This window comes from Lissotriton vulgaris, chromosome 9 (assembly GCF_964263255.1).
Source record: "Lissotriton vulgaris chromosome 9, aLisVul1.2, whole genome shotgun sequence".
In the NCBI taxonomy this organism is placed as follows: domain Eukaryota; kingdom Metazoa; phylum Chordata; class Amphibia; order Caudata; family Salamandridae; genus Lissotriton; species Lissotriton vulgaris.
Window position 1 is genome coordinate 8,834,870 of NC_141697.1, and position 144,179 is coordinate 8,979,048.

The 144,179-nt window shown below is 54.4% G+C and overlaps 1 protein-coding gene across 1 annotated transcript; it reads right to left on the bottom strand.

Annotated features, from left to right (window-relative positions):
* Positions 1-126,995: 126,995 nt before the first annotated feature.
* Positions 126,996-128,096, bottom strand: SSTR1 (somatostatin receptor 1). The gene has a single exon (XM_086936560.1). The coding sequence runs from the start codon at positions 128,094-128,096 to the stop codon at positions 126,996-126,998; it is 1,101 nt and encodes a 366-aa protein (XP_086792686.1).
* Positions 128,097-144,179: the final 16,083 nt, after the last annotated feature.

Below are 144,179 nucleotides of genomic sequence, written 5' to 3' on the forward strand. Positions count from 1 at the left end.
CGATGTGCACCAGCATTGCCGATCTTGCCCCACGTGCCAAGCCAGTGGGAAGAGCGGCCGCAAATTAAAGGCCCCCCTGCAACCCTTTCCAGTAGTCACGACCCCATTTGAGAGGGTCGGGATCGACATTGTGGGACCCCTGGACCCGCGTACAAGACAAGGCCATCGCTTCATCCTGGTACTAGTGGACCACGCCACCCGCTACCCTGAGGCTATTCCTCTCCGGACCGTGACAGCCCCAGTGGTCGGCCGGGCCCTGATGGGGATCTTCTCCCGGGTGGGGTTCCCCCGAGAAGTCGTCAGTGACAGAGGCACGAACTTTATTTCTAAATATATGAAGTCCCTCTGGCAACAGTGTGGGGTCACCTACCGCTTCACGACCCCCTATCACCCCCAAGGAAACGGACTTGTTGAGCGGTTCAATCGCACGCTAAAAGGGATGATCGGGGGATTGGAAGAGCCCCTCCGTCGCCAGTGGGATGTGCTGCTGCCGTGCCTCCTCTTCGCCTACCGGGAGGTCCCACAGAAATCCTTAGGCTTCAGCCCCTTCGAACTGCTCTATGGGCACCCAGTGCGGGGGCCGCTCAGCCTGATCAAAGAAGGCTGGGAGATGCCTCCGGCAAAGAACCCTCCAGATGTCTTCCGGTACCTCCTCACCCTCCGCAACCAGTCCCGGCGGTTCAGAGACCTAGCAAAAGCTAACCTAGAGGCCAGTCAAGAGGACATGAAAAAATGGTATGACCAGAACGCCTCATCCATCGAATTCGAACCGGGACAACAGGTCTGGGTAATGTCCCCCACAGAGCCGTGCGCTCTCCAAGACAAATGGACGGGACCCTTCAAGGTAATCGAGCGCAAAGGTCCTGCCACCTATCTGATCGATATGGAGTCCTCCCGGAATCCACTCCGAGTCCTCCACACCAACAGACTGAAGCCCCACTTTGCACGAACAGAACTCAGCCTACTGATGGCCACAGACAATGGGGTTGAAGACGACTCCGAGCCTCTCCCTGACCTCTTGCGGACCCAGGAGCAAGACGGCTCCATAGATGGGGTCCGACTCTCGGAGACCCTCACCAGAGAACAACGCCAAGAGTGCCAAGCCCTCCTATCACGGTTCGCCAGTCTGTTCTCCCTCACCCCAGGTGTCACTTCCTGGTGTGTACACGATGTGGACACCGGAGACAGCCCTCCTATCCGCCACCGGGCCTACCGCGTACCTGATCGGGTACGGGCCTGCATCCAGGCGGAAGTAGCTAAGATGCTCACGCTCGGGGTCATCGAGCCCTCAGACAGTCCATGGGCCAGCCCGGTCGTGCTGGTCCCCAAAGCAGCCGCCCCCGGAACCACACCTGAACTCCGGTTCTGTGTCGACTACCGGGGCCTGAATGAAGTCACCAGAACGGACGCACACCCCATCCCCCGGGCAGATGAACTGGTCGACCGAATGGGCGCTGCCCGCTACCTCAGCATCTTCGACCTGACGGCAGGTTATTGGCAGATCGGCCTCACACCCCGAGCACAAGAACGTTCCGCCTTCTCCACCCCCGATGGCCACTATCATTTTACGGTCATGCCCTTCGGCATGAAGAATGCCCCAGCGACTTTCCAACGGCTCGTCAATCAGGTCCTGGCGGGGCTCGAAGAGTTCAGCGCCGCCTACCTGGACGACATCGCTGTGTACAGCCACCAGTGGACCGAACACCTCCACCACCTCCAGGCAGTGTTGCAAGCCCTCCAGCGAGCTGGCCTTACGATCAAGGCTAGCAAATGCCAAATTGGACAAGGGTCAGTAACCTACCTCGGACACCAGGTGGGAAGCGGCCTAGTGGCCCCTCTACAGCTGAAAATTGCCGCCATCCAGAACTGGCAACCCCCTATCACTCAAACTGAGGTGCGAGCCTTCCTGGGCCTCACGGGCTACTACCGAAGGTTCGTGAAAGACTATGGTACCATCGTGGGGCCCCTCACCGAACTCACGTCAAAAAATCAGCCCAAGAAGGTGAACTGGACCCCAGAGTGTCAAGCGGCATTCGAACAATTAAAGGCCGCCATGTGTTCCGCTCCTGTGCTCCAGGCCCCAGACTACAGCCGGGAGTTCGTCGTCCAGACGGACGCCTCCGACCAGGGCATTGGGGCGGTCCTGTCCCAAGTGAACACCGAAGGCCTTGATCAACCGGTGGCCTTCATCAGCCGGAGACTCCTACCACGGGAACAACGCTGGAGCACCATAGAGAGGGAAGCCTTCGCTGTGGTATGGGCCCTCAAGAAGCTCCGGCCCTATCTTTTTGGCACCCACTTTCGGGTGCAGACTGACCACCGACCTTTGCAGTGGTTGATGCACATGCGGGGGGAGAACCCAAAATTGCTACGCTGGTCCATCTCCTTGCAAGGGATGGACTTCACAGTCGAACACCGGCCTGGGTCCGACCACGCCAACGCAGATGGCCTGTCCCGGTTTTTCCGCCTCGACGAAGAGAGTCCCCAAGAGGATGGGTAACTCTCCCCGCCTTCAGCTGGGGGGGACGCATGTTGGACAGGCCACATGACGGGCCACTCTCCCCCGGCTCGACCAGGCCCGAGCCCAGTCACGCAAGCACCACACACCTCCATTGCACGTCCTACGTCCCCTCAGGGACCCTTGCCCTCGAGCATGACAACCTCGTGGGTCCGATCCACCGCCGGCCCATGCGCCCAGCCCGGGCCGCCATCTTGGACACTTCGCCACGAGGCCGCCTGGCCCCCGATCGACCTCAACCCTGGGCCTAGCCCGGCCTCAGACATTCCGGCACCACCCTCCACCCAGGAGGTGAGTGGGCTACTCGGCAAGTCAATGGGAGAAAGAGGTGCCGATGGCTCTCCCCCGCCAAGTGCCGCTCGCCCATCACCTCCCCGGGCGCTGGCTCCACCCCCCTGCTGGGTGTCTGGACTCCCTCATCCCGGACCTCCCGACCTCCAAGTGCGAGGGTCCGGACATCAAAGCACGCCAGCCCTATAACTGGGGCAGCTCCAGAGCAGGAAGGCAGTTGTATCTTGGAGTCGAGAGACGTAAAGAGGAACTCATCCTGGACGGACTACTGGCGCTGCCATAGCTCTGCCCTGTGCACCATCGTCCTGCCTGTTGGCGCTGCCACAGTCGTCGTAACCTTCAACCTTCATCGTCGTCCGGATCTGCTGGCGTGGCCGCGGACCGTTGTAACCGCCATCTTCACCGGGACCTGCAGGCTCCGCCGCGGACCGTCGCCCTTCATCTACTTCGGGACCTGCTTGGCTCCTCCACGGCCCGACCATCTAAGAACGCCGAGCTCGAGGATTGTGAGCTATTTTGACCTCATTGGTAATTAAGACTGTCCCGCTACCCTTTGAGGTTCCGTGACAATTGTAATTGGTGTTTTTAACTCGCACGAATATGGTCGAGTCTAGTATCTATGAACCGCAAATGACGAGTTTTGTAAGTGTGCGCAGTTTCGCTGTGCTAACTTAAACCGTTCGTTTGTTATGTGGGTTTGTCATCTGTACCCACGGGTTCCATCTTAGATACGGCATCCATTTTGTCTCTTGCCCTCAAGTAGCCAGCGAACGGACGCTGTCCGCTTCGCGACCCTGGGACTCCCAAGATATGGCGGAAGACGCATGTTCTTTGTAAGTGTCTTTATGACGAGGGGGATGCTACTGTAAGGCAGATGGCGCCGCTCGAGGCTCATCTTGCCGCACGGGCTTATTGTCTCAGTCGTGCATCTCATTAGGCACGTCCCTTTGATGCCTGTATCTCGTGCTTCTCGACACTCCCCTTTTACACCCTTTCCGATCTCCCTACTGTCTCCGTCTTCCTCTGCACCTGTCTTCGTTCCTATTTCGATCTACTTTACTGCTGATTGGAATTTGCTAATGGTGGGAAGATGGGTTTTTACAGTTGGGAACCGCCAAATGTTTCCGCACTTATGTTCCGGATCTTGTGTGTTTCAAAGTGATCTAAGCGACCCCTCTGAGAGCGACTTGTGGGAACCAGGTTGTAAACTATTGTGTATCATGTTATCCTATGGGTAAAAACTGTATAAAAGGAGCGATCCACAAATACAATTTGAAGCAGTCTCCCCGAACTACACTCGATGTACTTCCTGTGACTTCTGTGTTCCCTGCAGTAAATAAACCTTGACTCTTTGACGCCGAAGGAAGTGTCCCGTGTCTCTGTGACTTGTACGCCGGAGCAGGTTACCCACGAAGGTTTCAGGTGTTGTGCCCTGGCACCGCTGGGTCCAAAGAACCCAGTCCTTCAGTTGGCGCCCAACGTGGGGCTGCATCAGTGGTACCGGTCCAAGCCCGACGATCGTGAGGAACTTCGTGTGAAATCTCCGAGGGAAGGTGCACCCCGCTTCATCGATCCTGTTGTCGAAATAAGTGGCCCGAAGACTTTTCCCGCGAAGATTCCCGCCTCCTAACGGCTGCGACGGACTGCTGCCCTGACTGTAGACCTGTTTTGGCGCCTGGCGTAGACCTTGGTATAGCGAGACGATTGACGGGCCTTCCTGAGGACGCCATTGATCTTTGAGTTAAGTATTTGTGGGTCGCTCCCAGAGTTCTTGGTTGTAGGCACTTTAGCGAGTGTCTTTGTTGTAAACACTTTAGCGAGTGTTTTTGTTGTAGACACTTTAGCGGGTGTCTTTGTTGTACACGCTGTGTGAGTGTTTTTGTCGGTGACACTTTGCTAGCGTACTTTGTTGTTGTTGTATTTGTTTGACGACTGCAGCCGCCAAAGACCGAGGGTTTAGTTCTTTGCTGGGACTTGGTAAATCCCGAAATCCCGTAACCCTTGAAGTTTGTGAAACTCGGCTAGTGTGCAAGATGCCTGGTCGCAGTACTTTGTTCAGTTGCTTTAGACCTTGTGGTGCGGATTCCCTGCTGGAGGACTCGTGTCCGATACCTCCGGTTGGAACTCCTACATATGACTTATATAGCAAACATGGGCTAGGCCCGATTGCTTTTAACGATTATTGGATCAAATATACAAAGAAAGACGGCGATCTTCGTTGGCCACCTCACGGTAGCTTCGAAGCGTCGATCTTAGATAATTTGGAAATAAAGTTGTTCGAACGTAAATCAAGGCCGGCCATGTTTGATGCCTTTCGGTTCTGGCGCAAAGAAGCCCGACAGAAAGAGATCAGACAAAATAAACGTAGTCAGCGAGATACTGTTGCTACTATAGTGAAGAAAGCTGAGCAGTTTCAGCGTGATAAGGAGGATAAGGATAAGGAAGTGTTTGAGAGATTACAGCGTATGTCCATAGACAAATGCTATCCTGTTTTGCCTACGGAGTCGGATAAGAAGGAAGAGGCAGTTGAGGATTCTTTAATGTCCTATCTTATGAAGTCGCCACCTCCGTACGTACAGGGTACCGCAGCTCCTGTGGTCCCTGCCGTACCTGTTCTTCCACCTGTTATTCCTCCAACAGTTCCTCAACCTGCACCTGCTCTTCCGACTGTTCCTGCTCCTTTGCCTATTTCTATTCCTACTGCTCCTCCGCTTCCACATACTCCTGTTCCCGCTACTGCTCACGCTACTGCTCCTGTGTTGTTAACCCCTGTTGCTGCTAACGTCTCTACTCCTTCTCTTGTTAGTCCTGTGTCTTACTCTTCTCCCTCTACTCGTAATCGTGATTCTCCCCTTGCGACAAACTTCTTTCAGTCGCTCGGACCTGTTTTTGGGTCTGCAGGTTCTGATGGTCCACAGAGACGTAGCCAGCTTCCTGGTAATAGAGAACGTGTTGCGCTATACAATATGGCGATGGGTTGGATGATAAACCCTGTTAGAAATCCACCTCGTGTTGTCCTCGAAACGTTTGATCAATTCAACATACCTACTCAGAGATATGTGTTTGATGAAATGTGCAAGTTCTTACATGATCAGATAGCGGCCAATGCGCCTGACGAGGTGCTGACCGCCCTGTCTGAACTCCGGCTTCAGTTCGCAACTGGACTGATAGTCGACACTAATGTCCGACGTGCTATTGAGCGGTTGCTATCTCTTCGTCCCGCTCCTATTCCTCATGCATTGTTCGTTGAGGACATTGAACAACGAGATGGGTCTGGCCAATATCCTATGCGTGAAGTTCCGCCAGTTTGGGTACCCGCTGATAATACTAATGCTAATGCTCCAATACCAGCACATTTCCAGAGAGTGTGGATACACCTCCCTTGGAAACGATCGGAAGTGCTTCAGGTGAAACAAACTTTGCCTGATCCTCGCAAAAATCCTGCGGGGTATTACAAAGAATTATCGCAGCTCGTAGACGCTACGATAATGAATCTGGCCGATATCGACATGTTGTTTGGCAATGTCGTACCGCAACCGGTATGGGCCAAGATTCGTCACCAAGATCACGCGAATGAATTAGGTGGTGATTGGGCTGCCATTACAGCGGCAGACGCTGGACAAGTGGCTGCTACTAAACCCGATCAGTTGATTGAACTTCTTCCCCAGCGAATCATTACATTAATGAAAACGCTTATGCCAGCTATGAGGGTAAATTGGGACAAGTTGTCAGCCTGTAAGCAGAAGAAAGATGAGAGTGTTTCAGACTTCTTTACGAGGTTCGAGGAAACATTCGTCGATCATAGTGGGCAGGATATGGGTACTGAGGGTGGACAGAGGTTGTTTGTGGATAAATTCGTATCGAACTTATTGCCCGACTTGAGCCATAAATTGAAAAATTCAGAAAGTTCATGGGCCGTTTCTACCTCAGCTCAGATATTGGCTACGGCACAATATTACGAAAATAGAGAAAAAGAGGAAAATGACCGTGCCGATAAAAAGACGAAAGAGCTGAAAACTAAAGTGTTGTTACAACAAGCATATCCGCCGCGTTCTAATCAGAATGCGCCTCAGCAGAATAGATTGCAGTCGCAATCGAATCGATCGCAGCCGCGTAATGATTCATCTTTTCAGAGATCTTCATTAGGGTACAATCAATGTGCTTATTGTAGACAGGAGGGACACATTAAATTCAATTGTCCTGTTTTAAATGACCGTAGTGGTGGTAATTCGTCTAGAGGAGGTCGTGGTGGTGCACAGCACGCATCACGTGGTAGAGGTCGTGGTGCTCAGAATGATCGCTCTGACCATTCATCAAATTCTAATAACTGTTTCGATCAACGTGGATCATCGCAAGGACGATCTGCGCAGTACAATGTAGACGATTATTACGTCGATCAGGGACCTGACGATAGTAATTACTAGGACAGCCAAAGACAAGGAGAGGGAGTGGTATCAGTTCCGGTTGATCAGAGAGGGCCTTACGTCGCAGTTGCTACATCGGGCGTCGTTGAGCCTTTTCTGTTGGACACTGGTGCAGCGAAAAGTTCTATCATGCATTCGAAACTCCCTGGCGCACCTTTGTCTGGCTTAACAAATGTTTCCGTTGGATTCTCTGGCGCCCCCGTTAGCAATCCAGTTTCGCGCCCTTTGCCCCTTAAAATTGGGCCACGTGAGCTCGAAGCTCCATTGATTTTGTCTACTGGTTGTGGCGAAAATCTTTTGGGTCTGGATTTGCTTAAACGCTTGTATGCGACTTTGTATTGTTCTCCTGCGGGTGTAAAGCTTACGTTAGGAGAGAGGGTAGTCTCTCCCATGTACTTGTCCCTCGATAAGCTTCCACCGGAATTGAGTTCTCTTCCTGCATCTTTGTGGGCGACGGGTCCAAATGACGTGGGCCTACTTGATATCTCCCCTTATGTTGTTCAGTTGAAATCGAATGTGCGATTGCCACGTATTCCCCAATATCGTATCTCCCTTGATGGTGAACGAGCTTTGTTAGCGATCATCTATGATTTGATCGAGAAAGATGTCATTGAAGAAACTCGGGGAAACGTGTGCAATAGTCCTGTACTGCCCATTCTTAAACGTACTGATCCTACCAAACCGCCTGTTTATCGTTTTGTTATCGATTTACGGGAGGTGAATAAAATTGTGGTTCCTCAATTCCCTGTTGTGCCTGACATTACGGCGCTACTGACTCTGATTCCAGCTACAGCTTCATGGTTTTCGGTGATTGATTTGAAAAATGCGTTTTTCAGCATCCCGATTGCCGAAGAGAGCAGGGACCTTTTCGGTTTCTCTCTTGGTGGACGTAGCTTCCGGTTCAAACGCGCTCCTCAGGGCTACTGTGAAAGTCCATCGATTTACAGTCAAGCTTTGAAGGGTCAACTAGATGCGTTTAGGTTGCCGGTTGGTGCGGCTTTAATCCAATACGTCGACGACTTATTGGTGGCTGCTGATACTCAGGACATTTGCAAAATTGCTACAGTGTCGTTGCTGCAACATCTCTGTGAGTTAAATCACAAGGTGTCACCTTCTAAACTCCAATATTGTTGTCAAGAAGTAACCTACCTAGGTCACTTATTGTCAAAGGAGGGAAGGAGATTGACCCCAGAGAGAATTGCAGCGATTGCGCGCATGGCTGTGCCACAAACCCAAAGAGATGTGCGTGCCTTTCTAGGTATCACATCGTACTGCAGGCAGTGGATTCCTAATTTTTCATTGCTAGCGAAACCATTGGTGGCTCTTACGTGCAAGGATGTTTCGACTCCTTTACCATGGACGGAAGAATGTCAGAAAAGTTTTTCTGAATTACGTGATTCATTGTGTTCGGCTCCTGTGTTAGGTACCCCTGATTACAGTAAACCGTTCACGTTATATGTTCACGAGAGGGAAGGTTGTGCTTTAAGCGTCTTAACGCAACCTTTTGGTGGTAAGCAACGTCCATGTGCATATTTTTCCTCGACCTTAGACCCAGTAGCTAGAGCATTGCCGAGTTGTTTGAGAGCAACTGCGGCAGCTGCGGTCTCCATCCGACAATCAGCAGGATTGGTCATGGATAATATGCTTACGGTGATGGTTCCGCATGCAGTCGATACTCTTTTGAACCGTACGAAAACTCAGCACTTGACGAGTGCGAGGTTATCTGGGTACGAATTGACGCTCTTGGCAAGCCACATTCAGATAAAACGTTGTAATGTCCTAAATCCGGCAACTTTGTTACCAATTAGTGCAGAGTCAGATGCAGTAACAGAACATGACTGTTACTTGCGGACAGAGGAGGAAACAAAAGGTCGTGTGGACCTTAAAAACACCCCATTGGAAGACCCGGATGGCATCCTGTATGTGGATGGGTCATGTTTTAAATTGCCGAATGGTGATGTGACTACTGCTTATGCTGTGGTGACATTGAATACTGTTGTTGAGACTGCGAGATTGAATCAGAATTCTGCCCAAGCTGCAGAGCTGATCGCTCTTACTAGAGCATGTGTATTAGCAAAAGGTAAACGTGTGAATGTGTACACCGATAGTCAGTATGCTTTCGGTGTAGCGCATAGTTTCGGACGATTATGGCGAGAACGTGGTTTCTTGACGTCACATGGCACGAAAATACAGCATGGCCAGCTTGTGAACGATCTTTTGGATGCATTGACTTTGCCTGCTCAAGTTGCAATTGTTAAATGTAGTGCGCATCGTAAAGTGACGGATGATGTTGGTCGTGGTAATGCGTTTGCAGATGAGATTGCTAAGGAGACTGCCCGGAACCTTAGCACTCGAATGTATGTGACGAATTCGGTTAGGTGGCCTACAGAATCAAGTATGTGTGAGAATACTATAGAGAGTGTGAAAGCAATTCAGAATGAGGCCACCGACACTGAAAAGATGAAGTGGAAAGAAAGTACGGGAAGGTTGGATGTGAATGGTTGCTGGATTGATTTGTCAGATCAGAAAAGATGGATGTTGCCTGATGCGTATGTACTGGCCGTTGTGCAAATGGCACATGGGTTAGCACATATTAGCGCGAAAGGTATTTGCAAGTTGTTGGCTGATGTGTGGAAGAATGATGGAATTACTAAGTGTGCTGAACGTTTGGTGAAGAATTGTATGGTGTGTATAATGTACAATCCTGGCAAAGGAACCCCAACTCCCCCTGGCAGTTTTGCTCCTCCTTTGTATCCCTTTGAGGTGATCCAATTGGACTTCATCCATATGGAGCGATGCAATAACCTGAAATACGTTTTGGTTGTGGTTTGCGCATTCTCCCGATGGATCGAGGCCTATCCCCTCAAAGACAATACTGCTTTGTCTACTGCGAAAATCCTACTGAAGGAATACTTTCCTCGGTATGGAATGCCTAGAGTCGTGTGGTCAGATAACGGAAGTGAGTTTGTTGGAAGTGTGATGAAGAGTGTGTGTAAGGGCCTTGGAATAAATCAGAAATTCCATAGCGCCAATCATCCCCAGTCAGCTGGATTGGTTGAAGGGTACAATGGCACCCTTAAACTAAAATTAGCGAAGATTCAAGCTACGACTGGACTTTCGTGGCCTGATGCTTTGCCTCTAGCATTACTGTCAACTAGGGCGACTGTACACTCCCGAATAGGGCTCAGTCCCTATGAAATAGTGTTCGGCCGTCCTGCGAATGTGTGGGGGGTTCCTAGGCCAGGAATATTCTCTGATCTTGAGTTTCCGATGTTGATTGATTACTTACATGACTTGACTGCTAAACTGAGGTTAATTCATCAACAGGTTTACGACGCCTTGCCGACGCAGACGGAGGGTCCAGGCCACCAGCTCCAGCCCGGAGATTGGGTGGTTACCCGAAATTTTTCACGAAAAAACAATCTGGACCCTCGCTTCACCGGACCTTACCAGGTGCTCCTGGCCACGAGGACTGCCGTTCGTCTTGAGGGGCGGAAAAATTGGGTACATGCTACCCATTGTAAGCGAGTCCCTATTCCTTTGTCGGCAGACCCGTGGGTAAGGAAAGGCATTGCGTCAACAGAAACAGAAACATTGCCGGCGTTTGTACCTTTTAGCGACGCACAGCTTGTTGGAGAACCCTCAGCGCAGCAGAAAGCCACTGTTGAACATTTGTCAGCAAGAGACTCAAGACCAGACCAACGAACTGATCAGCAGGACGCTGTCTCTTCGACAGATCCTTTGTTCGACGTGCAGACACGTCCCGGGAAACATCGATATTCTTTGCGATCTCACACTAAGGACAAATAAAAATTTGCTTGCTTTGCTGAAATTGATAACTGCAATATCTTCGTTTCCCATGATCAACTTTGAACATTTCGTATCATTGAAACTTGTTTGTATATACATCAAGCTTCTTCCTTGTATCTTTTTCCTTCCACAGCTGAATTATTGTGCTAAATAAATACATATTGTGTATTGAGGGCCGTAGGGCCGCGCGCGTACTTCCTTCTGGACAGTAGGTCTTGACACTAGGTTAAAGACCGTCGGTTCCTAGGAACTCCTGGGGATTGACTATTGCTGCACAGAACGAAGTGCGTCAAGAAACGTTGCGGACGGTCGTAGGGAAATGGCATTTTCGAAGCTGAATGATTTGGAAGGAGCTCAGGCATATAGAGTCAAGCTGCAGAAACTTAGTCGTACGAAATGTTTTGTATCCCAGTTGTTTGTTTTGTTTTTAACTGCTTCTGCATTTTTGGCGGGTGGGGTGTATTACACTATGTCTTACTTCTTACTTCCTACCCCTACTCCTACTCCTTACCCTAACATTACTTCTACTGCTTCTCCTCATTCCTTTCATATGTTACCAGAACACGAACAGGCTAGACGTGTAGAATTCCGCAACAATTCCTTTATCCAGCTCCTCCATCAGCATCAGTTAGTGGTTAACACTACTAATTGTTGGGTGTGTGGGTTGATGCCACATACTACGGGTAAGGGAATTCCATATCTGGTGTTACCGTATAGTTCCCAGGGGTCAGCTCGAGCATACCAAACAATGCTTCGAAGCGCACTAGGTTTCCACCCCTCTCCAGAACGTTCCCCCAAACCAGGTCCTACCTCGTATCAGTGGGTGGTATCGATGGCAATACAGGATTTAGAAGATGAGATCTATGATGCTTTTCTCATCCCTAAGGCAGAGGTACAAGCCTATAGGGCACCGAATAGAGGGGAATATAGTACGTTCACTAATGAAAAGCAGCTTAAAAGCTCGCCTCCAATATGGGTCGTACCCCACACTGGTAATCTTTGTCTTGTGGGTCGTGGCTCGCAAGCCTCACTTGGAGTAAGTGCTTGCACTGAAAGTTACGTTTTGCCAATGTCCCCGTCCCCTGTGTTTCTGGCTGCCAAGGGTACATACTTTATCTGTCATGATCGTGCATACACATGGTTGCCCGCAGACTTCATGGGCTCATGTTTTGTTGCAAATCTGTTGCCTCCGACGTTTACTGTAGATGCCGATTATCATAAGACTAGAGTTGTACGAGGCGTAATTAGCGAAGAGGATACTGCCGGTCAAGAGGCAGGAGACTTTTTCAAGGGTTTCCTCCCGTTTTGGGGACCTATGGTTAATAGTAGGAACCTGAGACATTTGACTCGAGTGGTAGAATCGACAGCTAACATTACTGCCAGTGCCCTTGGTAATATCACCACAGAACTTCAGGCGGAGAGACTTATGACATTACAAAACCGTATGGTTTTAGATGTTGTCTTAGCAGATCGCGGTGGGGTATGTAAAGTGATCCATTCGAGCTGTTGCATTTTCATTCCAGATAATGCTCCTACTGTCTATCAAGCCATCTCGAAGTTGCACAAGATCTCCGAATCCATACACGTGGATGTAGGGGATTGGACGCTACTTGGTTGGTTTTGGGGCCTGGTGTCGACTTGGGGTTGGAAGATTCTGACGATCATCGGGGTTGTGGTAGTGTTCCTGTTCACGTGTTGCCTTTGTGTGCAGTGTGGTCCTGCCTTATGTGGCCTCTGTGCTACAACGTGTATGAGACAACCATCTGTTACCAAGGGGACTCGGTTGGACAGAGCTATGCTACAGCGACATCTTGATGGTCTGATGAATATCGAGTATGATTCCGACTAGTGCTTGCCTACATGAGGGCAAAAGGAGCGTCTGAGGTTCCGTGACAATTGTAATTGGTGTTTTTAACTCGCACGAATATGGTCGAGTCTAGTATCTATGAACCGCAAATGACGAGTTTTGTAAGTGTGCGCAGTTTCGCTGTGCTAACTTAAACCGTTCGTTTGTTATGTGGGTTTGTCATCTGTACCCACGGGTTCCATCTTAGATACGGCATCCATTTTGTCTCTTGCCCTCAAGTAGCCAGCGAACGGACGCTGTCCGCTTCGCGACCCTGGGACTCCCAAGATATGGCGGAAGACGCATGTTCTTTGTAAGTGTCTTTATGACGAGGGGGATGCTACTGTAAGGCAGATGGCGCCGCTCGAGGCTCATCTTGCCGCACGGGCTTATTGTCTCAGTCGTGCATCTCATTAGGCACGTCCCTTTGATGCCTGTATCTCGTGCTTCTCGACACTCCCCTTTTACACCCTTTCCGATCTCCCTACTGTCTCCGTCTTCCTCTGCACCTGTCTTCGTTCCTATTTCGATCTACTTTACTGCTGATTGGAATTTGCTAATGGTGGGAAGATGGGTTTTTACAGTTGGGAACCGCCAAATGTTTCCGCACTTATGTTCCGGATCTTGTGTGTTTCAAAGTGATCTAAGCGACCCCTCTGAGAGCGACTTGTGGGAACCAGGTTGTAAACTATTGTGTATCATGTTATCCTATGGGTAAAAACTGTATAAAAGGAGCGATCCACAAATACAATTTGAAGCAGTCTCCCCGAACTACACTCGATGTACTTCCTGTGACTTCTGTGTTCCCTGCAGTAAATAAACCTTGACTCTTTGACGCCGAAGGAAGTGTCCCGTGTCTCTGTGACTTGTACGCCGGAGCAGGTTACCCACGAAGGTTTCAGGTGTTGTGCCCTGGCACCGCTGGGTCCAAAGAACCCAGTCCTTCACCTTTTCCTCAAAGAGATCAGAACCGAGGGGACCCCTGAGTCCAGACCTCCTTGTATCATCCTATCGTAACCTAAGAATTCCATATAAAGTCTCGTTAACCTTCAACCTTGTGTGGTGTCCGTCTGTGGGGGGGAAGTTACTTATCTGTACAGTCGTTGGAGACGGCTCTCCCTGGAGACCTCTCCCCGTAATCTCGGCCGACCCTCCCGGTCCGTCTAACAGGTGGTGTGTAGTACCTGCGTGACCGGGCTCAGGCCTTGTCGGGCCGGGGGAGAGCGGCCTTTCATGTGGCCTGTCCAACATGCGTCCCCCCCAGCTGAAGGCGGGGAGAGTTACCCATCCTCTTGGGGACTCTCCTCGTCGAGGCGGAAGAACCGGGACAGGCCACCCGCGTTGGCGTGATCTGGCCCAGGCCGGTGTTCGACTGTGAAGTCCATACCTTGTAGGGAGATGGACCAGCGTAGTAACTTTGGGTTTTCCCCCCGCATCTGCATCAGCCACTGCAGGGGTCGGTGGTCGGTCTGTACCCGAAAGTGTGTGCCAAAAAGGTAGGGCCGGAGCTTTTTGAGGGCCCATACCACAGCGAAGGCCTCCCTCTCTATGGTGCTCCAGCGCTGTTCCCGTGGTAGGAGTCGCCGGCTAATGAAGGCCACCGGTTGATCAAGGCCGTCGGTGTTCACTTGAGACAGGACTGCCCCAATGCCATGGTCGGAGGCATCCGTCTGAACGACGAACTCCCGGCTGTAGTCGGGGGCCTGGAGCACAGGGGCGGAACACATGGCGGCTTTCAATTGTTCAAAGGCAGCTTGACACTCTGGGGTCCAGTTGACTTTCTTGGGCTGGTTTTTCGACGTGAGTTCTGTGAGGGGCCCCACTATAGTCCCATAGTCTTTCACGAACCTTCGGTAGTAGCCTGTGAGGCCCAGGAAGGCTCGCACCTCGGTCTGGGTGATGGGGGACTGCCAGGACTGGATGGCGGCAATTTTTAGCTGCAGAGGGGCCACCAGGCCGCTTCCCACCTGGTGCCCGAGGTAGGTTACAGACCCTTGCCCAATTTGACATTTGCTGGCCTTGATCGTGAGGCCAGCCCGCTGTAGGGCTTGCAGCACTGCTCGGAGGTGGTGGAGGTGCTCGGACCAATGGTGGCTGTACACAGCGATGTCGTCTAGGTAGGCGGCGCTGAATCCTTCGAGCCCCGCCAGGACCTGATTGACGAGCCGTTGGAATGTCGCTGGGGCGTTCTTCATGCCGAAGGGCATGACTGTGAAATGGTAATGGCCATCGGGTGTGGAAAAGGCAGAACGTTCTTGCGCCCGGGGTGTGAGGCCGATCTGCCAGTAGCCCGCCGTCAGGTCGAAGATACTGAGGTAGCGGGCAGCTCCCATGCGGTCGATCAGTTCATCTGCCCGGGGGATGGGATGTGCGTCCGTTCGGGTGACCGCATTCAAGCCCCGGTAGTCGACGCAGAACCGGAGTTCTGGTGTGGTGCCGGGGGCAGCTGCTTTGGGGACCAGTACTACAGGGCTGGCCCAGGGGCTGTCTGAGGTCTCGATGACCCCGAGTGTGAGCATCTTGGCTACTTCTTCCTGGATGCAGGCCCATACCCGATCTGGCACGCGGTAGGCCCGGTGGCGGATAGGGGGGCTGTCCCCCGTGTCCACATCGTGCACACACCAGGAAGTGACACCTGGGGTGAGGGAGAACAGGCTGGCGAACTGTGATAGGAGGACTTGACATTCCTGGCGTTGCTCTCTGGTGAGGGCCTCCGAGAGTCGGACCCCATCCACGGAGCCGTCTTGCTCCCGAGTCCGTAGGAGGTCAGGGAGGGGCTCGGAGTCTTCTTCAGCCCCAGTGTCTGTGGCCATCAGGAGGCTGAGTTCTGTACGCACAAAGTGGGGCTTTAGTCTGTTAGCGTGGAGGACCCGGAGTGGGTTCCGGGAGGATTCTATGTCGATGAGATAGGTGGCAGGACCCTTGCGCTCGATTACTTTGAAGGGCCCCGTCCATTTGTCTTGTAGGGCGCATGGTTCGGTGGGGGACATCACCCATACCTGTTGGCCAGGTTCAAATTCAATGGATGAGGCATTCCGGTCATACCACTTTTTCATGTCCTCTTGACTGGCCTCTAGGTTGGCTTTTGCCAGTTCCCGGAACCGCCGGGTCTGGTTGCGGAGGGTTAAGAGATACCGGAAGACATCTGGAGGGTTCTTTAACGGAGGCAGCTCCCAGCCTTCTTTGACTAGGCTGAGCGGCCCCCGCACTGGGTGTCCATATAGCAGTTCAAATGGGCTGAAGCCCAGGGATTTCTGGGGGACCTCTCGATAAGCGAAGAGGAGGCACGGCAGCAGCACATCCCACTGGCGACGGAGGGGCTCTTCCAACCCCCCGATCATCCCCTTTAGCGTGCGGTTGAACCGCTCAACGAGTCCGTTCCCTTGAGGGTGATAGGGGGTCGTGAATCGGTAGGTGACCCCGCACTGTTGCCAGAGGGATTTCATGTATTTAGAAATAAAGTTCGTGCCTCTGTCGCTGACGACTTCTCGGGGGAAGCCCACACGGGAGAAGATCCCCATCAGAGCCCGGCCGACTACCGGGGCTGTCACAGTCCGCAGAGGGACAGCCTCAGGGTAGCGGGTGGCGTGGTCCACTAGCACCAAGATGAATCGATGGCCTTGTTTTGTGCGCGGGTCCAGGGGCCCCACAATGTCTATTCCGACCCTCTCAAACGGGGTAGTGACCACAGGAAAAGGTTGCAGGGGAGCCTTTAGTTTGCGGCCGCTCTTTCCACTGGCTTGGCACGTGGGGCAAGACCGGCAATGCTGGTGCACATCGTTCCTCATTTTGGGCCAGAAGAAGTGGGTCACTAGGCGACTGTAGGTTTTATCTTGTCCCAGGTGTCCTGCCAGGGGGACATCGTGGGCCAGGTTTAGCAGAAAGTCTCTAAAACGGAGGGGCACCACTAATACTCGGTTGGCCCCCAGCTCGGCGATTCTTTGCTCGCTGTACAGCAGATCATTGTCCCAGTAGACCCAATGAGTTCCGGAGGTATCCCCTGCGCTTTGGGCGAGCGCTTGCTGGCGGAGTCCCTCGAGGGAGGGACAGGTCTTCTGTTCTTGGCGAAATTGTTCTTGCGTGGGCCCCCCCTCTTGAGGCCACTGGTCGAGGTTAGCGAGGTCGGAAGGTTGAGCTGGTTCGGGGGGGATGTCACGGTCGGTGGTTTCGGCTGGGGCGACTGGGGGCGGTGGTGCCGGCCATTCGGGTTCTTCGGGGCGGTGGTTGGCACGGGCGGCCATGGACCGGGTGGTGACGCACGCCCAGTCCGGGACGCCTAACATCCCCAGGTGTTCTCTTCGCTCCACGGCTGCCCACGGAGAGCTTTCAAGGTCATTTCCCAGGAGGCAGTCTACGGGGGCATCGTCTCGGACCGTTACTTTCAACATGCCGGAGACCCCTCCCCATTCGAAAGGGACGCAGGCCATCCGACACAGACTTTCCGAGTTATCGGCTGATCGTACAGGGCAGAGAATGTTCGGTAGATACTGTTCTGGGGTCACCAGGTGACAGCGGACGGCTGTTACACTGGCCCCGGTGTCACGAAGGGCTTCGGCCCGGCGTCCATTGATGCTCACCCATTGGCTGTACTTCTGGGTGTTAGCGGGTAGGGGGACCCGCGGGACCATGTCTTTCCCCCCTAAGCATGCTAGAGCCATGGCGGCTGGCTCCCACTCTTGATGCTCTTGTTCGTATTCTTCCTGCTCCTCGGAGATCTGTTCTTCCCCTTGGGCCGCAGCGGCCACTTGGCGGGGTCTTGGGCTCTGGTACTGCGGGCAATTTGGGTCGTTTGCATAGTGGCCGACCCGTTGGCATCGGTGACACGTGACATTGGCTCTGTACCCCGGTCGCGCCGGGGTGCTGCCCCGGTTGGCCGGGGGGGTGGTGCTGGTAGCGGGGGCGACCGGAGCGTTGTCTCTTCCTCGTCCTTGGCCCCCTCCTCCTCCTCTGGGTCGGTGCTGACCATTGTTGTTCCGGTTCTGTTCGTAGGACCCATTCCGGCCCACTCTGGTGATCTCCCACCGGTCAGCTTCGGCTGCGAGCTGCCGGGGATCCGTTAACTTGCTGTCGAGGAGGTGTTGGCGGAGTTCAATGAAGCAATTGTTCGACAGATGCTCCCATACCATCAGATTGAACAGTTGTTCGTAGGTCGTGACATTGCTTCCTCTGATCCAGCCCTCGAAGGCTCACAGTTGTTCGTAGGTCGTGACATTGCTTCCTCTGATCCAGCCCTCGAAGGCTCGGCTAAAGTAGGTTACATAGTCCACCCAAGTTGTACCCGGGATGCGGGTGCAGTCTCGGAACCTCTGACGGTACATCTCGGGCGTGAGGCCATAGCGGGTGAGGAGTGCCGCTTTCATATGGTCATAGGAGGTCATCTGGTGGTCCGGGAGCTGTAGCAGGGTATCGCGGCCCTCATTGAGGAATCTCCCCCATAGACCGGCTCCCCAATCGCTTCTATCGATCCGGTGTGCAGTCATAGCGATTTCATAGGCCTTAAACCATTGTTGGATGTCGTCCTCTCGGAAATATTCTCGGACAACATCCTTGGGGATGTGTACCTTTTTCTCTGTGGCCCCTGAGGTGTGGGGTCGCTCGGGCACCCCTACTTCTTTATTCTGCTTGCGTAGGTTGATCTCGGCTAGGTTCCGTTCGTGTTCGTACGCCAGTTTCTTTTCCTCGAGCTCCCTTTGTCTCTGTTTCTCCTCTCTTTCTTCTCGGAGACGCAGGTGCTCTAAGTTGATTTTTTGTTCGGCCAACTTAAGTTCAACGTCCATTTTGAGCCGGGCCATTTCTAGCTCGTGTAGTCGGGTTCTTTCTCTTTCCTGGATCTCGTCTTGCGAGAGACCCGTTCTTTGCCCTTCAGGGGCCGTGGTGGTTTTTTCTGCGGTGCTTTGATCGGGGGTTCCGGCAGCCCCGGTCTCTGCCCAAGATTCTAGGGCATGCTTAAAATCATCTTTGGTGCTTAGTCCGGTGGTAGCGATAGCCAGTTCGATGCAGAATTGTTTTAGTTCACGATGGCTGTACTCCTCTAATTTCTCCATTTGGAACTTCTCGGTTGATCCGCTTTCTTTAGTTGTCATTGTGATTTCGTCGTGGGGTGAGCTACTCTCTGTACGTTATGCGGTGATTCGGATCGCGCCGCTGGCCACCAATGTTAGACGGACCGGGAGGGTCGGCCGAGACTACGGGGAGGGGTCTCCGGGGAGAGCCGTCTCCAACGACTGTACAGACAAGTAACTTCCCCCCCACAGACGGACACCACACAAGGTTGAAGTTTAACGAGGCTTTATATGCAATTCTTAGGTTACGATGATATGATACAAGGAGGTCTGGACTCAGGGGTCCCCTCGGTTCTGGTCTCTGGATTAGGAAAAGGGGTAGCGGGACAGTCTTGTTACCAATGAGTGGAAAATAGCTCTCAATCCTCGAGCTCGGCGTTCTAGATGATCGGGCCGCGGCGGAGCCAGCAGGTCCCGAGATGGACGAAGGAAAAACGACGGTCCGCGGCGGAGCCTGCAGGTCCCGGTGAAGATGACGGTTACAACGGTCCGCGGCCACGCCAGCAGGTCCCGACGACGATGAAGGAGATGAAGGTTGCGAAGTCTTGTGGCAGCGCCAACAGGCAGGACGATGGTGCACAAGACAGAGCTACGGCAGCGCCAGTAGTCCGTCTAGGATGAGTTCCTCTTTACGTCTCTCGACTCCAAGATACAACTGCCTTCCTGCTCTGGAGCTGCCCCAGTTATAGGGCTGGTGTGCTTTGATGTCCGGACCCTCGCACTTGGAGGTCGGGAGGTCCGGGATGAGGGAGTCCAGACACCCAGCAGGGGGGTGGAGCCAGCGCCCGGGGAGGCGATGGGCGAGCGGCACTTGGTGGGGGAGAGCCATCGACACCTCCTTCTCCCATTGACTTGCCAAGTAGCCCGCTCACCTCCTGGGTGGATGGTGGTGCCGGGATGTCTGAGGCCTGGCCAGGCCCAGGGTTGAGGTCGGCCGGGGGCCAGGTGGCCACGTGGTGGAGTGTCCAAGATGGCGCCCCGGGATGGGCGCGTGGGCTGGCAGTGGATCGGACCCACGAGGTTGACATGCTCGAGGGCAGGGGTCCCTGAGGGGACGGAGGACGTGCAAGGGTGGTGTGTAGTACCTGCGTGACCGGGCTCAGGCCTGGTCGGGCCGGGGGAGAGCGGCCTTTCATGTGGCCTGTCCAACACAGTCTCTTTTCCTCAAGCTCCCTTTGTCTCTGTTTTTCCTCTCTTTCTTCTCGGAGACGCAGGTGCTCTAAGCTCAGTTTTTGTTCGGCCAACTTAAGTTCAACATCCATTTTGAGCCGGGCCATTTCTAGCTCATGTAGCCGTGTTTTTTCTCGTTCCTGGATCTCGTCTTGCGAGAGACCCTTTCTTCGCTCCTCGGGGGCCGTGGTGTTTTTTTCTACTGCTGCGATGCTTTGGTCGGTGGTTCCGACGGCCCCGGTTTCTGCCCAGGACTCTAGGGCATGCTTGAAATCGTCTTTGGTACTTAGACCGGTGGTAGCGATACCTAGTTCGATGCAGAATTGTTTTAATTCACGATGGCTGTACTCGTCCAATTTCTCCATCTGAAATTTCTCGGTGGATCCGCTTTCTTTGGTTGTCATCGTGATTTCGTCGTGGGGTGAGCTACTTTCTGTACGATTATGCGGTGATTCGGATCGCGCCGCTGGCCACCAATGTTAGACGGACCGGGAGGGTCGGCCGAGGATAAGGGGAGAGGTCTCCGGGGAGAGCCGTCTCCAGCGATCGTACAGACAAGTAACTTCCCCCCCCACAGACGGACACCACACCAGGTTTAAGGTTTAACGATACTTTATAAGCAATTCTTTAAGTACGGTGAAATGATACAAGGAGGTCTGGACTCAGGGGTCCCCTCGATTCTGGTCTCTGGATTGGGAAAAGGGTAGCGGGACAGTCTTGTTACCAATAGATGGAATAGCTCTCAATCCTCGAGCTCGGCGTTCTAGATGGACGGGCCGCGGCGGAGCCAGCAGGTCCCGAGATGGATGAAGGAAGCGACGGTCCGCGGCGGAGCCAGCAGGTCCCGATGAAGATGGTGGTTACAAACGGTCCGCGGCCACGCCAGCAGGTCCCGACGACGATGAAGGTTTACGAAGGTTGCGGCAGCGCCAGCAGGCAGGACGATAGTTCGCAAGGCAGAGCTACGGCAGCGCCAATAGCCCGTCAAGGATGAGTTCTTCTCTGCGTCTCTCGACTCCAGGATACAACTGCCTTCCTGCTCTGGAGCTGCCCCAGTTATAGGGCTGGTGCCCTTTGATGTCCGGACCCTCGCACTTGGAGGTCGGGGGGTCCGGGATGAAGGAGTCCAGACACCCAGCAGGGGGGTGGAGCCAGCGCCCAGGGAGGTTGTGGGCGAGCGGTACCTGGCGGGGGAGAGCCATCGACACCTCTTTCTCCCATTGACCTGCCAAGTAGTCCGCTCACCTCCTGGGTGGATGGTGGTGCCGGGATGTCTGAGGCCTGGCCAGGCCCAGGGTTGGGGTCGATCGGGAGCCACGCGGCCTCGTGGTGGAGGGTCCAAGATGGCGCCCAGGCTGGGGGCGCGGGCCGGTAGTGGATCGGGCCCACGAGGTCGATATGTTCAGAGGCAAGGGTCCCGGAGGGGACGGAAAACGTGAAGTGGTGGTGTGTGACACTTGAGGGGCCGGGCTCGGGCCTGGTCGGGCAGAGGGGGAGCGGCCCTTCACGTGGCCTGTCCAACAAGCTTGCACCCACTCTGAAGCTTGCACCCACTCTGCAGCTTGCACCCACTCTGCAGCTTGCACCCACTCTGCAGCTTGCACCCACTCTGCAGCTTGCACCCACTCTGCAGCTTTCACCCACTCTGCAACTTGCACCCACTCTGCAGCTTGCACCCACTCTGCAGCTTGCACTCACTCTGCAGCTTTCACCCACTCTGCAGCTTGCACCCACTCTGCAGCTTGCACCCACTCTGCAGCTTGCACCCACTCTGCAGCTTGCACCCACTCGGCAGCTTGCACCCACTCTGCAGCTTGCACCCACTCTGCACCTTGCACCCACTCTGCTGCTTGCACCCACTCCGAAGCTTGCACCCACTCTGCAGCTTGCACCCACTCTGCAGCTTGCACCCACTCCGAAGCTTGCACCCACTCTGCAGCTTGCACCCACTCTGCAGCTTGCACCCACTCCGAAGCTTGCACCCACTCTGCAGCTTGCACCCACTCTGCAGCTTGCACCCACTCTGCAGCTTGCACCCACTCTGCAGCTTGCACTCACTCTGCACCTTGCACCCACTCTGCAGCTTGCACCCACTCTGCAGCTTGCACCCACTCTGCAGCTTGCACCCACTCTGCACCTTGCACCCACTCTGCAGCTTGCACCCACTCTGCAGCTTGCACCCACTCTGCAGCTTGCACCCACTCTTCAGCTTGCACCCACTCTGCAGCTTGCACTCACTCTGCACCTTGCACCCACTCTGCAGCTTGCACCCACTCTGCAGCTTGCACCCACTCTGCAGCTTGCACCCACTCTGCAGCTTGCACCCACTCCGAAGCTTGCACCCACTCTGCAGCTTGCACCCACTCTGCAGCTTGCACCCACTCTGCAGCTTGCACCCACTCCGAAGCTTGCACCCACTCTGCAGCTTGCACCCACTCTGAAGCTTGCACCCACTCTGCAGCTTGCACCCACTCTGCAGCTTGCACCCACTCTGCAGCTTGCACCCACTCTGCAGATTGCACCCACTCTGCAGCTTGCACCCACTCTGCAGCTTGCACCCACTCTGCAGCTTGCACCCACTCTGCACCTTGCACCCACTTTGCTGCTTGCACCCACTCCGAAGCTTGCACCCACTCTGCAGCTTGCACCCACTCTGCAGCTTGCACCCACTCGGCAGCTTGCACCCACTCCGAAGCTTGCACCCACTCTGCAGCTTGCACCCACTCTGCAGCTTGCACCCACTCCGAAGCTTGCACCCACTCTGCAGCTTGCACCCACTCTGCAGCTTGCACCCACTCCGAAGCTTGCACCCACTCTGCAGCTTGCACCCACTCTGCAGCTTGCACCCACTCGGCAGCTTGCACCCACTCTTCAGCTTGCACTCACTCTGCAGCTTGCACCCACTCTGCAGCTTGCACCCACTCTGCAGCTTGCACCCACTCTGCAGCTTGCACCCACTCTGCAGCTTGCACCCACTCCGAAGCTTCCACCCACTCTGCAGCTTGCACCCACTCTGCAGCTTGCACCCACTCTGCAGCTTGCACCCACTCTTCAGCTTGCACTCACTCTGCAGCTTGCACCCACTCTGCAGCTTGCACCCACTCTGCAGCTTGCACCCACTCTGCAGCTTGCACCCACTCTGCAGCTTGCACCCACTCTGCAGCTTGCACCCACTCTTCAGCTTGCACTCACTCTGAAGCTTGCACCCACTCTTCAGCTTGCACCCACTCTGCAGCTTGCACCCACTCTTCAGCTTGCACCCACTCTGCAGCTTGCACTCACTCTGCACCTTGCACCCACTCTGCCGCTTGCACCCACTCTGCAGCTTGCACCCACTCTGCAGCTTGCACCCACTCTGCAGCTTGCACTCACTCTGCAGCTTGCACCCACTCTGCAGCTTGCACCCACTCTGCAGCTTGCACCCACTCTGCAGCTTGCACCCACTCTGCAGCTTGCACCCACTCTGCAGCTTGCACCCACTCTGCAGCTTGCACCCACTCTGCAGCTTGCACTCACTCTGCAGCTTGCACCCACTCTGCAGCTTGCACCCACTCTGAAGCTTGCACCCACTCTGCAGCTTGCACCCACTCTGCAGCTTGCACCCACTCTGCAGCTTGCACCCACTCTGCAGCTTGCACTCACTCTGAAGCTTGCACCCACTCTGCAGCTTGCACCCACTCTGCAGCTTGCACCCACTCTGCAGCTTGCACCCACTCTGCAGCTTGCACCCACTCTGCAGCTTGCACCCACTCTTCACCTTGCACCCACTCTGCAGCTTGCACTCACTCTGAAGCTTGCACCCACTCTGCAGCTTGCACCCACTCTGAAGCTTGCACCCACTCTGCAGCTTGCACCCACTCTGCAGCTTGCACCCACTCTTCACCTTGCACCCACTCTGCAGCTTGCACTCACTCTGAAGCTTGCACCCACTCTTCAGCTTGCACCCACTCTGCAGCTTGCACCCACTCTGCAGCTTGCACCCACTCTGCAGCTTGCACCCACTCTTCAGCTTGCACCCACTCTGAAGCTTGCACCCACTCTGCAGCTTGCACCCACTCTGCAGCTTGCACCCACTCTACACCTTGCACCCACTCTGCAGCTTGCACTCACTCTGAAGCTTGCACCCACTCTTCAGCTTGCACCCACTCTGCAGCTTGCACCCACTCTTCAGCTTGCACCCACTCTGCAGCTTGCACCCACTCTGCAGCTTGCACCCACTCTGCAGCTTGCACCCACTCTGCAGCTTGCACCCACTCCGAAGCTTGCACCCACTCTGCAGCTTGCACCCACTCTGAAGCTTGCACCCACTCTGCAGCTTTCACCCACTCTGCAGCTTGCACCCACTCTGCAGCTTGCACCCACTCTGCAGCTTTCACCCACTCTGCAGCTTGCACCCACTCTGCAGCTTTCACCCACTCTGCAGCTTGCACCCACTCTGCAGCTTGCACCCACTCTGCAGCTTGCACTCACTCTGAAGCTTGCACCCACTCTTCAGCTTGCACCCACTCTGCAGCTTGCACCCACTCTGCAGCTTGCACTCACTCTGAAGCTTGCACCCACTCTTCAGCTTGCACCCACTCGGCAGCTTGCACCCACTCTGCAGCTTGCACCCACTCCGCAGCTTGCACCCACTCTGCAGCTTGCACCCACTCTTCAGCTTGCACCCACTCTGCAGCTTGCACTCACTCTGCACCTTGCACCCACTCTGCAGCTTGCACCCACTCTGCAGCTTGCACCCACTCTGCAGCTTGCACCCACTCTGCAGCTTGCACCCACTCTGCAGCTTGCACCCACTCCGAAGCTTGCACCCACTCTGCAGCTTGCACCCACTCTGCAGCTTGCACCCACTCTGCAGCTTGCACCCACTCCGAAGCTTGCACCCACTCTGCAGCTTGCACCCACTCTGAAGCTTGCACCCACTCTGCAGCTTGCACCCACTCTGCAGCTTGCACCCACTCCGAAGCTTGCACCCACTCTGCAGCTTGCACCCACTCTGCAGCTTGCACCCACTCTGCAGCTTGCACCCACTCCGAAGCTTGCACCCACTCTGCAGCTTGCACCCACTCTGAAGCTTGCACCCACTCTGCAGCTTGCACCCACTCTGCAGCTTGCACCCACTCTGCAGCTTGCACCCACTCTGCAGATTGCACCCACTCTGCAGCTTTCACCCACTCTGCAGCTTGCACCCACTCTGCAGCTTGCACTCACTCTGCAGCTTGCACCCACTCTGCAGCTTGCACCCACTCTGCAGCTTGCACCCACTCTGCAGCTTGCACCCACTCTGCAGCTTGCACCCACTCTGCAGCTTGCACCCACTCCGAAGCTTGCACCCACTCTGCAGCTTGCACCCACTCCGAAGCTTGCACCCACTCTGCAGCTTGCACCCACTCTGCAGCTTGCACCCACTCTGCAGCTTGCACCCACTCCGAAGCTTGCACCCACTCTGCAGCTTGCACCCACTCTGCAGCTTGCACCCACTCTGCAGCTTGCACCCACTCTGCAGCTTGCACTCACTCTGAAGCTTGCACCCACTCTTCAGCTTGCACCCACTCTGCAGCTTGCACTCACTCTGCACCTTGCACCCACTCTGCACCTTGCACCCACTCTGCAGCTTGCACCCACTCTGCCGCTTGCACCCACTCTGCACCTTGCACCCACTCTGCAGCTTGCACTCACTCTGCAGCTTGCACCCACTCTGCAGCTTGCACCCACTCTGAAGCTTGCACCCACTCTGCAGCTTGCACCCACTCTTCAGCTTGCACTCACTCTGCAGCTTGCACCCACTCTGCAGCTTGCACCCACTCTGCAGCTTGCACCCACTCTGCAGCTTGCACCCACTCTGCAGCTTGCACTCACTCTGCAGCTTGCACTCACTCTGCAGCTTGCACCCACTCTGCAGCTTGCACCCACTCTGCAGCTTGCACCCACTCTGCAGCTTGCACCCACTCTGCAGCTTGCACCCACTCTGCAGCTTGCACCCACTCTGCAGCTTGCACCCACTCTGCAGCTTGCACCCACTCTGCAGCTTGCACCCACTCCGAAGCTTGCACCCACTCTGCAGCTTGCACCCACTCTTCAGCTTGCACCCACTCTGCAGCTTGCACTCACTCTGCACCTTGCACCCACTCTGCAGCTTGCACCCACTCTGCAGCTTGCACCCACTCTGCAGCTTGCACCCACTCTGCAGCTTGCACCCACTCTGCACCTTGCACCCACTCTGCACCTTGCACCCACTCTGCAGCTTGCACCCACTCTGCAGCTTGCACCCACTCCGAAGCTTGCACCCACTCTGCAGCTTGCACCCACTCTGCAGCTTGCACCCACTCTGCAGCTTGCACCCACTCCGAAGCTTGCACCCACTCTGCAGCTTGCACCCACTCTGCAGCTTGCACCCACTCTGCACCTTGCACCCACTCTGCAGCTTGCACCCACTCTGCAGCTTGCACCCACTCTGCAGCTTGCACCCACTCTGCACCTTGCACCCACTCTGCAGCTTGCACCCACTCTGCAGCTTGCACCCACTCTGCCGCTTGCACCCACTCTGCACCTTGCACCCACTCTGCAGCTTGCACTCACTCTGCAGCTTGCACCCACTCTGCACCTTGCACCCACTCTGCAGCTTGCACCCACTCTGCAGCTTGCACCCACTCTGAAGCTTGCACCCACTCTGCAGCTTGCACCCACTCTGCAGCTTGCACCCACTCCGAAGCTTGCACCCACTCTGCAGCTTGCACCCACTCTGCAGCTTGCACCCACTCGGCAGCTTGCACCCACTCCGAAGCTTGCACCCACTCTGCAGCTTGCACCCACTCTGCAGCTTGCACCCACTCCGAAGTGTTGGACAGGCCACATGACGGGCCACTCTCCCCCGGCTCGACCAGGCCCGAGCCCAGTCACGCAAGCACCACACACCTCCATTGCACGTCCTACGTCCCCTCAGGGACCCTTGCCCTCGAGCATGACAACCTCGTGGGTCCGATCCACTGCCGGCCCATGCGCCCAGCCCGGGCCGCCATCTTGGACACTTCGCCATGAGGCCGCCTGGCCCCCGATCGACCTCAACCCTGGGCCTAGCCCGGCCTCAGACATTCCGGCACCACCCTCCACCCAGGAGGTGAGCGGGCTACTTGGCAAGTCAATGGGAGAAAGAGGTGCCGATGGCTCTCCCCCGCCAAGTGCCGCTCGCCCATCACCTCCCCGGGCGCTGGCTCCACCCCCCTGCTGGGTGTCTGGACTCCCTCATCCCGGACCTCCCGACCTCCAAGTGCGAGGGTCCGGACATCAAAGCACGCCAGCCCTATAACTGGGGCAGCTCCAGAGCAGGAAGGCAGTTGTATCTTGGAGTCGAGAGACGTAAAGAGGAACTCATCCTGGACGGACTACTGGCGCTGCCATAGCTCTGTCCTGTGCACCATCGTCCTGCCTGTTGGCGCTGCCACAGTCGTCGTAACCTTCAACCTTCATCGTCGTCCGGATCTGCTGGCGTGGCCGCGGACCGTTGTAACCGCCATCTTCACCGGGACCTGCAGGCTCCGCCGCGGACCGTCGCCCTTCATCTACTTCGGGACCTGCTTGGCTCCTCCACGGCCCGTCCATCTAAGAACGCCGAGCTCGAGGATTGTGAGCTATTTTGACCTCATTGGTAATTAAGACTGTCCCGCTACCCTTTTCCTCAAAGAGATCAGAACCGAGGGGACCCCTGAGTCCAGACCTCCTTGTATCATCCTATCGTAACCTAAGAACTACCTATAAAGTCTCGTTAACCTTCAACCTTGTGTGGTGTCCGTCTGTGGGGGGGGAAGTTACTTATCTGTACAGTCATTGGAGACGGCTCTCCCTGGAGACCTCTCCCCGTAATCTCGGCCGACCCTCCCGGTCCGTCTAACATTGGTGGCCAGCGGCGCGATCCGAATCACCGCATAACGTACAGAGAGTAGCTCACCCCACAACGAACAACGATGTCGACTAAAGAGAGCGGAGCAACTGAGAAGTTCCAAATGGAAAAGCTAGAGGAATACAGCCATCGTGAACTAAAGCAGTTCTGCATCGAACTAGGTATCGCTACCACCGGACTAAGCACCAAAGATGATTTCAAGCATGCCCTAGAATCTTGGGCAGAGACCGGGGATGTCGAAGCCCCTGAGCAAAGCACCGCGAAAAATACCAACACGGCCCCTGAGGGGCAAAGAACCAGTCTCTCGCAAGACGAGATCCAAGAAAGAGAAAAAGCCCGACTACACGAACTCGAAATGGCCCGACTCAAGATGGACATAGAACTCAAATTGGCCGAGCAAAAAATAAACTTAGAGCACCTTCGCCTCCGAGAAGAAAGAGAGGAGAAACAGAGGCAAAGGGAGCTCGAGGAAAAAAGACTAACGTACGAACACGAACGGAACCTAGCCGAAATCAACCTGCGCAAACAAAATAAAGAGTTAGGGGTGCCCGACAGACCGTCCACCCCAGGGACCACGGAGAAAAAAGTGCACATCCCCAAGGATGTGGTCCGAGAATATTTTCGAGAAGACGATATCCAGCAATGGTTTAAGGCCTATGAAATCGCGATGACCGCGCACCGGATCGATAGAGCCGACTGGGGAGCCGGCTTATGGGGCAAATTCCTCAATGAGGGCCGCGATACTCTGTTACAGCTCCCAGACCACCAGATGACCTCCTACGACCATATGAAGGCGGCCCTCCTCACCCGCTATGGCCTCACGCCCGAGATGTACCGCCAGAGGTTCCGAGACTGCACACGCATTCCAGGTACAACTTGGGTGGACTATGTAACGTACTTTAGCCGAGCCTTCGAAGGCTGGATCAGAGGGAACAACGTCTCGACCTACGAGCAGCTATTCAATCTGATGGTATGGGAGCATCTGTCCAACAATTGCTTCATTGAACTGCGCCAACACCTCCTCGACAGCAAGTTAACCGATCCCCGGCAGCTCGCAGCCGAAGCTGACCGGTGGGAGATCACCCGAGTGGGCCGGAATGGGTCCTACGAGCAGAACAGGAACAACAATGGTCACCACCGACCCAGAGGAGGAGGAGGGGGCCAAGGACGAGGAAGAGACAACACTCCGGCCGCCCCCACTACCAGCACCACCCCCCCGGCCAACCGGGGCAGCACCCCGGCGCGACCGGGGTACAGAGCCAATGTTACATGTCACCGATGCCAACGAGTCGGCCACTATGCAAACGACCCAAGCTGCCCGCAGTATCAGAGTCCAAAACCCCGCCATGTGGCCGCCGCGGCACTAGGGGAGGAACAGATCTCCGAGGAACAAGAAACAGACGAGCAAGAGTATCAAGAGTGGGAGCCAGCCGCCATGACTCTCGCGTGCTTAGGGGGAAGAGACATGGTCCCGCGGGTCCCCCTACCCGCTAACACCCAGAAGTACAGCCAATGGGTGAGCATCAATGGACAACGGGCCGAAGCCCTTCGAGACACCGGGGCCAGTGTGACAGCCGTCCGCTGCCATCTGGTGACCCCAGAACAATATCTACCGAACATTCTCTGCCCTGTGCGATCAGCCGACAACTCGGAGAGTCTGTGTCGGATGGCCTGCGTCCCCTTTGAGTGGGGTGGGGTCTCCGGCATGTTGAAGGTAACGGTCCGAGACGACGCCCCCGTGGACTGCCTTCTCGGAAATGATCTGGAAAGCTCCCCGTGGGCAGCCGTGGAGCGAAAAGAACACTTGGGGATGTTGGGCGTCCCAGACTGGGCGTGTGTCACCACCCGGTCCATGGCCGCCCGTGCCAACCATCACCCGGAAGAACCAGAATGGCCGGCGCCACCGCCTCCGGTCGCCCCCGCCGAGACCCCCGACCATGGCACCCCCCTCGAACTTGCTCAACCTTCCGACCTCGCTAATCTCGACCAATGGGCTCAAGAAGGGGGACCCACACAAGAACAATTTCGTCAGGAACAGAAGACCTGCCCCTCCCTTGAGGGACTCCGACAACAAGCGCTCGCCCAAAGCGCAGGGGACACCTCCGGAACTCATTGGGTCTACTGGGACAATGATCTATTATACAGCGAGCAACGAATCGCCGAGCTGGGGGCCAACCGAGTACTAGTGGTGCCCCTCCGCTTTAGAGACTTCCTGCTAAATCTGGCCCACGATGTCCCCCTGGCAGGGCACCTGGGACAAGATAAAACCTACAGCCGCCTAGTGACCCACTTCTTCTGGCCCAAAATGAGAAACGATGTGCACCAGCATTGCCGATCTTGCCCCACGTGCCAAGCCAGTGGGAAGAGCGGCCGCAAATTAAAGGCCCCCCTGCAACCCTTTCCAGTAGTCACGACCCCATTTGAGAGGGTCGGGATCGACATTGTGGGACCCCTGGACCCGCGTACAAGACAAGGCCATCGCTTCATCCTGGTACTAGTGGACCACGCCACCCGCTACCCTGAGGCTATTCCTCTCCGGACCGTGACAGCCCCAGTGGTCGGCCGGGCCCTGATGGGGATCTTCTCCCGGGTGGGGTTCCCCCGAGAAGTCGTCAGTGACAGAGGCACGAACTTTATTTCTAAATATATGAAGTCCCTCTGGCAACAGTGTGGGGTCACCTACCGCTTCACGACCCCCTATCACCCCCAAGGAAACGGACTTGTTGAGCGGTTCAATCGCACGCTAAAAGGGATGATCGGGGGATTGGAAGAGCCCCTCCGTCGCCAGTGGGATGTGCTGCTGCCGTGCCTCCTCTTCGCCTACCGGGAGGTCCCACAGAAATCCTTAGGCTTCAGCCCCTTCGAACTGCTCTATGGGCACCCAGTGCGGGGGCCGCTCAGCCTGATCAAAGAAGGCTGGGAGATGCCTCCGGCAAAGAACCCTCCAGATGTCTTCCGGTACCTCCTCACCCTCCGCAACCAGTCCCGGCGGTTCAGAGACCTAGCAAAAGCCAACCTAGAGGCCAGTCAAGAGGACATGAAAAAATGGTATGACCAGAACGCCTCATCCATCGAATTCGAACCGGGACAACAGGTCTGGGTAATGTCCCCCACAGAGCCGTGCGCTCTCCAGGACAAATGGACGGGACCCTTCAAGGTAATCGAGCGCAAAGGTCCTGCCACCTATCTGATCGATATGGAGTCCTCCCGGAATCCACTCCGAGTCCTCCACACCAACAGACTGAAGCCCCACTTTGCACGAACAGAACTCAGCCTACTGATGGCCACAGACAATGGGGTTGAAGACGACTCCGAGCCTCTCCCTGACCTCTTGCGGACCCAGGAGCAAGACGGCTCCATAGATGGGGTCCGACTCTCGGAGACCCTCACCAGAGAACAACGCCAAGAGTGCCAAGCCCTCCTCTCACGGTTCGCCAGTCTGTTCTCCCTCACCCCAGGTGTCACTTCCTGGTGTGTGCACGATGTGGACACCGGAGACAGCCCTCCTATCCGCCACCGGGCCTACCGCGTACCTGATCGGGTACGGGCCTGCATCCAGGCGGAAGTAGCTAAGATGCTCACGCTCGGGGTCATCGAGCCCTCAGACAGTCCATGGGCCAGCCCGGTCGTGCTGGTCCCCAAAGCAGCCGCCCCCGGAACCACACCTGAACTCCGGTTCTGTGTCGACTACCGGGGCCTGAATGAAGTCACCAGAACGGACGCACACCCCATCCCCCGGGCAGATGAACTGGTCGACCGAATGGGCGCTGCCCGCTACCTCAGCATCTTCGACCTGACGGCAGGTTATTGGCAGATCGGCCTCACACCCCGAGCACAAGAACGTTCTGCCTTCGCCACCCCCGATGGCCACTATCATTTTACGGTCATGCCCTTCGGCATGAAGAATGCCCCAGCGACTTTCCAACGGCTCGTCAATCAGGTCCTGGCGGGGCTCGAAGAGTTCAGCGCCGCCTACCTGGACGACATCGCTGTGTACAGCCACCAGTGGACCGAACACCTCCACCACCTCCAGGCAGTGTTGCAAGCCCTCCAGCGAGCTGGCCTTACGATCAAGGCTAGCAAATGCCAAATTGGACAAGGGTCAGTGACCTACCTCGGACACCAGGTGGGAAGCGGCCTAGTGGCCCCTCTACAGCTGAAAATTGCCGCCATCCAGAACTGGCAACCCCCTATCACTCAAACTGAGGTGCGAGCCTTCCTGGGCCTCACGGGCTACTACCGAAGGTTCGTGAAAGACTATGGTACCATCGTGGGGCCCCTCACCGAACTCACGTCAAAAAATCAGCCCAAGAAGGTGAACTGGACCCCAGAGTGTCAAGCGGCATTCGAACAATTAAAGACCGCCATGTGTTCCGCTCCTGTGCTCCAGGCCCCAGACTACAGCCGGGAGTTCGTCGTCCAGACGGACGCCTCCGACCAGGGCATTGGGGCGGTCCTGTCCCAAGTGAACACCGAAGGCCTTGATCAACCGGTGGCCTTCATCAGCCGGAGACTCCTACCACGGGAACAACGCTGGAGCACCATAGAGAGGGAAGCCTTCGCTGTGGTATGGGCCCTCAAGAAGCTCCGGCCCTACCTTTTTGGCACCCACTTTCGGGTGCAGACTGACCACCGACCTTTGCAGTGGTTGATGCACATGCGGGGGGAGAACCCAAAATTGCTACGCTGGTCCATCTCCTTGCAAGGGATGGACTTCACAGTCGAACACCGGCCTGGGTCCGACCACGCCAACGCAGATGGCCTGTCCCGGTTTTTCCGCCTCGACGAAGAGAGTCCCCAAGAGGATGGGTAACTCTCCCCGCCTTCAGCTGGGGGGGACGCATGTTGGACAGGCCACATGACGGGCCACTCTCCCCCGGCTCGACCAGGCCCGAGCCCAGTCACGCAAGCACCACACACCTCCATTGCACGTCCTACGTCCCCTCAGGGACCCTTGCCCTCGAGCATGACAACCTCGTGGGTCCGATCCACTGCCGGCCCATGCGCCCAGCCCGGGCCGCCATCTTGGACACTTCGCCATGAGGCCGCCTGGCCCCCGATCGACCTCAACCCTGGGCCTAGCCCGGCCTCAGACATTCCGGCACCACCCTCCACCCAGGAGGTGAGCGGGCTACTTGGCAAGTCAATGGGAGAAAGAGGTGCCGATGGCTCTCCCCCGCCAAGTGCCGCTCGCCCATCACCTCCCCGGGCGCTGGCTCCACCCCCCTGCTGGGTGTCTGGACTCCCTCATCCCGGACCTCCCGACCTCCAAGTGCGAGGGTCCGGACATCAAAGCACGCCAGCCCTATAACTGGGGCAGCTCCAGAGCAGGAAGGCAGTTGTATCTTGGAGTCGAGAGACGTAAAGAGGAACTCATCCTGGACGGACTACTGGCGCTGCCATAGCTCTGTCCTGTGCACCATCGTCCTGCCTGTTGGCGCTGCCACAGTCGTCGTAACCTTCAACCTTCATCGTCGTCCGGATCTGCTGGCGTGGCCGCGGACCGTTGTAACCGCCATCTTCACCGGGACCTGCAGGCTCCTCCACGGCCCGTCCATCTAAGAACGCCGAGCTCGAGGATTGTGAGCTATTTTGACCTCATTGGTAATTAAGACTGTCCCGCTACCCTTTTCCTCAAAGAGATCAGAACCGAGGGGACCCCTGAGTCCAGACCTCCTTGTATCATCCTATCGTAACCTAAGAACTACCTATAAAGTCTCGTTAACCTTCAACCTTGTGTGGTGTCCGTCTGTGGGGGGGGAAGTTACTTATCTGTACAGTCGTTGGAGACGGCTCTCCCTGGAGACCTCTCCCCGTAATCTCGGCCGACCCTCCCGGTCCGTCTAACACGAAGCTTGCACCCACTCTGCAGCTTGCACCCACTCTGCAGCTTGCACCCACTCCGAAGCTTGCACCCACTCTGCAGCTTGCACCCACTCTGCAGCTTGCACCCACTCTGCAGCTTGCACCCACTCTTCAGCTTGCACTCACTCTGAAGCTTGCACCCACTCTTCAGCTTGCACCCACTCTGCAGCTTGCACCCACTCTTCAGCTTGCACCCACTCTGCAGCTTGCACTCGCTCTGCACCTTGCACCCACTCTGCACCTTGCACCCACTCTGCAGCTTGCACCCACTCTGCCGCTTGCACCCACTCTGCACCTTGCACCCACTCTGCAGCTTGCACTCACTCTGCAGCTTGCACCCACTCTGCAGCTTGCACCCACTCTGAAGCTTGCACCCACTCTGCAGCTTGCACCCACTCTTCAGCTTGCACTCACTCTGCAGCTTGCACCCACTCTGCAGCTTGCACCCACTCTGCAGCTTGCACCCACTCTGCAGCTTGCACCCACTCTGCAGCTTGCACTCACTCTGAAGCTTGCACCCACTCTGCAGCTTGCACCCACTCTGCAGCTTGCACCCACTCTGCAGCTTGCACCCACTCTGCAGCTTGCACCCACTCTGCAGCTTGCACCCACTCTGCAGCTTGCACCCACTCTGCAGCTTGCACCCACTCTGCAGCTTGCACCCACTCTGCAGCTTGCACCCACTCTGCAGCTTGCACCCACTCTGCAGCTTGCACCCACTCTGCAGCTTGCACCCACTCTGCAGCTTGCACCCACTCTGCAGCTTGCACCCACTCTGCAGCTTGCACCCACTCTGCAGCTTGCACCCACTCTGCAGCTTGCACCCACTCTGCAGCTTGCACCCACTCTGCAGCTTTCACGCACTCTGAAGCTTGCACCCACTCTGAAGCTTGCACCCACTCTGCAGCTTGCACCCACTCTGCAGCTTGCACCCACTCTGCAGCTTGCACCCACTCTGCAGCTTGCACCCACTCTGCACCTTGCACCCACTCGGCAGCTTGCACCCACTCTGCAGCTTGCACTCACTCTGAAGCTTGCACCCACTCTGCAGCTTGCACCCACTCTGAAGCTTGCACCCACTCTGCAGCTTGCACCCACTCTGAAGCTTGCACCCACTCTGCAGCTTGCAACGACTCTGCAGCTTGCACCCACTCTGCAGCTTGCACCCACTCGGCAGCTTGCACCCACTCTGAAGCTTGCACCCACTCTGCAGGCTTGCACCCACTCTGCAGCTTGCACCCACTCTGCAGCTTGCACCCACTCTGCAGCTTTCACGCACTCTGAAGCTTGCACCCACTCTGAAGCTTGCACCCACTCTGCAGCTTGCACCCACTCTGCAGCTTGCACCCACTCTGCAGCTTGCACCCACTCTGCAGCTTGCACCCACTCTGCACCTTGCACCACTCGGCAGCTTGCACCCACTCTGCAGCTTGCACCCACTCTGCAGCTTGCACCCACTCTGCAGCTTTCACGCACTCTGAAGCTTGCACCACTCTGCAGCTTGCACCCACTCTGCACCTTGCACCCACTCTGCAGCTTGCACTCACTCTGCAGCTTGCACCCACTCTGCAGCTTGCACCCACTCTGCAGCTTGCACCCACTCTGCAGCTTGCACTCACTCTGCAGCTTGCACCCACTCTGCAGCTTGCACCCACTCTTCAGCTTGCACCCACTCTGCAGCTTGCACCCACTCTGCAGCTTGCACCCACTCTGCAGCTTGCACCCACTCTTCAGCTTGCACCCACTCTGCAGCTTGCACCCACTCTGCAGCTTGCACCCACTCTGAAGCTTGCACCCACTCTGCAGCTTGCACCCACTCTTCAGCTTGCACCCACTCTGCACCTTGCACCCACTCTGCAGCTTGCACTCCACTCTGCAGCTTGCACCCACTCTGCAGCTTGCACCCACTCTGCAGCTTGCACCCACTCTGCAGCTTGCACTCACTCTGCAGCTTGCACCCACTCTGCAGCTTGCACCCACTCTTCAGCTTGCACCCACTCTGCAGCTGCACCCACTCTGCAGCTTGCACCCACTCTGCAGCTTGCACCCACTCTGAAGCTTGCACCCACTCTGCAGCTTGCACCGACTCTGCAGGCTTGCACCCACTCTGCAGCTTGCACCCACTCGGCAGCTTGCACCCACTCTGAAGCTTGCACCCACTCTGCAGCTTGCACCCACTCTGCAGCTTGCACCCACTCTGCAGCTTGCACCCACTCTGCAGCTTTCACGCACTCTGAAGCTTGCACCCACTCTGAAGCTTGCACCCACTCTGCAGCTTGCACCCACTCTGCAGCTTGCACCCACTCTGCACCTTGCACCCACTCGGCAGCTTGCACCCACTCTGCAGCTTTCACGCACTCTGAAGCTTGCACCCACTCTGCAGCTTGCACCCACTCTGCACCTTGCACCCACTCTGCAGCTTGCACTCAACTCTGCAGCTTGCACCCACTCTGCAGCTTGCACCCACTCTGCAGCTTGCACCCACTCTGCAGCTTGCACTCACTCTGCAGCTTGCACCCACTCTGCAGCTTGCACCCACTCTTCAGCTTGCACCCACTCTGCAGCTTGCACCCACTCTGCAGCTTGCACCCACTCTGCAGCTTGCACCCACTCTGCAGCTTGCACCCACTCTGCACCTTGCACCCACTCGGCAGCTTGCACCCACTCTGCAGCTTGCACCCACTCTGCAGCTTGCACCCACTCTGCAGCTTGCACCCACTCTGCAGCTTTCACGCACTCTGAAGCTTGCACCCACTCTGCAGCTTGCACCCACTCTGCACCTTGCACCCACTCTGCAGCTTGCACTCACTCTGCAGCTTGCACCCACTCTGCAGCTTGCACCCACTCTGCAGCTTGCACTCACTCTGCAGCTTGCACCCACTCTGCAGCTTGCACCCACTCTTCAGCTTGCACCCACTCTGCAGCTTGCACCCACTCTGCAGCTTGCACCCACTCTTCAGCCTTGCACCCACTCTGCAGCTTGCACCCACTCTGCAGCTTGCACCCACTCTGAAGCTTGCACCCACTCTGCAGCTTGCACCCACTCTTCAGCTTGCACCCACTCTGCAGCTTGCACCCACTCTGCAGCTTGCACCCACTCTGAAGCTTGCACCCACTCTGCAGCTTGCACCCACTCTGCAGCTTGCACCCACTCTGCACCTTGCACCCACTCTGCAGCTTGCACTCACTCTGAAGCTTGCACCCACTCTTCAGCTTGCACCCACTCTGCAGCTTGCACCCACTCTTCAGCTTGCACCCACTCTGCAGCTTGCACCCACTCTGCAGCTTGCACCCACTCTGAAGCTTGCACCCACTCTGCAGCTTGCACCCACTCTGCAGCTTGCACCCACTCTGCACCTTGCACCCACTCTGCAGCTTGCACTCACTCAAGCTTGCACCCACTCTTCAGCTTGCACCCACTCTGCAGCTTGCACCCACTCTGAAGCTTGCACCCACTCTGCAGCTTGCACCCACTCTTCAGCTTGCACCCACTCTGCAGCTTGCACCCACTCTGCAGCTTGCACCCACTCTTCACCTTGCACCCACTCTGCAGCTTGCACCCACTCTGCACTTTGCACCCACTCTGCAGCTTGCACCCACTCTGCAGCTTGCACCCACTCTGCAGCTTGCACCCACTCGGCAGCTTGCACCCACTCTGCAGCTTGCACCCACTCTGCAGCTTGCACCCACTCGGCAGCTTGCACTCACTCTGCAGCTTGCACCCACTCGGCAGCTTGCACCCACTCGGCAGCTTGCACCCACTCGGCAGCTTGCACCCACTCTGCAGCTTGCACCCACTCTGCACCTTGCACCCACTCTGCAGCTTGCACCCACTCTGCACCTTGCACCCACTCTGCAGCTTGCACCCACTCTGCAGCTTGCACTCACTCTGCAGCTTGCACCCACTCTGCAGCTTGCACCCACTCTGCAGCTTGCACCCACTCTGCAGCTTGCACCCACTCTGCAGCTTGCACCCACTCTGCAGCTTGCACTCACTCTGCAGCTTGCACCCACTCTGCAGCTTGCACCCACTCTGCAGCTTGCACCCACTCTGCAGCTTGCACCCACTCTGCAGCTTGCACCCACTCTGCAGCTTGCACCCACTCTGCAGCTTGCACCCACTCTGCAGCTTGCACCCACTCTGCAGCTTGCACCCACTCTGCAGCTTGCACCCACTCTGCAGCTTGCACCCACTCTGCAGCTTGCACCCATTCTGCAGCTTGCACTCACTCTGCAGCTTGCACCCACTCTGCAGCTTGCACCCACTCTGCAGCTTGCACTCACTCTGCAGCTTGCACCCACTCTGAAGCTTGCACCCACTCTGCACCTTGCACCCACTCTGCAGCTTGCACCCACTCTGCACCTTGCACCCACTCTGCAGCTTGCACCCACTCTGCAGCTTGCACCCACTCTGCAGCTTGCACACACTCTGCAGCTTGCACCCACTCTGCAGCTTGCACCCACTCTGCAGCTTGCACCCACTTTGCAGCTTGCACCCACTCTGCAGCTTGCCCCCACTCTGCAGCTTGCACCCACTCTGAAGCTTGCACCCACTCTGCAGCTTGCACCCACTCTGAAGCTTGCACCCACTCTGCACCTTGCACCCACTCTGCAGCTTGTACCCACTCTGCAGCTTCCACCCACTCTGCAGCTTGCACCCACTCTGAAGCTTGCACCCACTCTGCACCTTGCACCCACTCTGCAGCTTGCACTCACTCTGCAGCTTGCACCCACTCCGAAGCTTGCACCCACTCTGCAGCTTGCACTCACTCTGAAGCTTGCACCCACTCTGCAGCTTTCACCCACTCTGCAGCTTGCACCCACTCTGCAGCTTGCACCCACTCTGCAGCTTGCACTCACTCTGAAGCTTGCACCCACTCTGCAGCTTGCACCCACTCTGCAGCTTGCACCCACTCTGCAGCTTGCACCCACTCTTCAGCTTGCACCCACTCTGCAGCTTGCACCCACTCTGCAGCTTGCACCCACTCTGCAGCTTGCACCCACTCTGCAGCTTTCACCCACTCTGCAGCTTGCACCCACTCTGCAGCTTGCACCCACTCTGCAGCTTGCAACCACTCTGCAGCTTGCACCCACTCTGAAGCTTGCACCCACTCTTCAGCTTGCACCCACTCTGCAGCTTGCACCCACTCTGCAGCTTGCACCCACTCTGCAGCTTGCACCCACTCCGCAGCTTGCACACACTCTGCAGCTTGCACCCACTCTGCAGCTTGCACCCACTCCGCAGCTTGCACCCACTCTGCAGCTTGCACCCACTCTGCACCTTGCACCCACTCTGCAGCTTGCACTCACTCTGCAGCTTGCACCCACTCTGCAGCTTGCACCCACTCTGCAGCTTGCACCCACTCTGCAGCTTGCACCCACTCTGAAGCTTGCACCCACTCTGCAGCTTGCACCCACTCTGCACCTTGCACCCACTCTGCAGCTTGCACCCACTCTGCAGCTTGCACACACTCTGCAGCTTGCACCCACTCTTCAGCTTGCACCCACTCTGCAGCTTGCACCCACTCTGCAGCTTGCACCCACTCTGCAGCTTGCACCCACTCTGCAGCTTGCACCCACTCTGCAGCTTGCACCCACTCTGAAGCTTGCACCCACTCCGAAGCTTGCACCCACTCTGCAGCTTGCACCCACTCTGCAGCTTGCACCCACTCTGCAGCTTGCACCCACTCTGCAGCTTGCACCCACTCTGCAGCTTGCACCCACTCTTCAGCTTGCACCCACTCTGCAGCTTGCACCCACTCTTCAGCTTGCACCCACTCTGCAGCTTGCACCCACTCTGCAGCTTTCACCCACTCTGCAGCTTGCACCCACTCTGCAGCTTGCACCCACTCTGCAGCTTGCACTCACTCTGAAGCTTGCAACCACTCAGCAGCTTGCACTCACTCCGAAGCTTGCACACACTCTGCAGCTTGCACCCACTCTGCAGCTTGCACCCACTCTGAAGCTTGCACCCACTCTGCAGCTTGCACCCACTCTGCAGCTTGCACTCACTCTGCAGCTTGCACTCACTCTGCAGCTTGCACCCACTCTTCAGCTTGCACCCACTCTTCAGCTTGCACCCACTCTGCAGCTTGCACCCACTCTGCAGCTTGCACTCACTCTGCAGCTTGCACCCACTCTTCAGCTTGCACCCACTCTGCAGCTTGCACCCACTCTGCAGCTTGCACCCACTCTGCAGCTTGCACCCACTCTGCAGCTTGCACCCACTCTGAAGCTTGCACCCACTCTGCAGCTTGCACCCACTCTGCAGCTTGCACCCACTCTTCAGCTTGCACCCACTCTGCAGCTTGCACCCACTCTTCAGCTTGCACCCACTCTGCAGCTTGCACCCACTCTGCAGCTTTCACCCACTCTGCAGCTTGCACCCACTCTGCAGCTTGCACTCACTCTGCAGCTTGCACCCACTCTTCAGCTTGCACCCACTCTGCAGCTTGCACCCACTCTGAAGCTTGCACTCACTCTGCAGCTTGCACCCACTCTTCAGCTTGCACCCACTCTTCAGCTTGCACCCACTCTGCAGCTTGCACCCACTCTTCAGCTTGCACCCACTCTGCAGCTTGCACCCACTCTGCAGCTTTCACCCACTCTGCAGCTTGCACCCACTCTGCAGCTTGCACCCACTCTGCAGCTTGCACCCACTCTTCAGCTTGCACTCACTCTGAAGCTTGCACCCACTCTGCAGCTTGCACCCACTCTGAAGCTTGCACCCACTCTGCAGCTTGCACCCACTCTGCAGCTTGCACCCACTCTGCAGCTTGCACCCACTCTGCAGCTTGCACTCACTCTGAAGCTTGCACCCACTCTGCAGCTTGCACCCACTCTGCAGCTTGCACCCACTCTGCAGCTTGCACCCACTCTGCAGCTTGCACCCACTCTGCAGCTTGCACCCACTCTGCAGCTTGCACCCACTCTGCAGCTTGCACTCACTCTGAAGCTTGCACCCACTCTGCAGCTTGCACCCACTCTGCAGCTTGCACCCACTCTGCAGCTTGCACCCACTCTGCAGCTTGCACCCACTCTGCAGCTTGCACCCACTCTGCAGCTTGCACCCACTCTGCAGCTTGCACCCACTCTGCAGCTTGCACTCACTCCGAAGCTTGCACACACTCTGCAGCTTGCACCCACTCTGCAGCTTGCACCCACTCTGCAGCTTGCACCCACTCTGCAGCTTGCACCCACTCTGCAGCTTGCACCCACTCTGCAGCTTGCACCCACTCTGCAGCTTGCACCCACTCTGCAGCTTGCACCCACTCTGCAGCTTGCACCCACTCTGCAGCTTGCACCCACTCTGCAGCTTGCACCCACTCCGAAGCTTGCACCCACTCTGCAGCTTGCACCCACTCTGCAGCTTGCACTCACTCTGCAGCTTGCACCCACTCTGCAGCTTGCACCCACTCTGCAGCTTGCACTCACTCTGCAGCTTGCACCCACTCTGAAGCTTGCACCCACTCTGCACCTTGCACCCACTCTGCAGCTTGCACCCACTCTGCACCTTGCACCCACTCTGCAGCTTGCACCCACTCTGCAGCTTGCACACACTCTGCAGCTTGCACCCACTCTGCAGCTTGCACCCACTCTGCAGCTTGCACCCACTTTGCAGCTTGCACCCACTCTGCAGCTTGCCCCCACTCTGCAGCTTGCACCCACTCTGAAGCTTGCACCCACTCTGCAGCTTGCACCCACTCTGAAGCTTGCACCCACTCTGCACCTTGCACCCACTCTGCAGCTTGTACCCACTCTGCAGCTTCCACCCACTCTGCAGCTTGCACCCACTCTGAAGCTTGCACCCACTCTGCACCTTGCACCCACTCTGCAGCTTGCACTCACTCTGCAGCTTGCACCCACTCCGAAGCTTGCACCCACTCTGCAGCTTGCACTCACTCTGAAGCTTGCACCCACTCTGCAGCTTTCACCCACTCTGCAGCTTGCACCCACTCTGCAGCTTGCACCCACTCTGCAGCTTGCACTCACTCTGAAGCTTGCACCCACTCTGCAGCTTGCACCCACTCTGCAGCTTGCACCCACTCTGCAGCTTGCACCCACTCTTCAGCTTGCACCCACTCTGCAGCTTGCACCCACTCTGCAGCTTGCACCCACTCTGCAGCTTGCACCCACTCTGCAGCTTTCACCCACTCTGCAGCTTGCACCCACTCTGCAGCTTGCACCCACTCTGCAGCTTGCAACCACTCTGCAGCTTGCACCCACTCTGAAGCTTGCACCCACTCTTCAGCTTGCACCCACTCTGCAGCTTGCACCCACTCTGCAGCTTGCACCCACTCTGCAGCTTGCACCCACTCCGCAGCTTGCACACACTCTGCAGCTTGCACCCACTCTGCAGCTTGCACCCACTCCGCAGCTTGCACCCACTCTGCAGCTTGCACCCACTCTGCACCTTGCACCCACTCTGCAGCTTGCACTCACTCTGCAGCTTGCACCCACTCTGCAGCTTGCACCCACTCTGCAGCTTGCACCCACTCTGCAGCTTGCACCCACTCTGAAGCTTGCACCCACTCTGCAGCTTGCACCCACTCTGCACCTTGCACCCACTCTGCAGCTTGCACCCACTCTGCAGCTTGCACACACTCTGCAGCTTGCACCCACTCTTCAGCTTGCACCCACTCTGCAGCTTGCACCCACTCTGCAGCTTGCACCCACTCTGCAGCTTGCACCCACTCTGCAGCTTGCACCCACTCTGCAGCTTGCACCCACTCTGAAGCTTGCACCCACTCCGAAGCTTGCACCCACTCTGCAGCTTGCACCCACTCTGCAGCTTGCACCCACTCTGCAGCTTGCACCCACTCTGCAGCTTGCACCCACTCTGCAGCTTGCACCCACTCTGCAGCTTGCACCCACTCTTCAGCTTGCACCCACTCTGCAGCTTGCACCCACTCTTCAGCTTGCACCCACTCTGCAGCTTGCACCCACTCTGCAGCTTTCACCCACTCTGCAGCTTGCACCCACTCTGCAGCTTGCACCCACTCTGCAGCTTGCACTCACTCTGAAGCTTGCAACCACTCAGCAGCTTGCACTCACTCCGAAGCTTGCACACACTCTGCAGCTTGCACCCACTCTGCAGCTTGCACCCACTCTGAAGCTTGCACCCACTCTGCAGCTTGCACTCACTCTGCAGCTTGCACCCACTCTGCAGCTTGCACTCACTCTGCAGCTTGCACCCACTCTTCAGCTTGCACCCACTCTTCAGCTTGCACCCACTCTGCAGCTTGCACCCACTCTGCAGCTTGCACTCACTCTGCAGCTTGCACCCACTCTTCAGCTTGCACCCACTCTGCAGCTTGCACCCACTCTGCAGCTTGCACCCACTCTGCAGCTTGCACCCACTCTGCAGCTTGCACCCACTCTGAAGCTTGCACCCACTCTGCAGCTTGCACCCACTCTGCAGCTTGCACCCACTCTTCAGCTTGCACCCACTCTGCAGCTTGCACCCACTCTTCAGCTTGCACCCACTCTGCAGCTTGCACCCACTCTGCAGCTTTCACCCACTCTGCAGCTTGCACCCACTCTGCAGCTTGCACTCACTCTGCAGCTTGCACCCACTCTTCAGCTTGCACCCACTCTGCAGCTTGCACCCACTCTGAAGCTTGCACTCACTCTGCAGCTTGCACCCACTCTTCAGCTTGCACCCACTCTTCAGCTTGCACCCACTCTGCAGCTTGCACCCACTCTTCAGCTTGCACCCACTCTGCAGCTTGCACCCACTCTGCAGCTTTCACCCACTCTGCAGCTTGCACCCACTCTGCAGCTTGCACCCACTCTGCAGCTTGCACCCACTCTTCAGCTTGCACTCACTCTGAAGCTTGCACCCACTCTGCAGCTTGCACCCACTCTGAAGCTTGCACCCACTCTGCAGCTTGCACCCACTCTGCAGCTTGCACCCACTCTGCAGCTTGCACCCACTCTGCAGCTTGCACTCACTCTGAAGCTTGCACCCACTCTGCAGCTTGCACCCACTCTGCAGCTTGCACCCACTCTGCAGCTTGCACCCACTCTGCAGCTTGCACCCACTCTGCAGCTTGCACCCACTCTGCAGCTTGCACCCACTCTGCAGCTTGCACCCACTCTGCAGCTTGCACTCACTCTGAAGCTTGCACCCACTCTGCAGCTTGCACCCACTCTGCAGCTTGCACCCACTCTGCAGCTTGCACCCACTCTGCAGCTTGCACCCACTCTGCAGCTTGCACCCACTCTGCAGCTTGCACCCACTCTGCAGCTTGCACCCACTCTGCAGCTTGCACTCACTCCGAAGCTTGCACACACTCTGCAGCTTGCACCCACTCTGCAGCTTGCACCCACTCTGCAGCTTGCACCCACTCTGCAGCTTGCACCCACTCTGCAGCTTGCACCCACTCTGCAGCTTGCACACATACACACAGGAACACACAACTCACAGACAATACAATGACTGAATAAATCTTTATTCGGCAAATTTTCACCATAAAAGAACACAATATATAAACATTTCACTTCTGATAAAAGATTATATAATACAGTAAAAGCAATGACACAACATTCACAGTTTACTAGCAGAAAAATCATCCTTAGCTAGTGGACTTTCCGGTTTGGAGTTTCAACAAACGGCAACGTGTCCTCCACGCATTTCCTAGGAATTTAGCCACCCCACAGATCATACTGGCAGATGAAGAGTCTGTAGAGAGGACACGTAATGCCTGTGTTGGACAGGCCACATGACGGGCCGCTCTCCCCCGGCTCGACCAAGCCCGAGCCAGTCATACAAGCACCACACACCACCATTGCACGTCCTACGTCCCCTCAGGGACACCTGCCCTCGAGCATGATAACCTCGTGGGTCCGATCCACGGCCGACCCACGCGCCCAGCCCGGGCCGCCATCTTGGACACTTCGCCACGAGGCCGCCTGGCCCCCGATCGACCTCAACCCTGGGCCTAGCCCGGCCTCAGACATTCCGGCACCACCCTCCACCCAGGAGGCGAGCGAGCTACTTGGCCAGTCAATGGGAGAAAGAGGTGTCGATGGTTCTCCCCCGGCCAGTGCCGCTCGCCCATCGCCTCCCCGGGCGCTGGCTCCACCCCCCTGCTGGGTGTCTGGACTCCCTCATCCCGGACCTCCCGACCTCCAAGTGCGAGGGTCCGGACATCAAAGCACGCCAGCCCTATAACTGGGGCAGCTCCAGAACAGGAAGGCAGTTGTATCTTGGAGTCGAGAGACGAAAGAAGAACTCATCCTGGACGGACTACTGGCGCTGCCGTAGCTCTGTCCTGTGCACCATCATCCTGCCTGTTGGCGCTGCCACAGCCGTCGTAACCTTCATCCTTCACCGTCGTCCGGATCTGCTGGCGAGGCCGCGGACCGTTGTAACTGTCATCTGCATCGGGACCTGCTTGGCTTCTCCACGGCCCGTCGACCATCCTTCATCCATATCGGGACCTGCTTGGCTTCTCCACGGCCCGCCGACCACCCTTCATCCATCTCGGGACCTGCTTGGCTCCTCCACGGCCCGATCAGCAACCACGCCGAGCTCGAGGATTGAGAGCTATTGAACTCATTGGTAACTAAGACTGTCCCGCTACCCTTTTCCTCAACCAGAGATCAGAACCGAGGGGACCCCTGAGTCCAGACCTCCTTGTATTATATCAACGTAACCTAAGAAGTGCATATAAAGTCTCGTTAACCTTCAATCTTGTGTGGTGTCCGTCTGTGGGGGGGAAGTTACTTATCTGTACAGTCGTTGGAGACGGCTCTCCCTGGAGACCTCTCCCCGTAATCTCGGCCGACCCTCCCGGTCCGTCTAACATTGGTGGCCAGCGGCGCGATCCGAATCACCGCATAACGTACAGAGAGTAGCTCACCCCACAACGAACAACAATGTCGACTAAAGAGAGCGGATCAACTGAGAAGTTCCAAATGGAAAAGCTAGAGGAATACAGCCATCGTGAACTAAAGCAGTTCTGCATCGAACTAGGTATCGCTACCACCGGACTAAGTACCAAGGACGATTTTAAGCATGCCCTAGAATCTTGGGCAGAGACCGGGGATGTCGAAGCCCCGGAGCAAAGCACCGCGAAAAAAACCAACACGGCCCCTGAAGAGCAAAGAACGGGTCTCTCGCAAGACGAGATCCAAGAAAGAGAAAAAGCCCGACTACACGAACTTGAAATGGCCCGACTCAAGATGGACATAGAACTCAAATTGGCCGAGCAAAAAATAAACTTAGAGCACCTTCGCCTCCGAGAAGAAAGAGAGGAGAAACAGAGGCAAAGGGAGCTCGAGGAAAAAAGACTAACGTACGAGCACGAGCGGAACCTAGCCGAGATCAACCTGCGCAAACAGAATAAAGAATTAGGGGTGCCCGACAGACCGTCCACCCCCGGGACCACGGACAAAAAAGTGCACATCCCCAAGGATGTGGTCCGAGAATATTTTCGAGAAGACGACATCCAGCAATGGTTTAAGGCATATGAAATCGCGATGACTGCGCACCGGATCGATAGAGCCGACTGGGGAGCCGGCCTATGGGGCAAATTCCTCAATGAGGGCCGCGATACTCTGTTACAGCTCCCAGACCACCAGATGACCTCCTACGACCATATGAAAGCGGCCCTCCTCACTCGCTATGGCCTCACGCCCGAGATGTACCGTCAGAGGTTCCGAGACTGCACACGCATTCCAGGTACAACTTGGGTGGACTATGTAACGTACTTCAGCCGAGCCTTCGAAGGCTGGATCAGAGGGAACAACGTCACGACCTACGAGCAGTTGTTCAATCTGATGGTATGGGAGCATCTGTCCAACAACTGCTTCATTGAACTACGCCAACACCTCCTCGACAGCAAGTTAACCGATCCCCGGCAGCTCGCAGCCGAAGCTGACCGGTGGGAGATCACCCGAGTGGGCCGGAATGGGTCCTACGAGCAGAACAGGAACAACAATGGTCACCACCGATCCAGAGGAGGAGGAGGGGGCCAAGGACGAGGAAGAGACAACACTCCGGCCGCCCCCACTACCAGCACCACCCCCCCGGCCAACCGGGGCAGCACCCCGGCGCGACCGGGATACAGAGCCAATGTTACATGTCACCGATGCCAACGAGTAGGCCACTATGCAAATGACCCAAGCTGCCCGCAGTATCCGAGCCCAAGACCCCGCCAGGTGGCCGCCGCGGCACTAGGGGAAGAACAGATCTCCGAGGAACCAGAAACAGACGAGCAAGAGTATCAAGGGTGGGAGCCAGCCGCCATGACTCTCGCGTGCTTAGGGGGAAGAGACATGGTCCCGCGGGTCCCCCTACCCGCTAACACCCAGAAGTACAGCCAATGGGTGAGCATCAATGGACAACGGGCCGAAGCCCTTCGAGACACCGGGGCCAGTGTGACAGCCGTCCGCTGTCATCTGGTGACCCCAGAACAATATCTACCGAACATTCTCTGCCCTGTACGATCAGCCGACAACTCGGAGAGTCTGTGTCGGATGGCCTGCGTCCCCTTTGAGTGGGGAGGGGTCTCCGGCATGTTGAAAGTAACGGTCCGAGACGACGCCCCCGTGGACTGCCTCCTCGGAAATGACCTGGAAAGCTCCCCGTGGGCAGCCGTGGAGCGAAAAGAACACTTGGGGATGTTGGGCGTCCCAGACTGGGCGTGCGTCACCACCCGGTCTATGGCCGCCCGTGCCAACCATCACCCGGAAGAACCAGAATGGCCGGCGCCTCCGCCTCCGGTCGCCCCCGCCGAGACCCCCGACCAGGGCATCCCCCTCGAACCTGCTCAACCTTCCGACCTTGCTAATCTCGACCAGTGGGCTCAAGAAGGGGGGCCCACACAAGAACAATTTCGTCAGGAGCAGAAGACCTGTCCCTCCCTTGAGGGACTCCGACAACAAGCGCTCGCCCAAAGCGCAGGGGATACCTCCGGAACTCATTGGGTCTACTGGGACAATGACCTACTGTACAGCGAGCAACGAATCGCCGAGCTGGGGGCCAACCGAGTACTAGTGGTGCCACTCCGCTTTAGAGACTTCCTGCTAAATCTGGCCCACGATGTCCCCCTGGCAGGGCACCTGGGACAAGATAAAACCTACAGCCGCCTAGTGACCCACTTCTTCTGGCCAAAAATGAGAAACGATGTGCACCAGCATTGCCGATCTTGCCCCACGTGCCAAGCCAGTGGGAAGAGCGGCCGCAAATTAAAGGCCCCCCTGCAACCCTTTCCCGTAGTCACGACCCCATTTGAGAGGGTCGGAATAGACATTGTGGGACCCCTAGACCCACGTACAAGACAAGGCCATCGCTTCATCCTAGTACTAGTGGACCACGCCACCCGCTACCCTGAGGCTATTCCTCTCCGGACCGTCACAGCCCCAGTGGTCGGCAGGGCCCTGATGGGGATCTTCTCCCGTGTGGGGTTCCCCCGAGAAGTCGTCAGTGACAGAGGCACGAACTTTATTTCCAAATACACGAAGTCCCTCTGGCAACAGTGTGGGGTCACCTACCGCTTCACGACCCCCTATCACCCCCAAGGAAACGGACTTGTTGAGCGGTTCAATCGCACTCTAAAAGGGATGATCGGGGGATTGGAAGAACCCCTCCGTCGCCAGTGGGACGTGCTGCTGCCGTGCCTCCTCTTCGCCTACCGGGAGGTCCCACAGAAGTCCCTAGGCTTCAGCCCATTCGAGCTGCTCTATGGGCACCCAGTACGGGGGCCACTCAGCCTGATCAAAGAAGGCTGGGAGTTGCCTCCGGCCAAGAGTCCTCCAGATGTCTTCCGGTACCTCCTCACCCTCCGCAACCAGTCCCAGCGGTTCAGAGACCTAGCGAAAGCCAACCTAGAGGCCAGTCAAGAGGACATGAAGAGATGGTATGACCAGAACGCCTCATCTATTGAATTCGAGCCGGGGCAACAGGTCTGGGTAATGTCCCCCACAGAACCGTGCGCTCTCCAAGACAAATGGACGGGACCCTTCAAAGTAATCGAGCGCAAGGGACCCGCCACCTATCTGATCGATATGGAGTCCGCCCGGAATCCGCTCCGAGTCCTCCACACCAACAGACTGAAACCCCACTTTGCACGAACAGAACTCAGCCTCTTGATGGCCACAGACAACGGGGTTGAGGACGACTCCGAGCCTCTCCCTGACCTCTTGCGGACCCAGGAGCAAGACGGCTCCGTGGATGGGGTCCGACTCTCGGAGACCCTCTCCCAGGAACAACGCCAAGAGTGCCAAGCCCTCCTATCACGGTTTGCCAGCCTGTTCTCCCTCACCCCAGGTGTCACTTCCTGGTGTGTGCACGATGTGGACACCGGAGACAGCCCTCCTATCCGCCACCGGGCCTACCGCGTACCTGATCGGGTACGGGCCTGCATCCAGGCGGAAGTAACTAAGATGCTCACGCTCGGGGTCATCGAGCCCTCCGACAGTCCATGGGCCAGCCCGGTCGTACTGGTCCCCAAAGCAGCCGCCCCCGGAACCACACCCGAACTCCGGTTCTGTGTCGACTACCGGGGCCTGAATGAAGTCACCAGAACGGACGCACACCCCATCCCCCGGGCAGATGAACTGGTCGACCGAATGGGCGCTGCCCGCTACCTCAGCATCTTCGATCTAACGGCAGGATATTGGCAGATCGGCCTCACACCCCGAGCACAAGAACGTTCTGCCTTCTCCACCCCCGATGGCCACTATCACTTCACGGTCATGCCCTTCGGCATGAAAAATGCCCCAGCGACGTTCCAACGGCTCGTCAATCAGGTCCTGGCGGGGCTCGAAGAGTTCAGCGCCGCCTACCTGGACGACATCGCTGTGTACAGCCACCACTGGACCGAGCACCTCCACCACCTCCAAGCAGTGTTGCAAGCCCTTCAGCGAGCTGGCCTCACGATCAAGGCCAGCAAATGTCAAATTGGACAAGGGTCAGTGACCTACCTCGGACACCAAGTGGGAAGCGGTCTAGTGGCCCCTCTTCAACTGAAAATTGCCGCCATCCAGAACTGGCAACCCCCTAACACTCAAACTGAGGTGCGAGCCTTCCTGGGCCTCACGGGCTACTACCGAAGGTTCGTGAAAGACTATGGTACCATCGTGGGGCCTCTCACCGAACTCACGTCGAAAAATCAGCCCAAGAAGGTGAACTGGACCCCAGAGTGTCAAGCGGCCTTCGAACAGCTAAAGGCCGCCATGTGTTCCGCTCCTGTACTCCAGGCCCCAGACTACAGCCGGGAGTTCGTCGTCCAGACGGATGCCTCCGACCAGGGCATTGGGGCGGTCCTGTCCCAGGTGAACACCGAAGGCCTTGATCAACCGGTGGCCTTCATCAGCCGGAGACTCCTACCACGGGAGCAACGCTGGAGCACCATAGAGAGGGAAGCCTTCGCTGTGGTATGGGCCCTCAAGAAGCTCCGACCCTACCTTTTTGGCACCCACTTCCGGGTGCAGACTGACCACCGACCCCTGCAGTGGTTGATGCATATGCGGGGGGAAAACCCAAAACTGCTACGCTGGTCCATCTCCTTGCAAGGCATGGACTTTACCGTTGAACACCGGCCTGGGTCTGACCACGCCAACGCGGATGGCCTGTCCCGGTTTTTCCGCCTCGACGAAGAGAGTCCCCAAGAGGATGGGTAACTCTCCCCGCCTTCAGCTGGGGGGGACGCATGTTGGACAGGCCACATGACGGGCCGCTCTCCCCCGGCTCGACCAAGCCCGAGCCAGTCATACAAGCACCACACACCACCATTGCACGTCCTACGTCCCCTCAGGGACACCTGCCCTCGAGCATGATAACCTCGTGGGTCCGATCCACGGCCGACCCACGCGCCCAGCCCGGGCCGCCATCTTGGACACTTCGCCACGAGGCCGCCTGGCCCCCGATCGACCTCAACCCTGGGCCTAGCCCGGCCTCAGACATTCCGGCACCACCCTCCACCCAGGAGGCGAGCGAGCTACTTGGCCAGTCAATGGGAGAAAGAGGTGTCGATGGTTCTCCCCCGGCCAGTGCCGCTCGCCCATCGCCTCCCCGGGCGCTGGCTCCACCCCCCTGCTGGGTGTCTGGACTCCCTCATCCCGGACCTCCCGACCTCCAAGTGCGAGGGTCCGGACATCAAAGCACGCCAGCCCTATAACTGGGGCAGCTCCAGAACAGGAAGGCAGTTGTATCTTGGAGTCGAGAGACGAAAGAAGAACTCATCCTGGACGGACTACTGGCGCTGCCGTAGCTCTGTCCTGTGCACCATCATCCTGCCTGTTGGCGCTGCCACAGCCGTCGTAACCTTCATCCTTCACCGTCGTCCGGATCTGCTGGCGAGGCCGCGGACCGTTGTAACTGTCATCTGCATCGGGACCTGCTTGGCTTCTCCACGGCCCGTCGACCATCCTTCATCCATATCGGGACCTGCTTGGCTTCTCCACGGCCCGCCGACCACCCTTCATCCATCTCGGGACCTGCTTGGCTCCTCCACGGCCCGATCAGCAACCACGCCGAGCTCGAGGATTGAGAGCTATTGAACTCATTGGTAACTAAGACTGTCCCGCTACCCTTTTCCTCAACCAGAGATCAGAACCGAGGGGACCCCTGAGTCCAGACCTCCTTGTATTATATCAACGTAACCTAAGAAGTGCATATAAAGTCTCGTTAACCTTCAATCTTGTGTGGTGTCCGTCTGTGGGGGGGAAGTTACTTATCTGTACAGACGTTGGAGACGGCTCTCCCTGGAGACCTCTCCCCGTAATCTCGGCCGACCCTCCCGGTCCGTCTAACAGCCTGGCTATGGCACCTCAGTCCTAGTTCCCTACAGACAGGTTTCAACCAGAATTTCCGTGCCCCTTTGTAAGAAGGGCACGCGAAGAACAGGTGAGCCACCGATTCCTTAGGGGCCGCACAACCCGGGCAACCCTGCGAGCAGGCATCTGTATTCTTCCATTTACCCGTAAACTCATACACCGGGAGCGTCCCATATCGCAATTTTAGGTACAGCGCTCGATCCAGTGGTTTAGTTATTAAATCTAGAAAGGGTTCCATTTTGCGCGTACACTTAATAGACAAAAATTGGTCAGTGAGAGAGCCCAATTTCCTAGACCTCATAACGTTGTTCTGTACCCAGTCCCAGTATAGTTTTTTTATGACTTCTTTCGGAGGTGGTGATTGCAACTCCCATGCCTCTCTGAGACCCAAAGTGAAAACCAATTCCTTCAGGTTATTTAACCACGCTATTTTTTTACAGGTGTCCAGTACAAGTAGTTCATCTAGCCCTTCTGCATACTTTGCCAGCTCTTCAGTTCTTCGTAATCGGGACCAAAATAACAACGGACGGAGCCTCACCAAATCCTTTACTGATTTCCTGCCCAGATCTAATCTTAATGGGATCATTGGGGTGGAGGTAGGAAGGGCTACCACTTTCCTAAAAAAATTGTTTTCCGCCGTCATCAAGTCAGAAATCCCTTCAAACCCCCACAACTCCGAGCCATAAAGTGCTGCAGGTAGGATCTGACCCTCATAGATGGTCATAGCTGGTGAGACCGGTTTACTGGTTGACTCACGTATCTCCTTCAGCGTCACCCCGGATACTCTTTGATGGTTTAGAAGCATTTTAGACAAATGATCCTTCCAGGTCATGTGGCTGTTAATTCGGACACCTAGGTAGTCAAAAGACTCAACCAGTTCAAGTGGGGCATTGTTAAGCACAAAATTATTTCTGAATCTTTTCGAGGGAGCAAAGGCCATCAATTTGGTTTTCGATGTGTTGATAGTTAAGCCTCTGTTGGTGCAGAAGGAGCTAAACCGATCCAGGAGTTTTTGCAAACCCACCGGGGATTTGGAAATTAATAGGGTGTCGTCGGCGAAGAGGAGTGTGGGGATTCTCTCCCCCGCCAGGGATGGGGCATCCGACTCCTCCCCCATTAGATGGTCCACCACTCCATTTACGAATAGGGAGAAGAGAGTCGGAGCCATGACACATCCCTGACGCACTCCTCTCCGCACAGGGATCCTATCTGTAAGTTGACCCTGGGATCCCCATCTCACCCTTGCATAGTTCCCCTCGTGTAGCTTAACAATTAGGCTCAGAAGTCCACTGGGAATACCCATCTCTCTTAGAATTCCCCAAAGTTTTGTGCGAGGGACCAGGTCGAATGCGGTTTTAAGATCAATGAACGCCATATACAAACTACCCTTCATAATAACAACCGCCTTCCAATATATGGCGAACAGACGAAAGACCTGGTCCATCGTACCTACCCTCCTTCTGAACCCCGCTTGTAAATGGGAGAGGATACTAGCCTCCTCTATCCAGTCTCCTACTCTTGAAATGATGACCCTGCCGACCACTTTCTGTATTATATCTATCAGACTAATGGGTCTGTAGTTTGCAGGGTCATCTCTAGCCCCCTTCTTATACACCGTAACTACCTCGGCCCCTTTCCAGGAGTCTGGAACCTGGTGTCCCCTCATGATCAGATTCATTATGATCGCGATTAATTTAGCCCAGACCTCCGGATCCGCCAACAATAGATCCCCAGGGATCCCATCCTGCCCAGCGGCTTTTTTAGGGGTAAGGTGTCTAATCGCCAAAACTACTTCACCCGTTGTGAACAAAGGATCGCTTTTATCCGCGGGAGCCCCTTCTCCCTGACTAGTCACCCCTGGGCTAGTTAGTTCTTCCGCGTCTCCATAAAGAGATGCGAAATGAGTAAACCATTGCTGACAAGTTATATGATCAGCCAATGGTTGCGATCTTCTCTGCCTTGATCTGTTGACCAATTCCCAAAAGAGGTTTGGATTCCTGCCACTCACTGCATTGGAAAGATCCAACCAATGCTGTTCCTCCCACTCCCTTTTGGCAAATGATAATGCTTTCTGGTAGTCCCTCCTGGCCGCTCTAACCAATGGAGGGTTCCCTGAAAGCAAAGCTTCTGTCAATTTTTTCCTAAAGCTTTTACACTGGTCGTTATACCATACTTTACTAAGAGTAGAGGGTATAGCAGGAGCCCTATTACCTTTCCTCTTAGAGATGAAAAATTCACCAACTTGGTCTATTGTCATTTTATAGGCAGAGTCAAGGGTGGGGTATTGGGGATTGACGGTCCAATTTTCACCAACCCATACATCTAGGGTAGAAGACAAGCCCTCAACCAATGCTTTAATACTTCCTATATCACCCTCATTGAGCTTAGCCTTATCCCATTTCAGCCTACGATTGTTATTAAATGGGATAACTTCTTTAGTTGTTTTTAGGGTGACCACCCCTCGCCTGTCATCCAGCACACCCCAGTGAAACTTACAACACAGGGGATTGTGATCACTATCCTGGCTTGGGACGACCTCCATATCAATCAGGTCCGGCCAGAATCCAACATCTATTAGGATGTAGTCGATTCTGGACGGGCCCGAAAGTCTATTGAAGGTCCATGCCCCTGACCGGTCGGATATTGTCCTGCCGTTCAGGGCTCTTAATCTATGGTCCCTTGTCAGAGCATTGATTTGTATAGCTCTGGACGACCATTTCCTAACAGGGGGCAGGGAAAGGGATGGAATAGACCATTTTGAATCCTCCTCTTCGATTCCTAAGGGGTCGTCTCCGAGAAGGGGTTCAAATGTACAATTGAAATCACCCCCCACCAGTATTTTAGCTGAGCAGGGGCATTTAGCTAAGGTCAAGTCCAAGGATGTTAGGGTCAAAGAGGGGGAGTCACCCTGTGTCCCTCTTGCATAAACATTAAAAAGGTCGAGCCTGACAACATCCTCCCCTCCTTTCGCCGAAAGGTGGAGTATATCATTACACTCCACACTGTGTCTTGTAACCACCCAGTCCAAATCTATTTTTATCCAGACTATCAGGCCGCCCGAAGGTCTGCCCTTTCCCTTGCTTACTGCGGGCACACAGTGGGTGGTATACCCTGATTTATGTAGTGGGACAAAACTCCATGTCTCCTGAAACAGGCAGACATCGAACTGCTCAATTTGTGTGTGCCACTCCGGGATGTCTAGCTTCCTCTTTAGCCCAGCAATATTCCAGGAAAGGAGGTTTATTTCCCTTCTTCCTCCTGGCATAGAAGTATAACCCACCTTAGGCAACCTCTCATTAACCACCCTAGTCGAAGGGCGCCCCCCCTCCTGGGTTAGTGTGGTGAGGGTTGCAGAGCAGCCGGCCGTACTCATCACGGACCCAGCTGGCCTGGAATCCTCTGTTGTTACAATGGTGGTCACCCTATGGTCAACAACTAGACTAACTTCTTCTTTACCAGTGCTACCCCAGGGAGAACGAGAATCCTCGGCCCCTAGGGGTTCATTATCATTTCCCCCTCCCCCTTGCCCCCACCTTCAATCGCATTCCTCCAGTCCTGACAACTGGGAAAACCGATTGTAGGTATCCAACGGGGTAAAGGGCATCAAATGATTCATACTAGGGCCCTGGTTAAGCATGTGTCTATGAGGGACCATGGACCAGGCGGAGTGTAGGTCTGGCACCCTAGTCAGCTGATGGCCATACTGAAATTGATTATTAATGTAGGGCGGAATAAGGGGCGGCCTATAACCTTGTTGTCTGTTTGTATGTTTAGAGTTAGTAACTTTTGACCTGGGATAAAAATAAGTTAAGGCCCGTGGAATAACACAGGTTTCACCATTTCCAGGTGGCCAGTTTAGGATGTAATCAACTGCCCGAGGATCTCTAAAGTTGACCACCACTAGGTCTCCCTCAATATCTTTAGTTCTACTCCCCAGCCAGTTGATCCGTCTAACGTGAACTATGTCCCCATCTATGTTAGGTGCTATCGGCCTATGCAACCTTAACTAATGGATAATTTTGTTTTTAAGGTCGGGGAATCCCTCCTTCTTGTTCTCTGATAGTTGCGGGACTCCCGTTAGGATCACCACGTAGGGCACAGCTTCTGGGGGAATCTCTACTTGTGGGATCTTTTTATGAGTCATTCTGCTATTACCATTGTCCCCTTGTGCAATTTGATTGTTACTCGATGGGGCCTTTGGGGGTGGTTTTGAGGGCCCTGCTCCCAACTCAGTAACTGGTGTTTTAGGTTGTTTAGATGGCGGTATATTATGAGTTGGGGGCACAGCTCCCCCCGAGGGCTGACAAGTTTGTTTAGCCAGAGCAGAAGTGGGAGGAATTCTAGATTTACTTTGCGGCGTGGTCGGAGGGGGTATCGGCTGTACCGCCACATTTCCTTTTTTTTTAGTATGGGTAGCCATACTAGTTATGGCGGCTTCCAATATAGTTAATCTAATTTCCACCTTTTTAATAGACTCATTAATTGGTAGTAGGAGAAATCTTAACAAAAATTCCAGGTTCCCTGATACTGAGGCCGGAAGTGGAGGTGATGTGATAGGAAGGGTATCTCTACTGATATTATCAGGGACCGCGTCTTGTGTGGTTGCTAAAACTGGACCAGGACCCGGTATATCAACTACCTGTGGGGTGTATTCCTGCTCAACTACTGTGGGAGTCTCAGATGAGGTCTGAGTCTTAATCCCTTTACCAAAATCAACATGTGATGTTTTTGCTTTACCTGTGACCGCCCTATGTTTCCTTCTTTTTTTACTAGGGGGCGGGCGATGGATCTGGGCTACAGGACAAATGTTAACTTTCTGCTTCCTGGATTTAGACTTGTCGGTCACACGGCTAACACTAGGGGTGGGTGAAACAACTATAATATTATCCTCGGGCAAACAAGGAGTGGCTACAAAGTCACGAAACAATAAAGGGATACCATCTTGACTTACATTATCCTCACTTAGGCCATGCGAGTCACCTTCCCGGTCCAGTTCAGGTAGACTGCCAGTGAGGGGTCTATGTTTCATATTCTCAACAGAGCGACGCCGCTCTGCCCTGCGCTCCGCTAAGGTGAAATCCTTATCTCCCTCACTCCTCTTGGGAAAGTAATTCTCCAGGGATCCATTACGTAATCTAGATTTTTTCCCCGGGGTTTCCGCTTCGGTTGCCGTATCCATTGTGTGATATGCAGCGTCCTCCGATCTGCAAATGAAAGCGGTCGGGCCCAGCCCGGCCTCCTCCGGCCCCGGACGGCCACAGACGGTCCCGCCCTTGTCCCGGGCTTCTCCCGGCGCGCTCCCGCGCAGCGGGGAAAACAGCTCCTTTTAAAATGTGCTAGGGTGACCTAGGGGGCGTGGCCGGCAGGGAGAGGAGCCCAGCTGACACGGGCGCGCGGGGACTCCTGGAACTCAGAGTCCACCCGCTCTACCCTCGCAGCCCTGCCGGTGTCCCACTAGCCCCAGGCGAAGTCCACACTCTGCAAACCGCGAAGCGGGACCCGCGCCGCGGGTCCGGCGAGCAGCAGCGGTCAGCAGGCGGGATTCAGCGGAGGTCCGTGATTCAAAGGTCCGTGGCGTTTCAAACAGCAAAGTGGTTCCCTCTGATGTGGGAGAGGAAGGTGATTAAGTACCGCTGTGAAGGGGGCGCGGCCGGCAGGGAGAGGAGCCCAGCTGACACGGGCGCGCGGGGACTCCTGGAACTCAGAGTCCACCCGCTCTACCCTCGCAGCCCTGCCGGTGTCCCACTAGCCCCAGGCGAAGTCCACACTCTGCAAACCGCGAAGCGGGACCCGCGCCGCGGGTCCGGCGAGCAGCAGCGGTCAGCAGGCGGGATTCAGCGGAGGTCCGTGATTCAAAGGTCCGTGGCGTTTCAAACAGCAAAGTGGTTCTGAAGCTTGCACCCACTCTGCAGCTTGCACCCACTCTGCAGCTTGCACCCACTCTGCACCTTGCACCCACTCTGCAGCTTGCACCCACTCTGCAGCTTGCACCCACTCTGCAGCTTGCACCCACTCTGCAGCTTGCACTCACTCTGAAGCTTGCACCCACTCTTCAGCTTGCACCCACTCTGCAGCTTGCACCCACTCTTCAGCTTGCACCCACTCTGCAGCTTGCACCCACTCTGCAGCTTGCACCCACTCTGAAGCTTGCACCCACTCTGCAGCTTGCACCCACTCTGCAGCTTGCACCCACTCTGCACCTTGCACCCACTCTGCAGCTTGCACCCACTCTGAAGCTTGCACCCACTCTGCAGCTTGCACCCACTCTGCAGCTTGCACCCACTCTGCAGCTTTCACGCACTCTGAAGCTTGCACCCACTCTGCAGCTTGCACCCACTCTGCAGCTTGCACCCACTCTGCAGCTTGCACCCACTCGGCAGCTTGCACCCACTCTGCAGCTTGCACCCACTCTGCAGCTTGCACCCACTCGGCAGCTTGCACTCACTCTGCAGCTTGCACCCACTCGGCAGCTTGCACCCACTCGGCAGCTTGCACCCACTCGGCAGCTTGCACCCACTCTGCAGCTTGCACCCACTCTGCACCTTGCACCCACTCTGCAGCTTGCACCCACTCTGCAGCTTGCACCCACTCTGCAGCTTGCACCCACTCTGCAGCTTGCAACCACTCTGCAGCTTGCACCCACTCTGCAGCTTGCACCCACTCTGCAGCTTGCACCCACTCTGCACCTTGCACCCACTCTGCAGCTTGCACCCACTCAGCAGCTTGCACCCACTCGGCAGCTTGCACCCACTCGGCAGCTTGCACCCACTCTGCAGCTTGCACCCACTCTGCACCTTGCACCCACTCTGCAGCTTGCACCCACTCTGCACCTTGCACCCACTCTGCAGCTTGCACCCACTCTGCACCTTGCACCCACTCTGCACCTTGCACCCACTCTGCAGCTTGCACCCACTCTGAAGCTTGCACCCACTCGGCAGCTTGCACCCACTCTGCAGCTTGCACCCACTCTGCAGCTTGCACTCACTCTGCAGCTTGCACCCACTCTGCAGCTTGCACCCACTCTGAAGCTTGCACCCACTCTGCAGCTTGCACCCACTCTGCAGCTTGCACCCACTCTGCAGCTTGCACCCACTCTGCACCTTGCACCCACTCTGCACCTTGCACCCACTCTGCAGCTTGCACCCACTCTGCAGCTTGCACCCACTCTGCAGCTTGCACCCACTCTGCAGCTTGCACCCACTCCGAAGCTTGCACCCACTCTGCAGCTTGCACCCACTCTGCAGCTTGCACCCACTCTGCAGCTTGCACCCACTCTGCATCATTCACCCACTCTGCAGCTTGCACCCACTCTGCACCTTGCACCCACTCTGCAGCTTGCACTCACTCTGCAGCTTGCACCCACTCTGCAGCTTGCACCCACTCTGCAGCTTGCACCCACTCTGCAGCTTGCACCCACTCTGCAGCTTGCACCCACTCTGCATCATTCACCCACTCTGCAGCTTGCACCCACTCTGCACCTTGCACCCACTCTGCAGCTTGCACCCACTCTGCAGCTTGCACCCACTCTGCAGCTTGCACCCACTCTGCAGCTTGCACCCACTCTGCAGCTTGCACCCACTCTGCAGCTTGCACCCACTCTGCAGCTTGCACCCACTCTGCAGCTTGCACCCACTCTGCAGCTTGCACACATACACACAGGAACACACAACTCACAGACAATACTTTACTGCTGATCAGTATACATCCAGACTCGCTACAAATGTTGCTCGTTTAACAACGGATCCTTTCTTACAACAAACACTCCGTTCAGACCACTTCGCCACACCACAACAAAGTTTTCATACACACATTCACGGATCAAGGGGACTTTCACACACACACTCTATTACGTCTCCTTGGGTTGCATTTTTACGCACACACAACACACAACACATACTAAATTACACGCACACCAAAACAAAGAAAAATGACAGCAAGTTCGAGGCACAGGAGGGATGGCTAGCTTTACTTTCAAAAGACTTGTGTCAAAACGAAAAAAAAACCCATTCAGCAGGCCTACTATTTCCCCAACTCCCTCTACAGCGTGATACGGAAATTTATGAGATTGTATCTATAGGCTTGCACCTAAAAAACGTTTCCTATTTTGACATCATTGGCATTACGTTATTAGAACCTTTACAATGCTTGGGAACAATAAATACATGCAAACATTTACTGTATGTCTCACACCGTCCAAGTCCACCCTCCAACTACACCCTATACCTACAATACCACCCTACAACTCTAGACTCCAACTACAACTCCACTCTCCAAATCCACACATAAATAACGTCAGGCAACATTTATTTTAATACGTAAAAATCGGAGTACACACTTGTAGCTATTAAAAAATTAAAACTTAATGCAACGCAAGGACAGTGCAGCAATTAATACACAAAAATAAAGAAAGGGATTGTAAAATAAAACAGTTCTTTCACAAAGATCATAAATGCACACAAAATAGCCAAACATATGAATACACAGCAAATAATACAACAGTTTAAAAGTGGACATAGTGAGCTAAAGGAAAAAAATTCACAACAGAAAGCACTTACTAAAGTAAGGGAAAATAAACCAGTAAACAATGCCAGAAATAATCAAAAACACAAACAAAATGCGTCATCACAAAAGCACAAGACTCTGGTGTTGCTCTGACTGATGCTGCTGTTGCTCGAAGTGTTTTGGTGGTGCTAAGTGCACAACCACAGGAACACCGTACACCAAAACAGCATCAAACAACATCAAAAGAGCACAACTCGACAACACAACAGCCAACGCACCTTGCCCACGCAGCTGTTCACAAAAATTTAGGGAAGTACAGAAAATACAAAAACATCCTAAGACGTCTACCCTTATGCCCATAAATTCGAAGCAACACCCTTATTCTCACTGTTGCATACATCAAAGATAGTTCACATACACATTCTGATCTAACACATACAAAGCTAAAAAACACAAAACACGTTTGGGAAAGAAAATAGACTGCATACAGTATTACAAATTCACACATACTGTGGCAAACTCCAAAAGGCTCACATGCACTCACCCTCACACTCACACCGTCAAAGTCCGGCCTCCAATTACACCCTATAACTACAATACCACTCTACAACTCTACACTCCAAATACAACTCCAGCCTCCAACTGTACACATAAATATCGTTAAGCAACTATTTGAATTATACGTAAAAAGCGGATTACACACTTGCAGCTATTCCAAAATGCAAACTTAAAGCAACGCAAGGAGAGTGCCGCTATTAATACACAAATATGCAAAAAGGGATTGGAAAATAAAACAATTCTTTCACAAAACGCATAAAATACACACATTACATCACTGTACATCCTCTTAATACATTGATAGGGAAAATAAATTCAGCAAATACAAAAAGTTTCCTATAATACATCGAGTACCTCAATAACATATAATCCGGCTACTTCAGAATCACAGGAAAAAAACAATGCAAACACAACATACATAAATATAATAGAAACTAAATAGCACTTCAAAGTTCAAACAACAGCTCTTGTACGTCAAATAACAAACACCAGCAAAAAATACATTACATTACAGTTTTCAAAAACATATACATTACATATCGACAATTGAAAACAAGACTTTATTTTACATTACATTATAAACATTTACAAATATTACGATCGAAAATAAAAAATGTTAACAGTTATAAAAATACACTCCTATTCATTCGTTAACTTAAAGATACTATAGATACTACATCACATTACATAAAAAAAACACTTTGGAATAAATTCTTACCTGTCAAACGACGCAGCAACAGCACAGGAACAAGAACACGCCTTCCGCGCACCAACATTCTCGATCTTCTGGGGAATTCCACCGTTGACGTAAGCAAATCGGAACGCAACGTCAAAAACGTCGCGCTCCAATTGGCTACAAATAAACGTCAAGGAAACGTAAACACTCACAACACAAAAATAAACTAGAACGCTAACGTAGGGAACGTCAAGGTGACGCATTGCGTCGGCCATTTTTAAAATAATACATTTTAATACGGGACTCCACAGACACCAAAAACACACATAACACCACACAGTAATTAAAAAACACACACAGTTCTATTACATACAAAAATACACATAAGGATGGACAATTACAAAGGGAAGATCTATCATGTTTTCTTTTACACGACACATATTAAAAAATTATTATTAACATACACACACTCATAACATCACCCTCACACCCCAAAACTCTCACACTCCTTCACACACCTTCAATCACCTTCACACAACATCACCCTCACACACCATCACACACCTTCAGCCTCACACCCACTCACTCACCCTCACCCTCACACACACTCACACCCCCTCACACTCACACACACTCACACGCCCTCACTCCCCTCAAAAAATAACACCCCTCACAAAAAGCTCACACTCACTACACCGGACAGCCTCACCCACTCACCCCCCTCACACTCTCTCACCATCAACACCCCTCAGCCTCACACAGCCTTACCCTCATCCCCTCACCCTCACACACCCTAACTCTCAACCTCAACAACTTACACACACTCACACTCCCTCGCTCACCCTCACCCTCACACACACTCACACCCCCTCACCCTCACACGCCATCACCCTCACACACCCTCACTCCCATCACATCACACCCCTCACAACACTCTCACACTCACTACACCTCACACACTCACCCTCAAACACCCTCACACCCCCTCACTCACACTCACTCACACTCACTCACAATGACTCACACTCAGCCTCACACACCCTCACCCTCACACACCGTCACACACCCTCTGCCTAACAACACCTCTCTCACCCTCACTCACCCTCACACACACTCACACTCACACACCCGAAGCCTCACACCCCCTCACTCACCCTCACACTCACACACACACCCCCTCACCCTCAAACACCTTACACTCACACACACACGCTCTCCTGACACCCATCACAACACTCTCACACTCACTACACCTCACACGCTCTCAGCCGCAAACAACCTCACTCATCCTCACCCTCACACACACTCACACCCCCTCACCCTCACACCCCATCACCCTCACACACGCTCACTCCCCTCACCCTCACACACCCTTACCCCCATCCCCTCAACCACATTCACCCTCAGTCACCCTCAAACACCCTAACTCTCAAACTCACCCACTCACACACCCTCACACTCCGTAACTCACCCTCGCACACCCTCACCCTCACACCATCACACACCCACACACTCACACTCAATCATTCACCATCAAACACACACACTCACCCTCACACACTGTCACACAACCTCATCCTCACAACAGCTCACTCACCCTCACCCACACTCACACCCCCTCACCCTCACACCCCTCACTACACTCTCACACTCACTACACCGCACACCCTCACCCTCACAGACTCACCCCACTCACCCTCTCTCAACATCAACTCCCTCAGACTCACACACCCTTACACTCATTCTGGCACCCTCACACACCCTCAGTCACCCTCACACACTCACCCTCACACACCCTCACTCCCACCCTCACCCACTCACACAACATCACACTCCCTCACTCACCCTCAGACACACTCACAATCACACAAACTCACACAACAACACCCTCACACCCCCTCACTTACACTCACTCACAATGACTCACACTCACCCTCACACACCCTCACCCTCACACACCGTCACACACCCTCTGCGTAACAACACCTCTCTCACCCTCACACACACTCACACTCACGCACCATCACACACCTGAAGCCTCACACCCCCTCACTCACCCTCACACTCACACACACACCCCCTCACCCTCAAACACATGACATTCACACACACACGCTCCCCTGACACCCGTCACAACACTCTCACACTCACTACACCTCGCACACTCACCATCAAACACCCTCCCACACACTCACCCACCCTCAGCCTTGCAACTTGTCACAATCAACACGCCTCACACTCACACACCCTTACCATCATCCCCTCAGCCTCATTCACACTCAATCAACATCACAATACCTAACTCTCAGACTCACCCACTCACACACAATCACACTCCCTAACTCACCCTCACACACCCTCAGAATCACACCGTCACACACCCACACACTCACACTCCCTCAATCAACATCAAACACCCTCACTCACCCTCACACACCCTCAACAACACACACCGTCACACACACTCAGCCTCACAAACACTCACTCAACTTCACCATCACACACACTCACACCCCCTCACACTCACACTCCCTCACACTCACAACACTCACACTCACAACACTCACACTCACATCCCTCACTCTCACACCCCTCACCCTCACACCACTCAAGCCACAGATGGGTGTGCGATGGGAGGACACTCAGCTTGCAGGGCTGTGCTTCTATCCCCTGCTGCACTCTCCTGCTCTCTAGAAATGTGGAATAACAACATAAGCTGCCATCAAAATCACGTCAATACAAATCATGTGGCATTCCAAATGCTATATGTTAGACGGACCTGGAGGGTCGGCCGAGGATAGAGGGAGAGGTCTCCGGGGAGAGCCGTCTCCAGTGATCGTACAGACAAGTAACTTCCCCCCCACAGACGTACACCACACAAGGATAAGGTTCAACGTTACTTTATAGGCGATTCTTTAAGTACGGTGGAATGGTACAAGGAGGTCTGGACTCAGGGGTCCCCTCTATTCTAGTCTCTTGGTCGGGTAAGGGGGTAGCGGGACAGTCTTGTTACCAATTGGTTGGATGAAGTAGCTCTCAATCCTCGAGCTCGGCGTTCTAGATGTTCGGGCCGTGGCCGAGCCAGCAGGTCCCGAGATGGTTGAAGGCGACGGTCCGCGGCGGAGCCAGCTGGTCCCGATGAAGGTAGTGGTTACAAACAGTCCGCGGCCACGCCAGCAGGTCCCGACGACGATGAAGGTTTCAGAAAGTTGCGGCAGCGCCAGCAGGCAGGACGGTAGTTCACAAGGCAGGGCTACGGCAGCGCCAGTAGTCCGTCAAGGATGAGTTCTTCACTGCGTCTCTCGACTCCAGGATACAACTGCCTTCCTGCTCTGGAGCTGCCCCAGTTATAGGTCTGGCGCCCTTTGATGTCCGGACCCTCGCACTTGGAGGTCGGGAGGTCCGGGATGAGGGAGTCCAGACACCCAGCAGGGGGGTGGAGCCAGCGCCTGGGGGAGCTGGGGGCGATCGGCACCTGGCGGGGGAGAGCCATCGACACCTCTTTCTCCCATTGACCTGCCAAGTAGTCCGCTCACCTCCTAGGTGGATGGTGGTGCCGGGATGTCGGGGCCTGGCCAGGCCCAGGGTTAGGGTCGATCGGAGGCCACGCGGCCTCGTGGTGCTGTGTCCAAGATGGCGCCCAGGTCGGGCGAGCAGGCCGGTGGGAGATCGGGCCCACGAGGTCGAGATGTTCGAAGGCAGGGGTCCCAGAGGGGACGGAAAACGAGTAGTGGTGGCGGGTAACACTTGGGGGACCGGGCTCGGGCCTGGTCGTGCGGGGAGGGAGCGAGCCCTTCATGTGGCCTGTCCAACATGCGTCCCCCCCAGCTGAAGGCGGGGAGAGTCATCCATCCTCTTGGGGACTCTCCTCGTCGAGGCGGAAAAAGCGTGACAGGCCATCCGCGTTGGCGTGGTCTTGCCCAGGTCGATGTTCCACAGTGAAGTCCATCCCCTGCAGGGAGATGGACCAACGTAGTAGTTTCGGGTTTTCCCCCCGCATCTGCATTAGCCACTGCAGGGGCCGATGATCGGTCTGTACCCGGAAGTGGGTGCCGAAGAGGTAGGGCCGGAGCTTTTTGAGGGCCCATACCACGGCGAAGGCCTCCCTCTCGATGGTGCTCCAGCGTTGTTCTCGGGCCAGGAGTCGCCGGCTGATAAAAGCCACAGGCTGGTCAAGTCCTTCCGGGTTCAACTGGGAAAGGACTGCCCCAATGCCATGGTCGGAGGCGTCCGTCTGGACGATAAATTCCCGACTGTAGTCGGGGGCCTGGAGGACCGGAGCGGAGCACATGGGGCCTTCAGTTTCTCGAAGGCCGTTTGACAGTCTGGGGTCCAGTTGACCTTCTTTGGGTGGTTTTTGGATGTGAGTTCCGTGAGGGGCCCCACAATACTGCCATAGTCCCTCACGAACCGCCGGTAGTAGCCTGTGAGTCCCAAAAAGGCGCGTACCTCGGTCTGGGTGATGGGGGGCTGCCAAGATTGGATGGCAGCGATCTTGAGTTGCAGAGGGGCCACCAGACCGCTTCCCACCTGGTGTCCGAGATAGGTCACGGACCCCTGGCCAATTTGGCATTTGCTGGCCTTGATCGTGAGGCCGGCTCGTTGAAGGGCCTGTAGCACCTCCCGGAGGTGGTGGAGGTGGTCGGACCAGTGGTGGCTGTATACAGCGATATCGTCCAGGTAGGCGGCGCTGAATTCTTCAAGCCCCGTCAGGACCTGATTAACTAGCCGCTGAAACGTTGCTGGGGCATTCTTCATGCCGAATGGCATGACCTTGAAGTGATAGTGTCCATCAGGAGTGGAAAAGGCAGATCGTTCTTGGGCCCGGGGTGTGAGGCCGATCTGCCAGTAGCCCGCCGTCAGGTCGAAGATACTGAGGTAGCGGGCAGCTCCCATGCGGTCGATTAGTTCATCTGCCCGGGGAATGGGATGTGCGTCTGTTCTGGTGACCGCATTCAAGCCCCGGTAGTCGACGCAGAACCGGAGTTCTGGGGTGGCGCCGGGGGCGGCCGCTTTGGGGACCAGTACTACTGGGCTGGCCCAGGGGCTGTCGGAGGGCTCGATGACCCCAAGCGTGAGCATCCGGGCCACCTCCTCTTGGATACAGGCCCGTACCCGATCTGGTACGCGGTAGGCCCGGTGGCGGATAGGGGGACTGTCTCCAGTGTCCACGTCGTGTACGCACCAGGGGGTGACCCCTGGGGTGAGGGAGAACAGGCTGGCGAACTGTAGCAGGAGGTCTTGGCATCCCTGGCGTTGTTCCAGGGTGAGGGCCTCCGAGAGTCGGACCCCATCCACGGAGCCGTCCTTCTCCCGAGTCCGTAGGAGGTCAGGGAGGGGTTCGGAGTCTTCCTCGGCTCCATTGTCTGTCGCCATCAGGAGGCTGAGTTCTGAGCGCACAAAATGGGGTTTCAGTCTATTAGCGTGGAGGACCCGGAGAGGGTTCCGTGAAGATTCCATATCGATGAGATAGGTGACAGGGCCCTTGCGCTCGATCACTTTGAAGGGCCCCGTCCATTTGTCTTGCAGGGCGCATGGTTCGGTGGGGGACATTACCCATACTTGTTGGCCGGGTTCAAATTCGATGGAGGAGGCATTTTGGTCGTACCACCTTTTCATGTCCTCCTGACTGGACTCCAAGTTTGCCTTTGCCATCTCTCTGAATCGTCGGGTCTGGTTGCGGAGAGTTAGGAGGTATTTGAAAACATCGGGAGGGTTCTTCAGAGGGGGCATTTCCCAGCCTTCTTTGACTAGGCTGGGCGGCCCTCGTACCGGGTGTCCATACAAGAGTTCAAACGGGCTGAAGCCGAGGGACTTCTGGGGGACTTCTCGGTAGGCAAAGAGAAGGCACGGCAGTAGCACGTCCCATTGGCGACGGAGGGGCTCTTCCAACCCCCCGATCATCCCTTTGAGCGTGCGGTTGAACCGCTCAACGAGTCCGTTTCCTTGAGGGTGATAGGGGGTCGTGAATCGGTAGGTGACCCCACACTGTTGCCAGAGGGACTTCATGTATTTTGAAATAAAGTTTGTGCCCCGGTCACTGACGACTTCTCGGGGGAAGCCCACACGGGAGAAGATCCCCATCAGGGCCTGGCCGACTACCGGAGCTGTCACAGTTCGCAGGGGAACAGCCTCAGGGTAGCGGGTGGCGTGGTCCACCAGTACCAGTATGAACCGATGTCCTTGTGCTGTACGGGGGTCGAGGGGCCCCACAATGTCTATTCCCACCCTCTCGAACGGGGTGTTGATCACTGGAAATGGTTGCAGGGGGGCTTTTAGCTTGCGGCCGCTCTTCCCACTGGCTTGGCACGTGGGGCAAGACCGGCAGTGCTGGAGTACATCGTTCCTCATTTTAGGCCAGAAAAAGTGGGTCACCAGGCGACTGTAAGTTTTATCTTGACCCAGGTGGCCAGCCAGGGGGACATCGTGGGCCAGGTTCAGCAAGAAGTCTCTAAAGCGGAGGGGCACCACTAGCACTCGACTGGCCCCTAACTCCGCGATTCTCTGTTCGCTGTACAATAGGTCATTGTCCCAATAGACCCAATGTGTCCCGGAAGTATCCCCTGCGCTCTGAGCGAGGGCTTGTTGGCGGAGTCCCTCGAGGGAGGGACAGGTCTTTGTTGGACAGGCCACATAACGGGCCGCTCTCCCCCCGGCTCGACCAGGCCCGAGCCAGTCACGCAAGCACCACACACCACCATTGCATGTCCTACGTCCCCGCCGGGACACCTGCCCTCGAGCATGATAACCTCGTGGGTCCGATCCACTGCCGACCCATGCGCCCAGCCGGGGCCGCCATCTTGGACACTTCGCCACGAGGCCGCCTGGCCCCCGATCGACCTCAACCCTGGGCCTAGCCCGGCCTCAGACATTCCGGCACCACCCTCCACCCAGGAGGTGAGCGAGCTACTTGGCCCGTCAATGGGAGAAAGAGGTGTCGATGGTTCTCCCCCGGCCAGTGCCGCTCGCCCATCACCTCCCCGGGCGCTGGCTCCGCCCCCCTGCTGGGTGTCTGGACTCCCTCATCCCGGACCTCCCGACCTCCAAGTGCGAGGGTCCGGACATCAAAGCACACCAGTCCTATAACTGGGGCAGCTCCAGAGCAGGAAGGCAGTTGTATCTTGGAGTCGAGAGACGAAAGAAGAACTCATCCTGGACGGACTACTGGCGCTGCCGTAGCTCTGTCCTGTGCACCATCATCCTGCCTGTTGGCGCTGCCACAGCCGTTGTAACCTTCATCCTTCACCGTCGTCCGGATCTGCTGGCGAGGCCGCGGACCGTTGTAACCGTCATCTGCATCGGGACCTGCTTGGCTTCTCCACGGCCCGTCGACCATCCTTCATCCATCCCGGGACCTGCTTGGCTTCTCCACGGCCCGTCGACCATCCTTCATCCATCTCGGGACCTGCTTGGCTCCTCCACGGCCCGATCAGCAACCACACCGAGCTCGAGGATTGAGAGCTATTGAACTCATTGGTAACTAAGACTGTCCCGCTACCCTTTTCCTCAACCAGAGATCAGAACCGAGGGGACCCCTGAGTCCAGACCTCCTTGTATTATATCACCGTAACCTGAGAATTGCATATAAAGTCTCGTTAACCTTCAATCTTGTGTGGTGTCCGTCTGTGGGGGGGAAGTTACTTATCTGTACAGTCGTTGGAGACGGCTCTCCCTGGAGACCTCTCCCCGTAAACTCGGCCGACCCTCCCGGTCCGTCTAACATTGGTGGCCAGCGGCGCGATCCGAATCACCGCATAACGTACAGAGAGTAGCTCACCCCACAACGAACAACAATGTCGACTAAAGTGAGCGGATCAACTGAGAAGTTCCAAATGGAAAAACTAGAGGAATACAGCCATCGTGAACTAAAGCAGTTCTGCATCGAACTAGGTATCGCTACCACCGGACTAAGTACCAAGGACGATTTTAAGCATGCCCTAGAATCTTGGGCAGAGACCGGGGATATCGAAGCCCCTGAGCAAAGCACCGCGCAAAAGACCAACACGACCCCTGAAGAGCAAAGAACGGGTCTCTCGCAAGACGAGATCCAAGAAAGAGAAAAAGCCCGACTACACGAACTCGAAATGGCCCGACTCAAGATGGACATAGAACTCAAATTGGCCGAGCAAAAAATAAACTTAGAGCACCTTCGCCTCCGAGAAGAAAGAGAGGAGAAACAGAGGCAAAGAGAGCTCGAGGAAAAAAGACTAACGTACGAGCACGAGCGGAACCTAGCCGAGATCAACCTGCGCAAACAGAATAAAGAGTTAGGGGTGCCCGACAGACCGTCCACCCCAGGGACCACGGACAAAAAAGTGCACATCCCCAAGGATGTGGTCCGAGAATATTTTCGAGAAGACGACATCCAGCAATGGTTTAAGGCATATGAAATCGCGATGACTGCGCACCGGATCGATAGAGCCGACTGGGGAGCCGGCCTATGGGGCAAATTCCTCAATGAGGGCCGCGATACTCTGTTACAGCTCCCAGACCACCAGATGACCTCCTACGACCATATGAAAGCGGCCCTCCTCACTCGCTATGGCCTCACGCCCGAGATGTACCGTCAGAGGTTCCGAGACTGCACACGCATTCCAGGTACAACTTGGGTGGACTATGTAACGTACTTTAGCCGAGCCTTCGAAGGCTGGATCAGAGGGAACAACGTCACGACCTACGAGCAGTTGTTCAATCTGATGGTATGGGAGCATCTGTCCAACAATTGCTTCATTGAACTACGCCAACACCTCCTCGACAGCAAGTTAACCGATCCCCGGCAGCTAGCAGCTGAAGCTGACCGGTGGGAGATCACCCGAGTGGGCCGGAATGGGTCCTACGAGCAGAACAGGAACAACAATGGTCACCACCGATCCAGAGGAGGAGGAGGGGGCCAAGGACGAGGAAGAGACATCACTCCGGCCGCCCCCACTACCAGCACCACCCCCCCGGCCAACCGGGGCAGCACCCCGGCGCGACCGGGATACAGAGCCAATGTTACATGTCACCGATGCCAACGAGTCGGCCACTATGCAAACGACCCAAGCTGCCCGCAGTATCAGAGTCCAAGACCCCGCCAGGTGGCCGCCGCGGCACTAGGGGAAGAACAGATCTCCGAGGAACAAGAAACCGACGAGCAAGAGTATCAAGAGTGGGAGCCAGCCGCCATGACTCTCGCGTGCTTAGGGGGAAGAGACATGGTCCCGCGGGTCCCCCTACCCGCTAACACCCAGAAGTACAGCCAATGGGTGAGCATCAATGGACAACGGGCCGAAGCCCTTCGAGACACCGGGGCCAGTGTGACAGCCGTCCGCTGTCATCTGGTGACCCCAGAACAATATCTACCGAACATTCTCTGCCCTGTGCGATCAGCCGACAACTCGGAGAGTCTGTGTCGGATGGCCTGCGTCCCCTTTGAGTGGGGAGGGGTCTCCGGCATGTTGAGGGTAACGGTCCGAGACGACGCCCCCGTGGACTGCCTCCTCGGAAATGACCTGGAAAGCTCCCCGTGGGCAGCCGTGGAGCGAAAAGCACACTTGGGGATGTTGGGCGTCCCAGACTGGGCGTGCGTCACCACCCGGTCCATGGCCGCCCGTGCCAACAATCACCCGGAAGAACCAGAATGGCCGGCGCCTCCGCCTCCGGTCGCCCCCGCCGAGACCCCCGACCAGGGCATCCCCCTCGAACTTGCTCAACCTTCCGACCTTGCTAATCTTGACCAGTGGGCTCAAGAAGGGGGACCCACACAAGAACAATTTCGTCAGGAGCAGAAGACCTGTCCCTCCCTTGAGGGACTCCGACAACAAGCGCTCGCCCAAAGCGCAGGGGATACCTCCGGAACTCATTGGGTCTACTGGGACAATGACCTATTGTACAGCGAGCAACGAATCGCCGAGCTGGGGGCCAACCGAGTACTAGTGGTGCCCCTCCGCTTTAGAGACTTCCTGCTAAATCTGGCCCACGATGTCCCCCTGGCAGGGCACCTGGGACAAGATAAAACCTACAGCCGCCTAGTGACCCACTTCTTCTGGCCAAAAATGAGGAACGATGTGCACCAGCATTGCCGATCTTGCCCCACGTGCCAAGCTAGTGGGAAGAGCGGCCGCAAATTAAAGGCCCCCCTGCAACCCTTTCCCGTAGTCACGACCCCATTTGAGAGGGTCGGAATAGACATTGTGGGACCCCTAGACCCGCGTACAAGACAAGGCCATCGCTTCATCCTAGTACTAGTGGACCACGCCACCCGCTACCCTGAGGCTATTCCTCTCCGGACTGTGACAGCCCCAGTGGTCGGCAGGGCCCTGATGGGGATCTTCTCCCGTGTGGGGTTCCCCCGAGAAGTCGTCAGTGACAGAGGCACGAACTTTATTTCCAAATATATGAAGTCCCTCTGGCAACAGTGTGGGGTCACCTACCGCTTCACGACCCCCTATCACCCCCAAGGAAACGGACTTGTTGAGCGGTTCAATCGCACACTAAAAGGGATGATCGGGGGATTGGAAGAACCCCTCCGTCGCCAGTGGGACGTGCTGCTGCCGTGCCTCCTCTTCGCCTACCGGGAGGTCCCACAGAAGTCCCTAGGCTTCAGCCCATTCGAGCTGCTCTATGGGCACCCAGTACGGGGGCCACTCAGCCTGATCAAGGAAGGCTGGGAGATGCCCCCGGCCAAGAGTCCTCCAGATGTCTTCCGGTACCTCCTCACCCTCCGCAACCAGTCCCAGCGGTTCAGAGACCTAGCAAAAGCCAACCTAGAGGCCAGTCAAGAGGACATGAAGAAATGGTATGACCAGAACGCCTCATCTATTGAATTCGAGCCGGGGCAACAGGTTTGGGTAATGTCCCCCACAGAACCGTGCGCTCTTCAAGACAAATGGACGGGACCCTTCAAGGTAATCGAGCGCAAGGGTCCTGCCACCTATCTGATCGATATGGAGTCCGCCCGGAATCCGCTCCGAGTCCTCCACACCAACAGACTGAAACCCCACTTTGCACGAACAGAACTCAGCCTCTTGATGGCCACAGACAACGGGGTTGAAGATGACTCCGAGCCTCTCCCTGACCTCTTGCGGACCCAGGAGCAAGACGGCTCCGTAGATGGGGTCCGACTCTCGGAGACCCTCACCCAGGAACAACGTCAAGAGTGCCAAGCCCTCCTATCACGATTTGCCAGCCTGTTCTCCCTCACCCCAGGTGTCACCGCCTGGTGTGTGCACGATGTGGACACCGGAGACAGCCCTCCTATCCGCCACCGGGCCTACCGCGTACCGGATCGGGTACGGGCCTGCATCCAGGCGGAAGTAGCTAAGATGCTCACGCTCGGGGTCATCGAGCCCTCCGACAGTCCATGGGCCAGCCCGGTCGTACTGGTCCCCAAAGCGGCCGCCCCCGGAACCACACCCGAACTCCGGTTCTGTGTCGACTACCGGGGCCTGAATGACGTCACCAGAACGGACGCACACCCCATCCCCCGGGCAGATGAACTGGTCGACCGAATGGGCGCTGCCCGCTACCTCAGCATCTTCGACCTAACGGCAGGCTATTGGCAGATCGGCCTCACACCCCGAGCACAAGAACGTTCTGCCTTCTCCACCCCCGATGGCCACTATCATTTCACGGTCATGCCCTTCGGCATGAAAAATGCCCCAGCGACTTTCCAACGGCTCGTCAATCAGGTCCTGGCGGGGCTCGAAGAGTTCAGCGCCGCCTACCTGGACGACATCGCTGTGTACAGCCACCATTGGACCGAGCACCTCCACCACCTCCAAGCAGTGTTGCAAGCCCTTCAGCGAGCTGGCCTCACGATCAAGGCCAGCAAATGTCAAGTTGGACAAGGGTCAGTGACCTACCTCGGACACCAGGTGGGAAGCGGTCTAGTGGCCCCTCTACAACTGAAAATTGCCGCCATCCAGAACTGGCAGCCCCCTATCACACAAACCGAGGTGCGAGCCTTCCTGGGCCTTACGGGCTACTACCGAAGGTTCGTGAAGGACTATGGAACCATCGTGGGGCCTCTCACCGAGCTCACGTCAAAAAATCAGCCCAAGAAGGTGAACTGGACCCCAGAGTGCCAAGCGGCCTTCGAACAGCTAAAGGCCGCCATGTGTTCCGCTCCTGTGCTCCAGGCCCCAGACTACAGCCGGGAGTTCGTCGTCCAGACGGACGCCTCCGACCAGGGCATTGGGGCGGTCCTGTCCCAGGTGAACCCCGAAGGCCTGGATCAACCGGTGGCCTTCATCAGCCGGAGACTCCTGCCACGGGAACAACGCTGGAGCACCATAGAGAGGGAAGCCTTCGCTGTGGTATGGGCCCTCAAGAAGCTCCGACCCTACCTTTTTGGCACCCACTTCCGGGTGCAGACTGACCACCGACCCCTGCAGTGGTTGATGCATATGCGGGGGGAAAACCCAAAATTGCTACGCTGGTCCATCTCCTTGCAAGGTATGGACTTTACCGTTGAACACCGGCCTGGGTCCGACCACGCCAACGCGGATGGCCTGTCCCGGTTTTTCCGCCTCGACGAAGAGAGTCCCCAAGAGGATGGGTAACTCTCCCCGCCTTCAGCTGGGGGGGACGCATGTTGGACAGGCCACATAACGGGCCGCTCTCCCCCCGGCTCGACCAGGCCCGAGCCAGTCACGCAAGCACCACACACCACCATTGCATGTCCTACGTCCCCGCCGGGACACCTGCCCTCGAGCATGATAACCTCGTGGGTCCGATCCACTGCCGACCCATGCGCCCAGCCGGGGCCGCCATCTTGGACACTTCGCCACGAGGCCGCCTGGCCCCCGATCGACCTCAACCCTGGGCCTAGCCCGGCCTCAGACATTCCGGCACCACCCTCCACCCAGGAGGTGAGCGAGCTACTTGGCCCGTCAATGGGAGAAAGAGGTGTCGATGGTTCTCCCCCGGCCAGTGCCGCTCGCCCATCACCTCCCCGGGCGCTGGCTCCGCCCCCCTGCTGGGTGTCTGGACTCCCTCATCCCGGACCTCCCGACCTCCAAGTGCGAGGGTCCGGACATCAAAGCACACCAGTCCTATAACTGGGGCAGCTCCAGAGCAGGAAGGCAGTTGTATCTTGGAGTCGAGAGACGAAAGAAGAACTCATCCTGGACGGACTACTGGCGCTGCCGTAGCTCTGTCCTGTGCACCATCATCCTGCCTGTTGGCGCTGCCACAGCCGTTGTAACCTTCATCCTTCACCGTCGTCCGGATCTGCTGGCGAGGCCGCGGACCGTTGTAACCGTCATCTGCATCGGGACCTGCTTGGCTTCTCCACGGCCCGTCGACCATCCTTCATCCATCCCGGGACCTGCTTGGCTTCTCCACGGCCCGTCGACCATCCTTCATCCATCTCGGGACCTGCTTGGCTCCTCCACGGCCCGATCAGCAACCACACCGAGCTCGAGGATTGAGAGCTATTGAACTCATTGGTAACTAAGACTGTCCCGCTACCCTTTTCCTCAACCAGAGATCAGAACCGAGGGGACCCCTGAGTCCAGACCTCCTTGTATTATATCACCGTAACCTGAGAATTGCATATAAAGTCTCGTTAACCTTCAATCTTGTGTGGTGTCCGTCTGTGGGGGGGAAGTTACTTATCTGTACAGTCGTTGGAGACGGCTCTCCCTGGAGACCTCTCCCCGTAAACTCGGCCGACCCTCCCGGTCCGTCTAACAGTCTTCTGTTCTTGGCGAAACTGTTCCTGGGTGGGCCCCCCCTCCTGATGCGACTGATCCAGGCCGGAGAGGTCCTTAGGCTGAACGGGCCCCTCGGGAGTTTGTTCTGGGGGGACGGCCCGGTCGGCGCCTTCTACTGGAGCCACCGGGGGAGGAGGTGCTGGCCATTCAGGTTCTTCGGGTCGGGGGATGGCACGGGCGGCCATGGACCGGGTGGTGACGCACGCCCAGTCCGGGATGCCCAACATCCCCAGGTGCTCTCTCCTTTCTACGGCGGCCCACGGGGAGCTTTCAAGGTCATTCCCCAGGAGACAGTCTACGGGGGCGTCATCTCGGACCGTTACCTTCAACATGCCGGAGACTCCTCCCCACTCGAAGGGGACGCAAGCCATCCGACATAGACTCTCCGAATTGTCGGCTGAACGGACAGGGCAGAGAATGTTCGGCAGGATCTGTTCTGGGGTTACCAGGTGACAGCGGACGGCTGTTACACTGGCCCCGGTGTCACGTAGGGCTTCGGCCCGGCGTCCATTAATGCTCACCCATTGACTGTACTTCAGGGTGTTGGCGGGCAGGGGGACCCGCGGGACCATGTCTCTTCCCCCTAAGCATGCTAGAGCCATGGCGGCTGGCTCCCATTCTTGGTGTTCTTGCTCATATTCTTCATGTTCCTCGGAGATTTGTTCTTCCCCCAGGGCGGCGGCAGCCATCTGGCGGGGCCTCGGAGTCTGGCTCTGTGGACAATTTGGGTCGTTTGCGTAGTGGCCGACTCGCTGGCATCGGTGACACGTGACATTGGCTCTGTATCCCGGCCGCGCCGGGGTGTTGCCCCGGTTGGCCGGGGGTGGGGTGCTGGTAGCGGGGGCGGCCGGGGTGTTGTCCTTTCCTCGCCCTTGGCCCCCTCCTCCCCCTCGGGGACGGTGCTGACCGTGGTGGTTCCGGTTCTGCTCATAGGACCCATTCCGGCCCACTCGGGTGATTTCCCACCGGTCAGCCTCGGCGGCGAGCTGCCGTGGATCAGTCAATTTGCTGTCGAGGAGGTGCTGCCTGAGCTCGATGAAGCAGTTGTTTGACAGGTGCTCCCATACCATGAGATTGAAGAGTTGTTCGTAGGTCGTTACGTGGCTTCCCTTGATCCAACCCTCGAAGGCTCGGCTGAAATAGTTCACGTATTCCACCCACGTTGTACCCGGGATCCGGGTGCAGTCTCGGAACCTCTGGCGGTACATTTCAGGTGTGAGCCCATAGCGGGTGAGGAGGGCAGCTTTCATGTGGTCATATGATGTCATCAGATGGTCTGGGAGCTGTAGCAGGGCATCGCGGCCCTCATTGAGGAACCTCCCCCATAGTCCGGCTCCCCAGTCGCTTCGATCGATCCGGTGGGAGGTCATCGCGATCTCGTAGGCCTTGAACCATTGCTGGATGTCGTCTTCTCGAAAATATTCTCGAACGACATCCTTGGGAATGTGTACCTTTTTCTCTGTTGCCCCTGGGGTGCGAGGTTGCTCGGGCACCCCTAATTCTTGGTTCTGCTTGCGTAAGTCTATCTCAGCTAATTTGTGCTCATGTTCATACGCCAGTCTCTTTTCCTCAAGCTCTCTTTGTCTCTGCTTCTCTTCCCGTTCTTCTCGGAGCCGCAGATGTTCTAGGTTTAGTTTCTGTTCGGCTAACTTGAGTTCACCATCCATTTTGAGCCGGGCCATTTCTAGTTCATGTAGTCGGGTTTTCTCTCGTTCTTGGATCTCATCTTGCGAGAGACCCGTTCTTTGTTCCTTGGAAGCCGTGGAGTTTTTCTCTGCTGCTGCGACATTTTGGTCCGGGGGTCTGACGGCCCCGGTTTCTGCCCAGGACTCAAGGGCGTGCTTGAAATCGTCTTTAGTACTTAGACCGGTGGTAGCGATACCTAGTTCAATGCAGAATTGTTTCAACTCACGATGGCTATATTCTTCTAGTTTCTCCATCTGGAATTTCTCGGTGGATCCGCTTTCTTTGGTTGTCATGGTGATTTTGTCGTGGGGTGAGCTACTCTCTGTACGATTATGCGGTGATTCGGATCGCGCCGCTGGCCACCAATGTTAGACGGACCTGGAGGGTCGGCCGAGGATAGAGGGAGAGGTCTCCGGGGAGAGCCGTCTCCAGTGATCGTACAGACAAGTAACTTCCCCCCCACAGACGTACACCACACAAGGATAAGGTTCAACGTTACTTTATAGGCGATTCTTTAAGTACGGTGGAATGGTACAAGGAGGTCTGGACTCAGGGGTCCCCTCTATTCTAGTCTCTTGGTCGGGTAAGGGGGTAGCGGGACAGTCTTGTTACCAATTGGTTGGATGAAGTAGCTCTCAATCCTCGAGCTCGGCGTTCTAGATGTTCGGGCCGCGGCCGAGCCAGCAGGTCCCGAGATGGTTGAAGGCGACGGTCCGCGGCGGAGCCAGCTGGTCCCGATGAAGGTAGTGGTTACAAACGGTCCGCGGCCACGCCAGCAGGTCCCGACGACGATGAAGGTTTCAGAAAGTTGCGGCAGCGCCAGCAGGCAGGACGGTAGTTCACAAGGCAGGGCTACGGCAGCGCCAGTAGTCCGTCAAGGATGAGTTCTTCACTGCGTCTCTCGACTCCAGGATACAACTGCCTTCCTGCTCTGGAGCTGCCCCAGTTATAGGTCTGGCGCCCTTTGATGTCCGGACCCTCGCACTCGGAGGTCGGGAGGTCCAGGATGAGGGAGTCCAGACACCCAGCAGGGGGGTGGAGCCAGCGCCTCGGGGAGCTGGGGTGATCGGCACCTGGCGGGGGAGAGCCATCGACACCTCTTTCTCCCATTGACCTGCCAAGTAGTCCGCTCACCTCCTGGGTGGATGGTGGTGCCGGGATGTCGGGGCCTGGCCAGGCCCAGGGTTAGGGTCGATCGGAGGCCACGCGGCCTCGTGGTGCTGTGTCCAAGATGGCGCCCAGGTCGGGCGAGAGGGCCGGTGGGAGATCGGGCCCACGAGGTCGAGATGTTCGAAGGCAGGGGTCCCAGAGGGGACGGAAAACGAGTAGTGGTGGCGGGTAACACTTGGGGGACCGGGCTCGGGCCTGGTCGTGCGGGGAGGGAGAGAGCTCTTCATGTGGCCTGTCCAACACTATAGGTGTCACATTCACAAAAATTAAAACTATTGGCATTGTAAATGACTAATCTATCAATGTAGCTATTTGGAAAAACTACACACAAAAAAAATCATTTACAAGACCAATAGCTCCCACTTTTCTAATGCGAGACCTATTGCATTTCCAATGCTTGTTTCACCTTGCTTCCCACCTGTGAATCCATGCCAGGCAACCAGTAATGCTCCCTGAGTCTGTTCTTTGTGAGGCTTCTCCCTAAGTGTCCTTCATGGACTAGATCGATCAATTTATCTATTAACACCTTTGGGGGTATTATCTTGTCTTTTCTCCATAACAAATCCTCATTGAGACTAATTTCGTGATTCACTTCCCAGAATTTGCTCAAATCATCATCGATTTCTTTTCGATTCTCAGCCACCCATTTACAGTCAGATCCTTTAATTTGCAGATAGTTGGGTCATTGTTCATACTTTCAGCCCATTCCTCCTTGCTAATGGTATTAGAATGTAATTGTAAAATGGGAAATTCATGAACCTCAAACTGCTCCACTTTGTCCAATGGTGCTCTTGATAGGAAGTCTGCTGCTTTGTTATGGTCTCCAGCAACAAACTCAACTTTGAAGATGAAACTTTCTAACCCTAACACCCATTTGGCAATCCTGGGTGTGTAACTGGAAGCCCCTTCAAACGGAAGATGTATACCAAGGGTTTGTGATCCGTTCGAATGGTGAATTTAATGGCCCATAGGTAAAATTTAAAGTGTCTCACGGCCCAGAAACAGGCTAGGGCCTCCTTTTCTATCACCAAATAGTTTTTTTCTGCACTGCTCAGGGTGCGAGAGGCAAAAGCAACTATTGTCTCTTTACCTGCGATGACTTGGGACAGGGTGGCACCTAAACCTTTATTACTGGCGTCCGTAGTAAGGATGGTTTTCCCTGAAGGATCATAGTTACACAGATAAGAGGCATTAAGAAAAGCTATATCACAGAACAGCTATAAGGAGATGGTTCAGAAAGATGCAGAGGGGTTCAGCTCATGCTAGGGCACCCTCTCACATAAAACCAAGCACTCTGCCTCCAGGATTGTTAAGGCCTGCCATAGGAGTGACTTATAGGTGCATGTGTGTCGGTTGTATGTTATGACAACGCGTGGTATTACCACGCGTTCCATTACAACCCGGGGATTACAACGAAAGTCATTACAACGACTTTCGCTGGAGGGCGCTGGATAGTGGAATAGTTTAATTTTATATTCCAACTCCAGCCAGTAGGGAAGGTGTTGAATAGAAAATTAAACTATTCACTATCCAACAGCGCCCTCCAGCGAAAGTTATTGTAACGACTTTCATTGTAATCCCTGCATTGTAATGGCAGTGTGGTGTAATCCCCGTGTTGTCATGGCTGTTCCCCAATTGGGTCTATATATATGGGTAGATATAGGTATACTATATCTAAGTAAGGGGTGATTACACTACCTTACCCAACCTGAGTGATCAGCCTGTGGTGTCAGTTTGGATGGCCAGCCAGGGGTGGCATAATACCTGCTGCAGCCCCTGGTAGGCCTTGGATGCACCTATGCCCTGTGTACCTATGGTACACTATACAGGGGATATCAAGTATTGAGGGTAGGATCACCTATCCTCTAGGCTGAGCGTGAAATCAACTGCGAAACACTGAGGTTTCTTATCTGAGTTCCATAAATTTTAATTTCACAATATAAATTTTTCAAGTGTGGATTAGGACATCATGAATCAAAAAACTTCTTTGCGTGCAAAATTACATTCTTATGTCGCAATGTTGATGATTGCATATCAATTTCAATTCACTCAATGCATTTCGGGTCATGCAAACGTGACCCTTCGTCAGGGGTATGAAACAAGGGACAAACAGGACCAAATTAGTCACTCCATTTACGTATGTAAATTGTATCAAAGCAAACAATAAACACGCCATGCTGCCACATGCGATCCCAAGGTCGCGTGTCTGAACGGTGATACAACAATGAAATAAAAAGTGCCATTAATAAAGTGCAGTACCCAGAACGCCATTTTCAATCAACCCAGTGCTAAGGAAACACGTGTGTTATATACAACCGAGTGAATGGGACCGGATACTCCTAGTATGTGATCGGTGACTAGAACAGACTATACAGAACTTTTACAAAGAGTCCAGAAGAAAGATACCAGTGAAGTATAAAGAAACACTCAACTCATGCACTTACGAGAAAACGGACGCCGCCGCGTCTCCAAGAAATATATCGAGCGACATAAGAATGTAATTATGCACGCAAAGAAGTTTTTTGATTCACAATATACATTTTTCAAGTGTGGATTAGGACATCATGAGTCAAAAAACTTCTTTGCGTGCATAATTACATTCTTATGTCGCAATGTTGATGATTGCATATCAATTCACTCGGTTGTATATAACACACGTTTTTCGTTAGCACTGGGTTGATTGAAACTGGCGTTCTGGGTACTGCACTTAACTAGGTAATAGGACAATGCACAAACCTGTTATGTAGTGTAATGATATGGTAAATATAGGTGAAAGTTTAGGGGACTACTCAAGCCAATATTGGGGTACCCTATAAAACATTCACTCCTCATCCGACCGCATGACATATTAAACAGGGAATGTCCTTCTAATCCAGCATTAAACATTATTAAAAAGGTGGTAAAAAGCTTCTAAAAGCTCAAAACCTCTAAAAATTTAAATATGTTCATATATATATATATAAATATGTTCATATATATATATATATGGTCACCATCCCTCGCATTTAATTCGAAGCATTCCCTACGGGGAAATGCTTAGAATTCGGCGGGTCTGCAGCACAGACTCTCATTGCAGAGCAGCACAAGCTGCCAGCAAACAAAGGTTTCTGGCAAGGGGCTATCAAGAAAATCTGATTGATACAGCCATCAGAAATGCCAATGCCCTGTCCCGCAGTGATGCGCTGACCCGCAAGAAAGCACAGAGAACCACAGATGCCAGTAGTGATCAGCCAGTCAGACTCATTTGGACCTACAACAGTCAGCACGGGGCACTGAGAAAGATTATTAATCAATACTGGAATCTGATTAAATTAGATCCATTTATTGGAGAACATATGCCAAACAGACCAGCAATCACCTTTAGAAAAGCATACTCATTGCAGGATGCTTTAGTAAAATCTAGTCCTGAGGTGATTCCACCTAAAAACTGGTTGGCAGCTAGTCGAGGGTTTAGAGAATGTTCTAGCTGCAAAGCATGTTCCCAGGGAATCAATAAGACCGAGTTCCTAACAGCATTCTCGACAGTGCCTCGTAAAATCAACAAGCAGTTAACTTGCAAATCTGAGTATGTGGTGTATGTGCTGGAGTGCCCGTGTGGCCTGCAATATATTGGTAGTACCAAATTGCAGGTCCACAAGAGGGTGCTCCAGCACATTAGGGCCATCAACACAAATGATGCCGCATACCCGGTTGCGAGGCATTTTAAGGAGTATCACAACAACAACAGTGGACTCCTTAGATATTATGCCATTGACTCTGTAGGTCCCCTCAGGAGAGGTGGCAACCGAGATGGGATCTTAAGGGCCCTTGAGACCAGGTACATCCTGGAGATGGACAGTAAAAGTCCCAATGGTCTCAATTCTACGGAGGATTTTTACACATGCCTATAGGGTCATCCAGAAAATAAGGTTTAAACACACCATCTCTCCACTTATCCTGTCTCTTACTGGTTCGTTTTGCTTACTGTTAACTAAACATTGTTGTTGATCAAATATTACTATATAGGAATTAAGACACTAGGTTGTATAAATCAACTACAATGCAATTTTCTGCTATAGACCCTCAGTAGGTGTGTCCAACTGCATGTACATAACAATATCAGTAAAAATTGTTTTTAATTGCACTTGTTTCAGACTGCATTTATAAACAACAGTACTAGTTAGTTAATAGGAGCTATGGTAAGCAGGCAGTATGGAACAATATAAGGAAAATGCCAGATTAAGCCTTTGTCTATCCGATCAATCTACTAGTACAGTATAGCATTATGCAATTATTGGTAGTAGTGCACAAGATTTCGCTTGTATATAGTTGTATATATATGAAATGCTGTGTATATATTTTAAAGTGCTTGAGGATTTCCTGGTTGGACATTATGAACTATCGGACATAATTGTATTCATACAGTTATCAAAAAAACCCATTTTTTCAGATTAAGTTGCGGTTATAGACTTGCACATGTAAATATTCCTTTTTGACAGTATGGTTTGATTCATTGTTTAACAGTTGTAAATATATGAAATCTGAAAATTATCTTAGGAATATTCAGGATTTCCTTATTTTTGAATTATCGGATATAAGTGTATTTAAACATGTATTGAGATAATAGGCACTTCCACGGAATATCCTGTCTTACCCATTGCAATTGCAATTTGCTGCTTAACAATCATGTTGGACACTCCCACTATATATTTTCTAACCAATCACATAGTACTGTTGATAATGCACGAGCACTTTAAATTCACGCAACCCTCTCGGTGCGTCATGTGACCAAGGCCTCTGCGAAGGCCGAAACGTTATGCTGGCGTGGTGTACTGGGAAATAAAGAAACTCACCTGCACTCTGGGTCTTCCGTTTTCTTTCTGGTCGATGGCTTTGGATTGAATGGCACGTCGCTGAGAGAATACAAGTGCGGAAATATATAGATATATATATATATATATATATATATATATATATATATATATATATATATATATATATATATATATATATATATATATATTTATATATATATTACCTACTGGCGGTCGCCAGTAGGTAGTTATAGTTAGGATTTTTTTCAATGCAAAATCTCAAAATTCTATTTGGAATAACTTTGGCGCCGGTTGACAAATCTGCCTGAAAATTTCCTCAAATTTGCCTCGTCGAGCTCCGGTCCTTCCCTGAAAAGTTTGGGGGGGATTCGTCAAGCGGGGTCCGAGATAAAAGGGGGTCCCAAAACGTGTTTTCCCCACGTTAAAACCTCTAAAAATTAAACTAAAAAAGTCCTTTGAAATATGTTCATATATATATACCCTGCTGGCCGAAACGCGTAATCTCGCCCGTCATTTTGCGCTGATGGAAGGAAAATAAATACCTTGAACGAATATTGCAGCCTGCAGTGATTCTTTAGGGAATGTGTCAGTTTCTCGTTGTTTGGTGAGGCTATGCACCAGGAGTGGTAATTGGGTATATATATATATATATAGTCTGAGCCACTGAGGTCATCTGAAAGCAATGGAGCTCAGTAACAGCATTGAAAAAAGTATATATTATTTTTAAGTTCCCATTTTCGGTTGTTTTGAAAAAAGCCAAATTCTTCCCAGCACATAGAGAGTCAAATGTTTATGTGTCCTGTGTGGGAGACGCAACAACACTGCTGCTTGCCTTCACAGTGGTGGCGCTAAGAATGCCGACATCAACTTTGGAACATGCTGGGGACACTGCAGTACGTGGGCCATTAGCGGGTCTACCAAGGCATCCATGTCCGGTGGTGCAACCAATGGAAGTGTTAGACAGAGGTCCAACATGCATTCATAGCTGCAGAACAAGCAGCGGAGGACCCGCAAAACACAGTCAATCCTGATCGAAACAATAGGAACTAAGACTTACTTAGCTCTCGAAGTTGAGGTGTGCCATAATGGAGTACCATGCGATCACGGTAACGTCGCTCCAAGAGCACTTTTTCCATTTTCTTGGTTACTGGGATGCCCATTGCGCAGCAGAAAAATTTAAAGCAGCATACCCACTACTAGTAGCAGGATTAGCTGAAGTCCTCCAAAAATGCTTCAGAACACGGAGTGTATAAAAACTGGAAGCACCCCGAAGACTGTCTGTAAGGTGTTTAACAGTCCAGAAGCTATGGTCTTAAATAGGTGTACAATACCCTTCGTATCAGACATGTTAAATATACGCTGTACCATTTCTCCGAAATGGAAATGGAATTTAGTCCGTACTAGGGCCTGTATCTCAGCAGAGGACCTTGCAACCTGGAGATCAAAAGTCTCTCGGGCTGAGGTTAAGGGCACATCCTTCTGTAGAAGCATGGCTTTTATTCGGCTCAGAGTATCAAATCATATAAAGGAAACATTCAAGGAAGGCCATAACGGCGCCTTCCTGACTGTTTGGGTCGGTGGAAACAATACTTGCATACAACAAGTAACCCTGGAACTTACAGTGACAAGATATGCGATGCCTGGAAGCATCTCAAAACAACCTTGATAATTCAGCATTAAGCAACTCCCATTCGAGAGCTGCCTTAACACTGGATTATTCACGGCAGCTGGGGAACCCTTCAAATGACATGATAAGTTAGCTACTGAACCGTTACAGGCCCTGACAACCATAGTAACCTAGCAAATGAGAGATCCACTCAAAGAATTCTCGCAGTCTGTACCGCTGAGAAACATTTCAGTGTTCCTGTTCCAGCATCTAAATCTATGTGGTTATTCCCAAGATTCATGGATGCAATCCCTACCAATTGGTTCATGTCTGGTGGTGTTCTAGGCAATACTGAAACTGGAAAGTTGTTACTGACAATGTAATATGGCCATGAATTAACCATTCTGTGGATGGTGACTCTGCCACGGTGAAAGTTAATTGGTCTAATTTTTCAATGCGCAGCATTGTGTATTTCGCATCCCTTTGTGCCATTGTTGTCTGCTTTTTTATTACATTTTATGCAAAGAACAGAGACGTACTGTTGTTATATCGCCAGGGCACATAACCAGAGCGCAAGGATTGTAGAGCCCAGCTTAATTACATAATAAAACTTAACTTTGATTGTCCGTTTTGTAAGATGGCTAGATCCTGTTCCATTATATCTATAGCAGAAGACACAACGATGCCCAGTGAACAAATCCTGGATGTCAGTATGTTCATGCCATTGTAATCCTCAGCCAAAGCTTTTTCTAAGTTAACTCTGTCAATTTGACGCAATCTCTCTGCAGCTTCCTGTTGAGAGATTTTCCAAATTTCATTATAAACAGTGTTTAAGAAGCATTTCTGACGTGGTTTTCCGGGACCTAGTAAAAAATACCAAAGATCCATGTCATTTGACAGTAAGGGCAAGTGTTGTTTGAGCTGTGACAGTGTTGAGGTTCTTAGCCAATCTAGGCATAACTTCCCAACACTGTATGATGTCACCACCCATGGGTTCATAGCCGTCGCGACGCGCCGGAGAAACATTGTGCCCTGTATGTAGTGGCCATATCCTTGTGTTTGACTGCGTGTGTGTTGATTTTTACTTTTTAAAGAACTTGCACTTGCACTTTGATCTAAGAACTTGCACTTGCACTTTGACTTAAAACGGGAAATACCTGACTAACGAAGCCTCCATTCCCCTCATCATGCCGCACGCATCCCCCTCCGACCCCGATCCACCGCAGCTGTTCGCTGTTTGAGTGGAGGGCGGACCGGTGAGAGTGAGACACGCCCCTTCCTGACCCCTCCCCCCCGGGGTATTTACTCAATCCATGCCCAGACCGCGCAGCGGGCGCGCCGGCGGCGCGCCAAAGGCAAGCCCATCTGCGCCCGTCCGTGCCCGGCTGGGACCAGGGGCCAGCCACTATGCCCAACTTACCTCCTACTCCTCTTGGGAGCTCTACAACTTACAGGATAACTGGCCCATCGACCCTAACACTTGGGCAGCCTTATAAAATGAAGGAATTCTGTACCCTCGACACATTCTCCCCAGCCGTCACCCCCAGTGCACTGTCCCCCGAGGTCACCGGTATCTACAACTCCCATCCCCCTTGCAGCCAGCCCCCTCTCCATCATCTATGTAAACACCCGCTCGATGGTAAAGCACCAGCTTGATATCTTCCATCTGCTGTACGTGGAGAAACCTGACATCTTACTTCTATCGGAGACATGGCTCACCGCTGATTCCGACCCCGATATCCTGGCAGCAATCCCTACGGGCTACTACTACTACATACTCCATGCTAACAGGGCATCAAGTAAGCCAGGGGGTGGAGTGGCAGCCATCATTCTTCATAAACATAAATTCATCACCATCCAGTTAAACGCCCTACCTCATGTAGATAGCCTCATTCTAAAATTTGATTCCCCCAAGTCCTCCTTTATCTGCGCTCTCTTCTACCGACCCCCGAATCACATGCCCCTTTTTCCTCAACTTTTCGGTGATCTCATCTCCCAGTTAGTCATCAATCATGCTAAGATTATCATCCTTGGTGACTTTAATTACTGGCCCTCTGACACCCTTGACAGCCCTACCTCAGTTGAGTTCACGGACTGCCTACATGGCATGAATCTCTCCCAACACGTGCACACGCCCACTAATGTTAAGGACACATCTTAGACCAAATCTGGACCTCCAATCTAGAAATTACATCTCCTCTAGTCTCTCCCTGCCCATGGTCCGACCATCACTGTATCTCCTTTATCATTACCGACGTGCCCCCCACTACGCTGCCCCCCACCATCAATCTTTTAGCCAGGAACTGGAAACGGGCCAATCTGGATGAGTTCCATGCAATATTAACTGCCTCCCCCCTCAAGCCCAGTTCCCCATTGCCCTTCAAGCTTCCAACCTTGACAGCTGGTTGGAAGCAGCTAGTAACAAGGTAGCTCCCCTGGGAAAATTTCACTCAAACGACCCCAAGACGCCCAACGCTGGTTCTCCGACGCCCTAAAAAAGAAAACCTTGCCCTTAGACAAGCAGAACGCCGTTAGCGCAGAACCTATGCGCCTACGGAGAGAGCGGCTTTCGCCGCGTAACAAAAAAATTATATAGACTCCATCCTCCAGGCCAAATCTGCCTATTTTTCGCAAAACATTATTAATTCCTCCACTAAGGTCAAAGATATTTCCTCGATAGTCAATGAGCTCGCCCATCCCAACAGGGTCACCCAACAAACTGTGCCCTCACAAATTTTATCTGATTCCCTAAATTATTTTTTTATTGACAAAATTACCCTTATAAAAAACAATATCCCCACCCCTACCTCCCCCTCTACCCTCCCCGTCATACATAAAAATCTCTCCACACTGGACCAAATTCCTCTGATCACCCGAGAAGAATTTCTGACCCTACTAAACAGAGTGGGATCAGGCTCCCCCATGACTGCTGCCCCCCCCCACATCCTGAAAGAAGCCTTCACTACCTGCCCTGACCCGCGGCTTTCGCTCCTGAATAACTCTCTCACAACAAGCGTCGTCCCAGACATCATTAAATGCGCAACCGTTCCCATTCTGAAAAAGCCCAACGCAGACCCCTCAGTACTAAGCAATTTTCGACCCATCTCCCTGCTCCCTTACCTCAGTAAAATCCTAGAGGCTCATGTCACGAACTGCCTCAGCTCTTTCATTGAGCTCTCCCAATTCCTTGACCCCTGACAAGCGGGGTTCAGGCCCGCTCACTCCACAGAATCTGTGATTCTGGCAGTTATGGACGAACTCAGGAATGGAGCTGATAACAACATCCCCCAGGCCATGGTGCTCCTGGATCTCTCAGCGGCCTTTGACACGGTCGATCATGAACTTCGGATCGACCGTGTCAGCAACGCGGGTGTCCAGGGTATGCCACTAAAGTGGATTACCTCCTTCCTTGATGGACGCTCTCAGGCAGTCCGCCTAAACAATTTTTTGGCGAGTAAAACCAATCTGACCTATGGGGTCCCTCAGGGCTCCGCCCTCTCGCCCCTTTTGTTTAACCTTTATATGCAACCCTTGATTGCATCCTTACGAAATAGCCCTGCCATTATCTTTAACTATGCTGACGACCTTCAATTGGTCTTCAACATAGATCCCTCCAATACATCCATCGGCAACTTTCAATCTACCATGACTTTTATCAGCGAATGGAGGTATTCCAGTCAACTCAAACTTAACCCTAATAAAACTGAGCTGGTCCTTACCGGAGGCCCTGCCAATCCCTGGAACTCCGACTTCTGGCCGTCATCATTAGGCACTGCCCCTCACCCAGTAAAGTCAGTTAAAAGCCTCAGCGTTATCATCTGCAGCGATCTGTCCCTTAAGCCCCAAATCAATGAAGTAGTCTCCTCTTGCTTCTGCCATCATCGCAGGGTCGTTAAAATCTGTAGATTCCTCACCAAGGAAGCACTCACCCTTGTCATCATGGCCCTTATCACCTCTCGCATTGACTACGCGAATGCGCTATATGTGAGCATTCCGACTTACCAACTCCATCGTCTGCAACTTGTGCAGAATCAGGCAGCCAGGCTCATTTTCCGCCAACTGAAACATCAACACATTAGGCCGCTGCTGAAGAGCTTACATGGGCTCCCGGTAGCCAAACGCTGCATCTTTAAACTTGGTTGCATGTGTAAATGTAAATGTATTGGCATTTATATAGCGCACTACTTACCCGTAGGGTCCCAAGGCGCTTCGACCGCTGCGAAACCCTTCCTGGCTTCCCTGAGAGATGGTCCCTTAATGGGTATCTCCAGGGTGAGACCAGGCATCCCCGGCGGTCTGGTGGGGCCGTTAGTGAAGATGAGGCAAGCTAATGCCCAGAGTTGCCGAGTGTGATCGCTGATCAGAGTGGGCACCGAGGCGAGAGAATTATCGAGTCCGCTGACCCTGGTCCAGAAACCTGCCGCGCCGGGAATCGAACCCTGGTCCCGGGCCGTCCTCTGCTCTCGGGTCTGCCGCCTCTAACCAGTGAGCCACACTACTTCACTACTGCACCATCTTCAAAGCATTAACTGATCAAGCCCCTGCCTTTATCTCCTCTCTGATCCAACGCTATGTCGCATCCCGTGAACTCCGTTCCTCCCATCTCCACCTGCTCACTATCCCCTCCTTCAGATGGAAAAAACATGGAGGTCTGAGATTCTCTTTCCTAGTCCCCCGCTGGAACTCCCTTCCGAACGAGCTGAGATTGGCTACTTGCTACACCAAATTCAGAACCCTATTGAAGACATGCTTATTCTCACAAGCCTATGATTACATCTCCATGACTCTCATAGCCACTGTTTTTCTTCCCTCAGCACCATGAAACCGCTTGGTGTAAGTGCGCTTAACAAGTATTTTTAACATAACATAACATATCTTAACATGGATGTTCTCAATTTACATAGCGTAAGACAGGCCTATGGATACAGACCCCTTCGGTGGTACCCCTGAATCTTGATTGACACATATTTGTGTCAATTGGGGTCTATTGAATTGTTTGAAATGCCCTACATGATGTCATCTAGCATACCCTCACCGTTTTCTGTGCAATTTTGCCAATCCCCAAAGTGTGAACATGAGAGAATATGTGGTGTGTTCAAATCCTTGATCTTTGCTAACCCAAGACAGGAAGTCTGTTGCACAGTGTCGTTCAGGAAGATGATTTGTTATGGTATGAGGCTTGCTCTAAATAGTGCCTCCCTTCCCTGAACATTCTTTAGTCCCCAGACTGATGTAATGTCTATAGTGTCTTTGCATAAGCTAAACCCTGTTCAGACAGTTGGCCAATAAAGGATTCAGAGTATATCTGTTTTGTTTTCTTTGCAAAAGTAGGTGTAAGCTTATAATAATATAAGCACAGATCTGATGTATTAAACCTAGAAAAATAAGCAAACTTTTGTGAAAACGTGTTTGAACTACCTTTCTGTGGTGTTGGGCAATGTCCCCATTGGTGGCATGTAAAAACCGTATGTGATGCACTTGTTTTATGCAGAAAGTGATGACCATAATGTTGATAACAGTACATTGTGTTAAAATCAGGCGAGCCATCAAACATTTCATTGTTGAAAATACTGCAGACAGTTCTAAATCAGACAACATATTATTTACAGTCTCAAAATCCCAATCAGCAGAGTATGTACTGGGGGTGATGATATAATTTAAAGAAATTTTAAATACATTTGATATTTTTAAAAATTCAGTGGGACCAGATACATCATATGAAACCGTGTCCCAAACTATTTCGTCTGGAACCGGAACTGCTGTAATGTACGCATAGGACAGGTCTATCTGTTCATGATGAGATGACGTATGAGGTTTCAGCACCAAGTTCTCTTTTGATACTGCAGAGCATTCTGGGAGACAGTGTGCATTCATGATCAAGGAAAAGAGAGTAACTAAACCTATCAAAAATAGTAGGAACAGTATTCCAGTTATTATCCAGAGCTGTAGCCATGATGACACTAGGTATGTCTTTTTCAAAAAATGTAGAAATCATGACGTTGTTCCTTGCAGGAAACTGGAGCTGGCGGTGACTCGGGTTCACTTGCATCCAGAGGAAAACTGTAAAAATCGATGAAGTAGTCAGATGCAGTTCGATCTATCTTTGGTAGCTCAGCAGGTTTTGAACTTGCAGGCGTCTCTTGTAGGGGCATATTGATGTAGATGTCTGTGTTAGGCCGAATTGATATCTGTGTTTCATTTGTGTCTTGATATTCAATTTCAATAGGAACAATTCCATTTTATTGGTGGTGACTCATTTACTACGTATTGGAGCATCTTCAAAAGTTATTAGTCTGTCTGAACTTCCTGTACAGTAGCTAGAGGAGAGCAGTGGCTCCCAGGAGCCCGCATGGCCTGCTATTGAGGATCGGCTACATAGTGAAGTTTGATCAGATCAATTGAGATGAATTTATTTCTTTCTTGCCAGCAAGAGGCTGTAGGAGTACCGCTCTTATTTATTCGACAGCAAGGACAGGTACAGGTTTTTATATGATAGCTCAAATTCTTTTTTGTCCACAATTGTTTCTCTGACCAGATACCCTACTTTTGGGATCCAGGCAGGTCTGATTTTGACTGATTTTACTTCCTCAGTGGCTGGGCGTTTTACTTGCGTATTGATTTGTAGTGCCCAAAATTCATTAAAATCCTGTAAAACAGGCAAATGTTTAATGATGTCAAAAGATTTTTCACCTGCTACTGTGCTTTCATAATCAAGATCATGTATCCACATTCTTGTCCCAAATAGAACTTTTTAAGGGGTGACACCTCGTAGGAAATTTCTGGGCACATTATTCATGCCAAAATGTACTTGTAAGCCCCATCAGATTGTAAGGGGCTGCAGTGGTCCAAATAGACACAGGACAGAGGTCTGTCTGATATTAGTAAAGGTGTTTGTGCCGGCTGTGTTACGGTGGACCCCTTCATCTGTTGACAGATGTTGGAGTTAAGAACAACTGCTTTTGTTTGTTTTGTTAAACCTGGCCACCAATAGTGTTGTTTCAGTAGAGAAACTGCCACGGTAACCGCTTGTGTGCAGAACCCAGACCCTTGTGTGCGGCTAGAAATTAAACCTAATCTGCGATCCATGTTTTGTATTACTCTATCCCTCACTCCTAGAATTTTGAGCATACAGAATATTTTTTGCATCTAATTTATAGGAGTTATTGAGTAGAAGGCTCTCTGGTACAGCGTGAAGCAATGACAGCTATCATTAAGTCTCCGTCTATTCTTGTGCTATAACGAGTGATTGCAGCTACGGCAGCAGTTCATAATGCCCCTTTTACAGTTTCATCAGCCAATGAATTCCCTTCAACGTGAACACCATCACGTTGATGACTTAGCGTGTGTATCACGTGAGCTTTCGGTAAGTCTTTTTTCAACTCTGCCACTTGTTCCCAGCGCATTTTGTGCTTTCTTGTGCAACCTTTTGAGTCTTTAAACCCATTCGGAACCCAATAGTGAAGATATTCATTGTAAGACTGGACACAGTAAAATGAATCGCACACTATGAGTATGGGGAATTCTTGATCAGTATGTATTAGTGCCAGTGATAGGGCTTTTATTTCTGCCAGCTGTGCCGTACAATCTCCTAGAGACTGCGTCTTCGTACTACTAGGATGGAACTTGCCGTCCTGCAAACATCCTTTTACAATCGCACAAGCTGTGCTGTAATGCTGTTTACTACCTATGGCAGGGTGAGCAGAACCGTCACTGTAAATAATATAATCATACTGATCTAGAGGCATAATTTAATTCGGGAGAGGATATTCTTGTTCGTAGTTCAGGATTGCCTGTGTTTTTAGTGTAGAATCAAATTTGTAGTCTACATCTGTTTAGTGAGTGTTTTAGCCCACTGTGTCCATCTTGGATGTAAAGCTTTAGCATTTGGAAAGCTTGCCTTTGTAACAGCCTCTAAGGCCGGTACCGGAGTGACGACATTATTAGTTTTCCCTTAGCCAGTGCTCTTTCTCTCACTACACCAGTCTGTACTGCTGTCAGAATTTGCTGTTTCTCCTTCATTGAAGGTTAGGTAAGTGTATCCCGATTGACATGTGATTATACGGATCGCGGTGGCTGCTGCTAGAGGGTCCCTGTGGGGTCATCAGTGTGCTGCCTAGACCTCCCTGCAACTCCCTGTGCTGCTGCCAGAGGGTCCCTCTAGGGTCTTCAGTGTGCTGTCTAGACCTCCCTGTGACTACTTGTGCTGCTGCCAGAGGGTCCCTCTGGGGTCTTCAGTGTGCTGCAGAGGCCTCCCAGCGACTCTCTGTGCCTGCTGCCAGTTGGGCCCCTAGGGTCTACAGTGTGCTGACTATGCCTCCCTGTGACTCCCTGTGCTGCTGCCAGAGGGTCCCTCTGGGGTCTTCAGTGTGCTGCCGAGGCCTCCCAGCGACTCTCTGTGCCTGCTGCCAGATGGGCCCCTGGGGTCTTCAGTGTGATGACTATGCCTCCCTGTGACTCCCTGTGCTGCTGCCAGAGGGTCCCTCTGGGGTCTTCAGTGTGCTGCCGATGCCTCCCAGCGACTCTCTGTGCCTGCTGCCAGATGGGCCCCTGGGGTCTTCAGTGTGCTGACTGTGCCTCCCTGCGACTCCCTGTGGCTGCTGCCAGGGGGTCCCTCTGGGGTTTTCAGTGTTCTACCGTGGCCTCCCTGCGACTCCCCGTGGTCGCTGCCAGAGGGTCCCCCTGGGGTCTTCAGTGTGCTGACTATGCCTCCCTGTGACTCCCTGTGCTGCTGCCAGAGGGTCCCTCTGGGGTCTTCAGTGTGCTGACTATGCCTCCCAGTGACTCCCTGTGCTGCTGCCAGGGGGTCCCTCTGGGGTTTTCAGTGTTCTACCGTGGCCTCCCTGTGACTCCCTGTGCTGCTGCCAGAGGCCCCCCTGGGGCCTTCAGTGTGCTGCTGAGGCCTCCCTGCGAATCGCTGTATTTTCTGCCAGATGGAACCCTGGGGTCTCCAGTGTGCTGACCAGGCTGCCCTGTGACTCCCTGTGCTGCTGCCAGAGGGTCCCTCTGGGGTCTTCAGTGTGCTGCCGAGGCCTCCCAGCGACTCTCTGTACCTGCTGCCAGATGGGACCCTGGGGTCTTCAGTGTGCTGACTATGCCTCCCTGTGACTCCCTGTGGCTGCTGCCAGGGGGTCCCTCTGGGGTTTTCAGTGTTCTACCGTGGCCTCCCTGCGACTCCCCGTGGTTGCTGCCAGAGGGTCCCCCTGGGGTCTTCAGTGTGCTGCTGAGGCCTCCCTGCGAATCTCTGTATTTGCTGCCAGATAGGACCCTGGGGTCTCCAGTGTGCTGACCAGGCTGCCCTGTGACTCCCTGTGCTGCTGCCAGAGGGTCCCTCTGGGGTCTTCAGTGTGCTGCCGAGGCCTCCCAGCGACTCTCTGTACCTGCTGCCAGATGGGCCCCTGGGGTCTTCAGTGTGCTGAGTATGCCTCCCTGTGACTCTCTGTGCCTGCTGCCAGAGGGTCCCTCTGGGGTCTCCAGTGTTCTGCTGAGGCTGCCCTGCGACTCCCTGTGCCTGCTGCCAGAGGGTCCCCCTTGGGTCTCCAATGATTCCTGCTGGCTCTCCCACTTGCTGAGGGCTAGCCCTTACTTACCTTTCCTGGGTGAGATCCACAGACCTTGTGCTCTGCAACTAAGCATTGTTTCCTGCAACACGTCGTCTGCTCTTGTCAATGCTTGTTGGTGGTCCTGCTGGCCACTGCTCCCCCTGCATTCCTTAACCAGCATGGGATAGCTTGTGGACGGATCTGGTGCTCCTGCATCATCGCCTGCCACTTCAAGACCTTAGTGTTACAGCAAAGTACATCCAACAATGGCTGGTGTCGGGCTTCTGCTCCTCCTGGACACCGCCAGAAGCTTTGGACTCTGTCCTCTCTCTTTGCAGGTACTTCTCATCCAGAATCCACATTTGGGTCCACCTACCTAGACCACGAGAATCCTTAGCCGCCGGACAGCTGAGGTCCTCCATTGACTTCAGCGGGTGGTTCCAAAACACATTTGCAACTGTGCTACCAGGCTCTCTGGTGCAGGTATTCTGGTTCTCTGGGTATCCATGGGTGGGGAGTTCCTCCAACCTTCCTTGATCCAACGGGCTTTCTTGGGATCCACTGGGAAGGGATCTGAGACAGTAAAACACCAACCATGACTTCCCTGCGTTAACCCATGGACACTGACCTGGGGTATCACCTCTGCACTCGGACACCTAGCAACTTATAGTTACTTACCTCTGGTGGTTCCATGCTTACCCTGGTCCCTAGTTCCTTGGGTGTTAGTCTTGGTTTGAGACTCACCTCACATTCCATTTACTTAGTATATGGTTTGCCCTCCACCCCCATAGGGGCTCACATGTTTTATGTGCTTTACTTACCTGTTTTGAAGTATATCTTATTGTCCATTGATATCTGTAAGTAGGAGATATACCAACATAGTTTTAGTGTTGGTGTATAATAAATACAAGGTATTTTTCTAACACTGGTTTGGTTCTTTCTTGTATGTAAGGTTCACTGACTGACTGTGTAATGCTGTCCCCGCGATACACCCTGCCGGGTAAGCCTTAACTGCTCTCTATAGCTACCCCCTCGAGAGCTCTGGTTATCAGGGACCTCTTACACTATCACTAAGGGCGTCCTGGACTTAGTGCACAATGCCTCGCCAACAGGTGTACACCATATACTGAGCCAGTCTCCTACACTTTCTAATCAGGAATTACAGTTTAAAAGTGCATTAAGGAATTTCCAATGTTAGCCTGCGAGAGGCGTAGGCCTCACCGTAGTGCAAAATGAATGTAGCTTTTGTCACAACCATGGACATGTAAAACCTAACGGTACATGTCCTAACTTTTAGTTACACAACATCCCGCCATTAGCGCTACCATGGGCTTACCTTAGGGGTGACGTATGTGTAATAAAAGTGGAGTTTAAGGCTTGGCAAGTGATTTTAAAAGGCAGGTCTAATTGACAGTAAACTGCGTACGCAGGCTGTGCCATGGCAGTCCTGAGACTGGGTTGAAAGGCTACTTCTGTGGGTGTCACAATCAGTGCTGCAGTGTCCTTTCATTTGCAGGCCCTGGGTACATGGTAACCCACTTTAAAAGGGGATTACAAGTAAATCAAATATGCCAGACAGGTTTAATCCGATTATATATTGTAGGGCTGCCCCTTTGTTCAAGTAGACAGGCTGGTGGCAAGAACAGAGAGGGAAAGCCAGCAGCTGAAGGAAGACTTCGGGCATCTTGTGAAAGGTCAGAATAGTGCACTCTGGGATTGTTGGATGCCACACATAGCTGGAAGCTCTCATGGGATGGGAGGGATTCTGTTTTCCCATTGCCTAGTGACCGCATCATCCCCTCAATGCACTTTTTGGGCAAGAATCGGACACCACAGACACTCAGTACATCAGATCACATCTGGACTGAAGAAGGACTGCCCTGCTGACACATGGACCTGGTAAGAGAGACTGCACCAACCACTGGGCTGCACCTGCCAGAGTGTGGATTGGTCACCAAAGATGGACACTAGCTCTCACCAAACGATATCACTTGATATCAACCCATTGAGTCCGGAGCTCGGTTGCCAATCCACAATTGGGCTTCTACTGGCTCAAAGGGGACTTGAAGGGATTCTGAACTCCATGGCCATCTGGCCCATGGACTGAGGAATAGCCGCATGCCCACCCCATCACCTGTACAGCACATAGAGCATACTTTTCAGCATCTTCATCATCCTGCATCCCCAGCATCAGGACCACTCCTTGAAATTGATGGCTGTCTTTATGTAAAGTGTGAAGCAGGACTTGAGACTGCTTTGGTGATCAGGTAACTGACCCTGGCATTTTCCCTGTCATAATTGGTCACCTAACTCAGGACAGAGTAGCCAACCACAACTCTTTCAAACTTTTCAAAAGTTTCCAAACTTTATGGTTAGTAATGCTTGTTTGCACTTTGGAATTAAAAAATGGAGATTTACATTTTACCTAAAAATCTATCTTATGAACCCTCTGGTGGATTTTGCTTATCTTTGTATCTAAAAATTCATTCAAATATAATCTATTTTCATAAATTGGTGTTGGGTTTCTTTCATATTTTGTTGTTTGGGTCTTCTAATCATGTACACTAGTTCCTTTGTTTAAGCCCTGCTGCTCGAAGCCACATCTACCCAGGGTTGAGCTAGAGGTTTTACAAACAAGCCTGACTGGACCCAAGATGGTTTTGTGAGTCTGCTAGAGGGTAAGGTCACACAACCACACCATTTAAAACATCACAATCCTTACAGATGGCAACAACATAGGGTCAATGACACTGAGGCACTGAGACAAGAGCACATTTGTGGATACATTGACACTGGAGCACAGGACTATTGATACAGACACTGGAACACGAGCAGGGACAGCCGAAAGGGCAGTGTTGCCACTGGGGCACAGTCACAGATACAAAGAGACACTGGCACGGGGGCAATTCCATTCATACCGGGTATTCCTACTGGAGCACTGACACAGGCATTGAGATGGGCACAGTGTCGCTGGGACAGACACAGACATTGAGAGGGGCACACTGCCACTGGGACAGTGACAGACATTTAGGGGGACATGCTGTCGCTGGACACTGATACAGACGCTGAGGTGGACAGGCTGAGCTGGGGAATGGACATTGAGAGGGGCACACTGCTGCTGAGGCACTGACACAGACACAGAGATGGGCACCGTGCCGCTGGGGTACAGACATTGAGAGGGGGCACACTGCCATACATTGAGAGGGAGCACACTGCCAGACATTGAGAGGGGCACACTGCTGCTGATGCACTGACACAGACACAGAGATGGGCATGGTGCCGCTGGGGTACAGACATTGAGAGGGGGCACACTGCCAGACATTGAGAGGGGGCACACTGCCAGACATTGAGAGGGGCACACTGCTGCTGGTGCACTGACACAGACACTGAGGTGGGTACGCTGCTGCTGGGACACTGGCATGGACACTGAGGTGGGCACACAGCTGCTGGGATACTGACAAGGGCATTGAGTGGGGCATGCTGCTAGACCCCCCATCAGATAGATATGCTACCATAGGAACATGGACAGACACTGAAGTGAGACCACTGCCAGACATTGAGTTGGGTATGCTGCCACCCATTGAGGTGGGTATGCTGCCCACCATAGAGGTGGGTATGCTACCACCCATTGAGGTGGGTATGCTACCTCCCATTGAGGTGGGTATGCTACCACCCATTGAGTTGGGTATGCTGCCACCCATTGAGGTGGGTCTGCTACCACCCATTGAGCTGGGTATGCTGCCCACCATAGAAGTGGGTATGCTACCACCCATTGAGGTGGGTATGCTACCACCCATTGAGGTGGGTATGCTGCCACCCATTGAGGTGGGTATGCTACCACACACTGAGTTAGGCATGCTACCATAAATTGAGATGGGCATGCTACTACCCAATGAGGTGGGCATGCTGCCAGACATTGAGGTGGGCACACTGCCACAAATTGAGATGGGCACGGTCCCACAAATTGAGATCGGCACACTGCCACACACTGAGGTGGACACACTGCCACACACTGAGGTGGGCACACTGCCACACAATGAGACAGGCATGCTGCCATATATTGAGATAGGCACACTGTCACTGGGACATGGCTAGGGGCACTAAAGTGGGCACTCTGCCAGACATTGAGATGGGCCCGCTGCTGCTGGGACACTGACACAGACATTAAGAGGGGCACACTGCCACACGTTGAGGTGGGTGCACTGGCATACCTTGAGCTGAGCATGCTGACACACATTGAGGTGGGCACTCTGCCGCACACTGCCACACATTGAGATGAAGAGAAGCAAAAACAGGCGTGGGTCCGTTAAGCAGGTGAGACCGGGCAAAAGTTTGTAACAAACAAAAATGTTTCAACTGGAAATCATTAGAACAGAGCAGTTTAAATGTAATGATATAAATCACATAGGGTGGGGGTAGAAGAAAAGGGGACCACAAAGGGGGTGGAGTTTAGATGAAATTGCTTTATTTGTAAGTAGTTATAACAGCACTACAGATGTGACCATACCACTCAAGTGAGCACTGGGCGTGCTAGTGGGAGTGACCAGTGCAGTGACACAAGGGTGAAAAATAAGTGTGAACGGCGGAAGTGCTATGAAAGGTAACATGAGGTCAATAATACAAAAATAGTTATAAACACTGTTGGTATTTTGAAATGAATAAATTGACCACAGCAGCGCCAAAGTCCTATGCTGGGGAGTCGACAGGTTTCAACCTGATTGATTTCAGGTCATCATCAGGACAATAGTCACAATTTTCCAAAAAGTGCTGAATTTAGCACAGGACAGATCAAAAATCCAGGCAAGAGAGATCGAACAGAGGTTATAGTAAGGACAGATCAGGCGAAGCGTCAGGTCAGCGTGTGATAAATGCTTCTTAATTGGAGGAACCGGTGTATAGAGATGGAGGAATGCCGATCGGTCCAAGTGACGGGCGATCAGCAGAGATCTGGTTTGAAGAATCCAAGGATCCAGAAACAGATCTCCTCTTCCCACACCCTATGCCTGTGTCTAGAAGTGCATTAGAAAATAAAGAACCCGGTCACTGTTTAGTTCTGCCTCTTTTTTTATTTTGTGCAGAATCTCACCCTAATGGTAATTAATCCTTGGGTGATGTATGTACTTTTTTTTGAGTAATACAAGTTACATCACTTTTTTTTAAAGATTTCTGAAAACAGTCTGAGATTTTTTACCCAAGGTACCAGAGCCATCAAATTTATTTAACAAATCGTCTTTTACTCCTACATCACAAATGGTCCCAAAACAAATTTTAGCATTCGAACAGGCCGTTCTCTCCTCACTCATGCAGTTAGGCAAACAAAAAATATTTTGCAAAAGAAACATCACTAAAGACCAACAAATAGCAATCAGAGAACTGGGCGAAGACACAACAATAGTAGTGAAGCCAGCCGATAAAGGGGGTGCCCTGGTGGTATGGCAGAAAGAAAAATATGTAGAAGAAGCTAACAGCCAAATAGGTAACACAGAATGGTACGGAAAATTAACTGAAGATCCGTCTAATAGGATACAAATGGAGATACAGATCAAACTAAAGGAAGGACTCGATGCAGGCATATTGGGCCCAAAGGAATTCGACTACTTGAGCATGAAAAATCCACGTGTTCCAGTAATTTATTTCCTGCCCAAGGTGCACAAAAATCTACAGAACCCACCCGGACGACCAATAGTCTCCGGGTGCGAGTCAATCCTTGAGCCAATTGCCAAGTACGGAGACGTATTTTTAAAGCCATTTATGGGTGAGGTCAAGTCCTATATTAAAGATACGTCAGACTTCATCAACAAAATCGAAAATTTACCATTTGATGAGCATAATGAGTTGATGGTGGCATTTGATGTCAACTCGTTATACACACAGATCCCCCAGGAGGAGGGATTTAGAAGCCATCGAGTTCTTCTTAGACACAAGGCCAAATCCACAAAGAGTTCCCACTAAATTCATAATCGAGCTGGCCAGCTTAGCACTAAAACTGAACTTTTTCAGATTCATGGATACCTTCTACATGCAGGTGAAGGGGACCGCCATGGGGTGTCCTTATGCCCCGGAGATGGCGGTCCTCTTCATGGCCCTGTATGAGGAGCGATTCATCTATCAGAATAATCCATATAGCGATCACATTGCAAAATGGTATTGTTATATCGATGACGTCTGGTGCTAGTGGAGGGGCACGGAAACACAACTGACCCAATTCCACGAGTGGTTGAATAATAGGCACCCAGACATAAAATGCAGTATGACCCACAGTAATACACGTCTGACATTCCTTGATGTTGAAGTCTTCCCCCAGAATAACGAATTGGTCACCACTTTACATCTCAAAAAAACAGATAAGAATACCATCCTTCATTATCGTAGTTTCCACCCACAGAGCCTAAAAAACAATCTGCCCTACAGCCAGCTGCTGCGGATCAGACGCAATTGCTCCAGGAAATAAGAATATCTAATACATGCAGAAACGCTGTGTGAACAGCTAAGAAAAAGAGGGTACCCCAAAAAAATGTTAAAACACGCGACTAAACATGCATAGTTCACTCCTAGAGAGGTCCTACTCACAAAAAGAGAAAAAAAAACACTTGAACGATTGGTTTGCGTCTGAACTTATGGTCCGCTTACCAAACAAATTTAAATCAATTGCCCTGAAAAACTGGCATTTATTGTCCAATCTTGAAATTCCTTTTGCCAAACCCATGTTCGCACTCAAAAAAAACAAGAACATAGGACAACAAATAATTAGGGCTGAGTTAGGGACTTCTTAAGTCAAAAGTGATTTACGTACCCTATGGAATCTAGACCCGGTAAAAGGCCACCACAAATGTGGTACCTGTGTATCTTGTGCCAGTACCATTGAGGGCACAACGTTTGAACATAATGCCATCAGATGGACCCACAACGAATTTACAATCTGTAAAAGTAAAAATATTGTATATGTAATAATTTGTCCATGCGACAAATTGTACATTGGGAAAACAAACCAACAGATTACACAGATATTGGCCCAACACCGGTCTGGAATACAACAAAAAGTGTTGAACGCACCAATGGTCCAGCACTGTATTGACCTGGGCCACGCAGAAAGGGATCTAAGATGGTCCGTACTGTCGGGAATAAAGGCTCCTCCACGTGGGGCAATGTGGAAACTTAACTGCTAAAAAGAGAAACTTATCTAATCATGAAATATGACTGCGTGAGTACGGGACTGAACGAATATGGTGAATGTTAAAATGTATAAACGCGTCCCATGTAATAGGACCACTTGCCAGAAATGCATGGTAACCACTTTCATCCCCAAAGAGGCACACACTCACTCGTACATAACTTGCGCAATGAACCTGAAGACTACATGTCCCATAACCACCTAATCATAGGACGCGAGAATCTTTAAATAGTCATGTGACCTGAACAAACAAACACCCACTGGGAAGCAAACTGGCGGAAGCAGCTACACAGGGATATTGCAGGTAAAAGCCCACAGGGAGTATGAAAAGGAAAAGACTCATCCCAGGTGTCTAAACAAACAAGTCGCTCACCTTGACGAACTTTAATTCCACAGTGGAGGCGGTAAAACAGAGCAAAGAGAAGGCGACGCCTTCCCCTAATGACAGTTTGGCGCGCTGCCCACAAACTGCAAATGCCAAGTAAGTTACAGCCTTTCAAAAAAACCTGTTCGATCTTAAACAAGTAATCAGCTCAAACGATTGAAAATCGAACTGTTTTAACTTTGCAGAACCCCGAGAGCCTCTTCAGGCAAAGTCGTAGAATTCCCTGAACAGATGACACGTGGCGACGGGATTACAACCGAAATCAATGTGAGTTACATGGTGAGCAGTTTCTTGTGTAAAATAAAATCTTGTGACGCAATGTCCCCCATACAGAAAAGACACATTTCCTGTCCTCTCCCTTACAGTATAAAGCAACACGCCAGTCAGGAGTCAAAATAACGAAAACCACACTTGCACATGCAACACAGGAAGGTAAACAATATGTGCGAACCACTTCCTTCCAGTGACGTTATAATTGAAGGTCCCACATTAAAATATGTCCCCCTATTTTCACACAGGTACCCACCTAAAAGCCCTGAAGAAAAGCCCGCGTCGGCTTTGGCACATTCGTCGTAAATACGAATGCACTTTCCGCAAAAGGCCCTAGAAAATCCTCTTGAATGCAATAGAAAAAAATGCATATCAAGCAAAGGCAGGCAGCCCTAGACTAGAGAGAATCAGGATGACGTAGGCCTGGTAGCATAAGTAGTTGGTAGGGTACAAACTTGAAGTTTTGTAAAAATGTGTTGTGTTAAATGTATTGTCTAACTGATAATTGTATTTCAATTGTGGATTGTAAAAAGTGTTTATAGTAAATGTAATAATTTATGTTTTTTGTATGGTGCGAAAAAACCCCAGACTGTTTTCAGAAATCTTTAAAAAAGTGATGCAACTTGTATTACTCAAAAAAAGTACATACATCACCCAAGGATTAATGACCTTAGGGTGAGATTCTGCACAAAATAAAAAAAGAGGTAGAACTAAACAGTGACCGGGTTCCTTATTTTCTAATGTTCAAGACGTTGTCCTGCCCGCCACAGTAAAGGACACAACCCCACTTCTTCCATGTGTCTAGAAGTGCAGCACGTGACACGCGTCACCAGAGGGGCTTGGTGGGGGCCGGTGGAACCTTCTGGAGCTGCAGCTCTGTTCTCTTCATTGGTCATCCGTGCTTCTGGCCAGAGGTCCTTTCCAGGTGACAGCCCACCCACGCACAGCACAGCTGTCTTCAGACCAGCCACTCACAGCACAGCTGCCTGCAGCCCACCCACTCACAGCACAGCTGCCTGCAGCCCACCCACTCACAGCACAACTGTCTGCAGCTCACCCACGCACAGCTGCCTGCAGCCCACCCACACACAGCACAGCTGCCTGCAGCCCACCCACACACAGCACAGCTGCCTGCAGCCCACCCACTCACAGCACAGCTGCCTGCAGCCCACCCACGCACAGCACAGCTGTCTTCAGACCAGCCACTCACAGCACAACTGTCTGCAGCTCACCCACTCACAGCACAACTGCCTGCAGCCAACCCACTCACAGCACAACTGTCTGCAGCGCACCCTCGCACAGCACAGCTGCCTGCAGCCAACCCACTCACAGCACAGCTGTCTTCAGACCAGCCACTCACAGCACAGCTGCCTGCAGCCCACCCACTCACAGCACAGCTGCCTGCAGCCCACCCACTCACAGCACAGCTGCCTGCAGCCCACCCACTCACAGCACAGCTGCCTGCAGCCAACCAACTCACAGCACAACTGTCTGCAGCCAACCCACTCACAGCACAGCTGCCTGCAGCCCACCCACTCACAGCACAACTGTCTGCAGCTCACCCACGCACAGCACAGCTGTCTTCAGACCAGCAACTCACAGCACAGTTGCCTGCAGCCCACCCACTCACAGCACAACTGTCTGCAGCTCACCCACGCACAGCACAGCTGCCTGCAGCTCACCCACTCACAGCACAACTGCCTGCAGCTCACCCACGCACAGCACAGCTGCCTGCAGCTCACCCTCTCACAGCACAGCTGCCTGCAGCCTGCCCACTCACAGCACAACTGTCTGCAGCTCACCCACGCACAGCACAGCTGCCTGCAGCCCACCCACTCACAGCACAGCTTGCTGCAGCCCGCCACTCACAGCACAGCTGTCTGCAGCCCACCCACTCACAGCACAGCTGTCTGCAGCCCACCCACTCACAGCACAGATGCCTGCAGCCCGCCACTCACAGCACAGCTGCCTGGAGCCCAGCTATGCACAGCACAGCTGTCTGCAGCTCACCCACGGTACAGCACAGCTGCCTGCAGCCCACCCACTCACAGCACAGCTGCCTGCAGCCCGCCACTCACAGCACAGCTGCCTGCAGCCCACCCACTCACAGCACAGCTGTCTGCAGCCCACCCACTCACAGCACAGCTGCCTGCAGCTCACCCACGCACAGCACAGCTGTCTTCAGACCAGCAACTCACAGCACAGTTGCCTGCAGCCCACCCACTCACAGCACAACTGTCTGCAGCTCACCCACGCACAGCACAGCTGCCTGCAGCTCACCCACTCACAGCACAACTGCCTGCAGCTCACCCACGCACAGCACAGCTGCCTGCAGCTCACCCTCTCACAGCACAGCTGCCTGCAGCCTGCCCACTCACAGCACAACTGTCTGCAGCTCACCCACGCACAGCACAGCTGCCTGCAGCCCACCCACTCACAGCACAGCTTGCTGCAGCCCGCCACTCACAGCACAGCTGTCTGCAGCCCACCCACTCACAGCACAGCTGTCTGCAGCCCACCCACTCACAGCACAGATGCCTGCAGCCCGCCACTCACAGCACAGCTGCCTGGAGCCCAGCTATGCACAGCACAGCTGTCTGCAGCTCACCCACGGTACAGCACAGCTGCCTGCAGCCCACCCACTCACAGCACAGCTGCCTGCAGCCCGCCACTCACAGCACAGCTGTCTGCAGCCCACCCACTCACAGCACAGCTGTCTGCAGCCCACCCACTCACAGCACAGCTGCCTGCAGCCCGCCACTCACAGCACAGCTGCCTGCAGCTCACCCACTCACAGCACAGCTGTCTGCAGCCCACCCACTCACAGCACAGCTGCCTGCAGCCAACCCACTCACAGCACAACTGTCTGCAGCTCACCCACGCACAGCTGCCTGCAGCCCACCCACTCACAGCACAACTGTCTGCAGCTCACCCACGCACAGCACAGCTTCCTGCAGCCCGCCCACTCACAGCACAGCTGTCTGCAGCCCACCCACTCACAGCACAGCTGCCTGCAGCCCGCCCACTCACAGCACAACGATCTGCAGCTCACCCACGCACAGCACAGCTGCCTGCAGCCCACCCACTCACAGCACAGCTGCCTGCAGCCCACCCACTCACAGCACAGCTGCCTGCAGCCCACCCACTCACAGCACAGCTGCCTGCAGCCCGCCCACTCACAGCACAGCTGTCTGCAGCCCACCCACTCACAGCACAGCTGCCTGCAGCCCAGCCACGCACAGCACAGCTGTCTTCAGACCAGCAACTCACAGCACAGCTGCCTGCAGCCCACCCACTCACAGCACAGCTGCCTGCAGCCCGCCCACTCACAGCACAGCTGCCTGCAGCTCAGCCACACACAGCACAACTGTCTGCAGCTCACCCACGCACAGCACAGCTGCCTGCAGCCCGCCCACTCACAGCACACCTGCCTGCAGCTCACCCACGCACAGCACAGCTGCCTGCAGCCCACCCACTCACAGCACAGCTGTCTGCAGCCCACCCACTCACAGCACAGCTGCCTGCAGCCCGCCCACTCACAGCACAGCTGCCTGCAGCCCAGCCACGCACAGCACAGCTGTCTGGAACTCGCCCACTCACAACACAGAGAGCTCCGGGCTCCCCTCCTTCAGCAGCACAGGGCTCCCCCCTCCCCCCACACAACAGCCCGACGCTCTCTCCCCTTAGCAGCACAGGGCTCTCTCCAATCAGCAGCACAGGACTATCTCTCCTCAGCAGTACAGGGCTCCGACCCCTTCAGCAGCACAGGACTATCTCCCCTCAACAGCACTGGGCTATGTCCCCTCAGCAGCACAGGGCTCTGTCCCCTCAGCAGCACAGGGCTCTCTCCGCTCATCAGCACCAGCCTCTCTCCCCTCAGCAGCACCGGCTCTCTCCCTCAGCAGCACACGGCACCCTCCCCTCAGCAGCACAGACATCTTTCCCCTCAGCAGCACAAGGCTCACTCCTCTCAGCAGCTCCAGGCCCTTTCCCTTCAGCAGCACAGGGCCCTGTCCCATCAGCAGCACAGGGCTCTGTCCCATCAGCAGCACGGTGCCCCCCTCCGGCCCCCCGGCCCCCCAGCTGCACAGGGCTCTTCTCTCAGCAACACCGGTCTCTCTTGCCTCAGCAGCACAGGACTCTCTCCCCTCAGCAGCAGGACCTCTCTTCCCGAAGAAGAACAGGGGTCTCTCTCTTCAGCAGCAAAGGACGATCTCCCATCAGCATCAAGGGGCTCTGTCCCCTCGGCAACACGGGGCTCTCTCGCCTCAGCAGTACAAGGGTCTCTCCCCTCAGCAGCACGGGACCCTCTCTCCTCTGCAGCATGGGGCTCTCTCCCCTTAGCTACACCATCTCTCTCTCTCCTCAGCAGCGCAGGGCTCTCTCCACTCAGCAGCATGGGATGGGACGCCCTCCCCTTAGCAGCACAAGCTTCCCTCCCCTCAGCAGCTCCAGGCTCTCTCCCCTCAGCAGCACAGGGCTCTCTCCCCTCAGCAGCACAGGGCTCTCTCCCCTCAGCAGCACAGGGCTCTCTCCCCTCAGCAGCACAGGGCTCTGTCCCCTCAGCAGCACAGGGCTCGCTCCCCTCAGCAGCTCCGGGCTCTCTACCCTCAGCAGCACAAACCTCCCTCCCCTCAGCAGCACGGGGCTCGCTCCCCTCAGCAGCACAGGGCTCTCTCGCCTCAGCAGTACAAGGCTCTCTCCCCTCAGCAGCACATGACTCTCTCCCCTCAGCAGCACGGGGCTCTGTCCCCTCAGCAGCACAAACCTCCCTCCCATCAGCAGCACGGGGCTCGCTCCACTCAGCAGCACCGTGCTCCCTTCCCCTCAGTAACACGGGGCTCTCTCGCCTCAGCAGTACAAGGCTCTCTCCCCTCAGCAGCACGGGACCCTCTCTCCTCTGCAGCATGGGGCTCTCTCCCCTTAGCTACACCATCTCTCTCTCTCCTCAGCAGCGCAGGGCTCTCTCCACTCAGCAGCATGGGATGGGACGCCCTCCCCTTAGCAGCATAAGCTTCCCTCCCCTCAGCAGCTCCAGGCTCTCTCCCCTCAGCAGCACAGGGCTCTCTCCCCTCAGCAGCACAGGGCTCTCTCCCCTCAGCAGCACAGGGCTCTCTCCCCTCAGCAGCACAGGGCTCTGTCCCCTCAGCAGCACAGGGCTCACTCCCCTCAGCAGCTCCGGGTTCTCTACCCTCAGCAGCACAAACCTCCCTCCCCTCAGCAGCACGGGGCTCGCTCCCCTCAGCAGCACATGGCTCTCTCGCCTCAGCAGTACAAGGCTCTCTCGCCTCAGCAGTACAAGGCTCTCTCGCCTCAGCAGTACAAGGCTCTCTCCCCTCAGCAGCACATGACTCTCTCCCCTCAGCAGCACGGGGCTCTGTCCCCTCAGCAGCACAAACCTCCCTCCCATCAGCAGCACGGGGCTCGCTCCACTCAGCAGCACCGTGCTCCCGTCCTCTCAGTAACACGGGGCTCTCTCGCCTCAGCAGTACAAGGCTCTCTCCCCTCAGCAGCACGGGACCCTCTCTCCTCTGCAGCATGGGGCTCTCTCCCCTTAGCTACACCATCTCTCTCTCTCCTCAGCAGCGCAGGGCTCTCTCCACTCAGCAGCATGGGATGGGACGCCCTCCCCTTAGCAGCACAAGCTTCCCTCCCCTCAGCAGCTCCAGGCTCTCTCCCCTCAGCAGCACAGGGCTCTCTCCCCTCAGCAGCACAGGGCTCAGTCCCCTCAGCAGCACAGGGCTCAGTCCCCTCAGCAGCACAGGGCTCGCTCCCCTCAGCAGCTCCGGGCTCTCTACCCTCAGTAGCACAAACCTCCCTCCCCTCAGCAGCACGGGGCTTGCTCCCCTCAGCAGCACAGGGCTCTCTCGGCTCAGCAGTACAAGGCTCTCTCCCCTCAGCAGCACATGACTCTCTCCCCTCAGCAGCACGGGGATCGGTCCCCTCAGCAGCACAAACCTCCCTCCCATCAGCAGCACGGGGCTCGCTCCACTCAGCAGCACCGTGCTCCCTTCCCCTCAGCAACACAGGGCTCTCTCGCCTCAGCAGAACAAGGCTCTCTCCCCTCAGCAGCACGGGACCCTCTCTCCTCTAAAACATGGGGCTCTCTCCCCTTAGCTACACCATCTCTCTCTCTCCTCAGCAGCGCAGGGCTCTCTCCTCCCAGCAGCATGGGATGGGACGCCCTCCCCTTAGCAGCACAAGCTTCCCTCCCCTCAGCAGCACAGGGCTCTCTCCCCTCAGCAGCACATGACTCTCTCCCCTCAGCAGCTCCGGGCTCCCTCCCCTCAGCAGCACAAACCTCCCTCCCCTCAGCAGCACAAGCCTCCCTCCCCTCAGCAGCAGTGGGCTCTCCCCCCTCAGCTCCACCCTGTTTCTGCTGCTACAAACCCCTCAGCAGACAGTCCCGGCGCTCTCTGACGCTGACACTCCGTTGTTTCCGGCACAAACTTTTATTTCACTTTGCATTGATTTTTTTTTTTTTTTTTATATTAAACTGCATCTCCCTCCCTGGGGGGGGGACGCGCGGTAGGGGGAGGAGTAAAAAGTGTGTGTGGGGGGGGGGGGGAGGAGGGAGGGGGAGACAGCCCAGCAGCCGTGGAGCAGGGGGCGGTGGGACTCACCCTTACACAGGGGGGGGGGGAGGGGGGAGCGGAGGTGGCGGTAGGTGGAAGGGTTAGGGAGGGGGAGAAGTGAGAGAGGCAGAAGAGGGTGGAGGGAACAGAAGTGGATAAGGTGGGGGCAGAACTGGGAAGAAACAAGAGGGAAGGGGGGTGTGAGAGCGGAAAGGATAGAACGAGAGAGGAACACGGGGAAATGGGAGGGAAAACGAGGACGGTGGGAACGAGGAAAGTGGGAGAGAAAAGGCTACAATGACAGAGGAAAACGGGCAAGTGAGAGAAACTAGGAAAGTGGAATTGGAAATAAGGAAAGAGTTAAGGAGGAGATGAAAATATGAACGTGAGACAGGAAAGGATAGAAGTGGGAGAGGAAACGAGGAAAGGGGCATAGGAAATGTGGAAAGTGTGAGAGGCACATAGACACCCTCAGCCCGGCACAGGGAGACCCTAGGTATGGGAAACCCTCAACCCGGCACAGGGAGACCCTCAGCCCTTCACAAGGAGACCCTAGGTACGGGACACCCTCAGCCCTGCAGAGGGACACCCTACGTTTGAGAGACCCTCAGCCCTGCACAGGGACACCCTAGATATGGGACACCCTCAACCCTGCGCAGGGACACACTAGGTATGAGACACCCTCAGCCCTTCACATGGACACCCTGGGTATGGGAAACTCTCAGCCATGCACAGGGACACCCTACATTTGAGACACCCTCAGCCCTGCACAGGGACACCCTAGGTATGAGACACCCTCAGCCCTGCACAGGGACACCCTAGGTATGAGACACCCTCAGCCCTGCACAGGGACACCCTACATTTGAGACACCCTCAGCCCTGCACAGGGACACCCTAGGTATGAGACACCCTCAGCCCTGCACAGGGACACCCTAGGTAAAGAACACTCTAAGCCCTGCACAGGGATACCCTAGGTAAGGGACACCCTCAGCCCTGCACAGGGACACTTGGTATGAGACACCCAAGGTATGGGAGACCCTCAGCCCCGCACAGGAACACCCTAGGTATGAGACACCCTCAGCTATGCACAGGGACACCCTAGGTATGGGACACCCTCAGCCCTGCACAGGGACACCCTAGGTATGAGATATCCTCAGCCCTGCACAGGGACACCCTAGATATGGGACACCCTCAGCCCTGCACAGGGACACACTAGGTATGGGACCCCCCCAGCCCTGGACAGGGACTCCCTAGGTATGGGACACCCTCACCCCTGCACAGGGACACCCTAGGTATGAGACACCCTCGGCCCTGCACAGGGACACCCTAGGTAGGGGACACCCTCAGCTATGCACAGGTACACCCTGTGTATGGGACCCCCTCAGACCTGCACAGATCACCCTAGGCATGAGACACCCCCAGGCCGGCACATGGACACCCTAGGTATGGGACACCCTCAGCCCTGCACAGGGACACTTGGTATGAGACACCCAAGGTATGGGAGACCCTCAGCCCCGCACATGAACACCCTAGGTATGAGACACCCTCAGCTATGCACAGGGACACCCTAGGTATGGGACACCCTCAGCCCTGCACAGGGACACCCTAGGTATGAGACATCCTCAGCCCTGCACAGGGACACCCTAGATATGGGACACCCTCAGCCCTGCACAGGGACACACTAGGTATTGGACCCCCCCAGCCCTGGACAGGGAGTCCCTAGGTATGGGACACCCTCATCCCTGCACAGGGACACCCTAGGTATGAGACACCCTCGGCCCTGCACAGGGACACCCTAGGTAGGGGACACCCTCAGCTATGCACAGGTACACCCTGTGTATGGGACCCCCTCAGACCTGCACAGATTACCCTAGGCATGAGACACCCCCAGGCCGGCACACGGACACCCTAGGTATGGGACACCCTCAGCCCTGCACAGGGACACTTGGTATGAGACACCCAAGGTATGGGAGACCCTCAGCCCCGCACAGGAACACCCTAGGTATGAGACACCCTCAGCCCTTCACATGGACACCCTGGGTATGGGAAACTCTCAGCCATGCACAGGGACACCCTACATTTGAGACACCCTCAGCCCTGCACAGGGACACCCTAGGTATGAGACACCCTCAGCCCTGCACAGGGACACCCTAGGTATGAGACACCCTCAGCCCTGCACAGGGACACCCTACATTTGAGACACCCTCAGCCCTGCACAGGGACACCCTAGGTATGAGACACCCTCAGCCCTGCACAGGGACACCCTAGGTAAAGAACACTCTAAGCCCTGCACAGGGATACCCTAGGTAAGGGACACCCTCAGCCCTGCACAGGGACACCCTAGGTATGGGACACCCTCAGCCCTGCACAGGGAGACCGTAAGTATGGGACACCCTTAGCCCTGCACAGGGAGACCCTAGGTATGAGACACCCTCAGCCCTGCACAGGGACACTTGGTATGAGACACCCAAGGTATGGGAGACCCTCAGCCCCGCACAGGAACACCCTAGGTATGAGACACCCTCAGCTATGCACAGGGACACCCTAGGTATGGGACACCCTCAGCCCTGCACAGGGACACCCTAGGTATGAGATATCCTCAGCCCTGCACAGGGACACCCTAGATATGGGACACCCTCAGCCCTGCACAGGGACACACTAGGTATGGGACCCCCCCAGCCCTGGACAGGGACTCCCTAGGTATGGGACACCCTCACCCCTGCACAGGGACACCCTAGGTATGAGACACCCTCGGCCCTGCACAGGAACACCCTAGGTAGGGGACACCCTCAGCTATGCACAGGTACACCCTGTGTATGGGACCCCCTCAGACCTGCACAGATCACCCTAGGCATGAGACACCCCCAGGCCGGCACATGGACACCCTAGGTATGGGACACCCTCAGCCCTGCACAGGGACACTTGGTATGAGACACCCAAGGTATGGGAGACCCTCAGCCCCGCACAGGAACACCCTAGGTATGAGACACCCTCAGCTATGCACAGGGACACCCTAGGTATGGGACACCCTCAGCCCTGCACAGGGACACCCTAGGTATGAGACATCCTCAGCCCTGCACAGGGACACCCTAGATATGGGACACCCTCAGCCCTGCACAGGGACACACTAGGTATTGGACCCCCCCAGCCCTGGACAGGGAGTCCCTAGGTATGGGACACCCTCATCCCTGCACAGGGACACCCTAGGTATGAGACACCCTCGGCCCTGCACAGGGACACCCTAGGTAGGGGACACCCTCAGCTATGCACAGGTACACCCTGTGTATGGGACCCCCTCAGACCTGCACAGATTACCCTAGGCATGAGACACCCCCAGGCCGGCACATGGACACCCTAGGTATGGGACACCCTCAGCCCTGCACAGGGACACTTGGTATGAGACACCCAAGGTATGGGAGACCCTCAGCCCCGCACAGGAACACCCTAGGTATGAGACACCCTCAGCTATGCACAGGGACACCCTAGGTATGGGACACCCTCAGCCCTGCACAGGGACACCCTAGGTATGAGACATCCTCAGCCCTGCACAGGGACACCCTAGATATGGGACACCCTCAGCCCTGCACAGGGACACACTAGGTATGGGACCCCCCCAGCCCTGGACAGGGACTCCCTAGGTATGGGACACCCTCATCCCTGCACAGGGACACCCTAGGTATGAGACACCCTCGGCCCTGCACAGGGACACCCTAGGTAGGGGACACCCTCAGCTATGCACAGGTACACCCTGTGTATGGGACCCCCTCAGACCTGCACAGATCACCCTAGGCATGAGACACCCCCAGGCCGGCACATGGACACCCTAGGTATGGGACACCCTCAGCCCTGCACAGGGACACCTTAGGTATGGGACCCCAAGCCCTGGATAGGGACACCTTAGGTATGGGACACCCTCAGCCCTGCACAGGGACACCCTAGGTATGAGACACCCTAGGTATGGGACACCCTTCATCCTGCACAGGGACACCCTAGGTATGGGACACCCTTCATCCTGCACAGGGACACCCTAGGTATGAGACACCCTCATCCCTGGACAGGGACACCCTAGGTATGGGACACCCTTAGCCCTCCACAGGGACGACCTAGGTATGGGACACCCTTAGCCCTCCACACGGAGACCCTAGGTATGGGACACCCTCAGCCCTGCACAGGGACACCCTAGGTAAAGAACACTCTAAGCCCTGCACAGGGATACCCTAGGTAAGGGACACCCTCAGCCCTGCACAGGGACACCCTAGGTATGGGACACCTCAGCCCTGCACAGGGAGACCGTAAGTATGGGACACCCTTAGCCCTGCACAGGGAGACCCTAGGTATGAGACACCCTCAGCCCTGCACAGGGACACTTGGTATGAGACACCCAAGGTATGGGAGACCCTCAGCCCCGCACAGGAACACCCTAGGTATGAGACACCCTCAGCTATGCACAGGGACACCCTAGGTATGGGACACCCTCAGCCCTGCACAGGGACACCCTAGGTATGAGATATCCTCAGCCCTGCACAGGGACACCCTAGATATGGGACACCCTCAGCCCTGCACAGGGACACACTAGGTATGGGACCCCCCCAGCCCTGGACAGGGACTCCCTAGGTATGGGACACCCTCACCCCTGCACAGGGACACCCTAGGTATGAGACACCCTCGGCCCTGCACAGGGACACCCTAGGTAGGGGACACCCTCAGCTATGCACAGGTACACCCTGTGTATGGGACCCCCTCAGACCTGCACAGATCACCCTAGGCATGAGACACCCCCAGGCCGGCACATGGACACCCTAGGTATGGGACACCCTCAGCCCTGCACAGGGACACTTGGTATGAGACACCCAAGGTATGGGAGACCCTCAGCCCCGCACAGGAACACCCTAGGTATGAGACACCCTCAGCTATGCACAGGGACACCCTAGGTATGGGACACCCTCAGCCCTGCACAGGGACACCCTAGGTATGAGACATCCTCAGCCCTGCACAGGGACACCCTAGATATGGGACACCCTCAGCCCTGCACAGGGACACATTAGGTATTGGACCCCCCCAGCCCTGGACAGGGAGTCCCTAGGTATGGGACACCCTCATCCCTGCACAGGGACACCCTAGGTATGAGACACCCTCGGCCCTGCACAGGGACACCCTAGGTAGGGGACACCCTCAGCTATGCACAGGTACACCCTGTGTATGGGACCCCCTCAGACCTGCACAGATTACCCTAGGCATGAGACACCCCCAGGCCGGCACATGGACACCCTAGGTATGGGACACCCTCAGCCCTGCACAGGGATACTTGGTATGAGACACCCAAGGTATGGGAGACCCTCAGCCCCGCACAGGAACACCCTAGGTATGAGACACCCTCAGCTATGCACAGGGACACCCTAGGTATGGGACACCCTCAGCCCTGCACAGGGACACCCTAGGTATGAGACATCCTCAGCCCTGCACAGGGACACCCTAGATATGGGACACCCTCAGCCCTGCACAGGGACACACTAGGTATGGGACCCCCCCAGCCCTGGACAGGGACTCCCTAGGTATGGGACACCCTCATCCCTGCACAGGGACACCCTAGGTATGAGACACCCTCGGCCCTGCACAGGGACACCCTAGGTAGGGGACACCCTCAGCTATGCACAGGTACACCCTGTGTATGGGACCCCCTCAGACCTGCACAGATCACCCTAGGCATGAGACACCCCCAGGCCGGCACATGGACACCCTAGGTATGGGACACCCTCAGCCCTGCACAGGGACACCTTAGGTATGGGACCCCAAGCCCTGGATAGGGATACCTTAGGTATGGGACACCCTCAGCCCTGCACAGGGACACCCTAGGTATGAGACACCCTAGGTATGGGACACCCTTCATCCTGCACAGGGACACCCTAGGTATGGGACACCCTTCATCCTGCACAGGGACACCCTAGGTATGAGACACCCTCATCCCTGGACAGGGACACCCTAGGTATGGGACACCCTTAGCCCTCCACAGGGACGACCTAGGTATGGGACACCCTTAGCCCTCCACACGGAGACCCTAGGTATGGGACACCCTCAGCCCTGCACAGGGACACCCTAGGTAAAGAACACTCTAAGCCCTGCACAGGGATACCCTAGGTAAGGGACACCCTCAGCCCTGCACAGGGACACCCTAGGTATGGGACACCCTCAGCCCTGCACAGGGAGACCGTAAGTATGGGACACCCTTAGCCCTGCACAGGGAGACCCTAGGTATGAGACACCCTCAGCCCTGCACAGGGACACTTGGTATGAGACACCCAAGGTATGGGAGACCCTCAGCCCCGCACAGGAACACCCTAGGTATGAGACACCCTCAGCTATGCACAGGGACACCCTAGGTATGGGACACCCTCAGCCCTGCACAGGGACACCCTAGGTATGAGATATCCTCAGCCCTGCACAGGGACACCCTAGATATGGGACACCCTCAGCCCTGCACAGGGACACACTAGGTATGGGACCCCCCCAGCCCTGGACAGGGACTCCCTAGGTATGGGACACCCTCACCCCTGCACAGGGACACCCTAGGTATGAGACACCCTCGGCCCTGCACAGGGACACCCTAGGTAGGGGACACCCTCAGCTATGCACAGGTACACCCTGTGTATGGGACCCCCTCAGACCTGCACAGATCACCCTAGGCATGAGACACCCCCAGGCCGGCACATGGACACCCTAGGTATGGGACACCCTCAGCCCTGCACAGGGACACTTGGTATGAGACACCCAAGGTATGGGAGACCCTCAGCCCCGCACAGGAACACCCTAGGTATGAGACACCCTCAGCTATGCACAGGGACACCCTAGGTATGGGACACCCTCAGCCCTGCACAGGGACACCCTAGGTATGAGACATCCTCAGCCCTGCACAGGGACACCCTAGATATGGGACACCCTCAGCCCTGCACAGGGACACACTAGGTATTGGACCCCCCCAGCCCTGGACAGGGAGTCCCTAGGTATGGGACACCCTCATCCCTGCACAGGGACACCCTAGGTATGAGACACCCTCGGCCCTGCACAGGGACACCCTAGGTAGGGGACACCCTCAGCTATGCACAGGTACACCCTGTGTATGGGACCCCCTCAGACCTGCACAGATTACCCTAGGCATGAGACACCCCCAGGCCGGCACATGGACACCCTAGGTATGGGACACCCTCAGCCCTGCACAGGGATACTTGGTATGAGACACCCAAGGTATGGGAGACCCTCAGCCCCGCACAGGAACACCCTAGGTATGAGACACCCTCAGCTATGCACAGGGACACCCTAGGTATGGGACACCCTCAGCCCTGCACAGGGACACCCTAGGTATGAGACATCCTCAGCCCTGCACAGGGACACCCTAGATATGGGACACCCTCAGCCCTGCACAGGGACACACTAGGTATGGGACCCCCCAGCCCTGGACAGGGACTCCCTAGGTATGGGACACCCTCATCCCTGCACAGGGACACCCTAGGTATGAGACACCCTCGGCCCTGCACAGGGACACCCTAGGTAGGGGACACCCTCAGCTATGCACAGGTACACCCTGTGTATGGGACCCCCTCAGACCTGCACAGATCACCCTAGGCATGAGACACCCCCAGGCCGGCACATGGACACCCTAGGTATGGGACACCCTCAGCCCTGCACAGGGACACCTTAGGTATGGGACCCCAAGCCCTGGATAGGGATACCTTAGGTATGGGACACCCTCAGCCCTGCACAGGGACACCCTAGGTATGAGACACCCTAGGTATGGGACACCCTTCATCCTGCACAGGGACACCCTAGGTATGGGACACCCTTCATCCTGCACAGGGACACCCTAGGTATGAGACACCCTCATCCCTGGACAGGGACACCCTAGGTATGGGACACCCTTAGCCCTCCACAGGGACGACCTAGGTATGGGACACCCTTAGCCCTCCACACGGAGACCCTAGGTATGGGACACCCTCAGCCCTGCACAGGGACACCCTAGGTATCGGACACCCTCAGCCCTGCACAGGGACACCCTAGGTATGAGACACCCTCATCCCTACACAGGGACACCCTCAGCCCTGCACAGGGAGACCCTAGGTATGGGACACCCTCAGCCCTGCAGAGGGAGACCCTAGGTATTGGACACCCTCAGCCCTGCACAGGGACACCCTAGGTATGAGACACCCTCAGCCCTGCACAGGGACACCCTAGGAATGGGAAACCCTCAGCCCTACACAGGGACACCCTAGGTATGGGACACCCTCAGCCCTGCACAGGGACATCCTAGGTTTGAGACAACCTCTGCCCAGCACAGGGGCACCCTAAGTATGGGACACGCTCAGCCCTGCACAGGGACACCCTACGTTTGAGACACCCTCAGCCCTGCACAGGGACACCCTAGACATGAGACACCCTCAGCCCTGCACAGGGACACCCTACGTTTGAGACACCCTCATCCCTGCACAGAGACACCCTAGGATTGAGACACACTTATCCCTGCACTGGGACATCCTAGGTATGGGACACCCTCAGCCCTGCACAAGGACACCCTAGGTTTGAGACACCCTCAGCCCTGCACAAGGACATCCTAGGTTTGAGACACCCTCAGCCCTGCACAGGGACACCCTAGGTATGGGACAACCTCAGCCCTGCACAGGGACACCCTAGGTTTTCGACACCCTCAGCCCTGCACAGAGACACCCTAGGTGTGAGACACCCTCAGCCCTGCGCAGGGACACCCTACGTTTGAGACACCCTCAGCCCTGCACAGGGACACCCTAGGTATGGGACACCCTCAGCCCTGCACAGGGAGACCCTGGGTATGGGACACCCTTAGCCCTGCACAGGGAGACCCTAGGTATGAGACACCCTCAGCCCTGCACAGGGACACCCTAGGTATGGGACACCCTCAGCCCTGCACAGGGACACGCTACGTTTGAGACACCCTCATCCCTGCACAGGGACACCCTAGGTATGAGACACCCTAAGCCCTACACAGGGACACCCTCAGCCCTGCACAGGGACATCCTAGGTATGGGACACCCTCAGCCCTGCACAGGGACACCCTAGGTATGAGACACCCTCAGCCCTTCACAGTGACACCCTAGGGATTTGACACCCTCAGCCCTGCACAGGGACATCCTAGGTTAGAGACACCCTCAGCCCTGCACAGGGACACCATAGGGATTTGACACCCTCAGCCCTGCACAGGGACATCCTAGGTTTGAGACACCCTCAGCCCTGCACAGGGACACCATAGGTAAGAGACACCCTCAGCCCTGCACAGGAACACCCTACATTTGAGACACCCTCAGCCCTGCACAGGGACACCCTAGGTATGGGACACCCTCAGCCCTGCACAGGGACACCCTAGGTATGGGACACCCTCAGCCCTGCACAGGGACACCCTAGGTATGGGACACCATTAGCCCTGCACAGGGACACCCTAGGTATGGGACACCATCAGCCCTGCACAGGGAGACCCTAGGTATGGAACACTCTTAGCCCTGCCCACGGAGACCCTTGGTATGAGACACCCTCAGCCCTGCACAGGGACACCCTACGTTTGAGAGACCCTCAGCCCTGCACAGGGACACCCTAGGTATGGGACACCCTCAGCCCTGTACAGGGACATGCTACGTTTGAGACACCCTCGGCCCTGCACAGGGATGCCCTAGGTATGAGACACCCTCAGCCCTACACAGCGACACCCTTAGCCCTCCACAGGGACGACCTAGGTATGGGACACCCTTAGCCCTCCACACGGAGACCCTAGGTATGGGACACCCTCAGCCCTGCACAGGGACACCCTAGGTATCGGACACCCTCAGCCCTGCACAGGGACACCCTAGGTATGAGACACCCTCATCCCTACACAGGGACACCCTCAGCCCTGCACAGGGAGACCCTAGGTATGGGACACCCTCAGCCCTGCAGAGGGAGACCCTAGGTATTGGACACCCTCAGCCCTGCACAGGGACACCCTAGGTATGAGACACCCTCAGCCCTGCACAGGGACACCCTAGGAATGGGAAACCCTCAGCCCTACACAGGGACACCCTAGGTATGGGACACCCTCAGCCCTGCACAGGGACATCCTAGGTTTGAGACAACCTCTGCCCAGCACAGGGGCACCCTAAGTATGGGACACGCTCAGCCCTGCACAGGGACACCCTACGTTTGAGACACCCTCAGCCCTGCACAGGGACACCCTAGACATGAGACACCCTCAGCCCTGCACAGGGACACCCTACGTTTGAGACACCCTCATCCCTGCACAGAGACACCCTAGGATTGAGACACACTTATCCCTGCACTGGGACATCCTAGGTATGGGACACCCTCAGCCCTGCACAAGGACACCCTAGGTTTGAGACACCCTCAGCCCTGCACAAGGACATCCTAGGTTTGAGACACCCTCAGCCCTGCACAGGGACACCCTAGGTATGGGACAACCTCAGCCCTGCACAGGGACACCCTAGGTTTTAGACACCCTCAGCCCTGCACAGAGACACCCTAGGTGTGAGACACCCTCAGCCCTGCGCAGGGACACCCTACGTTTGAGACACCCTCAGCCCTGCACAGGGACACCCTAGGTATGGGACACCCTCAGCCCTGCACAGGGACACGCTACGTTTGAGACACCCTCAGCCCTGCACAGGGACACCCTAGGTATGAGACACCCTCAGCCCTACACAGGGACACCCTCAGCCCTGCACAGGGACATCCTAGGTATGGGACACCCTCAGCCCTGCACAGGGACACCCTAGGTATGAGACACCCTCAGCCCTTCACAGTGACACCCTAGGGATTTGACACCCTCAGCCCTGCACAGGGACATCCTAGGTTAGAGACACCCTCAGCCCTGCACAGGGACACCATAGGGATTTGACACCCTCAGCCCTGCACAGGGACATCCTAGGTTTAAGACACCCTCAGCCCTGCACAGGTACACCATAGGGATTTGACACCCTCAGCCCTGCATAGGGACATCCTAGGTTTGAGACACCCTCAGCCCTGCACAGGGACACCATAGGTAAGAGACACCCTCAGCCCTGCACAGGAACACCCTACATTTGAGACACCCTCAGCCCTGCACAGGGACACCCTAGGTATGGGACACCCTCAGCCCTGCACAGGGACACCCTAGGTATGGGACACCCTCAGCCCTGCACAGGGACACCCTAGGTATGGGACACCATTAGCCCTGAACAGGGACACCCTAGGTATGGGACACCATCAGCCCTGCACAGGGAGACCCTAGGTATGGAACACTCTTAGCCCTGCCCACGAAGACCCTTGGTATGAGACACCCTCAGCCCTGCACAGGGACACCCTACGTTTGAGAGACCCTCAGCCCTGCACAGGGACACCCTAGGTATGGGACACCCTCAGCCCTGTACAGGGACATGCTACGTTTGAGACACCCTCGGCCCTGCACAGGGATGCCCTAGGTATGAGACACCCTCAGCCCTACACAGCGACACCCTCAGGCCTGCACAGGGACATCCTAGGTATGGGACACCCTCAGCCCTGCACAGGGGCACCCTAGGTATGAGACACCCTCAGCCCTTCACAGGGACACCCTAGGTATGGGACACCCTCAGCCATGCACAGGGACACCATAGGTATGGGACACCCTCAGCCATGCACAGGGACACCCTACGTTTGAGACACCCTCAGCCCTGCACAGGGACACTCTAGGTATGAGACACCCTCAGCCCTGCACAGGGACACCCTAGGTATGGGACACCCTCAGCCCTGCACAGGGAGACCCTCAGCACTGCACAGGGACACCCTGCGTTTGAGACACCCTCAGTACTGTACAGGGACACCCTAGATATGAGACACCCTCAGCCCTGCACAGGGACACCCTAGGTATGGGACACCCTCAGCCCTGGACAGGGACACCCTTGGTATGGGACACCCTCATTCATGTACAGGGACATCCTTGGTATGGGACACCCTTAGCCCTCCACAGGGACGACCTAGGTATTAGACACCCTCGGCCCTGCACAGGGACACCCTAGGTATGGGACACCCTCAGCCCTGCACAGGGACACCATAGGTATGAGACACCCTCAGCCCTGCACAGAGAAACCCTAGGTATGAGACACCCTAGGCATGGGACACCCTCAGCCCTGCACAGGGACACCCTAGGTATGAGACACCCTTAGCCCTGCACAGGGACACCCTAGGTATGGGACTTCCTCAGCCCTGCACAGTGACACCCTAGGTATGAGACACTATCAGCCCTGCACAGGAACACATAAGGTATGGGAGACCCTCAGCCCCGCACAGGGACACCCTCAGCCCTGCACAGGGACACCCTAGGTATGAGACACCCTCAGCTGTGTACAGGGACACCCTAGGTATGGGACACCCACAGCCCTGCACAGGGACACCCTAGGTATGAGACACCCTCAGCCCCGCACAGGGACACCCTCAGGCCTGCACAGGGACACCCAAGGTATGAGACACCCTCAGCTGTGTACAGGGACACCCTAGGTATGGGACACCCTCGGCCCTGCACAGGGACACCCTAGGTATGGGATCCCCAGCCCTGGACAGGGACACCCTAGGTATTGGACACCCTCAGCCTGCACAGGGACACCCTAGGTATGGGACACCCTCGGCCCTGCACAGGGACACCCTAGGTACGGAACACCCTCAGCTATGCACAGGTACACCCTAGGTATGGAACACCCTCAGCCCTGCACAGGGACACCCTAGGTATGAGACACCCTCAGGCCTGCACAGGGACACCCTAGGTATTGGACACCCTCGGCCCTGCACAGGACACCCTGGGTATGGGACTCCCCAGCCCTGGACAAGGACACCCTAGGTATGGGACACCCTCAGCCCTGCACAGGGACACCCTAGGTATGGGACACCCTTGGCCCTGCACAGGGACACCCTAGGTATGGGACACACTCAGCCCTGCACAGGGACACCCTAGGTATGGGACACCATCAGCCCTGCACAGGGACACCCTAGGTAAGGGACACCGTCAGCCCTGCACAGGGACACCCTAGGTATGAGGCACCCTCAGCCCTGCACATGGACACCATACGTTTGAGACACCCACAGCCCTCCACAAGGACACCCTAGGTATGAGACACCCTCAGCCCTGCACAGGGACACCCTAGGTATGGGACACCCTCAGCACTGCACAGGGAGACCCTAGGTATTGGACACCCTTAGCCCTGCACAGAGAGACCCTCAGCACTGCACTGGGACACCCTATGTTTGAGACACCTTCAGCCCTGCACATGGACACCCTAGGTATGAGACACCCTCAGCCCTACACAGGGACACCCTAGGTATTGGACACCCTCAGCCCCGGACAGGGACACCCTAGGTATGGGACACCCTCATCCCTGCACAGGCACACCCTAGGTATGGGACACCCTATGTTGAGACACCCTTAGCCCTGCCCAGAGACACCCTCAGCCCTGCACAGGGGCTCCCTAGGAATGGGACACCCTCAGCCCTGCACAGGGACACCCTAGGCCTTGGACACCCTCAGCTATGCACAAGGACACCCTCAACCCTGCACAGGGACACCCAAGTTATGGGACACCCTCAGCCCTACACAGAGACACCCTAGGTATGAGACACCATTAGCCCTGCACAGGGACACCCTCGGTATGGGACACCCTCAGCCCTACACAGGGACACCCTACGTATGAGACACCATTAGCCCTGCACAGGGACACCCTAGGATTGAGACTCGCTTATCCCTGCACAGGGACACTCTAGGTATGGGACACCCTCAGCCCTGCACAGGGACTCCCTAGGTATGGAACAGCCTCAGCCCTGCACAGGGATGCCCTAGGTATGGGACACCCTCAGCCCTGCACAAGGACACCCTAGGATTGAGACACACTTAGCCCTGCACAGGGACACCCTAGGTATGGGACACCCTCAGCTATGCACAGGGACACACTAGGCATGGGACCCCCTCAGCCCTGCACAAGGACACCCTAGATATAGGACACCCTCGGCCCTGCACTGGGACACCGTAGGTATGGGACACCCTCAGCCCTGCACAGGGACACCCTAGGTATGGGACCCCCTCAGCCCTGCAGAGGGACACCCTTGGTATGGGACACCCTTGGCCCTGCACAGGGACACCCTAGGTATGGGACACCCTTGGCCCTGCACAGGGACACCCTAGGTATTAGACACCCTCAGCCCTGCACAGAGAGACCCTAGGCATGGGACCCCCTCAGCCCTGCACAAGGACACCCTAGATATAGGACACCCTCGGCCCTGCACAGGGACACCGTAGGTATGGGACCCCCTCAGCCCTGTAGAGGGACACCCTTGGTATGGGACACCCTTGGCCCTGCACATGGACACCCTAGGTATGGGACACCCTCAGCCCTGCACAGGGACACCCTAGGTATGATACATCCTCAGCCCTGCACAGGGAGACCCTAAGTATGGGACACCCTCAGCCCTGCAGAGGGACACCCTAGGTATGGGGCACCCTAGGTATGGGACACCCTCAGCCCTGCACAGGGACACCCTAGGTATGGGACCCCCTCAGCCCTGCACAGGGACACCCTAGGTATGGGACACCCTCAGCCCTGCAGAGGGACACCCTAGGTATGGGACACCCTCGGCCCTGCACAGGGACACCCTAGGTATAGGACACCCTCAGCCCTGCACAGGGACACCCTAGGTATGGGACCCCCTCAGCCCTGCAGAGGGACACCCTAGGTATGGGACCCCCTCAGCCCTGCAGAGGGACACCCTTGGTATGGGACACCCTTGGCCCTGCACATGGACACCCTAGGTATGGGACACCCTCAGCCCTGCACAGGGTCACCCTAGGTATGATACACCCTCAGCCCTGCACAGGGAGACCCTAAGTATGGGACACCCTCAGCCCTGCAGAGGGACACCCTAGGTATGGGACACCCTCAGCCCTGCACAGGGACACCCTAGGTATGGGGCACCCTAGGTATGGGACACCCTCAGCCCTGCACAGGGACACCCTAGGTATGGGACCCCCTCAGCCCTGCAGAGGGACACCCTAGGTATGGGACACCCTCAGCCCTACAGAGGGACACCCTAGGTATGGGACACCCTCAGCCCTGCACAGGGACACCCTAGGTATGGGGCACCCTAGGTATGGGACACCCTCAGCCCTGCACAGGGACACCCTAGGTATGGGACCCCCTCAGCCCTGCAGAGGGACACCCTAGGTATGGGACCCCCTCAGCCCTGCAGAGGGACACCATAGGTATAGGACACCCTCATCCCTGCACAGGGACACCCTAGGTATGGGACACCCTCAGCCCTGCACAGGGACACCCTAGTTATGATACACCCTCAGCCCTGCACAGGGACACCCTAGGTATTAGACACCCTCAGCCCTGCACAGAGAGACCCTCAGCACTGCACAGGGACAACCTGGGTATGGGACTCCCTCCTCCGGACACGGAGCCAGCCTGGCACTGGGTCACACGGGTGCATTCACGGCGGTGATTGTTTGCCCTCCTGGGGCAGGGGCAGTCGTGCACAAGGACACTGAGGTACAGCCACAGCCTGTGGCAGGGGCAAATGAGGCACAGCTCCCCCAAAGGACTGCACCGTGGCAGTATGGCACATGACCAGCCTGCTCTAGACTCCAATGCCCCTGCAGCATGGCACAGGGGCAGCTGAGAGTCACCTTCCCTCCTGCAGGCTGGCATAGAGCAGGGTCAGGTGTGACCTCTGCTCAGGCAGTCTGGCACAGTGGCAGCCGAGTGTGACCTGTCCTGCAGCCTGGCAAAGGGGGGTGGGGGTACCCTCTGTGACCTCAGCCTGGCACACCTACAGCCTGGCAAAGGGAAAGATTACAGTATAGACCCCCTGCAGCACGGCACACGAGTAGTTGGTGCGCTTCTGCTTGCTCTGCTGCATGGCAGACGGGCACGTTGGCACATAGAGTCATGGCACAGACTCGCCCCCCTCTGTGTGCTTGACTGGAGACAGTCGGCGCGCGGCCCTGTACCTCTGCAGCCTGGCACAAGACCAGCTGGGACATATCCTCGACAGGAGGAGGCAGGGTGGCAGGGCAGGGTGCAGGGCCCCCTCCCCCCCCCTCTGCTGGCACTATGCCAGCTGTGCTCGACTCACACGTGTATCCAGGCAGGATCTCTTTGTGGAGGGTAAAGGGACAGCTAAGCCCCCCCCCCCTCCCGCCCCCCCACCGCAGCTTGGCACGGGGGCAGAGGATGGAGTCCTTTCTAGGGGGGCGCCGGTGCAGCTGCCCCGGGCACTCTCTGAAGTGGGCACTGCTGGTCCTGGAAGGTGGACTTCTTATGTAGAGGGCACGAACACAGCTGAGGGGGCTGTGTCTTGAGAAGGCACTCGGCGTGTTGGGGGCACTGTGAGAGTTTGAGGCCCTCTCTGGAAGTCACACAGGATCAGCTGGGGGAGGGCCTGTCCAGGGAAGGGGAGGGGGCACGTGGAGAGGTGGGTGAGGACCTCTTTGTTGAGCACATAGGGTTAACTTCGTAAACACCTCTCTGGGAAGCACACAGGGTAAAATGGGTAAAGACCTCTCTGGGGTGCACATAGTGTTAAGTAGGTAAAGAAAATTCTGGGAAAGTGAAGTGGGCACATGGAGAGGTGGGTGGGGACCTCTCTGGAGGGCACAGAGGGTTAACTGGGTAAAGACCTCTCTGGGGGGACACAGGGTTAACTGGATAAAGACCTCTCTGGGGGGCACACAGGGTTAACTGGGTAAAGACCTCTCTGGGGGCACACAGGGTTAACTAGGTAAAGACCCTTCTGGGGGCACACAGGGTTAACTGGGTAAAGACCTCTCTGGGGGGCACACAGGGTTAACTGAGTAAAGACCTCTCTGAGGGGCACACAGGGCTAACTGGGTAAAGACCTCTCTGGGGGGGCACACAGGGTTAACTGGGTAAAGACCTCTCTGGGGGCACCCAGGGTTAACTGGGTAAAGACCTCTCTGGGGAGCACACAGGGTTAACTGGGTAAAGACCTCTCTGGGGGCACACAGGGTTAACTGGGTAAAGACCTCTCTGGGGGGCACACAGGGTTAACTGGGTAAAGACATCTCTGGGGGGCACACAGGGTTAACTGGGTAAAGACCTCTCTGGGGGCACACAGGGTTAACTGGGTAAAGACCTCTCTGGGGGGCACATAGGGTTAACTGGGTAAAGACCTCTCTGGGGGGCACACAGGGTTAACTGGGAAAGAGTTCTCTGGGGGCACACAGGGTTAACTGGGTAAAGACCTCTCTGGGGGGCACACAGGGTTAACTGGGTAAAGACATCTCTGGGGGGCACACAGGGTTAACTGGGTAAAGACCTCTCTGGGGGGCACACAGGGTTAACTGGGTAAAGACCTCTCTGGGGGGCACACAGGGTAAAGACCTCTCTGGGGGGCACACAGGGTTAACTAGGTAACCCCTGGTGGGGTACGCTAGGTAGAGGACCTCTCTGGGGAAGGGGTGGGGAGAGCTGAATGGGGAGCTCTCTGGAGGGCAGCATTGTCATGAGCACATCTACAGGACCTCTTTGGTGGACATCATAACACTGGTTTCTGTGTGCCTCCAGGGATCCCACCACAGCACCTTGTGGGAGACAAGTACAGCTGAGGCAGGATGAACTATAAGAAACAGAGAAGGAGAACGTGCAGATACCTGACATCAAATGTCTGTGAAGGCCACGTGTACGGAAGGAGGCGTGTCCTCATCGAAGAAGCCTAACCTCATTGAGGCGGTCCAACTTCATGGAAGAGTCCCAGCCTCATAAAGGAGGTCCAACCTCCTCAAAGAGTCCCAGCCTCATAAAGGAGGTCCAACCACCTCAAAGAGGCCCAGCCTCATAAAGGAGGTCCAACCTCCTCAAAGAGGTCCAATCTCATTGAGGAGGTGTAATATTTAGGAAGAGGCCCAGCCTCACTGAAAACGTCTAACCTCGTTGAAGAGGCCCAGCCTCACCGTGGAGGTCCATGCCCATCGAAGAGGCCCAGCCTCACCGTGGAGGTCCATGCTCATCGAAGAGATCCAGCCTCACCATGGAGGTCCATGCTCATCGAAGAGATCCAGCCTCACCGTGGAGGTCCTTGCCCATCGAAGAGGCCAAGCCTCAACGTGGAGGTCCATGCCAATAAAAGAGGCCCAGCCGCACCAAGGAGGTCCATGCCAATCGAAGAAGTCCATGCTCAACGAAGAGGCCCAGCCTCATCTTTAAGACGTATCCTCATCAAAGAAGATCCTCAACACAGAGGCCAATTCTCATTGAGGACATCAGTCTGCATCGTAGAGGCCTTTCCTCCCTGAAGAAGCTTGTCCTCCGATAGAAGATCCTCCGTCCTCTACATGGTCCATTCTCATCAAAATGTGCAGTCCTTGTCGAATCGATCGAAGCCCATCGAACAGATCCGCATTACTCAAAGAGGACTGTTCTCCTTGAAGAGTTCCGTCCTCATCGAAGAAGTTCTTCCTTATTGAGGAGGTCCGTCTTCTCCCATGAGGCCTCTTTTCGACGAGGAGTTGTAGGCTCGTTAAAGGGTACACTGTTCATCAAGAAAGCGAATCCTCAATAAAGAGCGCAATCTTCTTTATCACGTCCAAGACACCGACTGCGGGAGGTAGTCCTTTCTCCTCCTCCGTTGCCCTCTCTCTGCCCTACCTGCATCAGAGGGTGGTAACTCTTGAAGTGCAGGTGCCGTTGCGGTACGCGCTCCCAGACTCCAGCGTGTCAGGCTGGAAGTCCTCCACGCTGTAGGCCCTGCTCTTCAGGGCAGTGGCGTAGTAGTCAATGGGTTCCTCCATGGCGTTCTCCATCCAACTGAGGCACAAGATCCGCTGGAAGGACCGCTTGAAGTTGTCCGAAAGGAAACCATAAAGGATGGGGTTAGCACAGCTGTTGGCGTAGCCCAGGATGACCGATAGTTGGCTTACGGTGGCATCCCCTGGCTCAACAAAGATGTTCACCAACTGGACCACGTAGAACGGCATCCAGCAGACCACGAAGACCATGACCACCGTCATGACCATGAGCGTGATCTTGCGCTCTGACCTCTTCCGCTGCTGCCACCCTGCCTTGAGCGCCACCACCCTGATCTTGAAGATGATGAGGACATAGCACATGCAGATGGCTATGACGGGGAAAAGGAAGCCCATCAGGAAGGTGTAGACCACAAACACCACCAGCCACCGATGCGATGGCTCTGGCATCAGCATGTTGCAGGCCACCGTGCCATCACTGTTGACTGCGGTGCTGGAGAAGACAACAATGGGCATGATGATGACGAGGGACAGCAGCCAGACACCAGTGTTGATGACCTTGGCTACAGTGGGCCGGCGGTATCGTGCGGCCTTGATGGGGTGCACCACAGCGATATAACGGTCAACGCTGAGCACCGTCAGGCAGTAGACACTGGTGAACATGTTGATGGCGTCAACGCTGAGCACCAGACGGCAGAGCAAGGATCCGAAGGGCCAGTGGCGCAGTAGGGTGGAGGTGACCAGGAATGGCACGCTGAGCATGAGCAGCTCGTCGGCAATGGCCAAGTTGAGGATGTAGATGTTGGTGGCCGTCTTCATCTTGGCATACCGCAGAATCACATAGATCACCATGGAGTTGCCGCAGAGGCCCACCAGACAGACCACAGAGTAGATGAAGGAGATGAGGATAGCGCCCCCTGGGGAGTCACTCAGGGTGCCATTCTGTGAGCCATTGCCCCATGTTGGGTCCATCTGGCGTGATGGAGCGGTGGTCTTGTTGGGGAGCATCGCTGGATGATGAGTTCTAGTTGTGAGAAGTTTAGGAAATCACTGGGAAGACATCGCTACCATCAGATCTAAAGGGTCCATGCCCCCGTCGAAGCTGGTCAAATCTGCGAGAGGCCTCTTATGGGTGAGCACTCTATGAGTGATTCACTCTCACCAAGAGTCACAGGCAGGTGGTACAGGCTGGTAGCTACAGCCAACAGCCACAGACAGGCATCTAAAGGTGGTTACAGGCACGTGACTGCAGCAGGCAGCTTCATGTGGAAACTGCAGATGGTTGCAGGCTGGTGGCTGCAGATGGACAGTTGCAGGTGGACAAGGACTGTGCTCACAGGCAGGTAGCCGCAGGAATGCAGCGATGCACAGGTTTTAGCATTTGCACATATCTGGTTACAGACAGTTGGCTCCAGACGGACAGGAACGGACAGGTGGGTTCAGCCTTGTGACTGCAGAAAGTCAGCTTTAAGGGGATAAAGGCAGGTGGCTGCAGCATACAGTGGACTCCGCTTCTAGCCTCTACATCAAGGTGGTTGCAGGTAGGTGGCTGCCGACGGACAGTTCCAGGCCTCTAGTGAGGTGGCTGCAGGCAGACAGCTTCAAGCGGTTACGAGTTGGTGACTGTGGCAGACAGCTTCGCATAGAAACTGTAGGTGCTGGAGACAGACAGCGTCAGGTTGTTGCAGGCTGACAGCTTGTGGTGGTTACAAGCAGGTACCTGCCGTCAGACAGCTTTAGGTGGTTACAGGTTGCAGGCAGACAGCTTGTGGTGGTTACAGGCAGGTGGCTGCTGACAGACAGCTCCAGGCGGCTCCAGGAAGGTGGATGCAGGCAGACAGCTTCAGGTGGTTACAAGCAGGTACCGGTCGTCAGACAGCTTTATGTGGTTACAGGTTGCAGGCAGACAGCGTCAGGTGGTTACAGGCTCCAGGCAGACAGCGTCAGGTGGTTACAGGCTGCAGGCAGACAGCGTCAGGTGGTTACAAGCGGGTACCTGTCGTCAGACAGCTTTAGGTGGTTACAGGTTGCAGGCAGACAGCGTCAGGTGGTTACAGGCTGCAGGCAGACAGCGTCAGGTGGTTACAGGCTGCAGGCAGACAGCGTCTGGTGGTTACAGGCTGCAGGCAGACTGCGTCAGGCAGTTACAGGCTGCAGGCAGACAGTGTCAGGTGGTTACAGGCTGCAGGCAGACAGCGTCAGGCAGTTACAGGCTGCAGGCAGACAGCGTCAGGCGGTTACAGACTGCAGGCAGACCGCTTCAGGCGGTTGCAGGCTGCAGGCAGACCGCGTCAGGTGGTTACAGGCTGCAGGCAGACAGCTTCAGGTGATTACAGGCTGCAGGCAGACAACTTCAGGCGGTTACAGGCTGCAGGCAGACAGCTTCAGGCGGTTACAGGCTGCAGGCAGACAGCTTCAGGCGGTTACAGGCTGCAGGCAGACAGCTTCAGGTGATTACAGGCTGCAGGCAGACAGCTTCAGGTGATTACAGGCTGCAGGCAGACAGCTTCAGGCGGTTACAGGCTGCAGGCAGACAGCTTCAGGCGGTTACAGGCTGCAGGCAGACAGCTTCAGGCGGTTACAGGCTGCAGGCAGACAGCTTCAGGCGGTTACAGGCTGCAGGCAGACAGCTTCAGGCGGTTACAGGCTGCAGGCAGACAGTGTCAGGCGGTTACAGGCAGGAAGTGAGACTGACAGCTTCAGGTGGTTGCCAGCAGGTGGTTGCAGGCAGACAGCTTCACATAGAAACTGCAGGTGCTGGAGGCAGACAGCGTCAGGCGGTTACAGGTTGCAGGCAGACACTTCAGGCAGGCAGCTGGAGTGATGTCAAAGGAAAAGCATCAGGACTCCCTCTAACTTCTCTCTGGGCTCTGGCGGGCGCTGAGGGATGCAGGACTCTCTCTCAGGGCAGCTGTCAGTCAGCCTCCTCTCTCTGCTGCCTCTCCATGGTTTCAGGGGATGGGGTGTCGAGGGGTCTCGCTCACTTTCCTTTCCTTCCCCTCGCCGTCTCTCCTGGCGAGGAGGGGTCTCTCTTCCCTTCCCCTCGCCGTCTCTCCTGGCGAGGAGGGGTCTCTCTTCCCTTCCCCTAGCCGTCTCTCCTGTCGAGGAGGGGTCTCTCTTCCCTTCCCCTAGCCGTCTCTCCTTTGGGAGGTAAGGACTCTCTCCCCTTCCTCTCTCCTGCTCTCCTGGTTCAGAGGGGATGGGGGAAAGGAGGGGTCTCTCTACCTCACCTCCACCCGTCTCTCCCAGGCTCGGCGTCTCTCCCCTCTCGCCCAGGCTCAAGGGGTCTCTCCTCCTCGCCTGCTTTCAAGGCTCATCTGTGGTCCCGGGGAGTCTCCATCTCTGCGGACTCGGGAGGCTGGAGGGGCGGGGGCAGCGCCCCACCTCTGGATGAGGAGGAGGAGGAAGGGCAGGGTGAGCTGGAGGCGCAGGAGGTGTATGTGAGGGGGGGGGGGGCTGCAGGACGCATGGCTTCTTTGCTCTGTTTGCTGAATGATTCACAGCTGGCAGCTGTCGACAGAGTCAGAGCTGGATCATTAGTGGGAGGGGGCATGCGGGGGAGGGGGGGCTGGCATCACACACTGCGTCACCCCACGGTGGGCGCTGCACCCCTCACTCCAGCCCACACTGCATCATACACGTCATCACTTCCGTGCTCCTCACGGCATCACCCACCCCAGCCCTCGCTCCAGTCCTCGCTGCATCGCACACGTCATCACTTCCCTGGTCCTCACTGCAACACTCACTGCATCACACAACCCAGTGCTCGCTCCATCACTCACTGCATCGCACACGTCATCACTTCCCTGGTCCTCCCTGCAACACTCACTGCATCACACAACCCAGTGCTCGCTCCATCACTCACTGCATCACACAACCCAGTGCTCGCTCCATCACTCACTGCATCCCCCACGTCATCACTTCCCTGGTCCTCTCTGCATCACTCACTCCACCACCCACCCCAGTCCTCGCTCCATCACTCACTGCATCGCACACGTCATCACTTCCCTGGTCCTCTCTGCATCACTCACTCCACCACCCACCCCAGTCCTCGCCCCATCACTCACTGCATCGCACACGTCATCACTTCCCTGGTCCTCACTGCAACACTCACTGCATCACACAACCCAGTGCTCGCTCCATCACTCACTGCATTGCACACGTCATCACTTCCCTGGTCCTCCCTGCAACACTCACTGCATCACACAACCCAGTGCTCGCTCCATCACTCACTGCATCACACAACCCAGTGCTCGCTCCATCACTCACTGCATCCCCCACGTCATCACTTCCCTGGTCCTCTCTGCATCACTCACTCCACCACCCACCCCAGTCCTCGCTCCATCACTCACTGCATCTCACACGTCATCACTTCCCTGGTCCTCTCTGCATCCCTCACTCCACCACCCACCCCAGTCCTCGCTCCATCACTCACTGCATCTCACACGTCATCACTTCCCTGGTCCTCTCTGCATCACTCACTCCACCACCCACCCCAGTCCTCGCTCCAGCACTCACTGCATCTCACACCTCATCACTTCCCTGGTCCTCTCTGCATCACTCACTCCACCACCCACCCCAGTCCTCGCTCCAGCACTCACTGCATCTCACACCTCATCACTTCCCTGGTCCTCACTGCAACACTCACTCCACCACCCACCCCAGTCCTCGCTCCATCACTCACTGCATCTCACATGTCATCACTTCCCTGGTCCTCACTGCAACACTCACTCCACCACCCACCCCAGTCCTCGCACCAGTCCTCGCTGCATCGCACACGTCATCACTTCCCTGGTCCTCTCTGCATCACTCACTCCACCACCCACCCCAGTCCTCGCTCCAGCACTCACTGCATCTCACACCTCATCACTTCCCTGGTCCTCACTGCAACAGTCACTCCACCACCCACCCCAGTCCTCGTTCCATCACTCACTGCATCTCACACGTCATCACTTCCCTGGTCCTCACTGCAACACTCACTGCATCACACAACCCAGTCCTCACTCCATCACTCACTGCATCTCACACCTCATCACTTCCCTAGTCCTCAATGCAACACTCACTCCACCACCCACCCGAGTCCTCGCTCCATCACTCACTGCATCTCACACCTCATCACTTCCCTAGTCCTCAATGCATTACTCACTCCTTCGCCCAGTCCTCGCTCCATCACTCACTGCATCTCACACGTCATCACTTCCCTGGTCCTCACTGCAACACTCACTGCATCACCCAGCCCAGTCCTCACTCCATCACTCACTGCATCTCACACCTCATCACTTCCCTGGTCCTCACTGCAACACTCACTGCATCACCCAGCCCAGTCCTCACTCCATCACTCACTGCATCTCACACGTCATCACTTCCCTGGTCCTCACTGCAACACTCACTGCATCACACAACTCAGTCCTCGCTCCAGCACTCACTGCATCTCACACGTCATCACTTCCCTGGTCCTCACTGCAACACTCACTGCATCACCCACCCCAGTCCTCGCTCCATCACTCACTGCATCTCGCACCTCATCACTTCTGTGGTCCTCTCTGCATCACTCACTCCATCACACACTGCATCACACACTGCATCACTCACTGCATCACCCACCCCAGTCCTCACTGCATCCCACACTGCATCACTTAATGGCACGGTACCGCTCACTACATCATTCACAGCACTTATTACCCCATCACTCGTTGCATCCCTCACTCTATCAATCACTGGACCCCCATATCACCACTCACTGCACCACACACTGCACTGTTCACCTTATCACTCAGTTCATTAATTTTGTCCCGCTTGGGCATCTCCCACTCCATCAATCACTGCATCACTGACAGCACCACTCAAACAAGCATTGGAAATGCAATAGGTCTCAAATTTCTTAAAGTTAGAGCTATTGGCGTTGTAAATGACGTTGTAAAGGATAATGTATTTTATCTCTGTGTTGAATGTCTGACAAAATGTTGATATACAAAATATCGACATACAAAATATTGCAACAAAAATATTGATGTCAACAATATCGACATCCTATCTCCAACAAGGTAAGTACAAAAATATTGAAAAATAAATATCGATGTAAAAAATATCGTAATTAGAAAATATCATTTTTAAAATTAAAAAATATGTAAAATAAATTAAATAATACTCAAAAAATGTAATAATTTTGTAATAATTAAAAATAATAATTAATATACATAATTTTATTAAAAATTAATTAAACATATACATATAATACATACTATATATACTTATTTAATAATAACTTTTAATAATTATTTTAAAAACTTAAAATTAATCAAAAATAATATAAATTACAAATACATCTATACACATAAAATAATAATATAAATACAAATTAAATACAAATGTAAAACAAATTTAAAAAAGTAAGGAGAATGTTGGATAGCGTAGGAGTCAAAATTACTATTCCAACTCCAGAGAGTGAAACAGTAGGGAAAGCGTTGGATAGCGTAGGGGTAACAATTACTATTCCCACTCCAGGGGGTGCAACAGTAGGGAAAGCGTTGGATAGCGTAGAAGTTAAAAACAACATACTTAAAAATAATTTAAATATTAAAAAATACTAATGAACTAATTATAAAATAACTATAAACTATTTAAAAATACCAATAAATAATTAAAAACATAATTAGCAATGAATAATTAATTAACAAGAAATGAATAATAAATACCAATAAATAAAAAATAATTATTATTAATTAACAATAAAAAATATATTTAAACGCATAATAACAAGAGCACATTAGTTATAAATAATAATTACCAATTAACAAATATTGAACAATTAAATAATGTTGTATTCCAATTTTTTTATTATTACAATTAATTACCAATTAATAAAAAATAATTACCAATTAATACAAATTACTCACCAATTAATAAAAAATAATTTCCAATTAATAATTAATTAGCAATAATATAATTATCAATACCAATTAATAAAAATAAAGTATTAAATAATTACATTTAAATTACTTCCCATGCTATTCCCCTATAAACCCACAACCCGCTACGGAACTTAAACAATAACATTATTTTTATAAATAATACAAATTAATAATTAATTTACTATAATTAAATTACTTCCCACCCTATTCCCCTATAAACCCACAACCTGCTACGGTACTAAAACACAAAATTAAAATATATATATAAAATTACTAATAAAATACATGAAAATAATACAAATATCGATATTAGTAACATCAATATATTTGATATCGATATTACTAACTTCGATATTAAAAACATCAATATTACTTACCTTAAGGTCGATATTCTGTCCATCGAAATTATTAACATCAATATTTTGTACCATCGAATTAAAACATCGATATTATTGTATATTGATAATATAATTTTGATATTTTGCCGACTCACCCTATGGGTTATGGAGTGTTTGTAGTGTGTAGTGTGTCTATAAGGTGCAGACTTTATGTAGGTATAGGTTGTGCGGTATTGTGGGTGTCGGGTGTACAAGTGTGCTTCAGGAACCTTTGTCTGTGAAATATCTCCCTTATATGGAAGGGCACACAAAAAGCAGAACTAAGGACCCAAGGCCGACCAAACACAACCTAATGGAGGATTTTATCCGATCATCCTTTTGAATTCCAACGTGGGAGTGTTCCCATGACATGTGTACAAGGGAGACATACCACCCACTCCAAAAAAGAAACCCGAACTCCCCACACACTGAGCAGCAGGCTCTGTAATTGCAGCCGATGTACAGAAGTGTCCTTGCATCTCCTGGAAGAGGATTAGAATGAAACAAGAAACAATTCGGCCCCCAGGGGAAGTGAGGTCGGTAGACCAGTCTTCCCCTGGGGAGTTCGCGCGATAGAAGGGACAGGGTGTTAGGTAGTGTAGGGGGTGGGTTATGGGGTGGGGTTAGGGCTAGAGTTTATAAGGGGGCAGGGGAGGAAGCCCTTCCTCTTCTTGTCCCCAGCGCCTTAGGGAATAGGTCAGGAAAGTTTGAGTAGGGAACTTTGTGTAGTAAGGATAGTTAGGGGTGTTTGGTGCGTACCTGGTCGGTCGGCCGGGTGCAGTCGGAAGCCGCTGGTGTCTCGATGTGCTTTCTGGTCCAGGGCAGTGTCGGTCCGAGGAAAGCTCCTCACCGGCAGAGTACTGACCTTGCTGGGTGCCTGGAGGCGGGACCGTGACAGAGCCGGATGCGGCGGTGGTTTGCGCTGTGCTACTGCTGCTGGGCCGGGCGGGGAGGGCCGATCTCTTTCAGCCCGGCGTGTTGGATCAGGCGTGGGTCAGTATGACCCACACGCCGAGGTCCGCGTCCGCAGGAATAGCCACGGCAGTGGCAGCGTGCCGGGACGAGCCGCCACCGCCGAAGTCTGGTATGTCGGGCGGGGCAAGAGGCAGCTGGAGGCCAGCAAGTGTGGCGGTAGGGATCAGAGCCTCCCTGCACGTCCCCCTAATGTGCCAGCTTTGCTGCAGAGGCCGGAGAGTGCGAGCATGGGGGGCGGGGCGGCCCACATTAGTATTAAAGTGCCTGGGGCATGGGGGACGGCGCGTCACACGGGGGCCTACAGGCCGGTGTTTTGGGGCGTAGCAGGCCTTTGGGCATGTTAGACCTGACATCATTGGCTTGAGTCTCTCCTCCATTTTTTCTGTTTGCCTCCACTGTTTTACGATGTTTTGCTGGTATATGCTTTGGGCGCTATGCTACTGCTGATCAGTGCCACAGCGCAAGTGCTCCCTATGTTAAATTGATGTATCGATTGTATCCATGTTTGGCTTATTTGGTTTACTATCAGTCCCTAGTCTAGTGCACCAGGAGTGCCGGGGCTTGTAAATACAAATGCCGCTCGTGGGCTTGCAGCACGTGTTGTGCCACCCACAAGAGCGGCCTCGTAAAAGAATGTCTACGGGTCGGTCATTGCGAGACCCACGTGCAGCCTAGTGCTGTCACGCGGGCTGCGCAAGTATACCTACTTGCCAGCCCCTCAAACCTTCCCTTGACTTCATGTTAGTCACCCCTATGGTAGGCCCACGGGCAGGGTGCATTGTAAGTATAAGGTAGGACACGCCTGACCAAGTTGGCATTGTAGGAAGGTACCTCCTGACTATGGTTGCCCCCAACTTTTTGCCCTGTGTTTTAGCTGGTTTTGGACATAGTCGACCTGGGATCCAGCCAATCAGGACCCCAGGCCTACTGCTCTCTCTGTAAAATGGATTCCATGTACCCTAGGTGCATTTCCAATTGGTACTGGGCCACCCTATCAGACCCTGTAACTCAGGGCATAGGTGTACCCAGGGCCGCCAGGGGCTGCAGCATGTATTATGCCACCCCTGGCTGGCCTCCTAAATTTGACACAACTGGCTGCATGACAGCTGGGGCGAAGACGTGTAATCACCCTTTGCTTTAGATATAGTAGCTCTATATCTAACCATACAATGGACACCCGAGTTCCTATCAGTCACTCCTATGGCAGGCCTTGACAATCCTGAAGGCAGAGTGCGTGGGCTCGTGTGAACTGTGTTCTGGCCCGAGCCGAGCCCGGTTGCAGCTTGCAGAATCAAGACCCAATGGCTGTTCCATGATAACGCGTACCATATCGGTAACTCCGGTATCGCGTTATCAAGGCATGTCGAGTAAGGTGTCATACGAATCGGGATGCTGCCCTCTCACCAACCCTGGCGACGAGGTTAGCATTCCGCCCTTCTAGAGGGACACGACATGTACGTAACTGTGAACCCCGGTTAAAGTTAACTAAAGCCTCAGCTCCACAAAATGGATGCTGCCACCACAGACACGAGTCTGACCTCCTGCTGCTGGGAGTCCTTCCAGCGAGGAGCGCTTGGACAAAGGGTTTCCTGTCGAGGGCGGTGTTCGCACCGTCCCAGACAGGGTTTGTGTATTCTGGGTAGGTAGGGCTTTTGCAAGAAGGTGACTGCGGAGTGGCACCCCGGTGCTCACTACGCATCTGCCGGTTAGAACCAGTTCCAGGGGCACCAGCCCTGGCCTGGGGAAAGTCCGGCAGGGGAGAGGGGTGTAACTACCCCCCTTCCTGGTCCCACCCTTAGGGCAGGACCTAGTCATGTACCCACCCCTTTCTTTAGAATAAAGGCCGGAGCGGGGACCCTTCCAAATTAGATCATCTTTGAATCAAGAACTACTTTCTACGAAAGGACATTCGAGACTCTTCTCAAGATTTCTCCCTTGTGACTAAGGAGTAGTCACCCTGCATCAGCGGGCACCATCTAAGAACTCTGCGGTTTGCTGTAAGTCCTTCCTCAAGGAATCCGACGGCCCAGCTCGACGAGAACCGGCTTCCCTGGCACCTCTGACCTCTACCCACGTCATCAGCTCAGCTGTGATCTGTGGGTGCGACGAGACCTCGAGGGACCGGCCATCATCAAAACCTGCACGCTTTCTTAACCAGCACGACCATCGAAGTAATTCTCTGGTGAGTGCTCTGGGGTCCGAGAAGCCCCGACCCTGAGCCGCTCCAGCACCGAAGTGCAGTCTCCCAGCATCTCCACGATCTGCGTGGGGCCCTTCTGCTCGCTGCTCAGCACGTTGTCTGGTCACTAGCCGCTGGCTTGTGCCCTTCTGTGACGACATCCGACAATCAACGCTGCTGGTCTGGTTGCTCCAGACTGGCCCTTGCTTCCATCTTTGCGAGAAGCACCCCGGACCCTCCTGGTCCACTCAAGACGCCATCTTAGGCCCACCACGTGGCCCTGAGATCTGCCAAGGCTTGTTGCCCCATCCTGGGCCCAGCGACGCCGACAGCATCATCCTTCGTGGGACAGCTCGCACCTCCGCCGTGGTCGCCGACAACGCCTCCTGGTCCGTGAGACTGCAGAGCCTAGCGTCGCCCACTCACCTGGTCGAGGTGACGGCCAACCGGTGCCTTCCTGGTACCCTCTGACTACTGGCTAGTAGTACGAACTTGGTCCCCTCTGCTTTCAGGTATCATCAATCTCTGATCCAGGCTTGGATCTCTACGAACTATTCATCACTGGTCGCCGGCCAGCAACTCCTTTTCTTCCGGCTCCTGGCTCGTCAGCGAAGACCCCGACGCCTGTAAGACTTGTGCAGCCGCAGCCCTCGTGGCTAGGTAACTCAGCATTTCGGTGCCTGCATAGCCTCTTTACTCTAGGGTCCCGAGTCCCTCGCTTCCGACTTGCCTTATCGGGTCCGCCCGAGACCTTAAACTTTCCGTGTCCTCGGACACTTGTTTTAATTGTGCACTTGAAGTATTTTATTAAGAGATTTGGTTTGTGCTTAGTACCCTGTCCTCATAAAGAGTAGAGGGCTGTTGTGATTCTTAAATAAATATCCTGTTTATTTTCATAACACTTGTGTGGTGTCCTTTCACTTGGTGTTCAAGGGGTACATGTGTGGTAAACAGCTGGCTTAACACGCCCTCTCGAGTCTTTAGCCTTAGACTGCTCGTATCTACGCTACTAGGATAGCTGGTCTTTAGGTTGACTTACAACCAATCATCATAAGGGTCGTTTGGAACGATACATAGCGGTCGCTAGAATAGCGAACGCTGCATATCGGGCCAACTTCTCACAGGCATGTCCTAATAGTGAATTACAGCCATCTTCGTTTTTCACTATTGCGAGGTAACCTGCTCTCCATTAGTTAGAATGGTCCACCGGGATTATTAATGCTATGATCCTAGCCGGCTCGGGGAGCATGGTGCAATGTCGAGTTTGGTATCCCTGAACTCGGGGTTTAATTACGCATCCGTTGGTGTGGATGGTTTTTGGACTCTGGGTTTGAGAATAGCACTTTTAGAAAGTGTCTAGTTTCTTGTCTAACCATTTCTGGTTTCTGCTGGTCTTACGTGTGTGTGACAGGAGCTGGGTGGCTCCAGAGGTCTGGATGAGTCAGTGTGGGATGAGTGGGACATTTGCGTTGAGAGTAGAGGGAGAGTAGTTGCTGGTAGCCTGCCCTACCTGATTCGATGCTGGCTCCACCTCCTGCCAAGCGACTGATGGCTCTGTGCCTGCCATGGACGATCCTAGCCCCACCTCCTGCCAGGAGGCCGATAGCTCAATGCTGGCTCCACCTCCTGCTGGGCGTCTGAGGACCCAGCCCTGCTCAGTGAATAAGCCAGGTGCTTCTGCCTGGCTCCACCCACAACAGACCCCAGATGTTGGGAAATTCCCCTGCATGGACAAAGGGATCAAAGCCGGAAAGGGGTATTAAAGAAGGACCCCTGAACTAAGAAATCAGATCAGTTCTGACGAGGAATCCTGTAACCAAGGACAAGAGGCCTGCTGATCTAAGGACTTGCCTACCCCTTCTGCCAGTGTGCTGTTTGCTGGGGGGAATCCTGCAGTGCTTCTTTATTTTTGCCTAGGAACCAGGAGAGAGGAACTGGGTGTGTACTCTCACGCTTGCCAAGAAAATCTCCAAGGACTGGAAGAGTGCCAGTCTCCTGCTGAAGTCACAGGGCTAAAGGACTTCATCTGCTTAAAGTGCTATTTGCTGGAACCTGTGAATCCAGCACCTCTGAAAGAACCAGCAATCTCGACGCCGACGGGCGTCGCCGAATCCAGCTCAACATTGTGAGTAACGGCTCCAGTGTCCCGCTTCCTCGACGCCGGCCGCCGGGCCCGATCGACGCCAGCAGCAACGCCAGTGAGTAGTGAGTTCGGCTCCAGCTCAAAGGGACCTCATGTCTGCACCGCTGCTGATCGCATCGCCCTCGTGCCCTCTCGACGCCGTGAGAGCTGCTCACTCTCTGCAATGTCAGCATCAACGACTGCTGAGGCCTGATCGACACCGAGGACTCGACGCCGCTGATCATCGTGTGCTTCATTTTCCAAGGTACTGTGTTGTTGGGGGTCCGTGTGACTCCGGGCTCGACGTAGCGCTCCTCGCGGTCGACGCCGAACCTTTGGATTAACTTTGCCTCAACGTCGTGTAACTCACGTGTGGATTACATTGTTGCTAAGAACTGTGTTTCCAAGAAGAAGATTTGCTTGATACAAAAGACTTTGTGCTGAAGAAGAAACTATCTTTGAACTACTATTTTCCCTTCCAAAAGTATTTATTCAGATTGTGTATATTTTTGTCGTTATTTGGTCTTGTGCTAAGCCTTATATAAAAATACTTATTTTTATAATACTACTGTGTCGTGTCCATTTGTAGTGTATTCACTTGGTTACTGTATGTGGTCATAAATGCTTAACACACAGCCTCTGAGATTAGCCTGTTCTGCTCTGCCAAGCTACCAAGGGGGTAAGCAGGGGTTATCAAAGGGTGATCCCCTTGCCCTGACTAGAGAAGGTGTGTCCCTATTTGTCAGAAGTGCATACCTCTGCCAACTAGAGACAGCCGGTTCTAACAGGGCACATCTGGAGAGTCTAGTGAGGCCAGTGGAGGGGAGTGTGAGAGCGCCACGGAGGAGCCCGCAGGAGATGATTTTGTATTGCTCCTGTCAGAGGGGGAGTCTGAGGAAGAGAAGGGGGGGCCTTGGGGGAGCAGCCAGTGGACCTGTCATGTAGGAGGAAGGGAGTAGTCAGGCCCCATAGTTCTAAAGGGAAGGGACCCTTAAAGGCCGACACTGCACAGCTTACCTGGAAGCTACCGGAGAGGGCCCCCCGGCCCCTCCCCAGCAAAAGGTATTGTATTGTATTGTGCACTTGTATAGCGCAAATCTGCCACCCGAAGGGTATCCTGGCGCTTTAGACTCTACTGAACCATCTACACAGACACGCTGTTTAAGCTGTCCTAGGGAAGAGATGAGTTTTCAGATTTTTCTTGAAGGATGGAAAGTCCTCCAAGCTCCTCAAGGACAAAGGGAGGGAATTCCAGAGCTTGGCAGCTGCATAACCAAAGGACCGGCCTCCATCCATAGCCTGTGCATCCGCGGAACCACCACCAGATGTAATGAAGAGGAGCGTAAAGGTCTCACTGCGTGGTACCAGGAAAAGAGGTTCCGTAGCATGGCTGGGCCTTGGTCCTGTAGAGCCTTAAAGACCAGGCAAGATGATTTAAAAAGAATTCGCTGTTGAACTGACAACCAGTGAAGGTCTATAAGTGCAAGGAAAGAGGAGGGAGCACGCGGCCTAGAAAGAGCCAGCTTTGCAGCCATGTTTTGGATGCGCTGCAGCTTATTGATCAAAGTACCAGGTGCCCCCAGAAGCAGTGCATTACAATAATCTATCCTACTAAGGATAATGCCACGCACCACCTCTGGTCTAGCCTGGAGCGGAAGCAGGGGGAGGATTTTCCGCAAGGTGCGGAGTAGCAGCATGCATGCGGAAATGGTTTTATTAACAAAACCGTCCAGCTGGAGGTTAGAGTTAAACATGACTCCAAGTTGCGGGCAGAATCCGCTGCCACCACATTTCCCAAGGAGGAAGAAGGCCAGAGATCAGTCGGTAGAGCGCGTGGGACGCGGTCCGAGGAGCAGTGGAGTACCTCGGTCTTAGAGCTATTAAATTGGAGGGAGTTGTTTCTCAACCAGTCAGCAGTGGCAGTCATACAGCAATGGAAAGTTTCTGTAGACACTGCATCTTCTCCTTCAAGGGAGAAGATGAGCTGGGTGTCGTCGGCATAATTAATCACAGAGATGCCGAAAGATTTGATCAATTTTATCAGGGGGCACAGGTACAGATTGAACAGGATGGGGCTGATCGCAGACCCCTGAGGGACACCCTGTCCCACTCTCCTAATGCCTGATCGAAAAAGGTGGTAGTGCCACCACCTGGTGCCTATTCTGAAGATAGTAAATCAGCCAATCCTGTGCCAAACCTGCTACCCCGGGCTCCTCCAGCCTGTTGATGAGAATGGGGTGGCTGACCGTGTCGAACGCGGCCGACATGTCGAGCAGCACCAGTGCCAACTCCGTACCATGGGCTGGCCGGAAGACGAACTGGGCCACATCCAAACAGATGTTACTTTCCAAAAAGCTGGATAGAGACCGGGTTACAAGTTTTTCCATGATCTTAACTGGAAAAGGAAGCAATGAGATTGGCCGATATTTAGACAGACAGGTGGGGTCAAGTGTAGGTTTCTTTAGGAGAGGGGAGACCACCGCTAACTTCCAGCTATCAGGAACCGTGGCGGTGCTAAAGGACTGATGGCAGATGGAATATAAAGGTTGGAAGAGTTCTTCTTGAAAAGATTTCCAATATTTGTGGGGAAGTGGATCCAGAGGAGAGCCCGAAGACACCCCACTTGCTAATGTACAGAACTCATCGAATGGGGGGAGAGTAAAACTCTCCAGCCGTCGGTGAGCTGTCTGTTCTTCCAATTCCACTAGAGTAGGGGAGGATACAGGGACAGCCAGAGGCTGAGGGCCGGGCGTGCCTGGAATAGTGAGAGCACTCATGATTTTGTCAATTTTATCTTCAAATGCCTTTGCTAAGGAATCGCAAAGGGTTTGTGAGGCTGGGATGTTATTGGCTGCGCAAGCAGGCCTAGAAAGGTCATTTACTATTTTAAACAAAGTCTGCTCTTTGTTAGTTGTTTGCATCAGCGTGACCTCAAAATATTTCGCTTTGGCGCATTTAATCTGGGCTTTATATTCCAGCAGTGCTGATTTGTATAGAGATTTAGCAGTCTCAGAATAGGACTTCCTCCAGACCCTTTCTGCCTGTTTACACCGGTGTTTCAGTTGGAGTAGGTTAGTCGAGTACCATGTCATGGCAGATCTACGCTTGACTTTAGATTTTCGTAAAGGAGCTAGTGTGTCCAGCGAGTTGGCGATTTGCTGGCACAAGCTAGAATAGCTCGCCTCGACATTCTCCTTCAGGTTAAAACCACCGGAAAGCAGAGAAGGATGGTCAGGGTTATGCAGGAGTTTAGACCGCTGCCTGTTCTCTTTGATGGAATTCAACCCATTCCTGCTGATGGATTCTGCAGGAAGGCAGAGGGAAAAGTGAACTAGTGCATGGTCTGTCCAGCACTGAAAGGCTATTTCCCTAATCACCACCAGAAAGGCTTCTGAAAAGACCAGATCTTAGGCATGACCCTTCGTGTGGGCCTGAGAAAGTACCAGCTGTTGCAGCTGAAGGTTGCTACAGGCCTGGCACAGTTCTCTATAGGCTGCATCCAGAGGCCCATCAGGCCACAGATTGAAGTCCCCCAAGATAAGTAATCTAGCATGCGAATTTGAGAGATCGTAAATTATATCTACCAGATCTGGTATCTTGGATAATGCAGAACCCGGCGGTCTGTAACAGAGCAGTCCGGATTGCAAAACCCCTTTGTGTCCTTTGAGCGAAAAGCCCGTAAGTTCAAACCCTTGGACCGCTTTGACCTCGAATAGGGAGAAGGCCAAGGAATCTCTAAAGATGAGTCCTATTCCTCCACCTCTATTCTCCAACCTCGGGGAATGCATGATTTTATAACGCGGAGGAAAGGCCAGTCCTAGTTCTACATCGCTGTCTGCTCGGGACCACGTCTCAGTTAAAAAGAGCACATCCAGGCCATAAGAATCTATTATTATTATTATTATTGAATTTTGTACCGCGCACGGTTACCCTTGGGCATCCCAGCGCTTATAGAAACCCAGAGCAGGCTATTAATAGAGAGCAGAGGAGCTACAGTTATTCTGGAAAAAGATGCGTTTTCAGAAGTTTCCGGAATCTGAGGAGGTTTGGTTCGGAGCGCAACGAGAATGGGAGGGAGTTCCAGGCGCGCGCTGTATGGATAGAGAAACTCCTGCCCCCTGAACGGGCTCTCCTAATTCTCCTTGTCTGAAGGAAATGTTTGTTGTCAGAGCGTAAGGCTCTAGTGGGCTTGTAGGGGCAAATCATGTCCTTCAGAATAGCTGGTCCTTTCCCCTGTATGCTCTTGTGGGCGATGCACAGGGCCTTAAAGGTAACTCTCTCTTTGACAGGGAGCCAATGGAGTGCTTTTAAAGCAGGCCTGGCTGACTGCCTGGCCGGAACGTTCCGCAGCAGCCTTGCTGCTGCGTTCTGCACTTGTTGCAGGATCTTGAACGTAGACTCCAAGAAAGAGCGCGTTACTGTAGTCCAGGCATGAGATGATTAAGCCTTGGACTAGCAGCTTCCGGGAGAGTTCTGGTAGCAGGGGGAGAACCTTACGGGCCGACCGGAGCATTCCATAGCACACGC

Coding starts and splice junctions, on each gene's coding strand:
- SSTR1 (XM_086936560.1), bottom strand. CDS start 128,096: ATGCTCCCCAACAAGACCACCGCTCCATCACGCCAGATGGACCCAACA.